The 119,685-nt window shown below is 45.3% G+C and overlaps 6 protein-coding genes and 1 long non-coding RNA gene across 8 annotated transcripts; 4 read left to right on the top strand and 3 right to left on the bottom strand.

The window, feature by feature from the left end:
* The first annotated feature begins 4,923 nt into the window (after positions 1-4,923).
* LOC105685705 lies at positions 4,924-9,244 on the top strand. Its single transcript, XM_012400059.2, has 4 exons — positions 4,924-6,109; positions 6,185-6,414; positions 6,570-7,717; positions 8,443-9,244. Exons 1-4 carry the CDS (start codon positions 5,449-5,451, stop codon positions 8,579-8,581), a joined length of 2,178 nt encoding a protein of 725 aa, XP_012255482.2. The 5' UTR covers positions 4,924-5,448; the 3' UTR covers positions 8,582-9,244.
* Positions 9,245-10,570: 1,326 nt separating this feature from the next.
* On the top strand, positions 10,571-11,677 carry LOC105685747. The gene is made up of 3 exons (XM_012400107.2): positions 10,571-10,731; positions 10,816-11,174; positions 11,239-11,677. The coding sequence occupies exons 1-3, from the start codon at positions 10,625-10,627 to the stop codon at positions 11,517-11,519; spliced, it is 747 nt and encodes a 248-aa protein (XP_012255530.2). The 5' UTR covers positions 10,571-10,624; the 3' UTR covers positions 11,520-11,677.
* A 1,662-nt stretch (positions 11,678-13,339) lies between these two features.
* LOC105685706 lies at positions 13,340-14,536 on the top strand. The gene is made up of 2 exons (XM_012400060.2): positions 13,340-13,702; positions 13,816-14,536. The coding sequence occupies exons 1-2, from the start codon at positions 13,355-13,357 to the stop codon at positions 14,365-14,367; spliced, it is 900 nt and encodes a 299-aa protein (XP_012255483.2). The 5' UTR covers positions 13,340-13,354; the 3' UTR covers positions 14,368-14,536.
* A 1,510-nt stretch (positions 14,537-16,046) lies between these two features.
* Positions 16,047-17,752, top strand: LOC105685748. The gene is made up of 2 exons (XM_012400108.2): positions 16,047-16,752; positions 16,826-17,752. The coding sequence occupies exons 1-2, from the start codon at positions 16,203-16,205 to the stop codon at positions 17,077-17,079; spliced, it is 804 nt and encodes a 267-aa protein (XP_012255531.2). The 5' UTR covers positions 16,047-16,202; the 3' UTR covers positions 17,080-17,752.
* A 21,169-nt stretch (positions 17,753-38,921) lies between these two features.
* On the bottom strand, positions 38,922-46,746 carry LOC125499790. The gene is made up of 2 exons (XR_007276776.1): positions 40,392-46,746; positions 38,922-40,327 (listed from the first exon to the last, which is right to left on the bottom strand). It is a non-coding gene; the product is annotated as an uncharacterized LOC125499790 (long non-coding RNA).
* A 21,544-nt stretch (positions 46,747-68,290) lies between these two features.
* LOC105685813 (putative aminopeptidase W07G4.4) lies at positions 68,291-88,796 on the bottom strand. Of its 2 annotated transcripts, none has more exons than XM_012400242.3 (8): positions 88,231-88,796; positions 79,826-80,107; positions 78,336-78,444; positions 75,064-75,211; positions 73,811-74,163; positions 69,263-69,541; positions 68,727-68,966; positions 68,291-68,621 (listed from the first exon to the last, which is right to left on the bottom strand). In XM_012400242.3, the coding sequence occupies exons 1-8, from the start codon at positions 88,245-88,247 to the stop codon at positions 68,439-68,441; spliced, it is 1,611 nt and encodes a 536-aa protein (XP_012255665.2). In that variant the 5' UTR covers positions 88,248-88,796; the 3' UTR covers positions 68,291-68,438. The 2 variants fall into 2 exon arrangements, with proteins under 2 accessions (XP_012255665.2, XP_048507118.1); XM_048651161.1 differs by lacking the exon at positions 88,231-88,796 and adding an exon at positions 85,399-85,553.
* A 3,004-nt stretch (positions 88,797-91,800) lies between these two features.
* On the bottom strand, positions 91,801-119,421 carry LOC105685822 (sodium-coupled monocarboxylate transporter 1). Its single transcript, XM_048651160.1, has 6 exons — positions 119,228-119,421; positions 97,578-97,952; positions 97,043-97,217; positions 95,214-95,368; positions 94,472-94,612; positions 91,801-94,357 (listed from the first exon to the last, which is right to left on the bottom strand). The coding sequence occupies exons 1-6, from the start codon at positions 119,257-119,259 to the stop codon at positions 93,235-93,237; spliced, it is 2,001 nt and encodes a 666-aa protein (XP_048507117.1). The 5' UTR covers positions 119,260-119,421; the 3' UTR covers positions 91,801-93,234.
* Between the last annotated feature and the right edge of the window lie 264 nt (positions 119,422-119,685).

Below are 119,685 nucleotides of genomic sequence, written 5' to 3'. Positions count from 1 at the left end.
CCAAGTTTTAGAGAATGGTTCGTTCGCTGCACTTAAGATGAGAAACAAATGACAATCGTGACGATGGTTTCTCGAAAAATCGGAATGATGCCCGAATGACATGAATTCCAAGTGGTATATAAACGGAGATGAGATATCACGGGATGGCTAGTGTCGCCGTGACTTTGAAACCGCCCGCGATCGACGAACAATAAGATAGCATGAAAATATTTCACCTCGCCACGTTGATTTTCTCAGCCGCGGTTGTGCTCGGAAAAAGGACCGGAAACGAGATCGATTCGTTGGATTACGAGCCGGACATCGAGCCCTACGAATCCCCTTCGTCGACCGATAAACCGATTTTCAAATACCGGAAAAATGGAATCAAGTTGGATCTGAAAATCGTACCGAATTCGCGGAACGACACGATTTCGGACGACGATGATTTCCCGAGTTTCCCCGCGAACGACATCGGTGTCTGTGTGCTCGACCTGTCGCTCACCTGCGTCCAGAGACGCGTTCACAATTTTTTGGACAAGATAAGAAATCTGAAAGAAATAACGTTGCTGGGCAACTGGATAAAATTGGTACGCACGAGGGAACCTGCTGAAATAATTACGGAAAGAAGATTTTCCGATTCTCAAGATGGCTTGACCGATCTGATCGGTCGAGACATCGACACCTTCTTCGATATTTTTGCGCTGCGCATCAATTTCCCGAGCGTGCAAGGGAGGAAGAAGAAAAATCAGATCGATATAATGTACGACGAGAACGGTCTGGTCGAAGGTGCGTAGCGATGATCATTCGATGATTCTTGCTATTTTTAAAATAAATTATCATATAAAGATAGTTCATTGTCTCTACATCCTTAGGTCGGGGCAAATCAGGCAAGGGAGGTAAAGGCGGAGGTGGAAAGTGCAAAAAAATGATGATGATGATGTTGATGATGGTCAAGATGAAGATGATGGGTACGATTTTTCTTCCCCCTCTTATTCCGGGTGAAACCGCGTTCGACGCAACGAATAATCGTTATTTTTCGCAGGAATGATGGGCATGACCGCGATGAAGAGCATGATGATGGCCGGAATGTCTCTGATGATCTCCAAATGGATGCTGATCCAAAAGTTGATGGATGCCAAGAAAGGGGGAGGCGGAGGTGGCGGAGGCGGAGGCGGAGGACCTTGGCAGGGAGGGGGTGGAGGCGGCGGAGGACCTTGGCAAGGAGGAGGAGGAGGAGGAGGTAGTATGACGACAAAAATGTTCACCTATCCATCCCGATTACTAACATCCAGTTAACCCGGTGACCTACCCTCCGCTGCGGTGTCATAATTATTCTAATTTTCTAATGCGACTAGCTAACCCTGACTTAACAAAATAATAATAATAATAATTCGTGCCAGCCGCTAACTCATCATCGAGGATCTCGTCGATCGAATGACCCTGAGCAATCGGTGGTAATTGTTGATTCTTTGTACCCAGGAGGTGCACCATTGAAGGAGATCGTTCTCTTGACGAAAGCTAGTGGTGGTGGGGGTGGCGGAGGAGGTGGATGCTGTGGTGGTGGAAGTGGTAGTGGAGGTCCATCGGACAGTTACGGTGCGCCACCTCCTTCTAGTAATTATGGAAGTCCCGCAGGAGGTGGTTACGACAGCGGCGGAGGAGGATGGGGTCGCAGTTTCGACGTTTACGAACCTCAATCGTTGAATTTCCTTCCGCAAATCGTGGACCCACCCTCTTCGAGATACGAGAGAACCGCCGCGATCGGCGAACTGCCGATCTACGAAAACGGGATCCCCGTTTACAAGCCCGACGACGAGAGGGACGTCGGCACCTCTTCGGACACCGCGGCCCCCCGCGACAATCAATCTTCGAAAAACGCCACTGACGATCGTGCGATCGACGCGGCGCCTTCGACACCCCGGAGTCAATTCGTCACCCTGCGCTCGGGTTACAAAATATTTCCCCTCAAGGACACGAGCGATCTACAAGCTCGAGGTGCCCTGGAGAGTCCTGTCTACGTCAACGACTGGAAGAACTTTGAACTCGCCAAGCAATGGACGACCGACCGGCAATCTTCGATTACTTCGGATCACGGAGCGGAACGTTCCGGCCAAGATTCGTTCGAAAAAAATGACGACCGCGATTATCTTCAGACCCACTATCCTTACAGAGGACTACAGGTCGTGGACAGAAACGATGTTCTTCAGGGTGTCTGAAAATTCGCTCCTTCCGACGAGTCGGTTATTTATTTATTTAGCTATTCGTATGAATATGTAGTTATTTATTTATTTATACACCTATTTATTTATTTGGTCGATGTGTTGTTGCTGTAGAATAAACTGACCTATGTGTGTTAATTTTTTTGGTACCGATCGTCATTTCGTCGATTTCCGATTCAAAATTCGTGGATTCACCAGTCGCTATCTTCAGGAAGACGAGCGAACTCGATGAAAGTAGAAGAGAGCGGACGATATCGTGATGCAGAGACTCCGGTGGCGAGCTTTTCAACTCGCGTTCGAAATCGGTAAGGATCGTTTCGATCGGTACAAAAATTAACTTCACCGATACTCGTTAGTCTGAATAAATTTATGATAATCACCCGGTAGATGAATCGATCTACATGAAAAGGTGGGCTAATTGTTGTACCGTAACGGTTTTTCGCTACACGTACGGAAATCAGCTTTCATAGCTAGATCGGTAATTGCACGAATAATAACTACGAATGTGTTTATGGTATCTTTCTGTATATATTACTAAAAAAAAATTGGGTACGGTTGTATCGGAGATAGAGAAAAAAAAAACCCGTAAAACGCCACTCGAAATCTAAGCGTACGTACGAAGTGACCGAGAGTCCGATTGCACCAGGTGCTCGAAATCCGCTGGAAAACCGGTTCAAAGGCAGGGTGAAAAAGGAAGAGATCAACGGCCGAGATGAACGCACAAAAATAACAGAAAAGGAACGGACCGTTGTTGAATCAAGGCTACAAAATATTTCCGAAATATGTCAGTGACCTCGTTTCGATGAACTTCGGCTCATCGATCGGGCGGATGAAGAACATCGATTAATTTGTTGCTGTGTGAAGAAAAAAAAAACAAAAAAAAAACAAATAAAAAATAAAAGGAATAAACGTAAATGCACGGTGCAGTCGTCCCGTACCCGGTACCAGTTTGTCGCTTCAAGAATTCTCGATGATTATGGTTTTTGCGCGAACGTCGCGCCGGTGACGTTCGAAGCTCACCGAACTGTCCACCGTTAGCTAACCCAGTGATCGCTATAGACGTACGGGGAGAACAACTCCTCGCTTTGGTTTCGCTCGTCGAAATGTAGCGGAGGCACCGCCGAGGTGGACTCGGAAGAAAACTGGAGAAAGTCAACCGCCGTCATTCCGTTGTTGTTGTTGTTGTTGTCGAATTGACGAAAAACGGCGTACGATATTTAGCTATTGGGTTGAGAACTGCGTTGGTCCAGAAACTAGCCTCTTTAACTGGATCACTTTCTTCGAGCCGGTCGAATATCCGCCGGTGTCCGGTTTCGAAAATATTACGGACGGCGACGCTCTAAACGCATAGGTCAGTCCGTTTCAAGGACTCGTTGAACTGGTCGAGCGGCGTACGCACGAGGAAAATTCTTACCACCAATTAACACCGTGCACCCGAGCGAACGAAGATGAGGAAAAAAAATCCGGCTTTCAAAAAGCCAGCAAGCGCAAGGTCCGAACTTCCGTACGCGCCGTTTCCGAGCTGATAATTAAACTTCTCGGGAGGAAATTTGAAATTTAAGTGAGATGATGTGCCGGAGACAAGGGTCATGGCATAAATTCTGGGTCAATGATATTCACCGCGGTTTCTAAGCGGCGTGTTATGTCGATCGGTATCGTCACCAAAAAAATCGAGGAACCGCGATACCCTTTTTTTTTTTCGGGCTCCTCTGAAGAAACAACGCGCTATGAAAAATTACCAACATCCAGACGCTGGTAGCGAAACGTCTCATTAGAATGTTAGGCTGCATAACTTTCCCGGGTTGACCGAGGATATACGCATCCAGTAAAAAGATACGTTAGAGTTACCGCATAAATAATTCAAGCGTCGTTAATAACGATTTTTTCTTTTCCTTTCTTTTTTTGCGGGAGATAAACAATATGCCAACGTTTTTATAGGAATACGAATGTACAATAGTAGCTGGCATGGGTACGTGACTGGTGTCCGTCGGGATCTATGCCAGACGTGGGACTGTGAGCTGTATACACGCACGCCGGTTAAACCGGTTCAAAATTTACATACGAAACGAAAATATTGGCCAGAATTTTCGGACGATCGCGGTCGCGCATGCTCCACGGTTCGAACACGATCGTTTTCGATCATCACCCGACGATCGGGTGTCGATCGATCGAATTTGAAAAAAAAATGGAACGACACTCTCGAGTTTGTCGCCTTGCATCGGTTTCTCGGAATAACGGATGCAAATGTCCCGCAGATCCGGTATACGTTCGAGGACTCATTCATGAGGAATGAATCACAGAAGTTGCGAATACGTTGCGCGCTTGCAAAGTCACGTGCGAAGATCGACCGGTCTTCCCTCCATTCGTCCATCCTGTGGAAATGAAATACGTAGGGATCGAACCGTAGGGATAATTTTTCGAGAGGATAATTCGGTAGATCGATGATAATCGGTGGGTTCGATGAGTTCGCGGTTCGCCTCTGTCCAGAAAAGTGGAGTAACTACAAAGTTGGAAAGCCCACACGATCGATGAATCCGCGATGGTCCGAAGGCTCTCTTACACTGTTAATGCCCGAAGTAAACACGAAATCCCGTCGATTCCCGGCACTGTAGCGGGCGTACGGAATGCCTTCGACTAAGATATAATGACCTTCCCCGGTGTCTGAAGGAGTAGGAGGGCCTTTGACACACTTGACGATGAGGTGAATTGTAACCACAGACGGGAGAAGTCCGAGCTTAGTTCGATACGAGAGATTGTTCGATGCGCATCTCTCCGCCGCTTGGAAACGCGAGGTGCAACCGATACGCCGATCACGGGGGCCACGTGTACCTCCCCAATTGAATCGGAAGCGTTGTTGATCTCCTTCTTCGGTTCTTGCTTTTGCTTTATTTTTTTTTTTTTCTGTTTTTGCTCCGGTTCTCGGTTCAAAATAATCGCGCGCGATCGGAGAGTGAACAAATTTCTTTTACGCGGGAAGTGCCGATCGGTGATAGGTGGTAAATATAATCACGGCCGTATATTCGCACTTGAAGTAGAATTTGTGATTCTAGACTCGCGGTAAACTAGGAGGCGTAAAATATATGCCGCCAGCGGAGCGTGAATTTAGCTGTTATGCCGCGGTAATTGAAATTACATCGTTGCATTCGGAAATTTAAAGATGTAAGAAACTTTCATCGGAAGAATAACATAAACTCGACGCACGACGAAAAAAAAAAACTAAAAAAAAACTAAAAAAAAAAAAAAAAAAAAAATGTACAGTTTAAAAATGTGCCAAAGGACGATAATCCTCTTGCTCCTCGTGTCATCGACGTACTCGCAGTTTTTCGATTTCTACAAAATCAAATCCTACGTAAAGTTCTTCGACATCAGAGATCTCTACACGAATGACACGGGCAATTCGCTTTGGCAAGGAATTTTGAAAGACTGCTCGAAGAAGACGTCGTTCTCCTGTATCCAGAAAAACGTCTACACTTACCTGGACGATACCTTCACCGACAGGGAAAACATCACGGTGTTCGATGGCTTCTATATGACGAAGAACGATTTGGATTACCACAAATATTCGGCGGAATACAACGAAAACGAAAGAGAGAACGACGTCGAGGAAGGTGGAGAATCGAAGAGCGACGAATCCGGAGACGGTACGAAAAGAACCGACGACGAGACTCCGGATATCGAGGACGAGTTTGAGGAACCATTATCGCCACTGGAAGAAGTAACGAATGCGATTCACGGCAAGGCTATAGAGTTCTTGGCTACCAGAAATTACGAAGTTCAGCTGCCCTCGTTCTTCTTTGAAGGAGCAACGATCAAAGTCAGTCCAAAAGAAGTTGACGAGGACGGGGCCCTGATAAGAGTTGATTTCAAACAAAGAGATCTCTCCACCCAGGGGAGATTCTTCAAGAAAATAAGTGAGCGTCAATTTTCGAACGGAAGATTATCATTCGCTCGGGTCCGTTTAACGTTGACTCTTTTTTACTTTACAGAGAAATTCATCCAGAGCAAATTGGTGACCAGTTTCCTCGCCCTCTTGTTGATCATAAAGTTGATAAAGATCAAATTCATGTTCGTCATTCCGTTCCTGTTCGGCGTCGGGACTGCGAAGAAATTATTCCTGAAGTTGCTTTTGTTCCTGATACCGGCGTTCGCCCACGTTTTCAAATTATGTTCCAGTTACTACAGTAGCGGGACTAAATATCACCATCATCATCATCAGGTAATGCGTGTATGCCTTATGGGCGTGCGAGCAAATAATATACCGGCACAGCGAAAGATTTCGCGGCCAATTAACCCCTTTTACATACACGTACTCATTCGGACGCGCTTCCAATTTGGTTAAGTTTTTTCTTTTTCTTTTCATCCTGTATTCAGATCGCTCACCATCACCACCACGTGCCAGTTCCGGTTCCGATTCCGGCGTACCACGACCATCATCATCCTCACCATCACGAATCGGAGGATAATTTCGAGGGCTACGACTACGCGCATCCTCACATCCAGTACAGAAAGGACGTCGAGGAATTGAAGGAATGGGGAATCGAGCCGTACGACGATCCGGGTGTAGTCGCATACGGTCCTTACGCCCAAGTCGTTGATCCGTCAGCCGGTCAATACGGGATGCCTCAATACGCGGCTAACGCCAGACCGGTCGGTCTTCCCAATCACTTGGGTCCGTTCGAGAAGTACGCGCCCCAGAACCAGATGAAATACGACAAGCCACCGGGGCCCCACGACAATCCGAATCCCAACATACGGCACACTTTGAACAACCTCGGTCCGACCCAGTTGAACAAAAATCGAATCGGAACGAAAGGTGGCGTCGCCAATCTGGGGCCGATCGGCAACCACGCGCAAAATTTGGCGTTCAACGGGTATCTCGACGACGTGAGACTCACGCGGGCCACGCCGCCCGTCACCGAGTCGAATCTGCAAAAGGGACACCATCAGCCGTTCAACCCCCAAACGAGGCCCGTCAACGGCTTTCAGAAGAGCGTCAGCTTCGCCACGAAATCCGACAACTCCAACACGGCCGACAATTGGTTCGGCGACAACGCTCTCCGGGGTCAACAGGCGATAAAGAGTCCCGTTTTCGTCCACGCGACTCCGACAGCGCAGACTTACGGTCAGTCGCTGAACGCCGCCACCCAGAACCTGATGAAACCGTTTCAGCATCCCTCGAACGCCTTGCCGAATTCTCAGCAGGCGTTTCAGCACCCGCTCGCCCTGAACCCGTCAGCGACGAGCGTCCAGAAGCCGGTTTACAACCACCAGCAGCAATCTCAGAAGCAAACCAACGGCGTCGAGACGCTGAAACAAGAATTACCGGACGTTGCGACCAACAATCAACCGAGGCGATACGACGACGATTATTACGGACCGATTCTCGGCCGCCTCGACGAAATATTCAAACAACTGAGATTCGCCGAGGAGGTGTGCAGGGAGCGTTTGATATGCAGCATGTACAAAAATCCGGCGAATTACACACCGCACAGCAATCTGGTGTCGAACGAACTGTCAAGGTGAGTGGGGTCGGAGCTGACGTTGAAGTCACCGTCTTGAGGCGTCGATACCTATGACGTTGTCTGTCGGTAGTCAGAGTCGTCGTCGTAACCGTCCAGATATAACGATTATTATTATCCCTACGGTGCAGTAAGCGTCATTCTAATATTACCAACGATTCCAAATAACTTCAAATCAATGAACTTCCGGAGAAAGGCGCTCGCGTAGTGACGACGATGATGATGAAACGAGTTAAATCAAGCCAATCGGGTCACTGTAAGTGTAGGTATACGCGTACGGACGATGTGGTTCTCCGTGTCCATCCGCGGTGCTTCCTTCTGACTTACATGGGTTACATTTTTTAAGGTTTTTGGGTCACGACCGTGAAATATTGACGCTACGAGTTGTATTAACTCCGTAACGCGCACCTTCGGCAAACACGGACTTTGGTACGTACGTACGTATCGGCGCCCGTCTCTGAGGATAAAAAAAAAAAAAATTATTCTTTTCCTTTCGCATTTTTTTATTCCAATGAATTCTTACGCGCGCGAACGAGGCGATTCTGCATATATATCCATCTAGGTCGTTGCACGCTGGAAACTGAGAAACTGGCGAACGAACGGGGGCCTACCGGTCGAATCACGGTCACGCCCACCGTTGCGACCGTGCGATACGGGAATATAAATTTACGCGGACTCCGTTAATACCGAGATAATCCAGGTTTAATCGACGCTCGTATTTTCAGAGAACCGGAAGAACTGAGACAGGGGAACAAAGAGAGCGTTTCGGGACGACGCTTCCAGCGATATCTGAACGCTGCGAGGACCGGACAAGATGGCGGTGATTGCCCGAGGCTTTACGCCTGTTACATAAGCAGCAAATAGCCAAATTCTAGCGCTCAAAGTTTAACGTGAACTCCAAATATAGACATTTAGCTGATACGAAGTTTTTTCACTAACGTGAATCGATCGCTTTGTTTTTCTTCTTGTTTTTTTTTTGTTTTTTTTCCAATTGTAATTTGAGCCGAATTTTGTGCGCCATAAATCGGCACCGTTTCGCTTCTTACGTTTCAATTTTCCTATTTATTCGTCGATCACGTTATGGCGCACAAATTTCCATGGCTCATTTTATCGAAAAACCGCATAACTCGCGACTCCGAATATTCGAGAGGTCTGAGTTTCTGGTTGTTCCTTAGGTTTGGATAAATTTTATACTCGTTTAACGATCATCGCGTCATTCTATTTATATTCTTACTAAACAAATGTCTCAGTATCATCTAATTAATATCTAATTTATATAAATAATTATATCATTCGCATATATATATTAAACAGGGTGCCATTGCCATCCGTTGGTAGATAAGATATTTGTATAACGTTAAACATTCGAAAATTATATCGACAATCATTTTACGGAATGTTTGTATTTATTTGTATAATTGTATCTGTTCTTGTTTGTTTTTTTTGTTTGTTTTTTTTCATCCTTTGTATCGTGTGTGCTCAATAGTTGTAACAATCTGTAAATTATGTACAATAAAGTGATTTCAAAGAAACGCCAATTTATTATTCCTCACATATAATTCACCGAATGCGAACTCCCGAGCTCGCGAACTATTCGTTGAATTTTTATGGCCATTAGTCGGAAAAAAATCGACGTTCAAAATCGCGATTACGTTTCCAAGCGGACGATTCGTATTCCGATATTAGATAATCGGAACAGCGTAAGGATTCTTCACTTTTCATAGAGCGTGGAGGAGGATTTAGAATCCATCGGCTTCGGAATCTGAAATTGTATCGCGTGCGTCATCGCATCGACGACTCACTCGTCACGCAATCTCCGTGAAAATCATAGAAATTAAACGTAGCGACGTCGCATTCGATCATTTTCTAATGCGCTAACACGTTACGATATTTATAACACTTTCCTCCGGTACGACACGGTCTATCGGTATGTACAACGTAACGTCATATAGTAGGTCGTGGAATGTACACGGTCGTCCGGTGTACGGGCATATTTTCGATATAACTCGTGACCCTCGTTTCAATCCGTTAAAGATCATATTCATCGGGATTAACGACGTGCGGTTACAGTACGATGCCTTTTAAAAAATTGTCAGCCTTAGGCGGCCGGATGTGTCCGGATGCTTATAAATAATTTCTTCGACTCGTCTTCAACCCGTAATTTCAAGATGGTCGACCGTCATCGCATCTCCACGCACCGCTATATCTCGTTAGTTCGATCATCGAAGTGGATGGCCGATGATGGAACGCGGAATGAAAATAAGTGGCGAACTCCGCATTTTCGTTCCACACAAATCAAGAGTATAACAAAGACGGGTTAGCATTTTTAGTACTTTCTACCGAGCTCATTTACTTCTAATGATTCGGAATAACTTATACGCTTGTAAACTTTGCGAGTATTGTTGAGGTACTACAACCACGTCGATGAAGAGGTATTTTGAGTATTCGATACTTTCTCTAATTGCGAAGAAAGAGCGCCGACGAATCGGATTATAAGGACATTGAAAATTGCTTATTCGCTTCAGGAGTTATCGATGCGATTTCAAATTCATTTTTTCTGTTTCCATCAAAGACCGGTCGAAATGATTACACGATGATTGGAATCCAGCGATATTCGAGAGTAAAATTTCGCGACTGATAATTATTATTCAATTTTTTTTTTTTTTTTTTGACCTACCGAATCGGTAGCCCGGATTTGAAACTGTATCGGCGATGCTTGTTCGAACCCGAATCGCGACACCCTGGTCAAGCGCGATGGCTTTCTTCTTGGAGTCGTGAGACAGCACGTCCCTAATAAAAATTCAGTGTTCGTCCTAAGCCGTCGATCGTATATAAAACCGGGGACATCGTAGTCGAGGAAGTCATTCGGTGTTGAGCTTTAGAAATCGATCGGTCTCCGAAACGGTCATGAAGGTTTTCGTTATAATTTCGTTGTCCCTTCTGGGCTCGCTTGCCGCTGCCCAGCCGCAGGACGCAACCACCACGACGGAGGTCTTCAAGAACATTTACTACAGGTGGGTCGAGTTCGATAAAGGATCGTTGAGGCGGCTGCTAATAGGCAAATTAAAATAAAATCCCACCCTCTTGTTTCGTTTCAGATGCATGGATAGCGAATCTATGCTGTCCTGTGTTAAGCCAAAGGTGTTGGCTTACGTGAGCGAGGCTGTTAAACAGGACAAGATTAAGATCACGGAAGACCTGGCCATAGTTAAGTCACGCGAGGTACCCGATGATAACGTCGAGGAGTATTACCACCAGTACGATACCGCCGATCCGACCAGAAGGGAACTCCTCCGCTCCCTCATGCTGGAAAAATTAGACTCCTACCTATCCAGTCATCAGCTCGAGGCTAAACTTCCAGAGGCGATCGCCGGATCCAACATCGTCCCTAGGGCGCTCGTCGAGTCCGTACCCTCGAGTCTCACGGTGCCCTTGGGCGACGTCCAGGTTGGGCAAGGTGAGCGCTTACCGAAATCGCGGTAAATATCACACGACTGATTTTCATTGAAATTTTCCGCCAGGTCGCAGCTTCGTGAAGAAGGTGATGATCCCGTTCCTCCTCGGTCTCAAGTTCAAGGCTACCGCTCTGGTGCCCCTGGCGCTGGCTCTGATCGCTCTGAAGACGTGGAAGGCCCTCACTCTGGGTCTCCTTTCTCTCGTTCTCAGCGGCGCCATGCTCATTTTCAAACTTACGAAGCCCAAGGTCGCCTACGAGGTTGTCCACTACGGACATCCCCCCGTGGAACACGCTCCTCATTGGGACACAGCGCCCCAAGGACCCTACCGCGGCTACAGAAAATAAAATCCACGAATATCGAACCTCGAAATCATCACGCCAAAAACCAACGACTAGGACTGTATTTAATATTTATTGGAACTGCCCGTCGACGGGCTGATTCATTTTCTGTCACATGTGTACTTCTATTTATGTATAATAAATCTATCTATTTTTAATATGAACCCGTTTGATTCTCGTCATTCTGTAAAATACACCTGCTCTCGTCAAAGAAATCACCGAACAACGAACGAAATTCAGTTTCATTTGAAATAAACGAAGTCGAGCTAACTTCGAGTGAAAAAGCTTTAACTTCTACCAGAGGACAGACTGGACCTGAAGTTAGCGAAAAACTTCATAAGAATCGAGTTGACGGGCTCGGCAAATTTTTCATATTCCGACGTAACGTGGAGTGACATTACGAGGGGTGTACCGGAAGTCAAAGTGGCAAAAGGAGCCACGCAAGACTTTGTGGATCTACGTGAATCGATGAAGCTTTTTTTACGGTATATGATTAGAAACGAAATAGGAGACGGAAATAATTAATAATGAGATCGATACTCGCGTTGATCATCGATCGCTCTAGATATTTATGAAAATTGTGACCCAGAATCCCAATTACTTGGCCCATTGTTTGAAAAAAAAAAAAAAAAAAAAAAATAGCCGAGCGCGCATAGCTCGCCGTAAGGTGTCACCGTGCATATTCTCACACGGCATAACACACGACTAGCGCATACTAAATAATACCGCGAGGAAACTGACTGGACGAAGTTCCGGCTATAACGTTTTGTCTCAAATGAAAATAGAGGACTATAAACTATAATACGTTAATCGTTACGGACCGACGGGGGACGAAGGTAGGGGGCAATCAACCCAGAAGAGGGACTCCTTGTAGGTCACGAACCACGTGCCATGTGACCCATGGAAAGTGTGATGAACGAGCGTGCCGCGAATCAAAAACGGGGTGTGCGATCGATTTTTTTATTTTTTTTTTGTTTTCTTTCGGACGCCCGAACCGTCTCTGTACGGCGGAACGTCGACCGATCGAATGAAATAGTTTTTGAAAAAGTTTTTACGGACTGAGATTTGCGAAATAAATCAGTGGCGTGGTCAGAAGTCGGAGATGGCAGGTATACGGCCGACTTCGGCGGGGTAAGAATCTGTTCCAACTGATCTGTTCGCCATCCTAATCTGAGGAATTCAATCCGTCGATCGAATGCTCGTGTTTCCAGCGTACGCCCGAAGGTATTGTGAAGCAGAACACGTTCACCCCGTAGTCTCGTACTCGGACGAAATCCTTTAGAAGAGTTGATAAAATCCACCTACACAGGTACAAGAACCGGTAACGTTCACACGTGATGAAATTGCACTGCACGTGCGATCGATGGAATGCGAATCCCGATTTTGTTAACAAATTTTATCAATGGGAACACCGGGAGTTCAGCCTCGATTTATTCGCCGGTAGCGCAATATCGATTCGCGAATGGCCGGAAAACGGAACGATCTCTTCTTGAGCAGAAAAAATGAGGGTAGGCTTTTCGAGTCTTCGGTTGACAATGAGATTCCGCAACGTCGGATATCGGCGAATTTCAACGTTTTACCGGGACATATTTCCGTGTCCAAATGTCCGACTTACCCTAGATAATACGGCGAGGGGAACTAGCATCTTCGTTAATTTAGCGGACGACCCAAGTTGGTCAGCGCGCGGCACAAGTCGAAGCTAGGATGTACGAACGTGGAACGAGGTTCATTAAACAGTCGCGTCGTGTCCGAGACCCCGATAATCGAAGACCATACTGAACGAAAAGAAAATTTAAACCAGTGGGGGGGGTCGGGGGTAGGTGGTTTTGTATAAAGAGGCGATGGCCCAGCCCAAAAGCATCAGTGATAGAATCGTCTTCGGTCAAGTTCGGCGGTCAGAGCGATTGATTAGAATCTTCGAAGTCGTTCTTCGTGTGGTTTCTTTCACGTCATACCCCTACGGCGTCTATTTTGCCAGCTTCGCAATGATGAAGTTATACGTTTTGTGCGCCCTCGTCGCTTTGGCAGCTGCCCAACCGGCCAAAACAGACTTCTGGAGAGGCACGAGCATGGACACAATGGTCGATCAAATGAAAACCGACTGCGCCCAGAAGAACGACGAGATATCTTGCATGAAGTTCAAGGTCCTCAATCTCCTCGATCAGATCTTCCGCAAAGACAGCTTCAAGGTGACGAAAATAAATAAATAAATAAATAAATAAATGAAACCGTATTACAATTTTTTTTATCAAAAGTTTCGCACGTTCCAAATAACGTAATCGACGAATCGTCGTTCCTCCAGGTATCAGAGACGGTCGAGGTGACTCGCAACTCGTACCCGGTCGAAGAAGTCTCCGCTCGCGGCGAAGGATCCTTTTTGGAAACGGTCCAGTCCTACCTGGCCTCCCACGACGTCACTTTCAAATTGCCCTTCGAATCCTCGGTGAAGGTCAGCCCGCGCAACATCGACGACGACGAGCTCACGTTCAACGTGAAATTCGGCGAAGGTCGCGCCGTCCAGGAAGCTCGTAAATCGAAATTGAAGAAAGTCATCATCCCGATCCTTGTTTTCGTTCTATTGAAGGCGATGACTTTAATTCCGTTGGCTATCGGCGTCCTTGGCCTGAAAGCCTGGAACGCTCTTCAGCTTTCTTTCTTCAGCTTTGTTGTTTCCGTCGGTCTGGCGATCTTCCAACTCTGCAAGAAAATCGCCGCCGACAGTCACGCCGCTCCCCTAGCAGCGCATGGCCCCTGGGAGTACCAAGCGGCGCAATACCGCGCTTTCGACCAGCCCGAAATTGTCCAACAGGAGTCCGCGCAGGATCTCGCCTACGCCGGATACAGTAAACAGTGATGAATCGAACTCGACGAATGTCATCGACGCAACGAACCATCGGTACAATTATAATTGTACCAAACGAACGCACTAGTACCCAAAGACGAAAAAAAAAACATTACTATACTTTTGTAAAATATTTTTCTACATACGATAATATCGCTATTTAATAAATTATTCTCGCAAATATCTTGTCTACAACGTGAAACACCTGTTTTACCTGTACTCCTACTCCCCAAATTCACTAATCCTGGATGCGTGATACGTGCATTGGAAAAAATTGATTTTATAGTAGGCTGCGTTTTTGAAGATGGTAAGGATCATTCTCGGCTATTTCAGAATCCTGTAATCGTCTGTTCGATGTGTCGAGATTTCGATCCGAAAGGAGACGACGAATCGTTGTCGTATTTCGTCGAAGAATCGTCCAACTCTCCAAGTTATGATTTGAACGAATGGGGAATTTTTTTGTACCACTATGTCCTAAATTTTCAGCACAAACCTACGGTGAAAACCAGGAAACAGCAATTAAATTCTGTTCGAATATTCTTCATATTCGTGGACTGAAATGGTTTCCTCTAAGTTGCGGCAAAAAACGTTATTTTTGGCGATGAAATGAGAGTCGAGAAATGAGGTTTTCCTTAATTTTGATGAGATGGAATCCGACGAACATCACTTTCTCACATATGAAAATGAAAAATGCTCATGCTTTCTTACAGGAATATAAGTCTTTCGAATTACGGTGAGTCGAATACGGTGGGATATTCTATTTGCCGGAACGTTCCAAATCGCAGAAGAATAAAAATCATGGAAGGAGATTGAAAGATTCGAAGCAACGAGAAAACTATCGCCATTAAAAGGCTGTCTGGAGTTAAGTTTTGGTTTTACAGAATTCAGAAATTCGGATTATCCGAACAAGTTGTGCGTAAGGTTCGCGCATTCCGCTACGGGATGCTTAATTGAATCGAAAGGGTTGCGAGGACGTGGCGAGCGATTAATAATTATTCACGGGAACCCACCTTCATCATGTTTTTATCGCGACACTTCGACAACACGTCGAGATAACGATGCGTCAAAGAACGTTTCAGAAACGGTTTCCCCGCGGAGCACAACGTAAATTGTAATTTCACCAGTCGTAGACCCTACTTACGGTATAATCGCCACTCGTGTGAAATTTCAATACATTCGATTGTCATTCGCTTCTCGTCATTAAAAAAACAGCGGGACATTTTCTCCTGCTCGGTGAGCCAAAGTCGCTCTGAAAATATTCAATTCCCACATGACACGATTTTCCTTTTCGACCGGGGACGAGAAAATTCGCGGAATCCTGTTCGGATCCGTCGGATCTGCGTCGAGATGGAAAACGGACGACAAGCGTTACCTGGCTGCAGGTAAAAATGCGGCGGCGCAGGGGCGAGACCGGAGGATCTCGGTACGGCCAGGAGTCGAGGAGACTCGGAACCTGCAGCACGTGCTTCACGATACGAGAAACGCGACGTAGAAATAAAATACCGACATGGAGCGAGGTTCCGCTTCCCGTGGTGCCATGGTGGTGCATGCCATGAGGTAGCTACTACGCGATTCTATGCGAGCGAAATTTGAATAATTTTCATTCGATAATCGCTATTCGAAACATGCGCGACCGAATAACATAGATTTGTGGGAGCTAATGAAATAAAAGGGGCGGGCCACTCCTCCGTCAGTCGCAGTTCAATCGTCGATTGTGTTCAACGGGCGTCGATCGATCGATCATTATTTAAACAAAGTCCGTCGGTACCGGTAATTGCCAGCCAGTGTAAAGTTCGACAATCGAGAGACACGGATTACCGCCGATCAATTTACTCGCAATATCCACGATGAAAATGCGTTCGCTCATCTTGATAGCCGTAGTGGCGAGTGCGTCGGCGTCTCAAGACTTTCTATCGACGTCTCTGAACCGCTGCATCGACGCCGATTCGTGGAGTTCCTGTTTGAAAAGCGAAGTACTCGGATACCTGGACGGAAAATTGGGAACCACCACCGAGGCGAGGTCCCTGGACACCGTCGACGAAGCCATAGTATCGAGAACGTTCAAGTACCTCAAAAGTTTCGACTACGGAATCGACATCCCGTTCGTTGACGCGAGTCTCAAGTATCGACCGAGCAGGAGCCTCGCTGACCTTGACGTGGTATTCAAGGACAACGAAGTGGCGACCAGCCAGGCTCGCGGTCTTCTCAAGAAGAAACTACTCCTGCCCTTCCTCCTTCTTCTGAAATTAAAATTGAAGGCTCTGATGCCGATCTTCGTCGCCATCATCGGGCTCAAGGCGCTCAAAGCTTTGGTTCTGTCGAAATTGGCGATCTTGTTGGTCGTCGGATTTATCGCGGTGCAATTCTTCAAGAAGGGAGGCATGGGAGCGCCGATGGGTGAGTGACGATCGAACGAAACAAAAATCGATCGTTTTCATTTGAATCTCATTTGGAATCCGCTATTTTTCAGGCATGTCGATGGACGCGGCCTCGTCCATTTACGGAGCGCCTCCCACCCCGTCGTCGACGTCGAGTTACGACCCCGCCAACACGTGGGACGGCAACGGGCCCTATTCCCGGGTTTGGACCCCGACCAACGGCGTGGAAGCCCAAAATTTGGCTTACAATTATTACTCGGGTAGTAGCTCGCCCAGCGCTTCGTCTTCGTACGGATCACCGTCGAGTTCCTCGGGGTCTTCGTCCTCCACCTCCACCAATTATTAGGATCTACGAAAGTAAAAGAATCGGCGAATTAGTTTATCAACCAACGATCGGTGCGTTGCAAAATCACCAATCGATTATCAACGAACGATCATCAGGGTCGCAAAAACGATTGCTCAATTGAATGAAAAAACTTGGCAAAATCGATTTCCCGATTTTTCGCAAACGTACTTTTTTTTTTCTCAAAGACCGAGATAAGCCGAATCTGAAAATTGTAGAACCGCATTCTTACCCGTCGTCGTGATTATCGGGCGCCTACTCGCTCCGCGCGAGGATCGACGTCAGTCCCGAAAAAACGGGGCCTGACGCCGGTTGCTTTTCCCCGAAGATTTCTACCGTCGCACTCGCTGTTTCATCGACCGCTGTCGGGACTGACCGTGAACGGGAAACGCGTCTACGGTAGTACGGAGCGTTGGGACCGATCTTACCGATACCTCAACGATCTATTGGGCCCGATCGATCTACCAAACTAATCTAAACCGGTTCGAAACAAAGAATCGCTACGAAAAACCGAAACGAAAAAAAACAAAAAAAAAAAAACATTGTACATATCGGACGATTTATTGCTCTCTCTCTCTCTCTCTCTCTCTTCATTTCAATTATCTATATTGTCTACCTGTATTTATTCTCATCGGAAGAAGAAAAAAAAAAAAAATATATCCATGTATTTATTAAACGATTGTTCGCTAATTGATTGTTAATAAAAAAAAAAAAAAAAAACGAAGAAAAAGAAAAAATATAGAAAACGAAAGGAGCGAAGGAGCGAAGGAGAAATGAAAAATGGATAGCGAATAGATGGGAGGACTTCGGGAGGAATGAATTTTTCGGTACATGCTCCACAGTCGTGGAGGATCTCCTTCGCCTCCCAGGTGGGCATGTGCTCGGGGTATACGGGTAATAGCTGTGTGATCCTTAATTACATATATCCACCTTACGGACTGTTAAGCAAACAAAAGTTATCCAAGTTACTCGTATACCGGAGGGTAACGACCCGCGCGTTTAAAAAAAGGGACCAATCAGAGCTCGGCTGGGTTCCAGGAGAGTCTTATTCCATTTTTATACTTCACTATGAAATTCCTAGGCTAACCACTCTCGGCTTAGTATAGGGCGTTCGGGACGCTCTTCAATCGAAAAGAATAAGTGTAAAGGTGCTGTTAACGCAATTATTATTATTACTCACCTACCATACCCGGTGGTACCCACTTTGGAGCAACGTCACCGCGGTGCTCCGTGACGTCGATGTTTCAAACGTCCGGTACACGAGCCATTTCTTTTCGGGCGATGCTCGAGGAATTCAACTCGATGGGAATTATTTTGTCGAACTGGAAGCGAGTCAGCTCGACCAACGAGGGGACTCTCCTCCGAGTCGCAGGAGGAGATAAGCCGCGTGGTAATAAAAAGAAACCGAACGATTCGGATAACGTTCCTCAATTATGTAGAACTTTTTCCATCGCTGCGTCGTATTACTTAAAAAACATTATTGTGACCCTTGAGATCGTAAGAGGAATAAGCGCACGAGGAACACGCGTTTTGCCTCGCGATTTCTGTTTACGTTTTAAAGATGAGCAAAGTTTGTGGTATTTTTGCGAAAAAAAAAAACCAGCGTATCTGAAAAGAAGGCCTTGGCCAAGTGCAAGTCCGTTTTTTGGTCAATGAACCATTTTTCGTGAAGTATTTTCTGTTTTGGAAGGTAACGCCGTTCTCGAAACTTTTTACAATAAGTTTCCGACCGGGCCAACGCGGGGCTAGAGAAAATATTATATGGTTTCCGAGCCGATCCTCCCATCGGTACAGAAAAACCTCAACCCTTTTCCCTTCTCGTTATACGACGTAGAATTTCACCTTTCTTCCTTTGCGGAATAATGCGAGGGTGGAAAAAAAACCGCAGCGCAGAAAGGCAACCGGTAAAACTTTTACGATCGAACACCACAACAAAAAATTACCCGAACAATAACTTTACACTATTCGGGGTGGTGTATAAAAGTTGGCCAGTGAGTGAGCAAGGGTTGAGAAACTACTTCTGGTCAACGCCACGCAAATCCCCCGTAGACCTGACGTAAGCCGCTTATAAGATAAAAAAGGACCCTTCCCGTGGACACAATAAAAGTATATTCCTGATATAAAAGGTGCGCACTTTGAAAATTCGCGGTTTCGCTCCGAAACAAAAGTGCGTACATTCGAGTCTTGCTCTTTTTTGACCGTGTAATGTTTGGTCAAAATATTATGAGAAGATATACCCGTAAGACGCGCGTACGTATAATTTTATCTCCTCTCGTTCACAAGGATCGAGCCTCTCTGTCTCTCTGTCTCTCCGTCTCTCGAGGAAAAGAAAGAAAAAAGTCAAGGTCACGGCAATGCTGCAGAAATGTCATGCGTTTACGAATTTCAACAGTCTCTGCAAACACGGCCGTACATTCGAGCGAGTCGTAATAGAATTTCGACGATCCTTCGCCGTAGATTTCTAAGGGATGCTCACGAAGTTGAGATAAGAAAATTCCGGGCGTCGAAGAACTGGCGAACCTCGACGTGTACGATTCCCTCGCATTACACTCCCGTAGACCAGTCTGTCTAGCTCGCGCTGCGCGGAGGAAGCGAAAAAGGGACGTGACGTCGGGACCAGTTCGTGCGAGGGAAGACCCGAGCCAAGGTATTGCTTAATATCTCGTTTGGATCTTCTCTAACTACGTTACCTGAGATTCTCCGTGGCTGGTTCCGAATATATTCCGCAACCCTTCCCATCGGAACAGGTCCCGTCATCGCCTCACCGGCGGCGGCAGCATCCCTCGGGAACCGCTCGCACAGTTCTGATCCTCGGCGTCCGCCGGGTCTCCCCTATGCCATATTCTTACATAATCACCGCTTTCTCACGGCGTTCTATTATACGGCACACGGAGAGGCCTCTTCCCGAGAGAGTCCTAGCTCCGGACGCGGCGGTGCGATCGTATACGTGAAAAATCCGGCACAAAAAATCGGCTTATTATATCACCCCCGGACTCGTTTGGGCGAAAGACGAAGAACAGATCAGTCGTAGCTGATGCCAAGGCCACGAGTGTAACCGTCCCGTCCCCCCCAGAAGATGGAAAACTGGGATGGGAGAACTTTCATCCCCGTGGAGTCGACGTTCTCGCCCAGGGGGAAAATCGGGAGATAAAGAGATCGGATCAAAATTATCCTGGGGAGAAAAAATTTACCGGTTATAAGTTCGCGTGCGGAATCGTAAATGCCTTTGACATTCTGCGTGACACGGCGAAGTGTATACACGTAGTATATATACACAATACGTACGAACGCATACCGCTCCCCGTCGCAATTGACCTTCGTCGTCTATTTATATTGCACAAAAACAATCCTTATATTTGTTCAACCACAAGCTGTGGCGGAGATTCGATTCTCTCTTTTTTATTTTACCTTTTCCTTCGGGAAATGTGTGTGTATTTCTTTTTTTTTTTTTTCTTACTCTTCTGCCCGCGCTTTTATATCCCCCGACCGCAGAGCTATTAAAAGCAGAAGGAGCGACGTTGGCAGCCGCGCGTTTTACGGAAAAGCGAAAAATCCCGTTAACATATTATATAAATGGGTGGCCTAAGGAGGAGCAAAAGCGGGGGCCAGGAACAAGGGGAATAAAAAAAGAGGAAAAATGATTTATAAAGGTTCGTGCGTGGTGTATACCGTGGAGCAAAAAAAGTAATACAATATATAGCGCACGCGGAAGCCCGTCACATGTCCGGAAGTGAACACACTACACTACGCGGCAACGTGCACGTGTAGGACACATATCCTCTTATTTTCCCTTTTTCCCTTTTTCCGATATTTCTCCCTCGTCGAAAACTGCAATGCGCTTTCATTTTCGATATCAAAGAACCAACTTATACCCATACACCCACCTACCGACGGGGTATCCTATTTCTAATACATATTTATCGTGTTTTTTGGCTTATGAGTTTTTTATAACCGTACAAAAGAAGGGGGAAGGGTGGGGGGAGCGAAGGGGGGGGGGAAAGAAAGAGAAATAAAAAACATTGTCGGCGAGATATCTGCAGCGTGGTATTGGGGTGAAACGCCCTCGACGGTCCGCAGGGTGGTGGTTGCCTGCGAGCATCCCGACTAAAAAATTCCCTCTGGCTCATTCGATCCAACAGAAGCATATATATATACACGCAGTGATCTTTTCATCCCTTCCGTGTGCAGATCTCGTAACGAAAGAATGAAAATAATAATAAAAAAAAATGAAGAAAAAAAAAAAAACGAGGGATAATAATACCAGGAAGAAAAAAAACGCTAGGAGGATTAGAAAAAAAAATTCCTGCATAGTGGGATCATTTTTTTAAAAGGGGAATCTCTCTCCCCGCCCCCCCCTCCGTTCACCGGCACACGTACGATTCCCGTTTGCGTGTATGTACGTACGTAATATTATACGTGCGAACGCGCCCTGCACCGGCTACTTCTCTCTGTCCGTCTGTCATTTTCGAAATGGTATTGAAAGCGGGCTGGAAGTGCCGTTTCTCGGTTCTGAACACCGGCGGAGAGTCACCCCGTTACGTAAGATAAATGAAAGGAATCTAATTTGCTCCCGGAGGAATTGTGCTCGTGAAAAATTTCGATATTTCGACGGACGATCTTCTTCGAAATTTGGGTCTGGTCCCGTTACGCGTGATGTTCTAACCACGTCTCGTAATATTTTCGGTAGCGACGGAACGTGAAACGGTGAGCGGATACCTCGGGGGATAAAAATTTTCGGACTACAGGGCGAGTATCCTTGGCAATGGGTCGTGCGGATGGGACTAAAGTAAATATTTTCTCAGTTCATATAATACCGATAGACGTACGTACGGTTTTCCATCTCTCGATTTTCGATACCTGCTGAAACGCGATTTAATTCCAACGTGTGTGCGATCGAGTTCGTAGCTCGAAAAAAGAGATATTTATAACGATTACGAGCGACGAGTGAAAGGAGAATAAGAAAATAAATGTAGAGTAAGAAAAGAAGGGAAGAAAAGAGGAAAAATTTTCTATGGGAAGAAATGGTAAAAAATAAGGAGAGAGGTAAAAAAAAGAAAAAAAAAGAAAGCAAGCAGACGGAGAAAACCAGGAAGAATATCGTGGTCCGCGCCGCACATTGTCTCGATCTTTTATAATCGCGCTGTCCCGGTGAAAAGAAAGCTTGCTGCACAGGTAGGTAACGTACACCACACGTATATAAGAAATTTTATTTTATTTTATTTTATTTTATTTTTTTTTTTTTCTCTTCAGCCGAAGCAAAAATTCACCCCCGCATAGGTGGAGAAAATAGGGAAGGGGACAAGAAAACGGATAGAAAGAAAAGCATGGAAAACACACGGATATGGTCAACCGTGAAGATGTAAATGAATTATTTTCTCCGATCGTATAGAGCGCCGGTGAAAAACAGCCCCGAAAGAACGAACGAACAAAAAGAGGAGAGAAAATTTCTCTGAAAGGCTCCTCGTAAAGTACAATTTTCGCGTTCCAAATTTTTGGCCGCCTCGCAGGCAATAAACTAGAACGAGCCAAAGGTATATTATATATTGAGTCGTCGCGCTGCACCGTGTCCCGCGTGAAAGAAAAAAGAAAGAAAGAAGGAATAAGGAAAAAGAAAAAAAAAAAAAGAAATGAAACGAAAGAAGAAAGATAAAGAAATAACCCAAGGGTGTATAATAAGAGAAATGGACACCATTTCTCTGAATGTTATCACATCGTGTATCTTGGGCATCTCCCATGGAATTTGTTGTACCATTTAACAAGTAGCTTATTGTTCTCGGACCGCTTCGACCTTTCTCCCCCGATTGTCATCGCCGACTGTGCCGCGCACCGTTTGAGCCTGGAATGGCTTTTCGGATGCTTCGGAAAATCGGAAATATTGAGGGAAAAAAAATCGAAATATCCATAGAATCGCTCTCACCTTATAATCGGGTGTTTCTCTCGCCCGGTTTTTTCGACGGATGGGAACCAAAGAGTCTGACGTGGTTAGAACAATCGGAGAGTTTGCGTGAATTTCGAACAGAGGCGTTAGAAATTCTCGAAATTATACGAACGTCCAGAATCCTCCGGGGATAGAAAAAGGAGAGAAAGAACCAGAGAAAAAACATTCGAGAAACCGGTTTTTTTTCCAATTTGCATGTTATTCACTAAAAATCTACTATTTCAAGTATATTTAATATAATGTTGAAATTCATTTCGTAATTTTGTTAGATCCAAGAATTCTCTGAATCTAATCGTTTATTCAGGAAATAGACGTGCGCGTCGTCGTGCCATAGCCGGATCACGCCACGAAAACCGGGCAACAAGGAACTCACTGTGATCTCGTGTTTTTCTTCATTTTTCTACAGCAGACTCTGATGCCGCGCGGATCGATATAGTTGCATAGGATATTCAGCGAAACGCATCTTGTTCTGAGGAGAAAAAAAAAAAAAATTATCCTCGCGCATTCTTAATGAAAAGACGGTGTACAAATCCAGGGTCGATTATTTCCTACTGTCCGCGCTCGGTGTACATCCTTTTGATAAAATCGACTCGGCGATGAACGAATTCATTAACGTTGAGCAAAAGTTGTACGGATTTATAAAACGTGGCAAGTACACCGAAGTCTAGACTAAAGAAATACGCGAGCGATTAGTCGTTGCAACGGCGGCGGTATAATGTTAATTAATGGGTTGCATATTAGTGAAATGAAGCTCTTAGACCACCAATAGCGCAGGGGTATCCGCCGATCGGTCATGACGTGTTAGCACTGACCGTGATGGCGCTTCGAATACTTTCAACGACGACTTTGATTGATGGATTTGAAAAACACTTTGCCTCGCAAGGTTTCTCCCGAAGCAGGTTTATTTCATATACCTCGACGGCCGCATATTCTTCTTCTTCTCCTCCTTTCTTCATTTTTTCCTTCCTTCTTCTTCTTCTGCTTTTTTTTTTGTTTTTTTTCGTTTTTTTTTGCTCTCCCGTAACTTTTATCTCATTCCTTTGCCAAGGGTCCTGAAAAATGCGTCACGTGTATCCTTATCGCGTCATTCCTGCTGATCGAAATTTCTTCTAAAATCCAAAAAAAAAAAACGGTGTGATCGATCTGCGAGGACGGTTTTCTTCGCCCCCTCCTTCCTTTCCTCAAATTCCAAAAGCGTTTGGAGTCGTACGTCATACTTCGACGGTGTCATACTTATACCCGTGAAAATCGTAGCCGGTCTGTTACGAGGTTGAAACCGGTGTGACGGTCGTTCGCCATCACGGTTTTGCGATAAGTGGCATCGGCGGTAGTCTCCTTATCTCCCCTTTGTGTGGGCATTTTTTAAATTCTTTTTTCAACCAACCGCGTGCAGGTGTAAAACACCGCGCCGGTATAACGTATCGTCGGAGTGTGACGTGGTAGAGAAGAGAAGAAGAGAAAAGTGATGGGTAAAAAATAAAAATAATATGAGAAGAAGGAGTAGGATCACGGGTGGTTCACATGGGAGACAACAGGAAGCGAGGAGCGTTCGGGTTATGGGAAGGCGAATTTTGATTTTCGGTCTCCTGGGAAAGTCTTTTGGGAACGATGCTCGAGGTCCAAAACGCGATAGGTGCGCATAGGTATATATAGGCTCCTCTAGCGGGAGTGGCAACAGACGGTTTGAATTAGAGGTAGCCTTTCTCCAAATGGCCATTCCCTGGCATGCGGAAGGGTTGAGGGTATATTCTCAATTTTTTTTCCTTCACTCTCCTCTTTCTTTCCTCATTTCGTTGCGTTCTTTTTTTTTCTCCCTCTCCCTTTCTTCATCCCATTTTTTATCCCCCGCTGATGCCACAGGGGTGGGTTATGTAGTGGTGGTCCCGAGGTCCCGTTAGGCAAGGCCCTCCTAGCTGCTGGCATCGGCAAGCTGCTTTCCTTTTGTCTTCTTTTTTTCTACACGCATTTTCACATACCTCTTTCTAACTGTGGCCTGAGCCAACAACTTCCGCGTTACAAGATCAACCCCGATCATCCGCTGCACCGGCTAACTCAATTTTTATTTTCATTAGACCGTCGCTCGTATTCGATGCACGGTTACCTCGAAAGGGGGAAAACCCATTAGCGGTGGATTTTCGGTCCGCGACTCTCTTCGAATGTTTCGTAAGGTTCGCATGCCGCTCTGAGTTATCCTTTCCTGGATGACCGCGTGAGACGCGCGAGATGAGTCAGGAAGAGGAAGAGAGGAGAAATATATATCCAGCAGGTAGCGGTGAGAAACAGTTACCGGCTTGATTGATCGCCGATCGCCGATCGATTATTTTAAATCCATCCAAAACGATCATCTCTATAATTTCGAAATCGGCCGCATTGTAATAGGAGCGGAAGTAGAAGCGAAATTTCGGGTTTCTCAGAAGAGGGAGCATTAGGTTGTCCGAAAACCGGAGAATGCTGAAAAAATAAAAAAGGAATTCGTAAATAAAATCAACATCGTAAACCCAAATTTCGGTTTATTGAGGTCGTGCGCCTCGATTGTCTCTACGACCGTGTACCGGCCGGTGCGTTAAAAACGAACGTCAGCAAATCGAATTTGCTTCCATATTCGTTCTTCTTTTCTTTCTTTTTTTTACCTTTTGCGACAATTGAGGGCCCATTTTGCGACAATTAACGAAAGTTTTTGGCGCAAGGTGAGACGGTGAGTACCCGGTATAGAGTCGACCTCCCGCGGGGTGGACATTCCTGTCGTAAAGTAATTATGTTCCAGACATTTTAGTCCATTGTCAACTTTACGGCCCGTAGGTACGAGGCGTTCGTCCCGATCGTCGAAGGAAAATTTTTTATTTTCATGTATTCCATCCTTGCTCAATACCACCTGCGTGAAAACGAACCAAATTCGAGCACATATTCCGCGCTTACTCGATCGTTTTGAAAAATCCGAACGTGCGGGCGAAGAAAAAAGAAGAACAGAAACTCCCCGGGAGTTTTCCAAAATGTAGAGAAATATCTCACCTATTTTATTCCGAGCACTTGTCCATGCGCGGGACAGTTTTGAGGTCCAAAAAACAAAATCGTTCGCCAAGGTCGCTTACCGTAATAACTGCACAGTTTCGCAAATTTTCAAAGCGAAAAGTTTTTTTTCTTCTTTTTTGGCGAAGCATATTTATGACTTTATAGAGGCCCTTTTTCTTTCTGACTCGCATTCGCCGGTATCCCGGACCATTTTTCGAGGTCGTTCAACGATTGTTACGAATCCGCCGGCTAACGGTATCAGGGTGGATCGCGTACACTTGTGTATTCTTCAAACTGATTCCACCTACCTGCAGCGCGTAGGGTTTCGAAAAGAAGACGACGATCGCTTCTCGCGTCCGCGATACGCTGCACTCGTCGGTGCACAAGTAGGAGGAGGTATGCAACGGGCACGAGAATATAAGCCTCGAAACGGAAGCAATTTGCATACTCGCATTTCAACCAACTGTTTTCTTTTCATTCGGTTTCTTTTCGTTTTAATTTATTTTTCATCGCTTTTAATTCGAATACCTTCCGAGACGCTTATGCAACGTTTCGTTGCGCTTGTGTGTCGTTCGCACACCGATTCGTACCGCGGCTATTAGGTGGGAAATACGGGTCATCCGAAACGATGTGAAGATTTACGATTTCTCACCTCTCGGTCGTTCAATAGAACGACCTATGGCGTAATGGGTATACACACATTATATACGATACAACATTTTTCGCAAGGTTATTTTGAAAAACCGACAAAATTAATTATAACGTGAACAGGTGTATGGACGATGCGCGCGTTCAAGGATTTCAAGAATGTAATCGTCCGTGCGAGATAGAGAATTCATTCCCCACGTATAATATTGAAGGATGTTAACCGATCCGACAATTTATTCATTCATTCATGAATTTTTCTTCCTTTCTTCAACGACCTGTTCCACGTCCCGTGCGAATCGCGGATACCCAACGTTTGACTTTTCATTTTTTTCCAGTGCCTGAATTTTTTCGCCTTACACGACCGATAATAGCCGAAAATGGTACCGATCCGCCGACCGTCTCAGAATGCAATATTGACGTTTCACGGTTGCATGCGCAATAGGCGATCGCAGCTTCGTGCGACGGTAAGAGAATGTCTCTCGTGCGCGAAGTGCATCATCATCATCATCATCATCGTCGTCGTCGTCACCTCGAGTGCGGAATGACGTTGAAAAAATAACGAAAAGAAATAATGGAATAACGAACGGAGGATGACTCGGGGCACATCGACCGTCGTAAATCTGAATCGCTCGCAGCAGTTCTTCTCTCAGCGTTCGATTCGCGAGATTTGATAGTTTGTTTGTTTGTTTTTTTTTTCTCTGTTTGTTTCATTTTTGGTTCGTTTATCCGGTAATTATTTTCGCCGTCACGTTAGATCGTCGTTGTAACTAATACAATAATCGACCGCTGGAACGACGCGTTCGAACGCGCGCGTCAAACGGAATTCGTCTGAAACTTTCGCATCGCGCCGGCCAAGCTTTCACTTGCTACCTAGATTGCTGAAATTATAATAATCGGTCTATCGAGTACAGGTGTAGTTATACAAACGAACGTACGCCGCGATAACCGATTCGCGAGAATTAATATCACCTGCAGCCTCTATACGCGATCAGCGGTTATTGCGCCACACGGTAAATCGTTGATTGCGCGTACGTACGCACGTTGGACGTTAAAATACCCGCGTGACAAAATCTCCGACGAAACGTCGCGTATTTATTTCTGCACGCCGTACGTTTCGGGACGCGGAAACGACCCGGGCGGATATGAGAGGTAAAGCTCATCGGACCGCCCGCGCCGCTGCGGAAGATTCGCGGTACGATCGATCCTCGATAACGATCAGGAAATGCGAGAGCTCGAGAGGCCGCGTACACGCGGGCGCAGCCGTCCGTCGGTCCTTTCACATCCTTCGGCGGTGCACGGCGGAACGAAAAAAAGAGCAGCGGAAAAGAACGGGCGAAAAATAGACGAAAACGCGACGATACGAAGTGACCCGAAGGACGAAACCGCGCGTCGTAAGATCCTGAGTAATCGGTGAGACGATGTACCTACGTTGCGAAACACCCTCGAGCGCGATCGCTGACCCTTCTAATCTGAGAAGGTCGAAGAACCCGCGAGGGTCCTTCCACAGACGAATACCTACGCGAGAAGAAGAAGAGGGAAAAAAAAATTGTAGATGGCCGATCGGAGTACGCGAACACGAGCCCACCTATGGTGTGTACAGGTATAGGTATATACGAGTACGTACGGCGAGTGTCGACCGCAGGTTGCCCACGAAGGGTGTTGGTGGGGAGAGAGTCTCGGATAGGGATGAGAGTAAAAGGGTGGGAGTAAGAGGGACCCAGTAACCCAGTGCCGAGACGGTCGGCTCTGCAAAAACAAAAGAGTCGCACGTGCCCCACGTGTACGGAGTGCAACGGAGACCGACGCCGGTCGATTGTTCTTGCTTATTACTTGATTCTAATTCTGATCGATGCAATTTTCGATTTTCCCTTCGCCTCGTTTGTATGCGTGAAACGGTGACGAAGGATGTTGGAATTTCAACGCTTGCGACGACGACCTGAAATTTCGAAACGTTCGAAAAACCAAAAGAATGACGAATCATCACAGGGTTGTTGGGGTGGGAAAAAATAATTATCGACGGTTTTTTACGATTTAACTTATATATAATTGGTTATACATTATGTAGACAGGATAAATACGTTCCGACAAATAATTTAATCAGGTGATCAGATATTAGAAAATGGAAAATGATGAATGGAGAAAATAATAAGAACACGTAGCATACAGTACATAGGTATATGTATAGTAGTAATGAGAATTGAAATTGACGATATGCAACGGGAAATTCCATTCGTTTTTCTTAGTCTCGGAATGACGTTACTCAGACTTTTACGTTATACTTTCGATTGATTAATTATTTATTATTATTATTACTATTATCTTTTTTTTTTCTTTTTTCATACATCCGAATCATTCAAAATTTAATTATTACACTATTATAAATTATTCGAAATTTTTCATTTCACAGAACAAATCAACGGTCAATTTATTTTGTTCTTGCAAAAAACGAGAGTAATAAAAGAGAAAAGAAAAAAAGTTTAATAAAATAAATTACATAAAAAATATTCTGTCAGCCCTGATAATACAACTAAAATTTTCTGCACACTACAGGCTATTATACTCGAATATTATACAACTATTACAAAATTCGCGCTTTCAATTTGACAAGTACAAAAATATATAGGTGTACACATATACACATACTATGTATATATATCTCACTTTTTTCTTATTTTTCAATATCCTACGTCGCGTCATCGTGTGGATCGTGAAATTCCATAAAAATGTAAAATCTATGCGTAACGGTAAAACTACGTAGGATTAGAAGGGAAAAAAATATTCATATTCATTATCAATAACCGTATCTTTCTATAAAAAGTCAAAGACAAGAAAGAAAAATAATAAATAAATAAAAGAATATCCTGTTAATTGTATATATGCGTATTATGAGGAAAAAGAAGAGGAGTATTTGTGTAACATATTCAACGTTGGTAACTCATCTATATACCCAAAATTACTATGCATAAGATCGATAAATTATGATAAATGTACATACACGGAACAATCACGGAAACTGTGCAGAAACAAAGAGGAGGGATCACTATCACCTGTATATGCGCTAGCGAATGAATCCCAAACCATACGAATCGCCCTCAAAACTGCCGACGAATACTCGTGATCCCGGGTAACAATTTTCAAATACGAAAAACAATTATTTTCAGGTAAACGGAAGAATCAACGAATTGTTAAATATATCTATATGGTATATCCTAAAAACTACACGTTACTGAATAACCGTAACAATAATAATAATAATAATAATAATGATCGTAGCAATAATATTATAGAGATAATATCAGAATAGCCGAATGGTAGACAATCTACTCTACATAATAAAAATAATAACAACAATAGTAGTAGTAGTAGTGTGGTAGCAACAGCGAAGTGATAATTTCGAAACAAAATGGTAGTCGTGTAAGTTGAATAAAAAATAAAATAATAATAATAATAATAATAATAATAATAATATCAATAATAATTATAATTAATTAATAGTAACATTTTGGCGTCCGAAATGGAGCCGATCAGAATTTCACGTTATATAGAACCCAAATCGGTGGCAGTAATAGGTTAATATTATATATATGTATATGTATGTATGGTAGGTATGTATAATCGTTTCATCAGTTCTGGGATGATAAATGTTTTGCAAATTGATACAATAAATGATAAGAATTGAATCGTACGAGCGAAATTGGTGAAATTATTTATCGGCAGTGTGTGTAATTGTTTTTTTTTCTTTCTTGTTTTTTTAATTCATTCTCTAGTTTGAAAAATCGATATCATTATCACGAATGCCTTCGGTATGATAAATATTTCTATCGATTTGTCACGATACGTGGCTCGTTCCGGCTTCCGGTTTCGTTGCATACGGACGAATAATAGGTGTTTCGATCGGGTTCTGTAATCAGAAAATGAAGAAAAAAAAATTCTTTCATTAATCGATGATAATTTTCATTGAACGTACGAACTTGTCGTTCGTCGATCGAAAAATGTTTAGATGCAAAATTCATTACATACATACGTACATGAAATATAAAATAATCTTTATGTATATCTGTGAAGGTCAACGGGGTGCATTCTAGGCATACATTTCGTATCACGTTCATATATTATACAGCTTGAGCCGTGCAAAAAGTTCACTAGGAAACCACGCCTTAGTGCCTCTTGGCAACCGTACGGCAATAGTGCATTTATATAGGTACGGGTATACAAATGCATGGAAGTACATAGAGATATCTCAGGGACGTAACCTCGCCACTCTTCGAAGCAACAAATCTAGCCAATAAATAGATCACATCGTATATCTCCGAGACTACCTTGCAGCGGTTATTAAGTGCGCCGCCTATTTCCTTCGATTGATATTTAAACCTCGAGATCGATAAATCTCCCGTTGATTCCGATTACCGATTTCTTCGCTATCCTCCGTGTCGCGCGCGTTGACGGACCTCGGAAATCGAGCGGTCCTTGGCGGGATATTTAATAAAAAAAAAGAAAAAAAAAGAAAAAAAAGAAAAAGCAAAAAAACTCTCGAACTCGGTGAATTTCACGTACGCGACACGAGTTGGGAGGGTATCGAGAGAGCCGGTGTCGAGCGTAATGCAACGATATCAAGGCTGCACTTGTACTTTCTTTCGACGTCGGTATTTCCTCGGTTGTTTCTGGGCCAAGTTCAACCGAAATGGTTGCGGCGAGAACTTTCTTCCGGTCGAAAGCAGCGGCGCGTAGTCGAGCGGTCCGAGCCCAAGCCGCGCGCCTAGGCCAAGACGACGACGACGACGATGCGGAGCGACGATCGGCCACGGTAAATCCGTGCGCCGGTGTTCGTACCGTCTCCAACGTGTGTACGATATCGAAACGTCCGTGTACGCACGGTCCGGACGTTCGGATCCGTACGGGCGTGCGTAAGCCGAGAGTTCGTGTTCCAAAGCGGGCGAGCAGCACGTGTCGGTGTACGAGGGCATGCGAGATGTAAGTAAGTAAGGCGGAGGAGGAGACGGGGATAAGAGCGTGGCGCGGAGGGCCCTAACGTCCGCGGTGGAATAAAAATAGACGAGTCCGAGACCGTTAGGCCGGTCGTGCCCCTGAACTTGAAGTCTTGACTATCCTTAGAGTCTTCTCTCCGTGTGCCCCGTTGCCGTTGACCTACTTGGGGACCGGGGCGTCCTCCTCCGAGGAGAACCGCGCCTCGGAGACGGACCTTTCGACGCGGAGGTGATTTCCAGGAGATCCCTTCGATTTCGTTGATTCGAACGCGCGTCCGGCGGAGAACGAGCGCGTTCGATCGATCGCGACGCGTGCATCTGTACGGGACGAGGCGAGCGAAATGCGACGAGAGCGGAGAAGAGGAAAAAAAAAAAAGGAAAAAAAAAAAAAAACAAACGTATCGTAACGACGGAGGTTTATATAACGAGTCATTTCCCGCGACCACGTGATTCCGCGAGCCAAGGCGAGCCGCTCACCGTTCGTCCGCAATGTGGAGGAACGTTCTTTTCCCGACGCAGCGCGATGCAGCGGTGTAAAAGACCCGCGGCGCGGTCGCGAGTCGAGACCCCCTCGGGGTCCCTTTGTCTACTCGGAACTATTATTTATTCATCATTCGAGCCTACGATAAAACACGTTCGATTAAACTTTCGAAGCGACTGATCGTCGGCGGCGTAATTTCGCGGTGAATTTCATGAAAAACCGATCGGCGTACGCCGCGGCGTCTCTTACGAGTATGAAATATCCGATAGCGTATAGGTATACGGAACGTGACGCCGAGCTAATTTTCAATAGATCAACGCCGGTAAAAGCATAAACGGCTCGTACCCGCTGCAAATGCCACTTGTTGGCATTAAACTGAGACCTCGAGACCTTCGATGCACGCGGGTGCATCTTATACCCGATAGCGTCGAGCGCCCGCGAGCCGACGCATACAATCCAACGCGAATCCTGTCGCCGCGCGATCGTTACGTTCGATTATTATATTCTCTCTCTCTCTCTCTCTCTCTCTCTCTCTCTCTCTCTCTCTCTCTCTCTCTCTCTCTCTCTCTCCTACTCGCGTACAATCTCCGCAACCGAACGTCCGCGTCCACGACGACTGACAACGATAAAAATTAGCTGCGAAAATAAAACTAAGGAGGCGCAACAACGCCGCGAACGCTCGGGGGATTTCGACGGTCGAAACTGCAAGACGAGTAGTCAACCTTTTCTCTTTCTACGTACGTGTATTATACGTTTTCCTCGTTTCGTTAACCGGCTGACCGAGAGCAGGCGAGATGTAACGAAACCGGAGGTGACGTAATCGATGGAAAAAACTACGTGGATTTTTTTTTTTTTCGATAAGACCATGTATATAAATAGCACGGAGGATGCTGCGAGTGGCGGACGAGTACCATAGGCGTCGTAATAGCTGCTCACGGACGAGTAGTTCGATCTTTGGTACGAGCTCTGCGTATGTAACACGCGTGTCCACCTACGAGGAATACTTATTGACGTGTTATATACGCGAGATATGCCGAATGATCGAGGGAATAAATTATGTAGACGAGCCTCGTTCCGAGGTGGGCGAGATGAAAGAAGGGTTTCGGTTACACCTGCGATGAAATAATAATTTTTCGGCAGCTCGACGATCGCGGTGTTGCAGGTACGCCGGCGATGAGAAGACGGGTGGGAAAAAAAAAAAAAACAAAAAAAAAAAAAACAGAGGAACGAGACGCCGAAAAAAAGGAACGATAATGTTTTTCGGTGGGACTCCTTTTACGATTTACAGACTGGACGTTGGGAGGAGGAGAAAAAAACAAAAAAAAAAAAACAACACACACAGAAAATCGTTGTTACTTTCAACCTTACGTCACGTATGAAGCACGGGGTCCTCGACTTTTAATTGGCATTGTAATAGCGATTATGTAATATGAAATACCGGAGTTTTGAGTGCGCTCCGTGGAGTTTTGTACAAAGGAGAAAGATGATGAAAAATTTAAGGAATGTCAAACCGAATTCTGGTCCGTCCGGCCGGTGTGGTCCACCTCGGTCCAGTACGTAATTCCAGCCACCCCGCGCCAGGATAGGAGGAATGGGATAGGATAGGATGGCACCTCTCCCGATCCTAGGACCCGGGCTAGACTCGGCGAGGTTAACGAACCCCGAAGCAAACCGCCTCCCAGTCAAGGAGAAAAAGGAAGACAACCGCCGAAAAAAGAGGACGTATATAAATGCCCGTAGAGCGAAGTCTGAAGAAGAGCGGAGGCGGAGGAGGCGAGGACGACCGAGACGGAACATCGGAGGAGTTCCGAGTCGGAGGAAGAAGCGAATAAAAGGTACAGCGGCGACGGACGCGATGAGGAGGAAGAAGAAAACAAGAACAAGTAGAAGTAGAAGTAGAAGAAGAAGTAGAAGAAGAAGAAGAAGAAGAAGGAGATCCTCCAGACGCTCGATTGTTTAGAACAACGTCACCGCGAGCCCACACCGATTTCTCGTCGAAAACCCGACGAACTTTCAATCACGAATTCGCCCGCGCGCCCCCCAGCGACACGCATATTCTAACATTCTAACAACGAATCCCGTCAAAGATCGGAAAAAAGGAGGACGATCCTTCATCCCCGCAAGCGCTGAGCTCTACCCGTAATTTAAAATCGACCGCCAATTTCGGATGTCAAAAAATCAGTAACACACGGCTGCGTATCCGAGGTTCGGCGGAGTCGCCCGGCGTACCGCGTGCACGCGCGATTATACGGTCGAAAGTTTTCGACGTCCGGATCGGGACACGGCTTATGGTTTCTGACCGCGCCAAATAAAGTCCGACTTAGTTTTTCGTGCCTCCTTCTTCGTCCCTCCTTCTTCGTCTTTGTGTACGCGCGATTAAAAAAAAAAAAAAAAAAAAGAAGGAAGAATCGCCCCGCGCCTTGCATCCCGGTGAAATAATATATAATGTAAGCGCGCTGTTACGCGCGACGTTCCGGTACATGTGTAGCGATAGCGTCGGCGTCGAATCACGTACGAATTCAAATATCTGATCGAAGATCTGTATTGGTATGCGACGTGGACGTCCGCGCGCGAGCGACGGAAACGAAAGACTCCGCCAAAAAATCGACGATACCCCGCGCGATGTGCGACGTTCAAACGGCCGAAACGACCGTCCGAATATCTCAGATTCGAAATAAGCCCGCGCGCGCCTTCGCAGCAGATCGCGTACACTTTATATTATACATGAATGGCATGCGCGGGTCGCATGCATATATTTACGTATAACTCGGTGATATATGCGCGTATAGCTATACACGTCGTAATTACGTTATGACTAGGCGCGTAGATCGGTATGCGACTAGCGTGTGTTATATACAGCTCTCGGTTGTCCTAGGTCACGCGTGTGTCTTTATCTCTGCATCGTCGCGGACGTCGTTGATCTCCCCCTTCTCTTTTCCGCTCTACCTCCCCCCCCTCCATCCCTCCCTCTCCGCCACCTCTCGTTCCCCGTTCTCGTTCTCCTCCCCGCGAACGAACGAACTCTTCCTCCCCCCTCCCCCCCCCTCACCCCCCACCAAGTACCGAGCTCGCCCTACCTTTTAAACTTTTAACTCGCGACCTCTTTTCCTCCTCTGCTCTCGCGAGATTGTGAGCGATGCAGATCCTCTGGTACCGTCTTCCGCCACCCCGACGTTCCACGTTGCGAGACCGCGACGTCGATCGTCAAAACTTTCGGAATACCGATAGATTTCATCGGAGTTTGATAAAAAGAACAACGATCGAACGAACTTCGGGTAAAGAACGTTGACGAGAAAAAATAAAAATAGAGAGAGATCTATACGATCTCCTACGATTTTTTTTCGACTCTCGCCAACCGATTAGAGAAATCCTAACGTTTCTATTGCCGATCGCTTCGTTATCGACCGCGTATCGCGGAAAAATCATCCGAGCCAATCCGCGCTCCCCAGCATCTCGCGGGTATCACATATATTTCCGCCAGTTGTGAGATTCGATGAAGATTCGAGAAGACTGCGACGCGACGATCTCAGAGGAGGACAAACTCTAGTCGACCGATATGAGACGATTTTCTTTCTTTCTAATTTTTCTGTATCTTTTTTTTTTCCACCGTTTGTTTTTTTTTTCGTTTTTTTTTCCACTCATTTTTTTTTTTTTTTTTCTCTTCTCTCGTTTTACAAGAGTCTTTAAGAAGATCTTCCGTAACGCCGAGGAGAGAAAGAGAGAGAGAGAGAGAGAGAGAGAGAGAGAGAGAGAGAGAGAGAGAGAGAGAGAGAGAGAGAGATGGAAGAGTGCCGAGCACACCGATGTTTGGGCGCCCGCTCCCGCCGAACGATGAAACGCGAAGGTGGGGTGTATGGGCGGTCGTGGGAGTGGGAAAAGGAAGGATAAACCCGTGCCAACTGAAAGGGGAGCGAGAGGGACGCCGCGAGTGCCCAAAACTCAGGTAGTGTCAATGAACTCGGTCATGTGAGTTGGAGCTTGCCGCGGCACTATCGGGGTCTTGTCTTTCCCATGAAACCGAGACCAATTTTCTTCCTTTACGACCGGGATGAAGAAGAAATTAAAAAGAAAAATTGTTTGAAAAAAAAAAAAAAAAAAAAAAAAACAAGAAAAAAAAAACAACGAATCAAAGACAAAACGATAAATCACAAAAAAAAGAAAAAAAAAATCCAAAATTATCGATCAATCGATGCTCGCGGTCGCGCAACCGTCCACCTTCCCCCCCGCGACGCGGACATTTTCAACCCTTTCCTTCAACGGGAAAATCGGTAAGGGAACATTCATTTTTTCGGATAACGGGCGTGCACCGATCGAATAGGGAAGACCCTAGCGCGAAAGTCCTGAGGGGGGAAGATGCGAGGTGAACGCGGAAGCACGTGGCGTTGGAGAGAGACCGCGATGCGGTAAAAAGAAATGGTAAAAATAAACACGAAGTAGGGAGTGGAAGCAGAAGAAGAAGAAGAAGAAGAAGAAGAAGAAGAAGAAGAGGACGACGAGGAAGAAGAGGCATCGGCGGCGGAGAACGAGGAGAAGGAGGAGTGAAAACAAAACGTAACCTGTGCACCGTGATATGACGTAATACATTTGAGAAATCGGATTCCCTTTTCAAATTACTCGGGCGGCGCGACCAGCTAGACGACGACGACGACGACGACGTATCGTGGCGCACGGTGCTCCCGTGACCTACGGGGTCCCCCCCGGAGGAAAAAAAGGATCGCCGATAATTATACGCAGTCGAATCTAACGCGCCGATTAAAAGCGTACGCGAACTCGGTGAGAATGGAAGAAAACGACGAGATGGGAGAAAAAACGAGAAAAATAAAAATAAAACGAAAAAAAAAAAGAAGAAGAAAGAAAAAAGGAAAAGAAGCGAATCAAGTCGTTATAGAACGTTGACGGAAGTGCAAGCTAACCGGTAGCGCAACAAGGCCCCGGTGAGACGCGGAAGTTCAGAGTCACTCCGGTACCAACATCGTACCGGTGTGCACAGGTATGCGTTACACACACACACACACCACGTTGAGAAGGCAGAAGCAGAAGTAACAGCAGCAGCAGCAGCACCTGTGAAGTCCGCGGAGCTACATGTGCGAGTACCCGTTGAAAAATAGAAGGAAAGTTTTTCCGCGTTCGAAGTTCTGCGCGGGATTCGCTGGTGTACGGGGAAAAGTACGAAGAGAGGGGGCGGTGAAAAAAAATAAAAAAGAAAAGGGGGTAGAAAAAAAAAGAAAAATTGATTAAAACGAAAGAAAAAAATGGAAAAACGAAAGAAAGTCAGCGTCGAAGCGGTGGCGAGTCGTTGGCGAGATACGTTATTATACGGCCTGCGGTGCGTGTCATGGTCGCGGAACACGGCGAAAGCCATGACCGACGAGGAGCGCGAGGGAAAGTGATTCGATATGATCGTCAATGAACTTTACGTTGCCCCGTCCCACTCGTCTTTTTCGTCTTTCTATTTTTTTTCTTCCCCTCCATCTCTCTCGCCGCTTTGTTTTCTTTGATTTTATTTTATTTTTTTTTTCTTTTCTCTCTCTTTCGAGATTTTCCCGACGCCGATCGGAGTTATAATTTACGTCAAGTTGTAACAACCGGCAACTATACGGAACCGACGCGGTCGTCTCTTCGTTAGCGCGTAATTATATCGGTATATATATATACACACCTGTGTTACGACGACTACCGACGTGCAAATTAGCGCCCTCACGAATATCGTGTATACGATATTCGTCGCGTTATCTCGCTTAAATTTTCTCAACGTTCGTAAACTCCACCCGACCCGTACGTCGAGCACTTCGAACCCTGCGTGGATTCTCGGTGGTTTTTTTTTTTTTTTTTTTCATATTCGCTCGAAAAGCGATTTGAAACGATCGTCGATAAACGGGGCACACTTACCTATCTTAATTATTGGCAGTGCAGCGAGTCGACGACACGACTCGTCAGTGACCAGAAGCAGTCTCCGGATGTCTTCCCTTGCGTATGTTGATGCTCCATCCCCATCTTCTGAGATTCGACGACGACGTCTCTTCTCTACCGCGAACGTTCGTCATCCTGGTGCACGTCTGCGAATCATTCTCCTCGTCACCTTCGACTCGCCGATCGAACGTCATAATTTCGGTTTCTTCGACGACGCGGCGCGCCTCTCCCCCTCAACGCCACTTTTTCAGTATTGTCCGGTTGGATCCAGTCCGGCCATGGCTAGTTGTTTTTTTTTTTTTTTTCTCTCTTGTTCTTCCGTCAAGCGATGGGGTGGAAAAATATTTTTTCACAGCCCTGCGACCACCTTCTATCGGGTTGGTTATCTGGTTTCCTCGCCTCCTCCTCTCCACCGCCCGATCTAATACTGTCCGGTAGGATCTAGTCCAGCCATTTTAACGATTTTTATTTCTCAGTTCAACGAGTCGGGGAATATCTTTCTCCTTCTTCTTCGTCTTCTTCTTCGTTGTTTTTTCTTCACCTCTTAAACTTTTTTTTTTTTTTTTTTTACTGCACTCTAGTACAAGCCGGTAGGGTCGAGTCCCAGAGCCATTTTTGTATATATCTTATTACGTCGGGACGATGAAATTTTTCAAATAATTAGAATATCCAGAGATTCGCACTACTCTGTCGTAGAATGTTATAAAATAATGAACGATGAACCGACGCGATGACAATCGATACCGTTGGTATATATATATAACACTGTGCGGTGTGTGTGACGATTGAATCAGTAAAGGCCAGTCGGGTCCAATTGTCGAGCCATTTCAAGCAGTCTTAACGAGTTACAGTCTTTTTCTTCTTCCTCTTATTCTTTATTTTGCTTTTGTTTTTTTTTTTTGTAAAAATTTGCAAAAATTTATCGGTAAAATTTCTATAAATTCATCAAGCCTCGGTCGCACACGTTTAATGAACGGAACAAGAAAATATACATACAACATACATATGTACGATCGTGTAAGTGTACGTACGATTTTTTTTTTTTATTACCGTTTACGTGCAACGAAAATTTTGCAAAAATCTTATTCGCATTTAATGTACGGCGATGTAACAAACTTGGTTTTTTTTTTTTGCTTTCTATCAACGAAATTACTTTAAACGAGTATAATTCGATCGAGCGAATTCGTGAAGCCGGCTACTATATGAAAAGATATATATATATATATATAGTCGCTACCGGAAACTAGCTGCTGTGTGTGACCGTGCCCCACAGAGCTCTGACAGCTCCTGGCGAGAGGCAGCGCTTTAAGTGTTGCTCCCCCTCCCCTCTACCTGGACAGCGGAGCCCATCCATTGGCGCTACTCGAGCCACAACGGAATTGGCAGGGGAGGATTTTCAGAGGTTTTAAACCGCTGCCGAAACCCCAAGGGAGGGTTTTACGGAAACGTTCGACTTTGCGTTCCTCGCCTCTTCGTCCTCCCCGGAACGGAGAGAGAAAAACAAAAAATTAAAAAAAAAAAAAAAACAACGAAACATTAACGAAAAAATCCACGCGATCGCACGTCCGACCAGCTTCCGAACTCGACCGACAATTTCTCTCACCTTTTTTTTCTTTTATTTGTCATCGTTTCATTTGCATTTATAATTTGCGAGTCGAGCGAAATAGGAGCGACTTTTCGGCATACGCCGCAGCGCCGCGCAGCTGTTTGAGCTTTTGTCTAGATGAAAAAAATGCCCGACTTTTGGGACAATGCGGTCCTGGTTTTACGACGATTATCGTTGTATTGTCGAAACGTACGCACGGTCTTCGATCTCATTTTTTCTTTTTTTTTTTTTTTTTCTTCATTTTCTCACGAAAAACCGATCGTAAATGATTTTATTGGCTCACGGGGACCAATTGAACCCAATAAAATAATTTTTACCATTTATTTCGCTAAGCGAGTTTTACAAAACTTCCGACGAAACTTTCACCTTAATTTTATTGCATCGCGGTATAGGTTCTCTGTACGTGTTTTCACGTGTGCGCAAGAAATTTCTCGAACCTTTTTCTAGTACGGATCGACGTTGTCATCTAGAATTTGTCCGGATCGGTGTGTCGGGTTCCGATCGATTACGCGGTGCGACGTTGGATAGGAAGAAAATCGGCCCTCCGGTTTCATCCAATTTTTTTAATACTTCGAATCTTCGTCGCGATATACTTACAGCTTGATTCCGGTGGTCTACATACAATACGGTTACACTCGTGACCGCTATAAGTAACCGTTTCGTAATTTTCACAGCTGTGAAAAAAAAAAATATAAAAGATCCGTACGAATGCGAATTTACACGCGTACACTCTCATACCTTACGGGATACGAGGTGGCCCAGATTTGCAGAACTGCTACCGAAGCCCTAAAACTTATCCCCTGCGAAAACCGCAAGCCGCCGCCGCGAGCGTGAGGTCGAAAATTTATGAAATTCGAAAAATAAAGTAGGGGCGGCGGAGGGGGAGGGGGAGGGGTGGGGACGTCGGAAATTAGTGCGTATACCACGAACGTATTCGCAAATCGATTAGTCATAAACTCCATTTGACCGAGGTAATCCAGATAATTTTTCTTCGATATTATCTGCTACGCGACGCTATTATTGAAGCCATTAGCGCACGGGCATCGTTTGTATCTCCTGGCGTCATCGTCAATTATGTAAGCCCTGAAAAATGCTTGGACAAACGAAATTGTTAGCAAAACTGGTGAATACCGACCGCGACCACCGTCTATGCACATTTCTCGAATTTCTCAATAGCGATAGACCGGGCCGTAACCTCCCGTCGTCCGACACGTGTACCTCGTGCGGTTTCCCCTCATTTGCGCGCGGTGAGCGTGTGCTATCCCTAGCGCAACAGCGTTGAGAAAAATTACGACGTTCGATTTGACGAATCGTCCGATTCGATGAAACAAATAATGATTGTCGGAATCGTGGCGATCGTCGTATTAGTGGTTGGGGGGGTACAATAAATCGACGAATTAGCGAATTGACGTTGCGCGGATCGGTGCGGTTATAACAAGTTTTCCCGATAATTTTCACGCTGGATTTATTGTAACAAGTTCCGTTCACCAGTCAGTTGAAAATTTACAAGGGTCAAGGGGTGGTTAAGCTTCTGTTCGGTGTAAATTCTTCTGTGAAATAGTCGAAAGGGTTTTCGCACCCCGTGCCAAAGGGATCGGCTCGAGTGGATTAGAAAGGGGTGTGGCCCGCGGCAGTTTAACTGCATTGCGGGACGGTGTACCGCACCACTTCGTAGACAATGCTCAAATTGTCACAATAGAAAGGACCGCCAATACCAAATCCTTCCAAATCCCGTCGCACTAGAAAAGTTATTGTACAATGTTTAGACACGCGGATTGACTGCGGATTTCAGCCTGATAATCCCGAGAGGATCGAAAATTTCGTCGGGGGCCGGGGGGTGTACAATATAAACCGTGTGCAAACGCTTCGGAGACGCGAGGATTAATTCCCCAGGTGTAAAATCCGTGGCGGCGGAAAAACTTTTCCGCACCTGACCGGGGAGACCGCCGACGCGAACGTATCGTCGCTCCGTTCGACCCGACGCGAGGAATTCCGAGAATCCCTCCGGATGACTCGAGTTGACTCGCTGATGTTTCGCAACGTTTCGCCATATTTCGCGATCGGTTTTCCGGAAGTTTGGGGGGGCGATTTTATCGCGAATCGAACGTCGCGGGAGAGACGCGCGGTAGCGGAGAACCCCTGCGCTTATCAGGACCCCGGTGTAGTACGGGGGCCCGGAGCGACTGCGTCGGTGACTCGATTGGACGACGGCGAGAAGTGGAGGGAGGCGAGAAAACGTACTTCAAGTACGGATAAGGAAGCTTCTTCGAGTTCTCGCGGGCATGTAGTCGACGACCGCGATGTTAACGTGGTAGTGGTGAACGCGGTATTACTGGGATAAAAGGTGAACGGCTTTATATACCCGGGGGGGTGGGGGGGGGGGGGGGGTTTGTCGCGATCCTGAGCTTTCGGCGACCGAACGATCAACGGTACTTCTTCTTATTATTATCGTTCGATGGTCTCCCCATAGACGCGAGATCTCGCCGATCCGGACCGGAGGCGACATCGGAGATCCCTCGGTTGTGTCAATCGCTCTACCGAAAACCAGAAAAAAAAAAAAAAATAAATAAAACAAATAAAGGACAACGAACAAACAAAGGTGAAAGAATAAAAATCGCGGTACGACGTGTCGCGGGCGTGTGTCCTTATCCCGCAGACGTCCGAATAACTCGAATCGCGCGTGATCGATCGCGTAGAGTCCAATTAATCTTTACCGATGCATACGTACGTAATATTCGAACGCGCGATTCCCCCGCACGATTTACAAAAAAATACATTCCACGAATTCTCTTCCTCCCGATTCGACTCGAGGGCCCTTCTTTTCGGCACCGCGAGGAACTCGACGTCCGATACGCGTCGGGACGCTCGTGTTCATCGTGTGCAGCGGCGGCTACGAAAGTAGACTCGGGAAGCTACCGAGAATACGATATTGGGCAAGCAAAGCTCAAAGTCCCACGTGCGCGGAAGGCTGCACATCGTACGATACGTCCAACCTTAGCTCGTAACGGTGGCGTACATGAGATACGAACTTGGTTCGTTACGAACAAACGGTTGCAACATATCTCAACGCTTTACAATCGTGAACCGAAACGCGCGGAGATCGAACACCTCGTTCCGATATCCTCGACGATATCGGACGAGTCGCGATCGATTCGTGCGCGGTGAATGAAAAAAACAAAAAAAAAAAAACAGAAAAGAAAAGAAAAAAGTCTCCGACGATTTCGCCAACTGTCGTCGTCGTCGTCTTTTCTCAGGTGGGGCGAGGGGGGCGAGGGGGGCGCGATGTCACGTCGGAGAACAATCGAAGATCACGGCGTCGCGGGTCTCCATCTCGTACCCCGAGGCGCCGTGTGCCACCGTGGCAATGTTCTTCCTCGATCTTTCCCTGACCTGACCACACCGCGGCGAACGCGGGGCCGGGCCTCTAGGTCGGGCATTCACCCTTCCCGAACCAGCTCCTACCGATGAACGTGCCCGAACTCGATCGAATTTCGATTTATCCCACCCGCCTTCCGATCCTATTGTAAACCTACGGATACGTCTCTCTCTCTTTCTACTTCTGCAGCATTCAGTCGGGCGACAAGAATCCCACGGGATACGATCGAAATACTCGGAGAACATTGTCGAATTTTGCGTGGATTTTTACAAGCCTCTCGCGATTCGAATGGCGTCTTTTTTTTTTTGAATTTTTAGATTTCAGTTTCGTAACTGTATATACGTACACACGTACTCTCTCGTTCACCGTAATAGAAAGCGTTGATTCAGCTGAAACGGTCCAAGGGAAAGTGGGGTAGGTTATACGCATCAGAGGCATTCCCGGAGAACGGATGACTCGTCTTTCGACGATGACGTCATTATGTGGCGACGGCCAAAAGGCGTCCCGATTCACTCCTGACGCTCCTGAAACATTTTCGGCGTTCGGCGGACGTTGATACCGCTCCTGCGTTTCATCGGCGTGATTCTCACCGATCGCTGATCACACGTGCGACAATCGTCGAACTTGCGCAATTAATGAAATGACGCGATACCTTCGGTTACTTCGTAACGATCGTCGATCGGATCCCTTCCTCCCCCCCCCTCCTCTGCCGCCCATAAAATTTCGGAGTCTCGTTTTAATACCCCTGGTACATAATCCGATAGCGCAGAGTTAGGATCTATCGAGGTGCCTCGCGATTCCAGGCTGCCTCCGGGCATAAAACGATCGCCGAGTATACGTGTATCTATATATCTATACGTATATCGAGTATGTTCGCTTTTATATTGTAGGTGTAAGAGAATAGTATAGGAGCAGCGTCAAAAGTCGGCATCTGGTGTGGCGGGTCGGTATATCTCCGGGGAGTGAAAGAGGTCCATTATAATTCGCGGGCGGACGAAGAAGAAATACGGACGGACGGACGGACGGACGGACGGACGGATGGACGGAGGACTGGTTAGGTCTTCGGATGACTGTAAACGCGGAGGAAAAGAGCGAAGCGGCGGCGGCGGTGGTGGTGGTGATGGTGGCGGTGGTGGTGGTGATGGGCCCGGGCCCCCTCTGATTTCGGCGGAGCTCCACAAACTGTCGAGAGTCGTTCCGGCCGGCTATGCGAAGTGTCTATAGGATAGGCGAGTCAGCCGGGTTAGGAGCGTTGACCGGAGGCCACCGTCGAGCAAAGGCAAACCTAACCCGCATCGTCCAAATCGGAGAGTAACCGGCCGGTTGTGTAGATACAGGGAGCGTGTTCCATCGGCGATACATCGACGTCGTATTATTACATCGACGTAGAGTCGGAAGGCGAGCGTTTCAGTACGAAGTTGAATCGACGTCGAGTATCGTCCAGAATAAGTGTCGTCGTATCGGTACGACGCAACGAAAATCGAACGAAATAATTTGATTAATGAGCGGAGTTCCTTTTCAGCCGATTATTGTTTTCTGGACCAGGAGGTGCGCGGCCAATTAAGGTGACGCGATACCGCGAAAGACGCAGAGAGAAGAGGGAGATAGAGGGGAGGGGGAGGGCGTCACGACGCGACGCGACGATGTCCTCGACGCCCAGATGATCGTCGTGGCATCCTTCCTTCGTTTTTTCTTCATTGTCTTATTTTCTCTCGTCTTATTTATTTCTTTATCATCGACGGCTTGTGAGCCGCACGCACGTACACTGTACCGTCTGTTCGGTAATCGAAGTGTGGATTATAGAAATTATACTGCATTTGTCGTTGCGTATTACGTTATTACAATACGACAGCCGTGACCTTAAGTCAAGGATCGGATGCTTTTTCGAATTCAACGCGTATTTCCATACAGTCGATAATTCGCGCCGCGCTGAAAGGGAAATGCGTCGCGTATACTCGATACGGTCGACTCGTTATTCGTCGGATCATTTTGTAACATTTGCAGTAGGAATATTTCAAACTCTCGGGTCACAGAAACTGGCAGCCGCTGGCCGAGCCTGGGAACGGCATTTCTAAGCGGTCCTAACCGAAATTGATAGCGCGAAGAAAAAAAAAAGTAAAAAAAGAAGAGAAAAAATCGAATGTATTCGAGATGCAAATTTTCGGACAGATTACATTATTTGGCGCCCGCGGGATCCAAACGCGCAACTATCGATAATTTCGTAATCCGTGTTATTCCGATTCATGGAGAGAAGAAGAAGAAAAAGAAAAAAAAAAAAAAGTAACGTACATACCTACGTATTCACGGCGTTTCTAGCGAAGAATTTCGGAAGCTGTTTCGAATACCCCCACCGTAAAAAATTGCTCCGCAATATCAATGACCGGGAATCAAAACACACGCGAGAATTTTCGAACGAAGTTCCGAATTGGCGGGGTGTGACGCATTTTATTTCGTTTTAAATATAAACGCGGGGACGAGTTCCGCTTCCTGGTGTCCGATCGCGTTCTACGTACGGTCACGTTCGATTACGGGGGGGAGGGGGAGGGGGAGGGGACCAGCGCTTCGACGAAAGAAAGTTTCGCCGCGATGGAAAAGCGAACGGCGCTAGAGAAAAAGCAAAAGCAAATAAAAAAAAAAAAAGTCGACGAACGACGACGGTAGGAAAAATGTGCGGACGAAAAAAAGGAGGAAAGCAAACGAAACGGGTAACGCGATGACCGAGCGAATGTGGCGCAGTGTCAAGGTGTCTTTGCGGGTTCGCACGGTTAAGAAAAAGAGGGAGAGAGAGAGAGAGAGAGATCGAGATCGAAATACGCACACCCTACGCGCGTGTTCGCGTGTATATGAACGAGGTTCGTAATATCGCGAGCTACTTTCACAAAACTTTCTTCTTTCGCACCGCCGCGCGGCGCTCTCACTTCTGATCGCTGTGGGGATGAGACCAAAGTCCGCGTCGGCCACGACCCACATCCGGGGTGAAAGGCGAAAAGGAATAGCGTGACTTTGATAGCGTTTCAAGATCCGCGATAAACCGCACATATGGGAGCTCGTACACCTCTGTACGTCCCTCCTTTTTTATTCTATCAATTTTAAATTACCATCTGTAAAATAAAGCTATCCACGTCTCGCAGTGTCTACAGAAGAAGACACACGCGAATAATATTCTCTCGAGAATTCACGTCTTCCGATTAGACGATACCATCAGCTCGCGCGGAACACCATACGCGTATTACCGTATGGTAGCCTACGGCCGTCATTACCACCGGTATAAATCGGCGGAAAGGTAGCTATACGTACACACACATATACACACATACACGTACACACATAAGCGGGAATATTTTCACATGTATATCGGTGTACGTATGTATATGGATAACTATGTGCATACGAGAAATAAACCCTATAGCGCGAGTTAATAGTTACCTAGATAATTAGTAACATAATTATCCCGGGAGCGAATGATTGGACGATTAAAAGATAGGTATGGATGTTGTGTAGGCAGCTAGCTGGGTACCCACGTGTCCGTATAATATACAACACCGCCCATAGACAGTTTGGCTTCTCGAATAATTTCGATCGCGTGAATCAACGCGGAAATATACCGTCCTCATCTAGCCCATATGCCATTTTGCTCCTCTCGTGTACGCCATTTTTTTTTATTCTCTCTGTGTTTTTTCTTTTTTTTTTTTTTCCTTTTGCTCACCTTCGTCCCAACGCCGCGTTTTTATTCCGCCGCGGTACCGCGACGATCGAAAATTTTCGTTCCGCGGAAAATGGACGATCGGATGGGTTTGAAATCGAAGGAGAAGAAATGAGAGAAAAAAAAAAAATCCAAAGGACTCGACATCCGCGAAACCAGCGGCCCGGTGTGCGTCCGTCCGACCTCTTCGGCGACGCGGTAATGAGCGGTAGATAATTGAGAGGTCTGGTCGAGAGAAGGAAGCGAGCCGCCGAGTCGAAAGGAGTATGAAAAACGGCGTCGTCCGCCTTCGGGGTATACCAGCTCGGAAATCTCTAACCCTCCCCCCCGTCCACGATACGCCGCGACGTCCGAAGGATTATCAGCGAGGATTAGGCGATCCGAGAGAATTTCCGCCGCTACGACAAACGTGCTTTCACCTCTTACGGGCGCTCTCAAATTACGTCCGATCGACGCGTCCTGCCCGAAATCGGTGTCTGACCTACCCGAGCGCCGATCGTCCGGCCGGTCATTTCGGTCGCGCGGACGCCCGATCGCGAGAACGATGTAGTTTTCAATGGGCGTGTTGCACGGCGTAACGCACGTCGACGAATGTTAAGTAACAGGGTGATCGCGTATACGTGCGACGCGAGTCGAGCGGTGGCATTCGGTTTAGCGTGGAAAGAGACTCTTGTAACCCGGTCTCGATCCGAAATGATATTCGGTCCGAGTGTGTGTTTCGACAGTCCCGGGTGTCGTTAACCTCGCGTTGTTCGCGGCCGATAATCTATTGTCCGTACGGGGGGGGGGGGGGCCCCCCGAGTCCCCCCTCGACTCGCTCCTAATTTCGTGGTGACTATTTCAAAACCCCCCGCGGCCCGGAGATGGAGAGAGAGAGAGAGAGAGGGAGAGAGAGGGAGAGAGAGAGAGAGAGGAGAGACACCTTTCTTCCAGTAGGTTGCGAATTGGGCGTTGGTCCCGCAGCGGTGCCCGCCGTGCACCGACGACGGCTATGGGTATCCTCTGTACGGGACACGTGGAACTCACTTGTTAGCCGCAACTTGGATCTATGCCACTCTTTCCGATTCCCCCCCCCCCCCCCCCCCTCCCCTTGGCCCTTCAAAACCTCCATACGGACGAAACTACGCACGCGGACTCGGGTCACCACTACTCCCGAAATTCAAAGACCACGTGGATGGCCCGGGACTCTTATACTATATATATTATAATATGGGCCCGCGTCTGGAGTGTTGCAATCTCAACGACGCAGTCAGCCCTTTTTTTTTCTTCCACCTCTCTCTCTCTCTCTCTCTCTCTCTCTCTCCCGCTCTCCTCGCGTAGCTCGTCGTTCGCCGCCTCCGTTTCTCACATTCGTTCGTCTCGTCATCGGTAAATCGGTATCGTCCGTACGCCCTTCCGTTCGCGATCTCGCTAGGATTTCCGATCCGTCCCCTGATTTCATCTGGGAAAAAAAAGGTCGCAATTATTTGCGATATAGTATCATACGATGACCTGGTGGTCGATCACCCGTTCGGCCGGTCGAACACTCGTCCGCGCGAACGGCAAACCCGATTTTCCGCCGCCGCTGCAGGTGCTCGTTTCGTTATACATACTGTTGTAATTCCATCTCTCGAGTCTCCCCCATCCCCCTCCCCCTCACTCGCTACTCCCCCTCTCTTCGGCCACCGTAGAGTTAAGTGAGCATGTAATCGCGTCTTTTAGTATCTCTACACATAACGTAATGTATTCCTGTGTAAGTATACCCGGAGAACCCGCATACAACAACGTAAGCTAACAAATATAAATATAGGTACGTCCTGCTTCCAAAGGATGCGGATATAGGAAAGTACCCCGATGATCGCCGCTTACTTTGCCCGATGAAATTGTGAAAGGACGAAGTCTTTTGTTTACGAAAAAAAAAACAAAAGGCGCGAATAAACGAAATGAGGAGATGAAAAAGAATTTGGATCCAACGTCTCCGTCGTACTTCGGAGTTACACAGCTGTTGTTGTGTATGTATATACGTATATGCAGCGTGTGTAACTAGTAACTATGCAATGTCAGTGACTCCGAGCTACGACTACGCGATCTGGACTCCACCCACGTTGTCTTTCAGACTGGCTTATGTACACGACCCAGACTCGATTTGCATTTTTATTACGGGCGTTTTGTTATTTTTCAACTGGTTCCTATAAGCGTACACATAGGACACGATACGTGTATGCACGTTGCAGACGCGTCCGCGTATACATATATATGTATATATATAGATCCGTTTTTATTTGTTATTTATTTTTTCGTCGTCTCCACTACGCGGACTCTCAAAGTTTGCACCCCGACCCGGTTTCGCGCCGTGGCTATTTTCTATACTTGGAAAGGATCCGCGTCCGGATCCCCCTTCGACGGCAAAAAACGATCGGAGCCCCTCGACGGAGTCATCCGACTCAACGGAGACTTCCTCGAAGACGGTGATGCGAATCGAGCCCAAGGAATATCACAAGTCTGGAATTTCGGGAGCGCGGAGGCCCCCCGGATGCCGTCCGTGCCCGGTTTCGTTTCGGCGGTTCGTCGTCGTCGTCTCGACGGTGTCGGCGTGTAGTGAATTCCGACGATTTTAACAGACTGCATCGCGTACCCGCCGCCGTCCGTTGCAGAAAAAAATATTACCCCGCTTAAGCGTATATACGAACGGGAGGACGATGGGCACGAGAGTATATGTATACATAAAGTAGGTATACATATGTACGAGCTCGTCTGACTTTCCGAGCTCGCTGATTGGTGATATGTTTTTTTTTTTTGTTTTTTTCTTATTCGAGGTACAGGAGGAAGCCTAACTGTATTTTGACTTTGTGGCCTGAATTGCCGTAACACAGTAACTGGCTGTGTGACACCCCGAGTAACGGGGCCCTCCGGTACGAAGGCCGGTGCTATGAGGCACTCCGACGGGTTGTACTGTTACCCACCGGAGTCGATTCTAGGTCGGGCGACTCTCCTCCCCGCGGTGCCAATACGAATGCCTCGACGCGCCGCCTCCTTTCGTCAGGGCCGACGAGCGAAACGACCAAGGGGAACAAACGCTATCGCGGGTATACGTGTACGCGCGCGCCCGTATATCCCCCATCTCCCCTAACCCTCCGGGCGACTCGCACCCCGAGGATCTTCCTCCTCGCTCTCGCGAGCCTCCTTCACTTTTTCACTACTCCTTTACTTTTTCACTCGTTCACCTAGTCGACGTTTTTACGATGTCCTGACCAGGGTCACGGTCAGCGACAGGATAATCGGCGTTCTCCCTCTCGCGTACTCACGCGATTCCCCCGAGTGTACCTTCGACTGTGTGTCGTACGAGAACGCCGGATTTGATTATCCTTCGCGGGATGCATACGCGATCGCGATCCGCAGCAGCAGCGGCGGCAGCGGCAGAGCGGCAGCAGCCGGTCAAGAATCCGGTCTTATCCTCCGTCCTCGGGTCACGAGAATAATTCCAGGGTCTCGCCGACTATCTGTCATACCGCGTACGCCGCGTGACTTATGCCCATCTGGTTTGTGTACGTACCTCGTACCGCGAAGCCAACGCCAATAAAATGAAGATCAAAGCGGTTCGGATGCCTCACCGCTTTCCGTCCTTCTCCGTTGCTAACTCCGGAGCAAACTTGCAGTATATATGCGCACGACGATCCATCGATGCAACGATCTGAAATCGTTGATAGAAATTGAACGAAAATATTGCTCGATCTTCCGTGACGCTCGGAATCTTCGAATATCGTTCGTACCCTACGCGGCACGCGACGATGTTACATTTGACGATTGTTCGGCACGAGCCGATCGCTCGCTCGCTCGCTCGCACCGCGCGGTGATGGAGCGAAATAAAAAAAGAAAAAAAGTAGGGAAACAAAAAAAAGGATAAGGCGAGCCGCGAAGAGGAGGAGATCGGAGGAGCGGAGGCGAATGAATTGAATCGGATCGTTGACGGGTGTATTAGGAACAGGGGTACCTCCGCAGCGGTTTCGAGACCGCCCCGCCCGACGTGCGTCTCCTTCACCCCTTTCGCTTCTATTTTCGAGAGGATATCGGCGCAGCTGAAGAAGTAGTTTTCCTTCCGTCGACCCCCCCCCCCCCCCCCCACCTGCCACTCTCACGCGTATTATTCCCCGACGTAATAGAAGGGAAAGGTTTTCCGCGTTTTCGTCATTCCGCCGCACAAGGGACATTCGCTCCTATTTTCCCTGAGATCTTTTCTTCCTTCCTGGATGCCGTAACTCGGATTGCATCATCGTCAATGGTTTGCCTGAAAAGCGAGTGGATGGGTAGGATAAGAAAAAAGACTTTGTTGTGTAAAAAAGTAAAGAAATTAAAGCGGGGTGGGGGGGGGGGCAAAATCGAAGATCTATGGGCCCATATGGCGCGGTACTCCGACGTACCCGCAGATTGTTCGAGATCGGGGGGGACCGAGGCATCCGATCCCCCGATCCGGTCCCGCCTCGATAAATCGGCGCACGTCTCGCTATACACGGAGACGTCCGTTCCGTCGAAATTTCGAACGGCGCGAGGAGTTTTTTTTTTGTCTCCTTTCAATTTTTCTTACCTCCGTTCACCCCGGAGACGATCTAATTTGCGGAAAACGGAAAATCGTTACGATTTATCGGAGTCCACCCCCGATGAGAGAAGACGGTAAAATTTACCTGCGGGGTGAAATACGCGCGGAGGTATATAACGTAAAACGCCCGCAGTTCGAAGAGGAGATCGTTATCCGGATACCTCGACCCACTGACCGGATATACGCACTGCGGTATTCACAATATCATTTGGACACACGTACGCGCCGCCGTTTCAACGATATAACATAAGCTTCGGGATGAATTCATAAAGACCTCAGAGCATAAAAGATTCGTTGACTGGCCGGGGGAAGTGCTTCGAGCGCTTTTCGAGGAGTGAGCGATCGCGAGGGAGTTCGACAAAAAAAGACGTCAAGGTTTCGGCCCTTGTGGCACACTGTGTCCGTCCCAAGTACGTACAGATGTCGTCCGGACGATGGTGTACAGGTATAACGCGTGTATAGGTGAGTTCTGACCACGGGCCAGCGGTCCCTAGAGCGATGAAAAATGCTCTTTCAATTTTGAATATTGAAAGTGGGCGTCGTAGCTCGGAGCCGTTCGACCGTTCGTCTGGTTTGCGGTACCGATCACCTAGAGAAAAATGTCTTTTTAATTGGCAATTAGATGGGCCGTATGTATCAGCTGGCCTTTTTCCACGCTCCGCTCGATTGACCGTACCCATAATACCGACGCCGCGTGTGTCCGAAAAGGAGTCGCTAAAAATGCCCCCCCCTTATTCTCAATGCCGCCGGAGTTTATTCTTCGCGTTAATCCTTCGGGGCCGCGTGTGTCGCACTCCACGGATCGCTCGTGGATGTCCGAACCCTTTGAAAAAAAAAAAGAAAAAAGAAAAAAGAGAAAAAAATAATTCCTCTTGTTACAGTCTTGTAAAACGAAATGCTTCGGAGAAAGCCCCGTGCACCGGTCAATGGTATAATGCCAAACCCCCATTGAAACGTACTGTGCGCGACGGGACGCTGGTCGGCGTCGGTAGCCAAAGTTTTGCGCTTAATTTGACGCGCGGCGAACGAATTTCAAATATCGTATTCTGACCGTCCACCGAGGAAATAATCGGTGAGAGGAGCGAACGATTCGCACGCTCCCGGTACTCGTTTGTGGAATACTTCGCGGACAGATTTTCGCGTTGCAAAAGACTGGGGGGAGGGGGAAAAAAAAGTAAAAGAAGAAAAATCGGCAGCAGCTGACCGTTCGCGTCTCTGCTACTGGGTCAGGCGTCGCGACGTCGATGAGATGTTGAGGAAAACCGCGACTAGAGAGACCCGGAAAAGGGAACGCTTGATTTTTCGCTTCGCTGTAATATAAATACGTTATTACCCCGTACGACGACTAGCTGCCACTTTGTCGGTTCATTCATTCGAGTTGCATCGGAGTTCTAGTCTGGTGTAAGTTGTATACGTTTGGATAACAGTTATACATATCAGAGTCTGGGTCACGAGGCGGAGCTTCCAAGGGATGGAGAGAACGAAGGAAGGGGGAAAGGAAGACAATCGAGAAGTCATTAAGGAACCAGCTGGCGAACCGCGTATACCCGTGGATCCGAGATCTCATTGGCTGACGACCAACTGCAACGTACGAATACTCCCGTCCGATCCGATGCTCGGAGTCGCATTTTTTTTCTCACATTTTTTTCCTCGCTCCTTCGGCTAAAAAATACCCGAATCTCCGTTTCCGACTGACCCAATTGGCTCGGTAATGAATCATTGGCGAATAATTTTACGTCGCCGCGATCTTCGAATCGACGTTATTCTCTTTCCCGCGAAACGTCGAGCCTCGAGGCGACCAGAGATGAAATGATATTTTCTCCCATTTATTTATTCATTCATTTATTTTGTTTCTTTCAACGCACTCCGGAAGATTCCGCGCGTATGCGTTATACGTCTTTTAGATTATCATTTGTGTCATGTACGCGAACGTATCGTTCGAGCACCTGTCCTACATCGAAAAAAAAAAAAACAAAAAAAAAATGGACTGAGCTATCGAAATAAGATTCCGCATGTAAAAATTCTTTTATGACCATTCAAGATTACGTGACAGAGCTGAGGAGAGAGGTGGAGAGAGAGAGAGGGAGAGCGGAAGAGAAAGATGGTGTACATTGGGTCATTTGAATATATTAGAAGATGAGAAAAAAAAAAGAGAAAAAACGAGGAGATGAAAAATGATAATGATAATAATGGCGGAGCTCGAAGCCCGGAGCCTATTTCGTATTTTAATTAGAATCGGCGTAAGCCTATAAATAAATTGAATTATTTGGTGATTAAGTCGGTTGATAGGTTCCTTCAAAAGTCACGTGTAAATTTATCGGTGTGTATGGGTAAATAGCGCGTACGTGTGCGCGGTGTTATAGGATATCACAAACGACGGGTTTACGAGTTGGCTCTGGTGGCGGCTATGTGTGCAAAAAAAAATTCCGCGGAACCCCATTGCCCCAGTAACAGGCTGACACTTTTGTAGGAAAGCAAATTTAAAATTCAAATAATTACGTTTTTACACGCGAAAGGTGTCCGCGGCAAAGCGCACGGGCGATATCACGTATACACGGGTGATATGTATACGTATGTGTATGTATATACGCTAGGAAATGCTAAGGAGCTAAATCAGCTAATCACTTTATTGACCCGCAGTAACGGGGGGCGTATGTCCGAATTTTTAATGCCAAAATTGCGGTCTACATGATTCCGAACACGAATCCCACGTATATCCTCCTCGCGCGCGTGTGTATCACAGAGGAGATATATATATATACGATGTACGGTTATATACACAGCGGTGACTTTTTGGCCTAAATTTTGTAACGAGCCTACGTTCATTACGTCATCGTTTATAAGTCCTTGACCGTCGAGCGGTCTTAAATCATCCGGTACACGAGTGTGCATTAGATCTGTTACACGTGTGTGCGCGTGTACGTCTAACGAATTCGTATACATACATATGTATACGTATAAGACGTCGCGCACCACTTCCTAGCGCGGCGCAGCGTCCACCACCGCCGCGTCGAAGAGGTCGCAACTCGCGTACATAATTTTAACAACTTACGAAACGCCGTTTTTCACATACCAATCGAATATAATGGTTACGGTCGGTCTGTCACCGTGTTATATTTCTATTGAAAACCCAGCGATAGGTAGACCCGCGCTTCCTACAATAGCGAAGGATATCGTAGACCCAACCCGCCCACCGTATAATATCAACCCCGTTGCTAATTCCGGACACGCGCGCGCGTCACGTCATTCCGGGTATTTGCGGGCAGCCAGCGAGCGAGAGAAGGTGACGATGCGCTCGAAAACTAGGTTGTAACTTTCCTTTGCCGTTTCGGAATGATCGCAAGCGTGTTTTTTTTTTTTGTTTTTTTTGGCGGCTGTTAATTTTTTTCATATTTTTCCCCATCTGTTTTGCGGAATAGGGAAAAAAAAATTCATCCGATATACCTAATTTATGGCCGGTGTACAGGCAGTTTTTTCATTCACTTTGCGGTAGACGTGCAAAACAATTTTTTTTTTTTTTTCTTTAAACATGCTTATGCACGTCCCCGTTTCTAGAGTCTATATTACTGGATGTTTTTCATTCTCCTAAAAATTAACAGGGAATTCGCGTATGATTATTACCGAGATAGCGCGACGCAGTCGCATAAATTTTCTCGTCGGTGTACACCCATACGGCGATATCTCGATGCAAAATATGTCGAATTTTTTCATTTTTACTCTTTCGTGCTCGTAATTATTTATTTACTTACCTACTACTTTTTTCCGCAAACAGATGCGCCGAAATATTCGACCTCCGCTCCGAAAAAGACAGAATACGTATATATGTGATGTCTACTTAGCGAATACTTTTCCTCCACGCGATTTCAATTTCGAATGCAAATTCCGAGTAGGTGTATTGCGCGCGATGTGCGAAGAAAACCCGAAGAGTAGGTGAAAAAAATAGAAAAAATAAATAAATCAAATAAATAAAAAAATTGAAAAAACCGAAAATAGATAATCGAACGAGAGAGGAACATCGGCGATTCTTTATTCTCGCCACATTCTATCGACGTCATTTTGGATATAGCCTATTTACGCGACGTCCATTCCAACGTATAGGTGGGACTGTACGGCGTCGCAGTTCTACACGGCGTCGGTCAACCGATCGAATTTATTCTCGCATCGAATGTTCCCCGTGTTTTGTTCGAATAGTGGAGCGTGAATATACCTATACGCAGATACACGTAGGGGGAATTTACTACCGAAGTGGCGATAGCCAAACCCGAAGAGAGTCTGCTGCGGATAGACAGAAATAAAAGAGAAAAGATGGAGCGAGAGTGGTCGTGAAACGCGTAAACTGTTGCGCAAATAAAAATCAAGCTGCAGCTCGAAACTGTTCCGCAAAATACAAAAAAAAAAATAGACGGATGAATTAAAAAAATAAAAAATAGAAGGAAGAAGGAAAAAAATTAAGAACACCAGAAACCTGCACGCGTGTACGCGGACGCGAAAAACTAGGTATAGGAAGCGTGAGAGAACAAGAGAGAGAGAGAGAGAATTTCATCTCGCGTTAAAAGCGTGGGGAGAAAAAAAAAAGGAAGGAGGGAGGGAAATGAAGAAAAAAACAGCAGACGGACAAACCCGCGATGGACGGATGCGTGGAGACGAGGGTCCGGCAGGATGGGGCGGTTTTTTGCGGCGGGTTTTTTGAAAATAAATAACGGTATATTATAGTTCTGGAGCAGGAGGGTGCCTCCCCGGAGAGGGATACCCGAACGTGAACGGAATCCGGAATATGGTTTGACGCGCTTTAAATATATGTATCGGTATTTTCCGACGACTTCCACGAAAAGTGTACATATATAAAGTGAGATGTATGTGATTTTCTCCTCCTCGTCGTCTCTTTCGCTTCGATATTTTCTCTCTTTTTCTCATTTTCCACTTCCATTTGTCTTTCTCTCCTCCGTTACTTCTAAGATCTCCTCTCATCTTTTGGTCAGATATGACCGTAACGTTCCTTTCGCGCTATACGCTGGTTATATCTCGCCTGCGGGTAAAGCGAACGTGAGAGGCACACCTAAATATATTTCTCTGCATTTTTAATGCGCCCCCTTCGACTCGTTCTCGTAACGTTGAACAATGAAATTCACGACGACGACGACGACGACGATCATCGCCTGGCTACGCAACCGCTTGTCCGAACGAAATTTAGAATTTCCGCTCTCGAACGTTTCCTTCGGAATCTACTTCCGTCTAACTTTGTCGCGCGTGGAAAAAGAGACGGAATCAAAAGACTGGAATTTCAAATCACACGCCACGTCGTGTATCTCCACTTCACCGCATTCATGTAATTCAAAATTTTTAAGGACTTCCTGTGCCGCTTTTTCACCTCTACTCTCCAACGTTTCTCGGAAGGTATTTCGGACGTGAATTTCTTTCGACGCGCGCGCCCGCGTCAAAAATTACCCCATTACGTCAGCGGAGATCGAAAGGGAATTCGAGGGTTGTTCCGAGAAAGATGCGACGAGACGTGGAATTCTCATTTTTTCAAATCGACGAGAACCCCGGCCGTTTCGGGAGGCCGCGTTACGATCGGGTGATAAAAAAAAAAACAAAAAAGAGAGAGGAATTTTTACGCACAAAGTCAGCAACGGCGTTATTGGCCGCGAAGATACTTAAAAAGCGGCACGAGTGTCCCTGGCCGTGACCGTAGTGTTGGTTCGCGTTACGCCGCCGCGTCGATATCCACCACGAAATCCCTTCCTAACGATACGTTTGCTTCCAATTCTTTCGTATCGCGTCGTCGGGGCAAAAGTTCTCCTCGTACCGTTCGTCGACTGTTGGTCAGCTGGGCCGGCCCGGCTAAGAGTCAGCTGACGTATCTCCTCGACAACACCTCCGGGAGTCGCGGCACCTCTCAACGGAGGTCAACCACGTGGCCCGCGCGCGTAACCAACACGCCACGATAATCGCGGTATACGCAGAGGCAACGCCGGGGTGGGGGTCCCATTTTTAATTTTAACTCACCTGCTTTTCCCGCTCGAGTCGTACTAACGATTACCGAGGATATAAATAACCGCGACGAACGCTGAAAATTTTCGTCGCGCGAATCCGTCGGGATTTTTCACGCTCCCGCGTCATTTTTCAGATCCTGGATTCGTCCTGTCGAGGTACAGCGCGCGCGTATCGTTCGTCTCGCGCACGCGATTCTAAAAATGACGAATCCTCGAAGACGACGACGTTTGGCTTCCCTCGGGAAGTTCGAGTGTATGTCGTGTTGTGTCTACCTGCGGTGTGCGTCTACCTGTACGTTACGTCGACGATGAAGTTCGTGCGAAGGATCACGTAATCCCCCCGCCGATTATACCCGCCGTACAATCGGAAGGGTTTATTATCGCGTAAGGAGACATATAATTCGCGCAACGGAAGCGTGAAGGGAAGATAAAAAGCGAGGAATAAAGAAAAGGTGAAGAAGAACCAGAAAAAAAAAATAAAACGAGATAAAATAAAAAGCAAATAAATAGAAATGAAGAGGGGGCAACCGGCGGTTCGGTAGGACCAGCTGGTGCTTCGCATACTTTATCGTCGCGATATACGTACGTGGAGAGGTGGTTAGGTAGAGGTAGGTAGGTAGGTAGGTAGGTAGGTACGCAACGTACGTACGTACGTAGGTACACGCGTATTATGTAGTGCCATCAGCACCGCATCGCATCGCACCGCATCGCATCGCATCGCATCGCATCGCGCCAATGTTGTATAAAGCAAAGTGAACGAAACGCAAAGTGGTATAAGTCGCGGGACTGTGTATGTGGCCGGTGGAGAGTCGCGAGGAACGACGGGATCGTGGCAAAGGGGTACGAGGGAGGGAAAGAAGAGGGACGAGGAGGACGCGGGGGCCGGGGAGGTCGCGGGGAGGGGGGGGGGGGGGCCTGACGGTGCCTGCAGAGCGGCGGCATAGGGATACCAACGGGGTGGTGGAGGAGGGAGGGAGGGGGCAGTTGGTATCGCGGATGGCGATGGCAGAGTCAATGTCCTGCTGCTCGCACTGGGTCACGGCAAGCTCCGGCCATCGACCCAACAACTCCTCTTTACTTCGCGCGGAACAACTCGCGTTCTATCTATATACATACTTACGTATATACATATATATATATTTATATGTATACATGTATATGTATATATATACTACATTTGTACATGTACGTTTACGCGGTTGCGACGTGCGTCGGTGTGTGTGTGTGCGTACGTTACGTACGTGTACGTACCCCTGTCCCTTCCTCCCCCACCCGCGGGAATTTGAAACCCCTTCCACCCCCTTTTTTTCAACTCGTCATTTGCACCGTACAAACGTACGTACGTGATATATATATACACATGAGCGTAGGGGTATAGGTACCTACGTGTGTTCGCGCGGATCCGTAAGACCCAAAGATGCGTCGGGGAACGATGACGTGTACGAAAGGATTTTAGTTTCGTTTAATATTCGTTCGTTTCATCTGGTTTCGCGTCGGTATTTGTTCGATTTCTTCTTCTTCGTTTTTATTTTTTTTTGTTTTTGCTTTACTCTCACGTCGTTCGAACCCCGTGTGTCAAAATATGGTCGGCGGTGCAACGGAATCGCCACCCCCGAACTATGAAAAATCGAACTTGTTTTTTCATTCGAATCGTCAAGAAGACGTTTAGGGGCTGTCGACGCTTTGAAATCGTTTCATGCCGAATCGGAGGAGGATCAGAGGGGCAAGAGGAAGAAGTGAAGAAAAAAAGAAAGAAACGGAGGATAATTATGCGAAAAAGGAGAGGTGAACACACGTCGACGAGGCGAATTTCCTCTCCTCTCCTTTTCTGAATACATATATTATTTGAGGAGTTCTGGTGGCGTTGTGCAACGCGTTATCGGGCGCTTACGGTGCAAGGGCTACGAACGGGATGAGAGGAGATCGGGTACTGCTGATATTCGTTCGACGGTTCCTGACGCGGAAGGCATCGGTCGCGTCATATGGAGATCGCCGCTGCCGCTGCCGCTGACTGAATCTGATCACAGCTGTTGCCACCGCCGCGGATGCTGAGCGGTAACGTCCGCGATAGAATGGGTGGTAGAAAGACACCGGCACCGCGTATCGCCTGTCACACCGGCGCACTTGGTGCCCATTTTTTTCTTTTTTTCTTTCTATTCCGCTTAGCTAATCTCGTATACGCTTACGGGTGAACTTTCGCACTTAATAATAAAGCGCCATACTATATCTGCGTAGGTGCGTTTGTGCTGAAATAGGATTAGTAAAACGACGCGTTCACCGCCCCCTCGCACGGCGAACTAACGAGCGGTAGGATTACATCGCGTAATTAATACATCTCCCGCGGATGTCATTCCGAACAGATTTCGGTTTACCGGTGCCCGATATCATCCTGCGAAAGAGGCGAACGAAAATCGAAGACCCTCGACGATAGTCATTTTCTCATTTTCGGATTATCGTTCCATTCCCGTTGCGCGGTTTCGAATCAATCCGGAAGATATGACGATATTACGGTGGGCGAGATCTAACGGAGCTCGTACGATCCTTCCGTCGAAAGTATTTGGGCCAAAAAATAAAACGGTACGGGTTCGCTAGAACAAAGAACAAAAAATAAAAAAAAGAAATGGACATCTTCCCCGACACGGAAAAAGAGAGAAGAGAAGAACAAATAAAAAAAGTCGTCGACGAAGAGGTCGCGAGGGGGGACGGAGGATCGTTTTGCGGAGCTGAATTTCACTCGAACGTGTGCGTTCTCTGTGGCGGAGGAATAAAATACTTGTATACATATACCAGGCACGGTATCAGCCAGGAAGACGTTTGGGCTCCAAAATTACACAGTGAGGTTGTGGAACCGTTACATCCTTTACCTTCTCGCGAAGAGGCAGGCAACGGCCCATTTTTTTTTTGTATTCCAATTTTTTTTTTTTTTTTCATTTGCTGTTTTTTATTTCTTTTATTTCTTTTTTTTTTGTCTTACGTTAAGGCCCCATGCCTCCATTTCTCTTTCTCACCTTTGCCACGTACCTTTTATACTCAGCGATCGGGCCCATTACCGCATCTTTTCCATTGCCGAATATAACGGGGCCCTCGACATCTCGGTGTGCAGAGACCCACTCGCGATAGTTCATCTTTTTTTGCTCGCTTCCTTCGTTTTTTTTTTTTTTTTTGTTTCTCTCCTCGACTTTACGCCAAGTCGTCTATTAGGAGTACGTTACCTTCTCTATCGCGAGAGATATTTCGCCCAATGTACGTGGCGAGAAGATTCGTCGAGAGGGCGAGAGACACGATTTTCCACGAAAGTTTCGACGACCGACTACAGCCGACGAATTGCATTTCGCCGATTCGTGTCGCTCCGACGGTGTCTTCGGCTTTCCTTTTTCGCTCGATTCTCTCTTTTGGACAAGTTTTTTATCGGCCGGCTCGATATGCAACCGTACGGTAGGTGGTTCAATTATATTAGGACTCCGGCGTCTCATCTTCGGACGTTCGCGAGAGAAACTCCGTTAATGCAAAAATGACGAGCGCTACTCCTTTCTTACGTCTTCTTGTTCTAAAAATGAATTCAACGGCGGGTCTGATGAACCACTACGTGACTGAATTCAGTCTAGTCTTGTCCAAAATCGATTTAATAAAAAAAAAAAAACAAAAACCCGTCCAGGTGTTCGCTCGCTTTTTACTCGCTCCTCCCTCCGTGCAACGTGTCCGAACCAACAACTCCGATACACACGGAGAGATTTTTACACGAACTCCGCGTCCGCCTCGTCTATCTCGACGAAATTTTTCATATACCCCATTGATTCCGCGAACGCCTGAACACGGCCGGGATCGAAGGCACACACGCCTTGTCGTCGTCTCAGGGTAAATTTTTTAACGTCCTACACAGAAGGACGGACACGCCGCTTTTACACCTATACAGGCGTCAATGTCCCGTCGAATATCGTATTACGTTTACGAGTCTCGCGTAACTGTAAATTGGCGAAAGAGTTATAAGGTTACGAGATACTGCGCGGAGTGCATTCGGCGATATAATAGAGGAAACGCGAATGCAGTGTACGGCTTCTGGTTTTATCAAATTACAACGATTTACCTGGACGACGTCGTGGCTTTTGGCGAAATGCCGCGACACTCGGTGTAACGCTCCTCGATGTCGATCGGACTCGGACGAAAATTAGGGGGAAAAGGTAAGCGAGATGAGAATCGATAAGGAGTCGGCGCTGGATAATCCTAATAAGCATAGTTTTTCACGGTTAACGCACCTGCGCTATTTTTCATTGCGCGTGATTTCCGCAACGAAGATCAAGGCATGTCTCGGTTGACCTTAGAGCGCACCGCGGTAGGCGAAGGAAAGCCTCAGCTTCCTGGACCGCCTACTCTGGCGCGGTGCAGCCGGGACAGACGCGCGAAGCTCTTCGCCGCTCCTTTCCGTAGTGCAGCGGCGGCGGCGGCGGCGGCCTGGAGTAGCGGCAGCCGCACGGATTGATTCCAGGCCAAGAGCAGCCGGTTTCGCCTATAACCAAGATAGGCGAGCGATATACGTACGTACGTACGGGCGGACGGCGGTGCGCGGCCAAACCCTGCACTCACGGGTATAGAAGCCGAGCCCGAGAGTGTGGGAAAGAGGAATGAATGAAGTCGAAGAAACGTAAAAAGTCACCGACCTCTTTTTCGTCGGGATCGTATCACACGGTGTAACGGGGCCGACGCTTGAACTTTGCGGATCGTCTTCCTCCCCCACCTACTTCGTATTCTCGTTCCTATTATCTTCTTTTTATTAGACCTCCCCCCCCCGCGTCGAGGGACACCGCGCCGTCTGAGTGTAATCCTCGCACCGTCTCATATATATGTATGCAATACCTTCGCCCGTACACACCTATACGCTCGGCTCGATCTCATCTCCTTCCTTTTTCTTTCTCCTTTCCGATTCTTATTCTTATTCTTGGTCTCATCATCTCGCATAATCGTCGAACGACCGTCGTGTCAGGCCACCGTGAGTCCCAGCGGTACGGCATCGTCGTCGTCGTCGTCGTCGTCGTCGTCGTCGTCGTCGTAACACCGGCACCGCGGCAGAGGCAGAGGCAGAGAGGCAACGAGGCAACGGCAGCTAGGGAATGGAGAACGAGGGGTGTATACCGCTTCGGGGTGACCTCTCCGCAAAGAAGGAGAAGAAGAAGAAGAAGAAGAAGAGGAGGACGAAGACGAAGAAGAGGGAGCGCGAGGGTCCCCGCGGGAGCACCGGGGAGCCCCGGGGAGGGGATCCGAGGCGAAAGGGGGAGGGGGAACGACGGGGTCTGAGGACAGCGGCGAAGCTGAGCGTTTGCAAAGAAGGCGGAAGACGGAACCGGTCCTGGTCACTGGGCCACCCGCCGGACATCGAACTCTCCACCCCGTCCGCGGACTCCCCCTCCCCCTCCCCGCACCGCTCCTAGTGTACCGTCCTCGTCCTCCTCCTCCTTCTCATCCTCCTCATCCTCCTCCTCCTCCTCCTCCACCTCGACGTCCTCTTCGCCCTCCCGGTCCCTACTTAGTTTCCTCTCGTCGGTACTATCCCACTAGATTTTCTGCGAGCGACGCGTTCAACACTCGACCGAGCGTACTCTGCGCCGTCGATATTCCGCAGGGATCCACGAGGCTATTCGACGCGATGACGACGACGATCGACAAAAACCGTATAACGTATATATACATGTATTGTCCTTAGGAATGACCTTATCCAGATACGGGGGGGGAGGGGGATTCGTCGTCGGGCGTTCGATGGGGAGATTTAAGGATTCGAGGATCCCGACGAATGATTTACGAGGCGAGTCGACCAACGCCGTCGCATACAACAACATAGGCGAAAATGTATTTGAAAATTGAGAGGTGCGACCGTCGGCTATATGTATAGCTGGCGGTTCGTGCTACGGTGATGCAACCAGCAGCCACCCACTCGCGAAATTCCTTTGTTGCAGACCTCGGCAAGGTCCGGATAGCCATGGGATAGAGAAGTTGTCAGAGTTCTTAGTTACAGCTGCCCTGAACGCACACCGATAGATATATAAATATATATACGTACACGCCGTCCACGTAACTTATTGTTAGATTCGCGCCAAGAGAGAGAGAGAGAGAGAGAGACTTTACTCACTTATACCATACGTCGAAAGAGATTTACAACGCTAATACTTTCGCGCGTATGCAATCCTTTGAACGGAGTACTGAAAACGTACAAAGTCAGCGGCAAAAAAAAGTCTGCCGCAGTCCTTTTCAAAACGAACGCGTGAGATATGATTACACCTGGAGACACTGCACGTATATAAAAGTTTATACCTATTCACGCGTGCGTTCCACTCGTGGTTCGGTTTCGGAACAGAACTCTCCGAGTACCTACATATTGTGTGCAAACCGTCGTTATACCGTCGTTTCGTCGAGTTTAACGTTGAAACTAATGAGAACCTGTCTCGCTCGGTAATTCTCAGACTTCACAGTAGCTGTTGGCAGATTTCCGCTTCATCGCGTCATAGTCGTGCCAATCGGTGAGTCCGCCGATGCAACGCGCCGCACAACGATAGCTACCCCCTTTTTATTGACTATTACTCGAGACGGAGAAGAGCGCGTCGAATCGGCGAGGAGCTTTTTTTCAAACTTCGCCTTGTACCGAAAATTATTTTCCAAAACGGATAGATCGACCCCCCCCCTCCCCCCCCGATATCGCTGTCATGTTCCTCTCTTTTCGTCTAATGAGAATATTCGGTGTTATAACGTATTGAGAAATATCTCGATCGGCCAATAGCCGCGACGCGATAACGACCGCTATTACGCGACATGTCCCCAGCTTTTCTCCTCTCCTCCTCCTCCTCCTTCCTCCGGTTTCCCGCAGACCGAATCCCCCTTCTCGGTTTCCCTCCCCCCCTTCCCCCCCGACACCGCTCTCTTTTATCCCGAGGCGATCGCTACTTTTATGCCCAATTTTGGTGCTCGTGTGGGACATGGGAGGAACACCGTCCACATACAAAATGTAACGCGTACGACGCGTACGCGCGCCCGGAGGAATATATCTTCTCCCGACTCCCGACTCCTGTTTGTATAACTCCTCGATGTAACGACGCAACGGCCAAGAATCGGCCGACTCAACGGCCGCTACACGCTGTTACAACGAAGCGCGCGCGTAGAGTCAAGGTTATAGTAAAAAGCGGTGACAGAGGATTCACTTCACTTTCAGCCAGGCGAAGGTCTATCGTATACCCAGCCTTCCTTCCGTCCGTCCGTCCGTCCGTCCGTCCGTTCGTTCGTCCGTTCGTCCGCCTCTCTTCTCTTCTCTATCTCGCCCGTACCCCCTGTACACACACCTTCGACTAGCCGCGTACGTCCATCTTCTTCTCGACGTCCCACGGCGCTAGGGGCAGACCTTGTTCCCGGTTTGCACCGGTCGCCGAGTGTCTCCCGTTTCGTCCGTATACGTATACATAAGCGTACGGGTTGCGTTGTACGTGCACACGACCACCGCGCGCGGGGACATCGACGTTCATCCCTGTCGTGTTGTTGGCGAATCGGACGTTGTGTCCGAAGAGGAGATCGGTAGACGCCTAGTAGGTGTAGAGAAATATGCGTAAGGATATCGCGGATGAGTTCCAGGACGAGCCTCACCCCCCTCCCGGGCTCGATGTTAAGGACATCCACCTCCGGCGGATCTTCAGATGGTTTTCCAGGACATTCCTTGACATTTCTGAATCGGATAAGAGAAGACGCGTCTCTACACGGAGCCTGCCTACTTTCTTTCTTCTTTCTTTTCACTTTCGTATATACCACTCGACTTCGCGTCCCGCAACAACCCGCACCCCCTCCATTGATCGCTCTATCCCTCAAACTTCCATTCAAGGAAAGGTAAATCATTTGCAGCGGGTAGTGTAAATAAACGACATACCTCGTCGGAAGTGTGCGCGTCAGGTGTATGTAAAGTTATAAATGTGTGTATACATATATATATATGTATACACGCGTACACCTCTATGTAGAACGCGTGGAGTATATATGCAATGTTGGGGGTATACGTACGTACGTACGTACGTACATGTGGACGAGTACCTCGCCAACAACATACCCGGAAGGCCAGACATGTAAGAGTATAATATAGTACATGCTGTGTAATTCTCTTGTAATGGGCTTTTGAAAATATATATACAGATGTGTGTGGAATGTGCTTCATAGAGAGTTGAAAAGCAGGCTCCTCTCTCGTGCAGCTTTGATGCAATCGGTTTACTGCCTGCAATGTATGTATATATATACATATACATATCTATATACGAATACGTGTACGTACGTGTAGATGAAGGTGTATATCGCTGAACCTTTGCCATAATTAATGTTGTATTCATCCGCAAACGGCTATTCAATCGATTGATTATTATGATGATAATTGTTATCATTATTTTGAAATAAAGAGTTTTCACGACTAATTACCATAAAAACTCATCGGGACGAATTCCAGGTTCGGTGTTGCAATAATAATTATCATAATAGCAACAACGAGGAGATACGATCGATGATTTTATTCGGAGATCGAGTTCATTGCTCAGATGATCATATAGCAGGTGGGTGACTCTGAAAATTGATTATTAAATACCACCTGCTTCTTGCGTACAAATGAATTACATGATTTATTGCGTGACATCATACGATCTTACGTCATCTCGTGAAAAATCATTTTTGTTCTTCTATTTTTTTTTTCTTCTTATTTTTTTTTTTCTTCTTATTTTTATTCGTATCAACTCGATTGTCCGCGCCGATGCGCCTTGTGTTTAAAAAAAAAATTTATCTATAAATAAATGATTTTTTCGATCGTGAAATTCTGCACGTTCGAAATTCATCGTAATAAATATTTCTCTTCCTTTCTTTTTTTTCTTCCTTCCTCTTTCAACCGAGCAGACGATCTTGACACTGACCTTCATTTTTGCCCGTTTAATTTATGCCCGTATATACAAGAACTCTGATTCACTGCTAGTGTATACACTGTGTATAATGAATGCAAAATTTTGAACTTAATTTAAACGAACGTTGAAAAGAGAATACGGCAACTTGGAGCGCTGCGAACATCTACCTTTCGAATATTTTCTCTGTAGAAAAATGAAACTGTGAGATCACTATTTAGACATGCTTCAGTAAGGCAGTTGCTACCTGGAGCGTTGACTGATGATTTGGATTTCGATCTTATTCGACTTCAACTTCCGTTGGTAAGCTCGGTTTTCCAATTATTATCGATCACTGGTAAAAACTCCGATGAAAATAGCAGCTGCCGATCGGTACGACAGCTGCAACTAATTTCTGGATGAAAATTAAATCAACTTTACCGTCTGTCAATAACTGACCACGGCTGTGTCGTCTCATTTCGAAACTCCGTTGAAAACGTAGGAAACTACTACTCTGAATTATCAACAATTTCGTACTTTATTAATGTTTTATGTAAAATTGTACAATACCCCTGAAACTTCCTTACCGACGATCTTCCGTGAAACTCTGGGGGTGGACATCAATGTTCCAAGACGAGACATCGAAGATTCGCACGATCGATTTCGCGATACCCAAAGTTTCAACCCCTAACTATAACCGACCGTCTAAGCGCAATTGTTCAATCCATTTCTTCTCACATTAGGCCTACAAATGGGTTCCATGACGCACACCGGTTCGCCGTTCTGACATTGATCCCGACAAGGTTCCGAAGGCGGCGGGGGCGGAGGTGGTTGACAACAAGGATCAGGAGCGAGTTGACGAGTCATCGCAGGACACCCTTGATCAATGGATTCCGTAAGTTGGGGACCGCGTTGAGGGCATATCGTACAGCAGGGGTCGCATGTCACCGCGCAGGGTTGACAGGGTGGAATGCAAATCGGTTTGCAATCCGCTTCGCAGACGTATTGCATTTCGAACGGAAGGTCGTTTCTAATTGTGAGACATTTTCCTTGGATTAGGTAGCAGTAGGATAACGCCAGTACGGGATTCCCGCTGTAGGGAAGGTGATGGGGTTTCGGAAGGTGGGGGGCCAGGTCGATATGCGTGTACTTCAAGGGATAACAGCTGCACGCCCCGTGCTGTGAACATTAATTTGATCGTTCAAGGATTAGCCGATTTATGCGAGAGAACGAGTCGAACGTCCTCCGCTGCCCCGAGTCTATAATTTGAGAGAGAGAGAGAAGAAAAAGCCGAGGAGATTCTCCAAGGTACGACGACCTAATCAACGGAAGTCCGACCTCTCTAATCGAATTTAAAATTCCGTTGGTCACCCTGGCCGAAAAAAGGAGAGACAAAATAAAAAACCGCATTGCAGACATCGGTGGTGCCCACAAGCTTTTCCGGGGATTTAATTTCATCAAACACTCGAAAGTTTTTTTCACTCGTCCTTTTTTTTTTTTTCTAGAACCCCTTCCGAATCCAGACTGGAATTATGCGCCACGTGTAGCGGGTAAAGGACATTAATTGGAAAAAAAAAAAAAAAAAACGTTGACAGTCGCTAGGAGTACCGGCGTTTATGAAAATTTGATTGCAATATCAATCGTACGAGGATATGAATTAACGAAAAAAAGGAGTATAACAAGGAGTACCGGATAGCAGAGCTTCGATAAATCTTCGTCGTATAGAAATAGGAGGAAAGGTCACAAGGGTGGTCGACGGATTGGAAATCTGGTAATTGGGATTGCCATGAAATAAACATTTTCCGAGAGTGTGGCCAGCTATAAGAAATCTGTAAAATGCATGAGCGGCTGCTGGCCACCGTTTGATTTTCTCACGTGCCGCTGTATGGGAAGAGAGAAGCATTAATAGGGTAGGTGCGTAAGGTCTTAGGGCGGCGAGTCGGAGGCCTACGGGCTTCGCTCATTACGTACGAAACCTTTTTTGAGAATGGGTAAGACGCGAAGTAAGGGGACGTATACGTATAACGTGAGATGCCGCTCTATGAGTAATGTGTATAAAATGGATGAGGTGAATAAAATGAATATAATAAAATAACGGAAAGCGAGAGAAGGAATATAAGGTTATCTTCTGGACTCCTTGTTTTTTCATCGTCTCTTACAAAATTGGGAAAAGCTCGACATCCACGAACTTTTCTGAAATAAAACCAAACGCGAGAAGTCACATTGAAAATAATTCGAATACGATTCGCTCCCCGTACGAAGGATCATTTCTCCGGACTCTTGGGCAACGTGCAGGCGTCGCGCAATTCCTCCTCTAGGAAATTGAATAGAAATTTTTTAGCCAACGCTACGATCGGCGCGCCGGTTGGTTGGCGGGGTAGATCGCCCGCGCTCGCCGCCACGTCCAGATGGGTGAACTTCAGCGGTTTTTCGGAGGCGATACCGTGCTAAAATTCGACGAAGAGTTGAAAGAAAAAAAAAATACAAAAAGAAATACAAAAAAAACACAATCGATCGACTTCGACTTCGACGAACAAACGCCGAGAGATTACCTTGTCCAATCCAGAGGTCATGATGAGGAAGGCGCCCGGGCTTTGATGGCCTCTTTCCAGTTTCGAACTCGGTCGATTCGCGGCTTGAAGAACGTCGTCGCCCTCGGCTCGCCCTTCGTGTGCCTGAAAGTCCTCCCTTCGTAGCCTTGAAATTTCGAAGGGGTCGCCCATCGTTTCGCCGGAAGCTTGGAGCTTTTCCGCATTGCTGACCAGCCTGGCTACCGCGTTGTCCATGGCGATCTGAAGGTTTTTTTTTTCGAAACCAGATGGAAAAAAAAATAAATAAAATCAGACCGATTCCCTCGAAATTTTTTTCTCATCTCCTCTGTTTTCGTCGTCGTCACTTAGGAAGCGAACAGTCTGGCAAAAGTCAACGGTCATTCATCTCCACCACTCGGGACGGGCGAAACTTATGCTTTTGTTTCTACATATTATCCCGCGTTACTTTGGTCGGAAGCGGCGAAAGTTTTTTTTTTTGTTTTTATGGACGACAACGAAACAAAGGATGAAATAATAAGGGGAATCGTGTTCGGTACCGAGTATCCTTTTCCGGCGGCCAGAACCGCGTGTCCCGTTAGGGTGGCGACGGTGAAAATATGTGGGTTTACGGAACAGAGTGCCATTTCCTTGATGTGGCAGAGCGCGTCGGCCATGGCGAAACGACCCTCGGCGTCGGTATTCCCGACGCGAACTCTCACCCCCGATTTGGCGGTGACGATCTCGTCGGCAACGTAAGAATTTTCACCGATACTGTTTCTCACCACGCACAGAGCGGCCACGACCTTAACGGTAGGCGGTTGGAGCAGATTAACGACCTGCAATGAATGAAAATCGAATACATGTATACAAACGAACGTGTACACAGTAGACTGATTATTTACAGGATCGGACAATTTCGATGATTGTCGATATATAATTGCTACGTAATATCGACGAGATCCCGAAGCCTGATTAAAGTGTACCTAAGCTCGAGATGCCGCTATAAAGGACGGTCTGCGAGTATATTTCTCGTTGAGTAAATTGGAAAATTTGCATAAGGAATTGCTTCCGTCGATTGAATCTCGTCCGAGTTTAACAAATGCGCTGGAAGAGAGCTCTCCGAACGTAGTTGCTAGTAGGTAATTATTCGATGCGAGCTCCAAAGCCATATTATTACTACTACGATTCTCGACAGACTAATGCATTTTTCTCTAACATTCTCCATCTACCCTCATTTTTTTTCTTTTTTTTTTTTTTTATTTTCTCTCTTCCCCCTTCATCGCTTTGAATTCTACGGGGTGAAATGAAATTTATCCCGCGTAGTTTCTCCCCCCCCCTCCCTCCCCCCCTCCGACAGATTGAAAATTTGGAGAAAAGTTTAAACCGAGCGATCTCTTTTGTTTGCTCACTTTTTCTGTGTACTTTTTTTTGTTTTTCACACCACCGAAAACATCGCTGCAATTCGATCGATTCGACGAGAGGCGCAGGTGCGTTACTGTTTGAATTATATTAGCATAAGAATACATCGAATGACGTGAAGCTTTGCATACGAAATGATGCAGCAATTGCATCAGCTGTATATTTAGAAGTTAAATAGATCGTACAGTCGAGTTCGGAGTTATGTATCGTATACGATCGTAAAAGTCATCGTTCCACTGTTTCGACTGATATCGGAGTGCGGGTGCAGGGTTCTGTACAAGAAGAGCGGCGGTCGTAAAAAAGTAAATTTGATCGATCAAAGGGGCATTTTATTTAGTATATGGTTGGATTCAGCTCGTTTACCGCTGTAGTGAATATATACTGCACACGGAAAGAGAGAGAACTAGAACTTTTTTGTTCGGATAATAAAAATCAGGTTCCATCCCTCCGCGTATCTATCTGTTCATATAATATCGATTTCTGTTCCTCAACTTCAGCCAAAGCTGTATCGGTATAGACGGTTCGTTAAAACGCCACATGCCTCTTTTATGCGCTCTACTCTAAAAAACTTCTGTTCCGTTCGTATAATAAATTTTATTAGTGAATCGCCATTCAGAAAAGCGTCTCATCAAACATTTCGAAAAGCACGCTTTGCACGCGCCGCACAAAAGTGGCAAAAAGAAGCTAAGGCAGGTAAGAGAAAAGGAGAAAAAGTTGACAAAAAAAAAAGGAACGAACACGTACCGTCGCAACTGTGTAGAGAGAAAAGGCGAGAAAAAAAAAAAAAAAAAAAAAAACAAGAAAGAAGAAGAAGAGAGGGTCGCAGAAGTGTGCACTCGAGGAAACGAGTGGGTAACGATAATACCGCGCCGAAAATTCATCCTATCGTGATTTATGAACCGAAAGTAAGTCAATCAATTACTTCGGGTTCCTATATGTGTGGGCCTGTAATGCGTACGATGTAAATTAATCCCTCTGTATGAATAAAAAAATCTTTTACCAAAAACCACGGGCGCGGGGGTTTGTCGTGGGGCGTCACCTCTGCTCAGCCCCGAAGGTTACGTCTCACAACAAAGCGCTACGTTGCTGGCTACCTGACTTCAGCAAAGCTCGGACCCCCTCGTAAACCGAGAAATTCGAATATTTCGACCCATGCGACGAATCAAAGTGGGTCTTCGACTAAAACCAATCGATATGGCTTGTAATTTTCCTGCTCCCAAAAGCGAATAATTGACGATTACTCGATCGATTGCATGAGTAGATGATTTTGGCTCCCAGATTTGGATTCCTGAGCTGATTATACGTGAGATCACCCTTGAAAAACCAAAAAAAAATCGATTTTTGGGCCGAAACTAAAGTAGTTCAAAAATTGATTGTATTAGACTTTTCTTAGGTATTTGGACCTCAGGAACACGAATCCGTAGATCAAATTTAGCTACGAACCTGATCTATGAATGGAATCCATGGCCACGAAATCACGTATTCAAAATTTCAATGCATCATCAAATTCCGATCATTCGTTCTCGAGATACGACGGGAAACGTGATGGCGGGTTACGTAGCTCGAGATTTCATATTTTAGCGGGCTGGAGCCGAGCGCTCTCTATCTCGTTCGTCTTTCTACCGCTTTGCGGCGTATCGCCTCGCGTCCTACGCTCCCACCACCCTGAGCTTTCTCGCACCAAAATCCATATGTAAAAATCATTGGGCAAATGCAGTCCGCGCGGAGTTCGGTGCCAAGCTCCGTCTCACCCAATCAAACAGAAGTTCGCATCAGCCAATGGGACTTCCTATTTTGACACGTGCTTCGGGCATCTTGACCGATGGCACGTGCCGGAATTTAAACACAATTTATGGCTTTTTAATAGATGATGAGGTGTGAAATCACAGTCCTTGTTTTTTTTCTTGCTGCTATTGTTAGCAGGTGCCAGACGAGCTGTCAACACCTGATTAAGATCTTGTTCACACCTCATAAATCACCCCTTTGATCCACCTGATCGGCGGCATCCCTTTGCGGCATTTCTGCGAATTCTATGCAACCGCAAACCATTTAAAAAAGTAAATATGTAAAAATTCAGTATTTAAATGGTTCAGGGTATACCCAGCGAGTTCATTTCTGTCCATGAAGCTATACTAAAGCTTCAGACCTTTGGTACAGAAACAGAGGCACCGAGTGTACATCAAAAAAAAAAATTCCAAATAAATTTTTCTTCCTTTGCATCGCGTTGTAATGCATTATATAAGGTAGATTGATATCTTTGTAATAAAACGGTCGGTCTTTATGATTTCACACGCATAATCAGAGTTTTTTTTTGTCAATTTACCAATTTTTCCCATCGAGATATCTCAATTTTTCTACTCCGTAAAGCTAAAAATTGGCGATAACTCGATTAATTTTATAGATGGATTCTCCCGATCAAAATACATGAAATTAACATATAAACCCTATTGAAAAAAATGTTGATTTCTGGGCCAAAACTGGAGTATTTTTAAAATCGATCGAAAGACACTTTTCTTACGTATTTTGACCTCAGGAATCCGAATCTGAGAGAAAAATTGATCCATCTCTAAAATTGATCGAGTTATCACCAATTTTCAGCTTTTTGGGGTCAAAAATAAAAAATTGATTTTTTAGTCTACCTTGATGTAATTTGAGCTCAGGAATTCGAATCCGAGAGAAAAATTGATCTATCTTCAAAAATGACCGAGTTATGCCAATTTTTTCGCATTTTTTGGCATAAATTCGAGGATATCTCGAAGGGAAAAATTCGTAGCTCAATTTGGCCAACGGATTCGTGTTCCTGGGGTCAAAATACGTTAGAAAAGTGTCATACGATCGATTTTAAAAAATAAAAATTTTTGGCCAAAATTTGAGATTTTTCCAAGGGGTACCCCTTACGATTTTTTCAAATTTTGACCAAAAATTTTTATTTTTAAAAATTGATCGTGTGGCACTTTTCTTATGTATTTTGACCTCAGGAACACGAATCCGTCGTCCAAATTGAGCTACGATTTTTCCCCTTCGAGATATCCTCAAATTTATGCCAAAAAATGCGAAAAAATGGGGATAACGCGGTCATTTTTGCAGATGGATCAATTTTTCTTTCGGATTCGGATTCCTAAGCTCAAATTACATAAAGATAGACTAAAAAATCAATTTTTTATTTTTGGCCCCAAAAAGATGAAAATTGGCGATAATTCGGTCAATTTTATAGATAGATCAATTTTTCTTTCAGATTCGGATTCCTGAGGTCAAAATACGTAAGAAAAGCATTAAACCCAATAAAAAAAATGATTTATTTTTCAGTTCATAAAATTGAACTTTGACGTCGTCTAGGCGACGTGTGGATTTACAGGTATCAAAATATTCCATCGTCGGTTGGTTCGCAGCGATTCGTATTCCCAAGGAACGAAATCGACGTTAAAAAGAGAAGACTGGCCGGTTATTACTAACTAATAAAAAAATCATGAACTATACAGCGATTGATTGTGAGGGGTGTTCCCCCCCGGCGCGAAGATAGAACTATTTTTGTTTCCTTAATTTAATTCTAATAGACAACTTTTTCGTTCACCGGAAACTGGCTAACGAGATCGATAATAACTCGGGAACAATTGGATCATTTCGTATCGACGTACGCTTAACGAGCTAGTAAATGAAAAAATAAAAACGACGACATTCATAGCTACCTGCATAAATCCAGCGCAGGCGGCCGCCCCACATTTGTCTCTGGACATGCCGGCCATACAACCGTCGAATTTGACGTCAGCACCGCCGGTGTCGTACGTCACACCTTTTCCAACGAGCATAACCGTCTCGAGTACGCAGGCGGGATTCGACGGTTCGTAAGTGAGGAATATTATCCTTCCGGCGTGTCTCGGTATAACGGAGGCCGCTCGGTTGACACATGCGAACAGCGGATATTCCCTCAGCAGAGTATCCTGATCGGAAATCACTTGGACCGATACGTTAGATCCGCAAAACAATTCGGCGATGTACTCCTCGACTCTGGGGGGTGCCATTCTTTCCGGATCGGCTCCACCTGCGGGATGCGAATTACCCTCGTATCAAGTCGAACGAATGGATTACCGAATTTCCTCAATTTCCTTCGGCTAACTATAGTTCCGCGCGAGGAGTGCTCTTCGTTCCGCCCTCCCCGGGACTTATTGTTAGTTAGTTAGTTTTGGTCAGTTTTTCGGTACATCCGGTCGTTGTACGGTATAGACGATCAAGTAGATCGCAGGGGGGATCGAATAGGAAGAAATTTAGCAACGCCAACGATAAAATAAACAACGTTCGGGTCCCTACTCCGCGCGAAACTCGCGCGAACGAAGAAACAATTATGTTTCGGGAGTAGATTGATGACCGAGTTCGGTGTTCCGGGAGAGCGAACCTCGGGGTCGAAAACGTGGACGGCGCTACCCTGGGTATAGTGTCAAGAAGTAGTGGTGTAAGGTAGCGGGATGAAAAGAAAAGTAGAAAAAAAAGAAAACAAAAAAAAAAAAAAAAAACAGGAAGAACGGAGAAGAAACCGGAGAGGAGGTGGAAGAGAAAGAAGAGTCGATCGCGAAAAGTGTAAGGCGTATACGTGTAGAATAAAGAGCAAAAAAAAAAAAAAAAAAAAAAAAAAAAAAAAGCAGCGGCATCAAGGAAGGAAGCAAGGGGGTGAAGAGGACAGAGATAACGCCCCCTTTTGTGGCGAGGATCCTTCGAGTGGCGAAAGAGCTCCGTCGTACGGAGGTAGGTATACGTATAGTTCCTTACATGAGGGTGATCGTTAGCCGGAACAAAAGGAAGAAATTTATAGATATATACATTTAATGGTAAAATCAACCCCTCGAGTCACGTACCCTTCCGGAATGCGATGTATCGAAGGGGGGGTGGTAATTTCCTAATATGGCGAAATTTGAATTTTCTCTCGAATAAAAAGTCGAAAACTTACCGATATCTCTGGCGACGTATCTACCGCTCTCCAGTGCGGACGCCAACTTGACAATACCTTGTAATTTTTTACTGCATATCGGACTCCATACAGCCAACTGACAAGCCTTGTAACACCTGTCAGGGCAGATTTCTCTCACTTCCAGTGGCTGAATAGGGAAGTAAAAAGACATGAAAGAAAATGCAGGGGGGGGGGGGAGAAACAAAAAAAAAAAAAAAGTTAAAACGAAAGGAAAAATTGGAAAACTCGATACATATAGAAAATAAAAAATAAGGTATATACACTGCTTAAAACACGTCAGAGGAAACAATGTGTAACGACGTGGCGTGCGTTCGTTCGCCGACGGCGTATACGTATACAGGGGTTTCAAAAATATCGACAGCTTACACGATACGCAAGAGCTATGGACTTTTTCGTTGTATATACGCGCGTACGTGTGATGTATAGTTCCTATTAACGTGTACGGTATCGCGTGTTCGACGTACGTATACAGCGGGGCAACGTCGACGTTTCGAATAATCGTTATAAACTCGAACGTCGCGGTATAATAGCGGTATGACGAAAGAGAGCGTGCGAAGTTTCGGTCGTTCGGTATGAAAATAAAAAATTTCACGCGTACGTTATATACGCGCGTGGGACGCGTGCGGGTATCCTATACGAGATACGAAAAATTGTCAGAGTCCCGCCGTCGGCGGATAAGGTTTGCGCGCATAAATCGTCGAAAAGGTGGGCCGTGCACACGCCGTGTATACACAGTAGACGGTGCAGGAAGGGGTCGGAGAAGAAACAAATCGGGTTTAGCCCCGGGCTAAATTAGTATAATTATTTTCACGCGTACCGCTGGAGGTTGGCGTGTATAGGGGGGGAGGGGGAGGGAGGGAGGGCTCGCCTCCCCCGCGTTAAATGAAAAATTGCACCCGTCACCCGGGACGAATTCCGTCGGTAGAGATAAGGAAATTGTTCAAAACGTTTCCGCACCACCCACCCGACGTCGCACCCCCCGCGAACCCTTATTCCCTTCTATCGCTCCCTTTCTGCTAAGCTCCACAGCTGGAAGCCACTTTCGGCGAGGTGGAGGACAAATTTAGCCTCGGTATTAATATATTCGGCAGCAGTAGTGGCGGAGGTTTGGAAGCTCGGCATGGCTGGCTGGCTGGCTGGCTGGGCTGGGCTGGGCTGGTGTACGACGACTCGAAATCCCTGGTGTCTGGATTAGGATATTTGCCAACTAATTTCAGGCACAGTCAAATCTATTTCACTCCGTCTCGCTCCTCTCCGTCGTTATCTTGACGGTTTCTTGCTACCCTAACTCCCTCCTTCTGTATGTTAACAGCTAGCTTATAACAAAACTCTCTCGGTTATATTGGACCGCGCGCGACAGAAGCTTCTTCTAACGAAGGAAGATGCGCGCGGTGTTGGTGCGCCAACACCGAAAACCCGGCGAGTCGAATTGCCGTGAGAAAATATTTGAGGAAATCTATCGCCCTCGACGAAATCAAATTACGGGGCGCAACTGTGCGATGCAACAAACTCGGGCTCCCGCGTCGCCCGGTGTATCGCTACGGGGGGAGGGGGGGGCGGGGGGGCGGGTTACATTCGTCTATAGAAAACACGCCTTAACGTCGTTTTCCATTTCCCAAGATACGAGTAAATATCGCGGACTCAAAGCGAATAGCTTCTATTATATCGTGGAAAATCGATAGGGAAACCGCGCCGCGGCGTATCGTCGGATATCATCCTTTTCCGCGTTACAACGCGAGCGAGGCGCGAAGCACCGCGGGAACGAACGTCGTCCGCGAGGCGCGGCAGGGTAACGGAAACCGCCGCGGCCGATCGTCGAATCGGTTCCAACGATATACTATAGCATCCGATCGCCGCCTGTATAATTTCCCCTTCGATAATTACAACTGTTTTAACCGCGATTCAAATATTTACTCCGACGTAAAATAAAACCGAGTCGAAGGCGTCCCGAACGGACTCGTTACACGTTACGCGATAAGTTCCGACATTTTCTAGAGCAGACGACTCCGAACTCCGAGCAAATATGTATTTTGATTAATGACGTTTCGTGGGACGTACAAGTCGGTTTATTATTTAGGAAAAACTCGGGATGGGAAGTGGTTGAGAAAGGGAAAAGTTTCTCATTCGAGATCGACGAAATGAACGGCAATTTTCCTTACGAAATCATCGCGACTGAATCGGTATTGGCGGGAGGTGAAAAATTTTCATCGGAACAACGGTGAATCCGGCGCGTTTTAAAACGTGTACGCGAGTTTCGAGTCGTTTTCGATGAAATGCGGGTGCGCGCGACACGGGTTAACCGATATTATTTATCATCCGCGCTTCATAATGCGAAATGCGCGATCCCCGTTAGGAATAATTTAGTCGGCGATAACGATTCGTCCGCAATAACGAACCTGTTCGTAAACTCGGTGTTTCGAGAAGGCGACGATGATAATCGGAGTGTGAATTATCTAATAATATAATCAACATCGCAACAGCCCCGATACGTCGTGTGTCATCACTCCGAACGTATTCGGGGCGGCGGCGGTCGGATCAATCGTCTCGGACACGGGTTCGCAAGGTTTCCTCGCCCTTACGGTTCAACTAACTTTCTCGAGCTCCGGTTTCAAAGGTATTTCGGTTTACCTCCGGCCTCGGAATTCGATTATTTCCACTTTGCTTACCGATGAAAATTCAACGGTTTTCTCTAACTTTTCATCCTAGATATACAACGATTACGGAAATCCCGGAGAATACCGCCCCAAATATGGTACAATTTTCACCACTCCCTCTCCTCCCGAGTTTTTCGAATTTACTTCAATAGCCGGCGTCAACCGGTCCCTGTAATAGCGATTTATCGCGCGAATGTGAGCTTGAAAAATCGCCACGCCGTTTCGTACGATATACCTAACCTACCTACCTGCAGGGCACAGTTCCGAAGGTACTACGTATAATACGGTACAGCTATACCGCCAGAAATTGCCGCAAGTTTATTTTCATTTCGCCACTTTACCCGCGTACACTTACACGTATACGTACGTACGTAGGATTTCGATACCCATCCTACCTTACGGTAGGACGAAAAGTAAGTGCGATTTTCTGTACCTCGTATATATCTAGCTATACGCGACCCCCCCCCCCCCTCCCTCTTATTTTCCAGACACTCGAATTAAAGTTGATTAGAAAAAATCGTTAAATATACGGAGAGCGAGCGAACGCGTACGAGGGTTGAGTAATAAAGGAAAAAATTTGCCACTTTCGCAACTCACCACGTAGAGTCCTTCGAGGGCACCGAGCAGCGTGACCAGTTCCACGTTCTCGAAACGTACGTCCGGAAGTAAAACCAGAAGCGGACATCGTACGCCGGCCTTCAAAGCTCTGGGAAAAAATAAATACGAGAAACGATGGAGAGAGAAAAAAAAAAAAAAAACAGATTTCGATACGAAAAGATCAAAGATTACGTATAAAAGGTGAATATAATCAAAAGAATCCGAATATTCTAGGGGTAATGGATCGAGGAACGGGTGTCTCAAGCTGCCGCCGTTCCCCCCGTTATATCTGTCGAGGTATATAAGGTATAGGAGTGAGTAGTGTATGTATATAGATGTGTATATACACGCGCATACTTCAGGGTTACGGGATGGTTGGCAATTCATGAAACAAGGGAGAGGATCTGGAAGTTGAAAGCCGAGCGGATATCCTTTTGTCGCACATTCCACCGGGTTGGTACCCCCGAGGAATAAGGCGTGTACGGCTATACGTATAAGACGTATAATAAAATTCAGAGATACGAGATTTCTTTCTTACGACGTGCACACCGAGAACCAGAAACTCCGTGTGTATATATATATACGTATACCTACCTTCGAAAGATTCAGGTTTGATAATTCATGGAAACCGGAGAGAACACTCGACTCTCAACTTCAAAGTTTCCCTCAGCTTTACACTCGCGCTACATAGGTACATCTTTCAAAAATAACACCTCGCGCCTCGTAACATTCACGGCGAAAATCGCGATGCCGATAAAATTGATCCAAAATCTCTGGATAGCGGAAACTGACAAAAACATTGACTGAAGCGAAATGAAGAAGAAAAAGAAAAAAAAAACAAGCGTAAGAAACGACGCGGTGGCGGGAGTCCTGAAGGGAGTTTTGCGTTACCCTAGTGATTTGCCGTGGGATCATAACTCGCCAGGAGGTCAATAAAACCGTGTGTCGTACGCGATTGTTTTGGATTTCTTCGGATACAACCGAAAACTTTCCGCCTCCCGTTTAACGAAAGAGTCTAAAAAAAAGAATCACTTCCCTCCGCTTCCGGTGTAGCTACAAGTAAACTCACTTCGCGATTCTTTTGACTTCAAAGTTGCCGATAACTCTCACCGATATAACAGTGGATCTATACGTATGTATGTATATGTATAATACAACGTACGCGGTGGACGCATGTACGAAAGTTCTCCGTCGAGCGGTAAGATGATTCACTCATCAATCACGTTCGTACAAACTACAAGGGAAGGATGTCGGAAACTATTTCGAGTGACGTTGAAGAGTCGGCCGTGGATATACATATAGACGCGCGGTTGTAACGTTTCCTAATTATATTAGTTCCGCATATTAATAATTAGATACGAGAGAGGTAAAGGTGTATAGCTGAGACGTCGAACTTTCGGCGGTGCAGCATCCGGGGCGTGGGGGGGTGAGAACGTCAGCGTTACGTACGTAAGTAATACCTAGGTGGAATCGTCGTCGTCGTCGCTCACCTTTTCACTCCTCGGGTCGCAGCTTCTGAAAAACTTCTTACGTCGTGGTAATCCATGTTGAGGGGACCGGTCGGACTGTAGATAAGCCGTTTGGCGGGCAAATTGATTGGCAGTACCGCACCAATAACACCTAGTGCGGAATCGATCTGCGATGCACAGTAAAGGACCGTCTTGAACGGCTCGGGTTCATCGAATCCTGGAGCGCTTCCTGACACCAGTATTATACCGTCGTAGTCGCAGCTGCAGATATTCTGCTCGATTTTCAACTGACAGGGCATCCATCTGGGAACAGTTTTATAAAATGTGAACGGAAATTATCAGAAGTTTTTCATTAAATACGTTGTCCCCCCCCCCCACCCCGTAAGAAACTTTTCATAACCAAGGGATTTCAGTCGCCCGAAGACTCTCCGCCGTACGGGAGAACGATTCGAAGGAATACTTTTTTTCTACTTAAAATCATAAAATAACTTTGAAAACAGATCCGAAGCTATTATGGATTTTTTATCTCTGTATTCCGTAATCTGGACAGTTTAACGGGAAATCGGAGAACGGTTTTTTCTCCCGTTCTTCAGTCTCCTAGAACGCAACGCGATCTTTTTTCCTTCTCCTCCGTCTCGTAGGAAGGATATTACGCAGGACCGCCCGCACATCGCGATGAAATGCACAGCGGGATTATTATCGAGCAATTTTTCTTTCTATTATACGTATACCTATGTGTAAACCCGCATTGTATCTTCGTACGTACGGTATAGTCGTACAGTAGTGTCGTGTATCGTCGCAAAGACTCGCGGGTCATTAATCATAATGACAAACGAGGAGAAGCCCATTTAATGTATAATTTCTATCATCCTGCGGGAGAATACGATCGGCCGTTTTCAACTTCGTAAAATATTATCAAACATATTGTATTTAATCATCCACTCGGAATGGTCGTCGGTGGGGAAAATTTTCCAGAAAATCTCATCAATTTGTTCGACAATATCTCTAGGCGAGGAGGAGGGGTGGGGAGGGGAGGGGGGTGGGGAGGGATTTCGGGGGTTGTCAAAGGGGGGTAGTAGAATAAGGGAGAACGGGTCGGATCAGCGCGTAGGGCCGAGAAGCAATCAGAAAGTTTTCCGTGTGACGGGGTGACGGGTATACGGCGGAGCGCGGGGATATCTCGGGGAAAAGGGGAAAAGAAGGGAACGGGGGAGGAGCGCGCGTGGACGGCGAAATTCGTGAGGCCAGGACGAGGCGAAACTTATGGGAGGATCCCGCGGACCGAGTCTACTCTACTCCTCAGTTCCGACAGCCGCGAACAGCCCGGGGTTAAGAAGGGATCAATTATGCGCGAGTCAAAGAATATCCCCCAGATCCGACGGGATGCCTGCCCGTAATATTTCTTCCTCGACCCTCCCGCGCCCCCCGTTTCACCTCGCAATTATTGTTGCAATTTTTATTATTTCTCTCTTTCCCTAAACTTCGATACCGCTACGAATTTGGAATACTTTGAATCAAAGTGAAATAGTTCGGAAATGTTGAAGTCTGATTTTTTTCCTTCTTCGAGTCATCAATGACCGGAAAATACACCCCCCTACGGAGTGACTCGATGCATGTGGTATCTTCCAGAGAATTGAACGGCCGAGTTGACGAGGGTCAAGATAACTTGGCGCTTCTTGAACAACGATGTTATCTTTTAATCTCCAGCTTTGCGCGATGTAACACCAGCGCTCAGAGGACCCTTAACCAACGATGATTAACCTGCATCTGTATTAGGTTTACGCGATATAACCTGAACAGGTTGAACAGTAGAATTATGAGGGAAACTTCGAGGCGGAGAATTCGTTAAACACGGAGGCGGCGTACGTTTCGGGTGAACATCAACATAGATTTAAACCCTTATGGTAATTTTACCGTGGCCCTCACCTTTCCTCCTCCCTCTCCTCCTCCCACCCCCGTCGCGCTCCCCCCCGTTCTCCTCTTTTCCTCTCTTCTCGCGTCGGGAGCTGCCATTTCTCTCTCCGATTACCTTAATGGCTCCCCACGGACAGTTGTGGAACTGACGAATGGCCGGCTAGCTGAACAGTTTGCCTTTGAGTTTAGCCCCAATAAAATTCAACCTACAACCATCCGCGTTTTCGGCGGAACGTACGCCTCGTCATTGCTCACTACCTTGTACAATACCGTGCGCTCTTCCGAGGCCCTCCTTCTCTCCTCCCGTTCGCCCATGTTTCGCTTATATTCTTTACCGCGTTCCGTTCAACCCCCCTGGCCAAATTGCGCCCCTTTTTCTTGCCGCCGTTCGTCCGTCCCCGGCCTCGGTTCCCTTCGAGATCGACTCGACGTTCCGTCACTCGTCTCGCCCCCTCCCCCCCGCGAACTCCGCGAAATTCTAACGGATGTAGGAAAACGGAGCGCCCGATATCGATTCACCGGAATGCCGTCAATTTCTCATCGGCAAAGATCTAGCGATTTTAACGACCGGATAAATTCATACTCGGGTCTCGGAGAAAGCGCGTTCAAGTTGATCGGGTTGAATCGTTCGGCGCAATTTTCGTCCTATAAATTTCTGCCAAAGGTCGTTCGTTACAATTATGAATATGTATATATATATATATATACGGCCGCGAGCCGTGTAATATCGCCCATAAATTAACGGCAAATAATTGTAATAGCAGTTACTGTGCGTGTATACGAATTGATTCTGAATTCTGAAGTATAGCAGGCGCAACCTACAATCGTAGGTATACGCCGAATGCGCGCTACATGTATGTACGACACAGCAAGCCAGTTATTATATGTATACAAACACGTGCGTAAATCGGGATTCTATGAAACGGGATTAATATGGGTATGCATTGATCAGATCAACGGTAATAATACCCTATACCATCGGCTTTGTCCTCCAAATAATATGATGTAATTATTGCGCAGCTCTGCGCAGCTCTGCTATTTATTTGCTTCGTAGAATCTGTATGTATATCGCACGAGGCCTCGGTTATTTGATAAACAATTTTCAAACAACGTTCGATATTTCAAACGTTTTTTATCTATCCGTCAAATTCTATTTATTACATACGTGTGCTGGGTGTACGCTAAAAAAAAGCATAGAAAAAATAAATAAAATCCACCCCGAAATATCCAGGAGCGGGACGGAGAGAAAAGAGAAATTGAGAGAGAGAGAGAGGAGAATCGGGGGAAAGAGCGAAACGATTGCTGGGTGATAAGCAGATGAAAAAATGTTGGGAAGAGAGATGGAAAATAGAGAAAAAAAAAAAAACAACTTTTACAAGGTATATCTGTCGTGACGTTCCGCAAACAGAAAAACCGAGATAGAGGATATCGAGGATCTCCGAGAGCGATCGCTGTACATTGGCTAGAAAATTTCTTGCGTCCGTGTACACAATAGACTCTAAAAAGTATTAGATCGTTTAGAAATTAAATACAAAGCGTCCGTTTCATAATCGAAAGTAGGTATATCGCTATGGAAATTCCATCGTTGCGTATAGGTCGGGGGTTGAAAGAAGTAATCAATTATTCGAGCACGGGGTTGCATCGATAAATCATCATTTTCGACCCGGGGAGAAAGAGGAGTCGCATTTTGTTTTTTTGTCGCGAACGAGCAATTTCTTGCGCGAGGCTTTCTTTTGTACGATCCGTGCGCCGTGGAACAGAGCGACGCCCGGAATTAACGATCGATTGTTCTTTAATTATATCAACAAGAAATCGAACCTTTTGTTTTTCCGACACATTGTAAAAGCGTCGATAAAACCGTTGCCGCGACACGACCGAGACCTAAGCTTTTCATCGTACAAATATAATCCGCGTTAACTCGCACTCGATTTCTTCTGCATTCTTCGAAAACACACGTTGCACGCGGCGAACGCTCGCCACGTAATACACGAACGGTCGAAAATTTACCCAGCTCGTTTTTTTTTTACCAATATTTATTCATCCGATTTTTTTTCCAAACTTTTCATACGTTTGTTATCAATCAACGCGCGTGTCTCACGTACCTATATTGTACAGCGCACGTATACCGAAGTCCGAAAAAAAAAAAAATGGAAATAAATTGAAATTTTTGCCACGAGAATTTTGATGGAAATATAAACGAACTGTATGGAATATCCGTCAATCCGTCAATGCGTAATCGATAAAAAATAATACAGTCCACTTGTCCGCGGTACAACGATTCGAACGTCTATAGCGCACTTGCCGCATCGGAATCGGAATCGGCGCGCTTAACGGTCGATAATGATAAATGAAAATTGATCAGCCGAGTATTCGGAGAATCGAATTATTCCGATCATTTGCTCGTTATAAATATTTACAGCTTCTCGTGCCGGTCGGTGTGTACCGAGTGTGCGCAATTACGTACGTCATCACGCGGATAGGATGAAATAAAAAGCAGCAACGGTCGCCTCCAGTTCGGGACAATACGCAGCCCGGTGTTTCGTTGTAATTATCGTGCGATGACGGCATAAAAACGGTAATAATGTTCAATGAACCCTGCGGAGTCGGTATATACCTACTTACATGGAACATCATGCGATATAAAAACAGATATAATCGTAGGACGAATATAAAGTGTGTAGCGACCGTGATAAGAGACGCCAATCGAAAAAATTCCCCCCTCATATCAAATCATCGGCGATACATAATGATATATATTAGAGAAATTCCGTCCGCCCGTCGTTCGGAATGAAGCGAAACAAAAAAAAAAAAAAACATGGAGAGAGAAAAAAAAACCGACGGAAGATGGAAAAAGAAGATTGAGATTTCCGCGGAACACTGGAATCGACAGACGGACAGTTATAGCGAGTCGGTCTGCATACGGGAACTCGAACCGATCGTCGTCGTTGAAAGACAACGAGTTGCACGCACAACGAAAATTTACGCACGAACGCGTACACCCCTCCGGTATAATATGGAGTATTATCGACAACGACAGTTCCGCACGTCCCACCGCCGCCCACTTGTGTGCGGATAGAAAAAAGAGGAATAGAAAGAAAAAGAAAAAAAAGCGCGGATCGAAATTCGGCTCCTCTCAGCCTTCGCGGATCGCTACAGGTCCGTTCAAAAGTCGATGGGTGTACGAGGTGATATTTTTATCCTCACTCGTTACCCCCAAATATTATTCATAAATCTATCGCGGTTGCGTTTTCGTACACCCACGCTCGACGTGTACCGGAGTCAACGACGCGATTCGCCTTGAAAAGTTCCCGCGAGAATCTTGAGCGGAAAGAAAAGCTCTCCGCTCTATAATAAATGTTGAGCTGGTAATGAACCGTCCTATCAGTTAACGACCTTATTGATTTTAAAATGACGTTGGAGCGTGCGGTACGAGTTTACAATGAGATACCGCCGAGCGCCGGGTGCCGCGCAGCGTTGCAGCTGGATGCTCCGTTAGATAACGAAAGAATTTTTTCCTCCCTTTTTTCCCCGTATTTCTTTCCGTCTCTTTTCTATTCCGCAGTATTGAATCAGGCACAACGGGAAAAACTCAGACTTTGAGCGGCGTGCGATGAATATGCAAATTATTCCCTATGTACACCTCTACCAATTACGATACACAAAACATGTACATAATATACCTGAGGTCGAGTTTATTCGCCTCATCTTCGACCGGTAAGGAAAACCGAATCGGACTCCTCCCGCTCGGTCGGTCTGAGGTGACCTGCCCTGTAGAATTTTTCTTCCTTTTCTTTCGCTCGTCGTTCGACGAGTAGGAGAAAATGTGTATTTCCTGCGTTCGTATAAATTACACTTATAATACGTGGAGATATATATAACGTAATATGATAATGCCGCTTCTGCTAAAATCCACAGACACATCGGTGTACTGGTGTACGTGTGCAACATCGTACGTAAAAATGACGAGAGAAATAAGCGGCAGAAAGAGTCTGTTAAAAATTGTCGGTATAATCCCGACATTTTTTTTGTCGTACTTTTTCCTTATTTTTCTCTGATGATCCTCATTCTTGTATGGGTATACAGCTATACACATACGTTACGTACGAAGGAAGAAGCTCCCTTCCGCAAAAAGCTCCTTATAAAAGATCTGGTCTTACATGTATATGCATAGACGGGACGAGGGGGGGAAAAAAATTATACAACGCGCGAGTAGTAGCGAAAAACGTCTGCTGAATTTCTACATCGTTGCTAGCGGCTCCCGGTATCTTTTATTCCCCTCCTCCCCCCACCCACCCCCTGCCTCGATCGCCGATGCATCACGGGAACCAACCAGTTTGTACTCCTTCTTACGGATGCCACCCTAAATTCTATAACAGATTCTCCAAATTTTTCAGAAAAATTTATTCAGATTCCTCGCTATTGAAAATCCGATAAAATCGTGTAAGGATATCATCGATGTGTATGAATTTTTGATAATTCAAAGTCAGGATAAATTTTCTAGCTCAGATCGATTTCAGTTTCGTCAATTCGAATCGGTTATCTCGGAGTGGGTGATATATTGGCTCTGACATCAAGATATTTGCGACCTTGGCAAAAATATTGCCGATGAATCGAAACATTTTTTTTCTCTTTTGATCTCGCGGTTACGCAATCACGCGGATAACCGATGCGGAATTTCGGGTCACACGGTCTGCTATATTTGTGCGATAATTACTGCACGATCCGCTCGTGCGATTTTACCGGTATTATATGGGCTATAGTCTCACCACAATTCGGTGGTGGTACCACCTAATTATATACACCCCATCACTCGCCCGGCTGTTAAACTCGATGTATATTATGCCACGTAACATGTAGACGTACATGAAACGTTGTGACACACGACGAACGTTTTTCCACCCTTCATTTTGTCGCCTTTTCAATCGACCACGAATAATCACGTCAATTTTAACGAACGTTTCTCAATTTTCTTCAGCAATTTTCCTTCCCAGAAAAAATAAGTAGTTACCCATGTAACGATATGTAGATCGTTAAGTTTTCCAACAGCTCATACAGGTGATCGATCATTTCATCTAGTGCTGGAGCAATTAGCGCTAGTTTAGCGAAGAAATGCGGAACTAGTTTAAAACAATTTCGTTACTTTCCTACCCCCGTTGCGAACGACACGTTAAACGAGGCAGCGCGCGGGGAGTTAATACGCGGCGTTCTTCGGAAGTTGGCATTTTATTTATTTTCTTCTTCTATTTTTTTTTCTTTTCCTTTTTTTTTTTTCTTTTCTCTATTTCGACGCAAGTTGCGGAATACATGGGAGACCAATTTCATTTTGAAGATTGTGAGATATTTTTCATCCCTCCATTTATTATCTTGAATACATTTTCGCGTTTTACTTTTTTCTCCTCCCTTCTGGTTAAAAACGGAGTTTTCGAGAGCGTGGAATGTATGCATATTTTCCGCGAAACGAGAGCACCTCTTTATACAAAGACAAAATAAAAAGCTCGCTACTTCTACTAGGCATATACCAGTAGGTGTATATGTATAACCGAAGCTGCAACACTTTAGTTTTCACATGGAAGTCTAGGAGTTTCGAGCGCGGTGCCGCATGCTGCTGCAGCTTACGGCTCCGGACGCATTCCACATTCTACCTCATTATTTATATAACTATATACCAACGCACACGTGTGTATGCCTAGAAGAGAGACACACGTATGTCCCTACACCTATTCGCGCGTACCGAGACCCAACGGTTTTTCATACACGTTACAGGTAGGTAGTCACTGCGACTAAATCTCTCATGTCCTCCACCTATTCCATTTTCTATTCTTTTTCAAGAATACGTAAAAACCGAAGTTTTCTACCAGGGAAATGGTGTATTATTATTTATATAAACGACGGGACACCTCTTTCGACGCCTTTAAATCTTTTTTTTTTTTTTTTTGTTTGTTTTCCACCTCAATCCCCGGGTCTCGCTATTATGTTTTTTTTTTCGTTTAATCTCATCCTCTTCTCGTCTCGTCGTCGTAGGTCTTCAATGGGATTCTTTCCACGCGAATCGACGAATGCCACGAATTAGGTATGAACCATACGACGGAATAATTTACCGAGTGATCAAATTTGCGCGATCGTTTCGGTACAACGCACAGGTATGTAACGCGCGTACGTTAGCCGTCGAATATTTTCGTGGGCCTTGAACGAGGTCTGAATATCGAACGACGACGTTTCCTCGTCTCGAGCGCGCGGTATGTCCAGTCGGAGAATATCGCGGCACAAAAACGAAACTGGGTTTCGACGTTCCAACGATTGGATAGAGCCGGTGGTAGCGTTGCCTTCATTTTGTTTTCTCCGGAGTCAGGAAAGGGCGAGGATTCCTCGCGAATTTTTACCACGAAAAATTGGTCTAGTATACGAATCGCGAATGACAGTCGCACGGTGCAAGGTGAACTCTGGGAGTAATTTTGTCAATTTACACTGTTCGTGAAGAAATTAGGGATAAATTCAGCAGAAAGACGACTCACCTCGATTCGACTGCCATGATGACGACGACGAAATAGAGTTACGATATCTCACGAGCTCACAATCGCGGTGCGAATCGTTGACAGGTGATAAGACGATAACGAGAGACGTGTGACGAGACGAAAAAAAAAAAACGTTGCAGATAAAAAACGTAGAAAAAAATCAAAAATTACAAAAAAAAAAAATTACAAAATTTTCAATCACGCACGCGGCCGCACCATAATCCCCGGATGACGGGTATTTGAAACGATGATGGCAACCGAATTTGGGTGGAAAAATTGCGGTGTTTGGTTCAAAATCAGCTGGTGTTATAAAAACAATGATTTTGTTAGTTTCTTGGCACCTTGGTTACCAACGAAACGGTATGGAAACAGGAACGTAGCGGATGGGTGACCGTGTTCGAGGCACAGGCACTGCGCAGTTTCAGGCTGACGCGTCGCGACGCCGGCGTCGTGGTCCAGCGCGCAAACTCAGCATCAAAGACCCGATTTCCTGGTTTTCAACTAACAATAAACCAGAATCAGGTATAACGGGCAGGTATGCTGTTGAGTCCGAGGACTGCAGGTAACGCGAGGAAGGTTCGTTCCAGAATGCGAACGTTCGCTTTACACGGACGTACATGCGTTAACCACATGCCATTTAGTCTTCACGCGTGTACTACCTACTTTCTGGACTCGCGTTTTTATTTTCAAATACAAATAAGAAATGCGCTTACGTCGAACGTTGGCAACACTGCGACCAACGGTGTCAGCGACTACGAGAGATAACGCGAGTTAACCGTCAACCACTGATAACGCAGCGAAACGCTTTTCAAAGTTTCGAACTCAACTTCAACAAACGAGTTTTTCGAATCGAGGCGTTCGGATCGTTCGAATTTTCAAATCGATTCTTTCTCATGTTAGTTTATCCATAAAAATGTTTTTTACACTTTACAGGTGCAGCTTTCCACGAGATATAAATTTTGGAAAGGATAAAAACGTATGAATAATTATGTAAGAATGTTATTTTGGTTTGAAAATGGGAGATCGATAAAAAAAAATAATAAAATTCGCCTCAATTTTCTGCACGTTTTATACTGACCTACCTGTACTACCGCCGTACAACGCGTATTGTTATCGTTACGACGAAGCGTTTTATATCCCGCAAGCGTAAATGGGAAAAAATATGCCGGGCGAACCTTTTTTTTTTTTTTTTTTTCCACCCCCTCCGCTTAGGCCGCAGGTTTTGTATATCGCCGAAAAGTTTTTTCTTACGTTTTTACCCCCGACGTAACCGCCCCTATCCCATTTACACCCTTTCTGGCTTTCACGGAGCTTCCTTATACTCGCTCCCCGGATCTTTTTCGCCTAACTGAAAATTATTTTCATCCACAGCCCTATTCGCTACAAGCTTTCCTAGATCCCGTAACATTTCCCAAAAGGTTGCAGAGAGAGAGTGAAATGATAATAAAAAAAAAGAAAAAAAAAAAGATAACAAAAAAGATAAAACTGTGGGGGAGAAGAGGGATGAAAAAAAATTTTCAACTCTCACGCATTCGCCGCAGACGCTCGCTCCTGCGGAAATCATGATCTAATAAGGAGTTCCGTTCGTCGTGCTGGTTATTTATTTTTTTTTTTTCATCCCCTACACGCGTGTATCACTTTCTTTTGTTTTTTCCGAAAGCCTCCTTCTCACCTTAATAACCCTTCCACGAAGCTTTCAGACGTCGTCGTACCGCAAATTTTGAGACTACGTTAAATCAAGTTATACCGAAATAACCATTTTTACTCGATACGGAAAATTTACTATACCGCTGAAAAAAAAAAAAAAAATTTTCTTTGAAGAATCGATTGGGATCGGAAAAAAGAATCTGGCGTACATAACTTCCTGTACGGAACGAATTATCGTTTTCGCACTTTTGAATTACGTACATCGCGAGTTTAAATATTAAAATATTTTCACGCACACCTTACACATCGTGATATTGTAACTCATAAATACGAGTTAAAAGTTTTTTGTATTCCGATCCGTTTTCGTTTTTCTGTTCGTTTACTCGCCGGATCAGTTGAAAAAAAACATCGTTTGGCAAAAAAGTAATACGAATTATAATAAAATAATGAAGCAAATAAAATGGAAAAAATATTTCAACCGTTGAGATGTATGTCCGAGATTTTTGGTCCGAACGATTCGTCATGGGTATTAAGATAATGCACGGTTGAAAGCGGAGTGATGAATGCAATAAAAAAAAGAGAAGAAAAAAAAAAAAAAAAAAAGAAGGAATGAATTCGGGTCACCCACGCGAGATGGGGAAAGATGTGTGAAAAAAAGAGAAAAGGTTTCATCGTACAGTATACGTAAAGTATAATATTCTGCGTAAAAATATCACGTCAACGGAGAAAGACAGATTGTAAGGCAAACATCGGTTTGAAAAATATATTTCTGTATAAATTATAATCTCTGCAGGTCCTACGGGGGTTTACGTTATACACCACATAACGTTGTGTACGTTAACTAAGCCAAATAATGCGGTGCCCTTATCCAAAGGTGGTAAAAAAAGAAAAAGCGAGCGAGAAAGAGAAAAAGGACGAAAACGAGACAAAAGGTGGAAAAAATAATAAAAAAAAAAAAAAAAAAAGGCATGTGAAAACCGTCTTTATAGTGAGCGACGTCAAAAGACCCCGCGATGGCAGAGGTTGAGGTGACAATGAATTACTGCTGTCACGGCGCCGCGGTGGCCGCTTCCGTAAAGTGCTCCGAGGAGAACACTACCCCTTGACGTCGACGTACGTGTATATATATGTATGTATATATATGTATATATATATGTAGTACAAGTACAATGCGATGCAGTGCACATGGATGATGATATGATGTAGGTTGGACTCCGAGAAAAAAAGGGGAACCCCGCAGGATCATTAGCGGGCGAAAAAGGTGAAAATATGTCCCGCGCAAAACGAGCTTTCACCCCCCCCTATCCGTACAACGTGTACGGATTCCCGCGTACACCCGGGGGCTCGAAAGGACACCCGAAAAAATGAACATCCGGAGGATTCGCGGAAGATTTGAGAAAACAAAATAAAAGAATTCTCCTCAACGACAAATTATCATCGGGGTGCGACGTCGACGACCCTTCCGTTTCGAGAAATCTAACGAATTTCGAACGTGCGACGCGGACCAGCTGCACGTGCACGTAATTGCCGTACAACGCCACGTGGTCATCGGGTGAAAGACACGGGATGATGATACGGGCGGAGGTCGTGAACGAGCAAACAAGATTCGCGTGACTATAGAAGAGTCCCGTGGCTCTTCGACGTCGACGCGTCGCACGTACACGACCACGCGCCTCTGATTTTCTGTTGCACATTTTGCGGATAATACGAAGAGTGAATTATACGCGATACGCGGTACGGTGTAGATGCATTTTTATACGCTACGACGCGATTCGGGTGGTCAATTAGATTAGAAGCAACGCCCCCTGAACGATAGCGAATAAAATGGCACGATGTACGTTACATTCTCCGCACTATATTAGCAACGTGCTCGTTATGAAATATCTAAACTGATGATGGGCATTTATTCAAAACGGTATACTGTTTCAGTTTTATCAGAATTATTATTTTATATTTGAGAAAGAAATTAATCAATATTGTTTTTTTTTTGTATTTTGTACGAGCGTCTCATTAATTGACGCGTTAATTGTTATTTCTTAGGATAAAAAACTACTGGTTCGTAAGATTAATATTCTAGTCGATAAAAAAAGAAAGAAAAAAAAAAAAACAAAACAAACTACTATGATATTTTACAATACGTGATATTTTAATATTAATCGTAACGGTAACAGTATTCAACAATCGTTATTGCTGTCTTCATAATCATGATCGGATGAAACTATTTCGTCTGCGGGGATCTCGACGCGTGTGCATCGTAGATCCCGAGATCGATATCCGTTCGCATCCCAATTGCAGCAAGGTTTCGAGTATAAAAGATAGACATACTAAAAAAGAGACGATAGAAACTAACAAGACAGAAATTAAAAATAAATCTATACAAATAATTCACCAATCTCACAATAATACTCTCGCACATTTAAATTATATAATTATTCATACGTCGTAGTGATGATTCATCGTGGTAGTCTAACGTTAAAAATTATGTACAAATGTTCCCGCGGATGGATCGATACCGGTTGTCAGTTCATTTCTTTTTTTGTCGTTCGATCGATCAATCACGCTGTCGGAAAGCGACTATACGATAACAAATTGAAATAATTGAAATATATCGTCCACGATCGCGATTAAAATATTAACACAGCACCTTCGCAAGAGTTGTCGGGTATGTTTCTTTCCTCTTCTTCTTCTCCTTCTTCTATTTTATTTTGTTTTTTGTTTTCTGTTTATTTTTTTTGTTTTTGCGGAATTGATTTATCTCCATTCGACGCAACTTAACGTGTGGTGTAATACGTTTGCCTCACTAATTAATGATGCACTATACGCACCGGTGACTAGCGATTACTTAAGCCGCTGTCGTAAACGCGAACTAAACGAAGACCGACAGCTGCTTGTGTCAGTTTTATGCTTCGGCTAATCCCGTTTCTTTTTATTCCCCTCTCCTCGTAGTCAATAAGTTTCTCTTAAAATAAACACCTGAAATAAGTTTTAATCGCGCACCTCGATCCACCCCCCCCCCCCCCAAAGGACGCGACTATCAGCACCCACCATCTTCTCAGGGCTTTTGAGTATTCGGTATAATTGCCACTTTGTTTTGTTTCAATTTGTCATTTCATTTCTTCTTTTTTTTTTTCTTCTTTTGCTCTACTACTTCTTCTCCGCTCCAATCCTTTTCACGTCGCAGCACAAAGGGACCCGACCCGCGAAATGTTAAGTGCCCGCACTCTCAAACCACCAACATTCCGCGATCATCAACGGGACTCTGCTCTTCGAAAGAGGGGGGGGGATGTGGAGAAAGAGAAAAAACAAAAAAAAACAAAAAAAAACAACAACAACAAACGAGGAATGAAGAAAAACCCCTTAGAGTTTCGTGCTTTTTGATACTTCGTTTGTCACGTCCAGAGATAATCCCTTGAGAGCGTTCAATTTCTTTACATAAGCCGAGTCCAGTTCGGTCTTTCCATTTATATCCGATAATGGATTCGGTCCAATTTTGCCGCATCGATCTATAGAGTTGCTCGAAATTTCTTCGCTACTACCGAGTCTCGTGGTACTCGCGTATATCCTCTCTCTTCCGGGGAAAAGTCTGGCGAACTTAACGGCCAGCGGATGGAGAAGGTGTTCCTCGTACATGTCACTTTTCTCGTCGGCCGTCAAAAGACTGACAATTATGCCGACCACCACTGTTATCAGACTACCCAGGAAGGCGTAGTACATGTACGTTATGCTGTAGAGGTAGGTGAGGGCGTCCAGGGGTCCCGAGGGAGCGTCCAAAATGGTGGACTGCGTCGTCGTTGCGGGGGTGGTGGTTATTTCGTCGGGTAGCAGGTTGAGTATGGCGCCGGGTCTCATGATGTGATCGGAGAAGCTGTTGTTGTGACAGCCTTCCTCGGAGAGCGGCAACGTTAGGATCGGTTTGTGAATCGTGAGGCTTCCGAAGGTTATCCAGAGCACGATCACGTGGCTGCATATCATCCCGGCGGAAGCGCCCTTCCAGTTGGCGCACGGGACCAGAAGCGCGAGGAGAAAAACACCGAGCAGCGGTCCGGACGTGGCGGAGGTCATCAGCATCGAGGACTCGATGACGCCGGACAACATACCGACGAGGAAACTCACGCCCATTATTATGAATCCGTAAAGTATACCGATGAACTTTATTATGTTTAATTGTTGGGTGTCCTTGAGGTTGTTGAGGGCCGGCAATTGACTGAAGAAGTCCTCCCAGGTGACGGTCGCCAGGGAGTTCAAGTTTGAAACTGCAAGGCTCAGAGCGCTGTTGAACAACGTGGCCATCACGAGACCCAGGAGACCCGGTAGATAGACGAACTTATCTTCGACGTAGAACGGCACGATTTCGTCAAACTTCGAAATGTAACCACGTGTCAGGGGGTCGCAGTCCGCATAAACTGCGAATATCACCATTCCGACTACCCACGATAATGAGAATAGCACCGTGATAACTGGAACGTTCGCCATCAGAGTTCTGGAAGGCGATAAAATTCGACGATTAGAAAACGTTGCCCACGGACGACGACTACTCGGGTGCGCCGGGGGGTGGTACGGAACGGTGGTAAGAAAACGGAGCTGACGCGCTTACCTTGTGACCTTTTTTTGACTGCTCATGCTGCAGTATCTCTGCACGAAGTTTTGCTGGCATCCGAATATCGATAGACTCATGAAAAGTTGTCCAACGATCGCGGATATCGTAGTCACACGGATCGTCGGGTCTGTGTTGAAGCTGCGAAGTTGAAACAAAAACAAAAGAAAAAGATTATCGCCACGTCGAGAATCGTTCGGAGGTCGACCTTGACCTACGACCCGACGCCACTACTCTCCACCGACCGTTTCACCGGTGAATTTTACACCGAGCTTTGAAAACGAGCGGAGATCCGGTATCTCCCGCGGCCAGTGCAGGCAATAAAATTCAACCGACCGCTAATATTTCGGTACCATAATTTATCGGCGGTAAAGCACGGGTACGGACACCGGATCCGAAAGGCGTTCGTAAAATCGAAGCCGAATCTGGTATCCCGTTCGTTCGCTGTCGGTGTATTGTCCGGAGCTTTTCAATTTACGATTAGCTGAACGGAACGTACCACCTTGCGGTTTGACACAGACGCTCGTCTACCGGTAAATTTATAATAGCTTCGCTTCGCGTTCCGGCCGTAATCCAGCTTTCGGTTTATGATATCGGTGGAGACCGATGCCGCCAATTTCCGGGTAACCGATTACCCCACGCGAAATAATCAAAGTCTCGATATTTGTTCTCCCGTTTGGCGTGAACGCGGCGAACTTCTTTTTTACCGAATTTCTTTTCGGGGCTGGGAAAATATACTTACTCGAGAAAATCGAGACGTCCTCTCTCGACGGTTACGTTCAAAACCGCCCCGAATCCACCGACTTGGAACACACCTTGCAATATCATCGCCACCGACACTCCGATCATCGTAAGTCCTTGGATAACGTCCGCCAAAATCGCTGCCTTCAGTCCACCCTGAAACATCGCATAAAATTGCCCCGTTAACGTTCATTCGGAATTCAAAGTACGGCTGCTTCGGATGTCGGAAATATAGACGGTTCAGTAATAGCATGAGACGGTATTTTGCGTTTTGTTTTGTCCCACCGGTGCCTCGAAATACGGTTTCTCATTACGATCGAGTGTATGCACGGGGCGAGTGCAATATTTCCAACGAAACGATGTTTTCCATACAACTGTTTGTACCACAGGCGACCGATGTTCGCCGGTGAAAAATTATAGTCCGATATAAACGAACGGCGGGTTCAGGGGGGGGGGTAGAAAATTTACCCAGTCGAATCTGTACGTTCGGCGAACCATTGCGCGAACAATAAACGTTGTAAATGTACGCGGAGAAAGGTATAAAAAGTTTTTACACGCGAATAGCGATTCAGAAGTTTGCATCACTTTGTTTTATATACGCGTATGTAGGTAATACGTATATCCGCGTACATACCGATCCCCCGGTGAAATGAAATCTCGCGAACTGCACATAGTTTCTGGTATTCCCGAAGCTTAATTCGTTCGACGCGAACGCTGAAAACGTCCTCCCTTCCGTACGATTTTCAGTATTTCAGTTTTATATGGATAACAATAATCTCGGTTCGATTTTCAAATTATAGAATCTTTACGTCGTCTCGTGTATAACGCAATATCCATGCACGTATTCCTCTGTATACTCTCGAACTGGAACTCGAATACCCAAGACCGTACCAAGTTTAATGATCAAGACCAACGTGTGCTACGTGACTTCATAATATGTATATTTCTTCAAACGAACGACCAGAAGAAACGAGAAGACACGAGAGTGGATGGTCCGAAATAATGTAACGTCGATAAAAAGATCATCTCATCTTATTCGTCGGTTTTTCCACGCATCGAATGTAAAACAGTTTTCGCGAGATTCGCCGACGAGTGCAGCGGTGCAGCGGTTGCGTGTGTCATCGTAAATCGTAACGAGAGAATAAAGAAGAGAAGAAGAGACGTACGTTAGCGACACGTAGTACATCAGACTACCAAGTGGATCGTACACGTTAATGTAAACATTTCCCTTAATCATATCGCAAATAATTATATACTTGTTAAGCTTGTTAAAACGTCATGGGTTGTGCAGATGATTCAACAAGAAATGTTTCCACATGAATGAAATTTGATAAGCAATGTTTGTTTTATACTCGAGAGAATGATCGCTCTGTGTACACGTTGTACATACCTATATACCTATACCTATACTATACAGAGACACGCGCGCGCTCATGGATATATACGCGGAGTTTACGCGTATCGGCTACGTACGCGAGTACATTACACGCAAATTGACGGAATATGTGCAGGTGCTCTCCATACGGTTGCACGTCATGAATTATTACTCGCGTTATGAATATCAATTTCTATGAAATTTCGTAAGATAATTACCGAGTGTATCTCTATATCTGCGCAGATGAGATGTATATTTTACGCACAACGTCGCTTCGCGATAACGTGCCGATGAACATCGAAACTTGTAATTAGTGGCCGCGTGGTGCCACCGGCATAATAAGCCTGAATTTCCTACCGCTCGGGAAAACCGTCGTCACCGTCGTCGTCGTCGTCGTCGTCGTCGTCCTCTTTTCCGAACGGGTTATGAAAATCGTTTGTTTTTCGAATTCTTACCATCACGGTGAAGACCACGGCGATCGATGTTATGGCGATTATGCTTGCCCAGTAGGGAAGCCCGATGACGGTCTTCAAGGCTACGCAGGGTGTGAACACGGTTACCGCCAAGTTCAGAAGACTTCGTATGACGTATGAAAAACTCGCTATGCATCTCACCGACTTGGATTTGAATCTGAAAAAACGATAATTGACGTAACGAAAAGAAAAGAATAATGATAAAGAAAAGAAAAGAAAAGAAAAAAGAAGAAGGGAGATCAGAGAGACCGAAGAATGAATCACATGTGTCGTCGGTTTAATTGGGGAGATGGTAAAAAGCGGAGAATCACGCTAGTCAGCTGACCGAAATGTGATTAACGAGGGCGTTTCGAAGTATGTATCAAGCGGCCGTAGTTCGTATCCAGCTGCGTTCGACGACGCAGTCGGTTTTCGTTACACTCCGAGGAGTAAGGTGGTAACTTTCCAGAGAGACAATTTTCTTTTTTTTTCTTTCTTTCTTTCTTTCTATTTTATTTTCTCCCAGTTGGAGACTCACCTCATATCCAAATACTGGTAGACCGACGTTATCCCGAGATTGTAGTATACGGGTACGAAGACGAAGCAGACTATGGGATAGGCGAGTAACATCCCGTATAAAGTTTCCCACATCGCGCTACCTCTGTAGTACAATTCCGATGGATATCCGAGGAACGATCGTACCCCGAGGGTGCCTCTGGCGATCGAAAGCATCATCGCTGCCATGGACACGCTACCGGTCGCGAAGACGTAATCGGCCTTAGTTTCCTTCTTCTTAGCCCTGAATTTACCCCACAGAGGTATGAGGAATGACGCTATGATGCACACGGCGAACACCAGGTAGTCGACCACCATGGATGAAGCTTCCATCGCCATTTTGTCGTCGTTCGGTTTTCTGGAAAACAGAAGCAGAGAAAATCGAACGTCATTTTTCCGTTATTACGGGACAGTGATTTTTTTTTTTTTTTTTCTGTCTTTTTCATCCTAGCGTCGTAGCGTGAGCCAATTCCGATTGCATATCATGATCGCCGGTGCGGTAAATTAGGTCGTTGGTGAGCGGTGCAGAAATACACTGCACACGGTGCATTTCACGGTATATATAACGACACCGCACTCGCTATAACGAACAATAGCCCGACGATCGATATCTGGAGTTCGAAACAGTTGTATTCCGTTAATGTAATGGAGCGACGAATACCGATATTGTTTCGCCCGTCGCGAATTGCGTATCGTTTCGCGTTATTGCGAATCGCGTTTACACGCTTAAATAAAGTCCATGTATCTGCTTAAGACGCCCCGTGTCGATATCGCCGATCGATCGATCGCCGCGATAGAAAATTCTTTTTATTTTCATCTCCAAAATTTTTGGCAACATTTCAGAACGAAATCGAAAATTCTCGAACCGAATCCTTCGACTCCAGAAAATTCTAAGTGCTCGATAATATTTTTCCGCTCATCACTTACGCCGACAACTGATTGGAAAAAAATGAACAACCCCCTTTTCAAAGATCTAAAAAACTGATTAAAAAAATTTGTGTCATTCGACAAAAAAATCTGCATCGTTTTGAAAAAATTGGAAACAAAGTGAAGCAATTACGTATTTTGAAATTTTTGAAAAAAATAAACAATCGACTAACCTTTTTCGTGAGTGACAATGAAAAGTAATCGAAAATTTATCTGTCTCGAAACTTTCGAGTTCCTACGAGCGCCAGGAATAATACGTTACGGATACGCGGCGCGATAGCGAAAGAAATTATGTAAAGAGCCTCGACTCGATCGAAGAGCTGTCACTAACTGGCCCCACACGTTTGTGGGCTCTCCTTTATACTGTTACGGTATACCGAACGAGGTTGAACAGCTCTCTTAGGTTCCTTATCTTAGTTATAATGTTTGTCATCTCGACTCCCCGAGTGATCCCGCATAATCCCCCAACCCTTTTCGTGGGTTTAGATTCGACGTTGGCGGGGAGGGATGGGGGGGGGGGGGGCGGAAGGGAGGAGGAGGAGGAGGAGGAGGACGCGACGTCTGCGTACGGCAGAACCTTTTGGGTCAAAAGATAATGTTGCTCGTATACGTTTGTACGTAATTTATTCGTTTTTTTTTTTTTTTTTCCATTTTTTCCCCGATCCTCCCGCCGGTGTAACTTATTCTAAAAATCTCAAAACTCCGCCAAGTTTTCACGAGTTTACATTTATGTACTCCTCATTTATATAGGTAGTCACCCGCACGTATATATATATATATATAGATATTCTCTGTTTGTTAAAGGCTACCGGGAAATCAAGTTAGTCGAACTTTCCGTGACAATCTGCACTTTCGAAAGCTATAGTTGGGTTATTCTTTTAAAATCAGAACCTTCGGGGTGAAAATGTTTTACTCCATTTTTGAGACACTTTCAACCGTTCCCGTGGAAAGTTTACGCTATAGTAAGAGTATATTTATACGTGTAACGAAACGCAAATATATTACGCAGGTCACGTGAAAGAGCCACGACCTCTGCAGTTGGCGTCGCTGTGTCTGCTCCGTGTAATACGTACGTAGTACATTATATCCGATGAGTTCGCACGACGCGTAAATATTTTTCTAGTTTTAACAAATTAGTTTGTCGGAATATACAGTGATACCTACGCAAGTTAATAATACATCTGGGTATAGGTATACCTATACGCGCGATGCACACGTGGAGCGAATTTTTCACCCCCGTTCTTAAATTTGCGTATCTCGGAAGAGTTTGAATTAATCACTTAATCCGCTAACGCGGGCGGGCGGGCGGGCGGACGTCTTGTGTAATGTAATTTAAATCTTTCGCCCTTTATTTTTTTCTCCATTCATTTTTCTCTCTGCTCCGGTTCCGCGATTATTTATTCTCCAACACTGAGATTAACTGCGGAAAAACAAATAACGATTGAAATCGGAATGAGAAAAAGAACAATTAAAAGGAGAAATGATCATTCCAACGTCGACGTCGACGTCGACCTCGTCGTCCTTTTATCTCCGTATCGATCGCCGATTGCTTCCGGCAGCTCATTAGCCCTGTTATCATGCAATTAACGGGTAGTCGTAATTTCGTGCGCACGGATATTCGACGATCCTTATTTTTCCAAATTATACCATTTCGACCGGATCCGGGTTTCCGAAAAATTATATCCCTCGGATTTTCGCCTCCTCGACGAGCCGGATAACTGAAAAATTTATTTCTACGACAAGAAAAAAAATAAATAAAAAACAAAGGTAAAATAAATCGAAACGAAGGGAAGAGACAAAAAACCGCCGATTTTCCAAGTCACGTGCCCCCGCAAAGCTCGAACTTCTCGCGGTATCGCGGACTTGTCTCCCTCTAACACCGGGAGGCACTCCGGCGTAAGTATCTTTTGAGTAGATTTCCACGCACGCTGCATACGAATTTCTGATATGCTGCGGGTTGCTGGAACTCTCTCTATACATTACATCACACGGTATATCATGGCTGTTGAGGGCCGGATTTAAGACGACGAAGCAACGCACAGCTGCTCTACACACACACGCGCGCACACGAGCGCGCGCCCACCACACACGTACATGTCTTTAAACGTTGTCATTCTCCGATATTTCTCTTCTTCTTCGCCGCCGCACCGCGGAATATATGCTCCAACTTCCCTCGGGGCATCGCAACCTCATCCTTCGGGAGCTACTACGCTTGGCTAAGTTAGCCCGCTACTTAGCGAACGTAAATCCCTTCGATATATATCCCCCCCTCCGCGCAGTGCACACCGGGTGACTGATTTTCGAGCTTCGAACGACGCCAGCCATCCCCTTCGCACTCGGCGGAAACGAAGACTTGGAAACCCGGAAAAAAGTCACCCGAAATTCGGACCTCAGCCTCGCACGACGACGTCGATTCCCGAGGGTTTGTCAAACGCGCGGCGTAACGCTTACGCTTACTCTTCGGTCACCCCGTAGATGTAGATTCGTTCGAGTTTCTGCCAGAGTCAGAAATCTTAATCGTTGGGCTGTCAGTTGTTCGTTGAATTTAACAGATTTTAGGATGTGTACGTTAGCTGGCGTCTACCACGCGCGCGTGCACGGTGAATGCGAACAGACGACGGATGATTGGGGGTTGTGCGGGTGACAGACTACGGAGCGTAGAACGATGTGTACAGCCCTTAGGGTTGACCGGTGGCAAACCGAAATAATCAACGTCGCTTACGCCGCGTCGAACTGTTCGGTTACGTTGTACGTGTACAAGTTGATGATGATGATAATCAACGCTTATGGATGCCGATGTGCACAGCCTCCGGGCGTCGAAACGTACAACGTACTTCTTCCGACGACGAGATCGCCGAATTTCGAACAAGCGTCGAAACAATCGTAGAAAAGAAAGAGGGACGTTGAGGAGCAAACGGTGAAAATAGATTACAGAGAGCGTCCGATATGCATAATCTGAATGCGAAGATCTGCGTTGCAAATATCTATATACGTAAGTTCGGGTATCGCGAAAGTTATTTCTCTCGCCAATAGAGATGGGGGTAATTTTATTATCGTGTATCAACATTTTTCATCTGTCCACATTACGCATTCATACGTAATATCGAAGCTCATAACCGCAGATTATTGAAGATTATTATCGCGAGCATCGCCTTCGAAATAAGAAATGGCAAAGTAATCGCGATCGCTATTCGTCGGTACAGAAGTATAAATCAGACACTTGGCATCGGTTCAAAAAATGTTCGCTTCGTTTTTTTTGCCCCGTCTTCCTTTTTCGTCATTTTGTCAAATTTGCGCACGGAGAGCTCGACTGCCGTATACAATCCAACATTCTCTCCGCATCGGAAAAACCAATCGAAAGGAATAATTGAATACAATTTCAGAATTTGATTTGATAAACGAATTTTTGCAACTTCCGTTTTTTCGGTTTTTTTTTTGTCATCAATTTTCCGTTCGTTACTCTTATTTTTTGAAATCTCGTTTCCCGGCGATTTTTTTTTTTTTTTTTTACGCTTCTCTCAAAGTGCGTTATAACGCACAAAACGGGATAATTGCGGTTCGGAAATTTCGATGAAAAATGAAAAATGATAAAAGAAAATCGTGGATCGGCCCGCGCGAAAAATGCATCGGCGATGGATCGGCGGACATTAATTGTTGGGTCAAGTGTGAGGTAAAAATATTATCAGTGATAATATTTTATCATAACGAAGCGCCGGGGCAGCGGCGGCATATCATAGAGGAACGTACACGGTGGTGGAGCGTGTTACGTCTCCGTGTTGGTGTACTCGGTGCACTGCCACCCTTTTGAAATTAACGCGTATATTATAACCGTATTCCACATTACATGTAATTTATATTATACACACGTCGTCTCTTCATAACTGCGGCATATATTCCGCGTTGATATTAAAATGCAATTTTTAACCTTCGGCCGTTGCAGAGGCTACGGTAATTACGCTTTACAGATGTACCTACGTTATTACACGTATTATATGTATATATGTACGTATACCACACCATATGCACGGTTGTAAGATTGCAGTGTGTATAGCTGCACAATTTGCATAAACAAACACTTGTCATCGTCGTTTATCTCTATCGAAACCATCGGCGTGTGACTATTTAATTTTATTCGCGCTGCCGCGACGTGTGCTCGTTTTTTTTTTTTTTTTTTTTTTTTTTTTTTTTTTTTTTTTTTTTTTTTTTTTTACACAGCCGAGTAATACAGGAAATTTGAAAGCCGCAGATCGAACGATTTTATCTAATTGTACGATCCTTAAAATTGCCAACGAACGTTCGTTCGAAAATGGTGTACGTGCGGTTCGACACTCGAGACCCACACAGCGACAGCGATGACTCTTTACCGTTCGAATTCCGAACTGAATTTTCTCAGTTCTTCATCTCGCGAATTCCGCGTACGTGACCGACGCCGCGAATTTCGGATCGCGCCGAGGACCTTGACGGGTTCGACGAGGGTATTATAATTTAAACATGAAACTGCAGCAGCGAGCGACCGACGCGATGGGATTTCTTTCCTTTCGGATTCCGCTTCCGGATCGGCGTCTGTGTGCGCGGAACGCGCACACTCGGCGCTTTTGAGTATTTCGTGTATCGTCGCGCAACGGCGATGCAATCGGATTCTTTACTCATTCTCGTAGAAACATGATCGTAAAAATTCTTCAACGCCGTAAATTTTTTGGCGCCGACCACGCGCTACGCGCGGTATATAAATTGTGTCCTTAAAACAGCGGCGGGGGGGGTGGGGCGTATCGTCGTCGAAACTTTCGCGATAAATTCGCTAAATTATTTAGAGAAGATATAAAAGTGCGCGTGTTTTGATCCGTGGGTAAAAAATGAATAAAATCGAAAATTAGGGCGACGGAATTACGAGCGCTCTTCGAGCGGCGCGTCATTCATTTCCTTCGATGTCCACTCCGGGCGAAATCGTCTCTGCTCGTTTTTGGGGTTGAAAAAATTTGGCCTTCGCGCTACCGGAGATAAAAAATTCAAAGACGCTGATAGGGATGGCCCGATTCGGACGGCCTTGCGAAAAATTTGTGTCAAACCTTTGGGGCGACGCCGCGCGAGGAATTATACTACTTGTCGCGTAAATTATGTGGTTAGGAATTACATAGGTACTTTTTTTGATTAATTACTCAGACTTTGAATTTAATAGTTAATCATTTGTTTGCATTGATATTAAATTCCTGAAGCCGTTTAATACATTGTTTGTACGTAATTTATCGGCAGATTTTCCTATTTGTACAAATGACAAATTATTTGCGCAAATACCGTACTGTGTTATTTACTTATGTGTGTTATCGGCCCGGGACTCGCGAGCACGTGCACCGGTTTCTCTGAAATAAAAGAAATGTAAAAAAAAAAAGGAAAAAACGAACGAAGTAGAATAAAACGAAGACGACTGATTACGAGCACGTGGTCGCTGTGCCGCTGAGATAAGACAGCCGAGCGTCTCTATACAGCTGTGAAAATCTGGAATATCTTCGATTTTGGCTTCGCAAGAATTCGGTTATACTTCCGAAAAATTTCAGTCGAATAAAGTATATCGCAACTTAGATCAAGAGCGAAGCGAGAGCGTCGAGTCGCTTCGGCGTCGAATTCAATAATTTGGAATAGGGGTATACCGTGGCACGAGCATGGGAAGAGTTCGGCGCGGCAAGGTAAAATAAGGGGCTAAAGATGGTTCGAAATTGAGAAGGGAAAATCCGTATACGCGTAGGGGGTGAACCGAGAGAAAATTTAGAGGGGGAAAAACGGCCAATTTTAAAACAAATGCAGAAACCTATGCCGCTGCGCGAATTTTTAGAAAATTCTAAGGCTAGGTTTGGCCTTTTTTTTTCTCTTGGGCGATATGTTAGGTTTCTGCAAAATTGATTTGAGGATGCGTAAGGAAGACGAATACGTCGAATCAAACAAGATAGGAATAGATCCTAACAAGATATCCGTGATTTTTCACATTTCGGAGCGATAAATTGGCGATAACTCGATCAATTTTATAGATAGATCAATTTGCCTTTTAGATTTGGATTCCTGAGATCAAAATACTTGGAAATACCAAAGAAATACCATTTAAAAAAAATGTTGATTTTCGGCCTCAAAATCGAAAAAACTCCAAGGGGTACCCCTTGGAAAATTTCCGATTTTGGTAAAAAAAAAATATTTCATTTTATATGCTATTCTTATGTATTTTGATCTCCGGAATCCGCATCTGAAAGCCAAATTGCTCCATCTATCAAATTGACCAAGTTATTCCCATTTTTTCGCATTTTCTGGTACAAATTTGAGGATATCTCGGAGGGAAAAAATCGTAGCTCAATTTGGACAACGGATTCGTGTTCCTGAGGTCAAAATACGTAAGAAAAGTGCCATACGATCAATTTTAAAAAATAAAAAATTTTGGCCAAAATTTGAGATTTTTCCAAGGGTTACCCCTTACGATTTTTTCAAATTTTGGTCAAAAATTTTTATTTTTCCAAATTGATCGTATGGCACTTTTCTTATGTATTTTGACCCCAGGAACACGAATCCGTCGAGCAAATCGAGCTACGATTTTTTGCTATCGAGTTATCTCAATTTTTCTGCTCCAAAAGGTGAAAAATTAGCGATAGATCAGTCGAGCTTGCGAATTCACCGATCTCTGAGATTAAAATACATAAGCATACCTCAGAAAACCGAAAAGAAAAAAAAAGTATTTCCGAAAGAGTGACCCGTTTGACATAGAATACCCCGTACAGTATATCACGACGAAGAATCATGAGGAGAGTCGAAATCAAAGATTCGCTCAACTTTCAAACGGCAAACGAGAGCTCGATTATTTCACCTGTTGTATCCAAAGGGAAATAAACTTTCGCCGAACTTTCGAGAGCGATAGAATTTATTTGTTAATTTATTTATCTGCACGTTCGCTTTGTACCCCAACCCCGCGTACGCGAATTTAGGGATTCGGAATCGTCGGGGGGTGAGTTTGAGGGGAGTTGGAAATCCTGGAGGTATAACGTAGGACCGATAGATAAGGAAACTGAGATCGGTTTGTCCGTGAACTCAGTGGAGATACCGGTAATTGATATATGTACCGTGAACCCGGCGTTCGCTGTATCGCCGCGGCAACGTCATTAGATACACGGTATACATGTGATACCGATATAATACACGTAACTATAGGATGTAACCAGGGTGTCAGGTACACGTGTATAATCATGTACAAATAGTGTAGTTAGGTTAGTTTCAGGATCTCGAGCGCACGGAAATTAAATGCGGGGGATTCCAACCGGCAAATATAATTATGTAAGTGTTAATTGATCCGACGCCGGTCGAGCGTTTGATTCATTTCTGCATCACGACAATCATTTATTTAATTTTTCCTGTTTTTTTCACATCCATCCATCCGTCCATTTTCTTCTTTTTTTTTTCTTCTTCCCTTCTCTCTCAATCGTTTTTTGTTTCTTTGTTATTCACACGTCAGTATATATCAATCACCGACGTGGATAAAAAAATTCCCACCTCATCCTCGGTAATTTATCCAATTTGGAGAAAAAAATTGTTGTTTCCTCGCGCATACGGTATTCTTGAATGATAAAATGATGATCGATCGTCAAACGCGATAAGCTCATACACGAGTGTTACATCCAATCGTATTTTGACCTCACCGATGATTCGAAGCGATTCGAACATTTGATAATTTCCAATCGAAATATCATTACGCGTTTGGCATTCAAACGCGAATATTTAATTGACCTTTCTTCACTATGTCACTGACCTCCACCCGGTGTTTGCGGACGGAGCGTACGGATGAACTTTGCCTTGAATTAGAGTCACGAGTTTTCAGGATAGAGATAACGACCGATAAATAATTGCTTCTGTTTTTGTTTTTTTTTTTTTTTCTTCTCTTTTCGGCATTGTTTGTCTCGGACGCGGAGCTTTTACGCGCTCAGCTTTCAGCCGAGTCGGAATTTTTTTCGTATTTTTTTCGTATTTCTTTCTTTTTTTTTTTTTGAACAACAGTCCGCGGTTCGTTGAAAGCGCAAGATGACCTCTACAGCTGTTATCTGTTGTTGCACGACTTGTTGCGAAACGAGATATCGATAATCATCGATTTAATTGCCAAAAAATAACACACAACAATTGATATCGTGACACATATCGTCGTCTACACGCGTTTCGACAAAACAGGGTACTCGGTATCATTCCGCGGCGCTTCACTTACGCACGCATATGGAGCTTAGAATTTATCGTTCGCTTTGACGATGGTGGAAAAAAGAAAAAAGAAAAAAAAAAAAAAGGAACAAAAAAAACCGAAAGAAGAAAATCAAATCGGCCAGCGTAATGACGAAAACAAGGCTTATCTCCCGCCGTTAGGGGTATCGTCGGCCCTCCGCCTTTCTAAACAATTTTTAATACGAGTTACTTCCATTTGTTCCGCAGCGCGGACGGTGATCGACGAAACGAGGTCACGAAACCTCGATCAAATTTCGTATACATCGGGAAACCAGTCGATTCGTTCTACTGTTCGGATTTTGCAAAATCTCGCAAAATCCTTTTCGAAAATTTATTTCATTTTCGTTTCCGCATCCTTTGACTGTGTAAATAAGGCAAAAGGAACGAGTGATAAGCCGAAAAAAAAAAGAAAGAAAAAAAAACGGAAGGACAAAATGTTGCTGCTCTTTAATTCGAACTTGCCACTCTCCGATATCAAATTTGCATCTGTTCAAAAGTTTAACAGCGGCACGCGGCTACATGCGTCCTTTAAAAGTCGGCTATCAGCTTGCCACGATGTCTGCCGCACATTATCATCGTGTCATGTGACAAAACTGCTCGAATTCGAATGTGTACAACGTTATCAGTTCACACGTATAACACTAACCATCCGGATTACGTTATATATCGACATGCTAATATATGTACATACACACGTACGTATATTATTTGTCGATTCCGCGTCCTACCGCACGCCGATATGTAGAGCCCGCACATGTTTCAATCGAACCGTGCATACGTGTGTAAATATAATAATTTATACAAAAAAAAAAAAAAAAAAAAAAATCAACGTAAGAGAGAAGAGTAGACCAAGTACGAGCGATTATTTCGTAATGAAATTTGAAATCCAGCGTCACAATTGGTCGTGGAACGAATTTCAGGTGCCAAATGTTTGATCGTGACGCGATTACCGTGATATTCGCGACTTCTTTTTTCGGGGCTAAATACACAAGAGTGTCTGTTTTTCGGCGATTAGTAAGAAAAAAAGAGAAAAAAAAAAAAGGAAAGAGAGTCTGCAGCTAATGTGTATTCTAATGGCGGGAGCGTAGATTTTATTTTTCATCTTTAGTTGGTTTTTTTTTTTTTCGCTCTTTTCTTGTTTTAATCGGCGCGTGATCCATCGCTGACTAATCGGGATGAATGTATAGACGTATAACTAACTGACGCAAGTAAACGATTTGTGCTTCGGTAAAAACAAATTGTACAGCTGCCAATTGAAAAATAAGAAACGGGTTTATTTGAGCCTGACATATACACGCGGCTCTTTTAATTCGACGATTTTTTCTAGAATCGACTGGAGCTCGGTTCGCGGTAAATAAAAATTATAGCCACGATTAATAGTGTGAATCTTCGATAGTTGATTTCGAAGAAAAGGGAATAACGATACAACGGGAAAATCATCATTTACATTCAGATGTTTGTCGTTAAAAAATTTATTCCAGGGAATTTCCGCTTTATAATGAGATAATGCACGATCGAACGAAAAGATAATATTTCCGAGAGTTTAATCCTCGCCAAAGAAACAAAAAAAAAAAAAAAATTCATCTCAACGCTGTACGTCGTGTTTCAATTTCGAAAAATTTCTGCCGCCCAGAAAAATTTACACGCGTTCGAACAGAGGATATGGCAGGTAGCGAAATGCATTTTTATACCATAGCGTATAAATTTATACCCAGGCGAAGATTTTCAGCTCGGATGATGTCGAACTGCATAAATTCTACTAAAAGAGCTGAATCGTCGCGATTTCTTTCGGTATACTACGTACATAGCTACGTACCTAACGGATGTTAAACTTACCCTGTGTAAAACTGAGAATTTTTATCTCGACGAATACGAGGAAAGGTACGGTTAGGTACGTACCGACTACCGTACCGAAAATGTGTAAAGATTTGATCGGGGGATCGTGAAATCGGAAGGGGAGGGAGAGACGAAAATCACCACGCGATCGTAGACAATGATGTGGGCATAAATTTTATCTAAATTTTTTCAACCGCAGACGCGGATGCTCGTCACCCTTATTAACAGCTAAAATTTAATAATCTTCCGGGCAATTTTCGAGCTACCACACGTTATCCTACCTACCTACCTACCTACCTAAACCTACTTTACCGCGTATATCCGAACCATCACATTTTATCGAACTCTCCGCAGCGGCAGACGGTATATCTATGACCTTGGCACTTTCAAATTTTTATTACTTACATCGCGCGAAACCCGCAAGATTTATCGCGATCTCGGTTATGTGGTTGTACTATAGAATCTATGCGTATATGAGTTAAAAAAAAAAAGAAAAAAAAGAAAAAAGGAAAAAAGAAAGGAATAAAAAATTCTCCTACGAAGACATAAATTCTGTTTTATTCTTTATTTATTTTTCGAAACTTGGTTCTTTTCGTTTTTTTTTTTTTTTTCTTTCAGTATTCCCCCTGTCTTCTCACATCCTGAACAATTTTAATAGTCAATTACGATTTATCGACGGTGGTGACGTTATCCTTCTTCCGTTTCGCCGATGACGCGGCGACGTGATAATAATTATCGTTGAAAAATAATATACCATACACGAGAGTCGGATTAAATACCGCTAAAGATTTTTTAGCTCGCGCCACGGTCTTCGCGATAATTATACCGACGAATACTCAAGTGTGGGATAAAATTTTTGACAGCTGTCTCGCGATAGAGTTGAATTATATTTTAGAAAGTGTTGATTGGCGGAGGGGCGATGAAAAAAAATAAAAATAAAAATCTGTATTTTCTCATCGATTATTTCCAACCGACGCGCAAAACACGCCGCGTATACGATTCACGGGTCGATTTTTTCAACGAAGAATCGAAGAGGAGGACGTCACGTGGTCGTACCGCGGTGCCCTCGCGACGTATACCTAACTCGTCGGTAGGATCTCGCCCAAGGCTTTCGGCTGCACGCAACCGGTGGTCCTCGATTGAAACGTGCGATTTATTGCCAGGAGATAGTGATTAATTCGGGCGTAGGTTCGGGTGTAGCGATGCCAATTATCTTCCTGATCTGCTGCACGTGCGTGAAATGAATTCTATTCTCTCTCCACGGAACATAGGTAATACATATGTACCTACGTACCTACGTATTCGATCGCGATGGCGTAACACGTCGAAGACGATTTCACCTACACCTATACGTCCGGACGCCCGAGGTGTGTGCGTAGCCTAATTCGAAAATCATTCTCCGAAAAATGTCCGCGATCATTTCGAAAACGATATATTCCCTCCGAGCTAATTAAATTCTGACGAGAATCGGATGTGTAATGATTCCCTGGTGCCTTGATCGCGGTTTGATACCTTCATTTAATCTTGCGAGGAAATTTTCAATTTTTTCCGCTAATTTCAATTCTGATCAAAATCTTCCCTGTGATTGAAAAAAAAGAAGAAGAATTTTCGGTATCACGGGTTATGTAATTATTTTCTCATAGATCGGTCTAGACCTAGAGCAAACATGCGAATGATATAAGACCAATTCCATCTACGTCAGCAAATGATAAAATTGCACACATAGTTATTTCAATTGAAAAAACATAATTACAGCCGCATGTGCAGCATATGCCTAGCATATCCAGCGAATATGAATGTAATTTCGTACGATCTCCTCCCAACAGTTTCTCATTTGAAAAATGTCTAAAAATTCTGACGACAAAAAATTAGCGAACAAGAACGAAAAAAATCGTTTTTTCGTCAACTACGAGTCACACTTGACGCAACAGACGGTACGTAAAATGTATTGGAAAATGAAGAAGAATATAATTACGCACACCGAAAACGCGAAAGAGAAAAAGTAACGACGATACGTATCTTCGTCGGTCGATTGTTATTCCTCAATGTTAATTGACAGGTGTGTTTTGCCGTGCGATATTCGTACACAGCTGTAATGCACATGATACATGTAACAATAATAATAACAATAACAATAATAACAACAACAATCGCGCAAATAATTCAATATTCTCGAATCGTTGTTTACCGCAGTGTGTACAGAAACGAGACCACCACTCGATACGATTCTTCTGGTCCAATGGCTGTTTTTTACCTTTTTGTTTTTTTTTTTTTCATTTTATTTTATCTCCTCTTCATCTCTTATTCGATTATTTTCAAACAGATTTATTTACTTGACGTTTCAGCGGCGCTGTATATATAGATATACCTATATACTTTGTACAATTTGCCGCACTCCGTGTGCACCTAGATTCGACACGTACGAGTAACGTCGAAACCGTCGTCCTCGTCCTCCTCGTCGTCGTCGTCGTCGTCGTCGTCGTCGTCGTATAAAATCGAAAAGAAGCTGAGTGAAAAGCGCCACTGCACCGCCGCGTTGCAGATAAAAATAAAATAGTAAAATAAAACACGTGTGCGCCGTGGTATGTGGGTGTGTTCGTGTGTATGCTGAAAAGAAGAAAAGGATTCAATTGGATCCGGGGAAACGACGGACGTGTATTTACAGCTCGAGCTTGAAATCCGACGATGGATCGTTCGATTTAATAAAAATAATAAAAATAATAACGACAACGCAACAATCGACTTTCTGTATCGGTTGGGAACAGGCGCACGCTTCTCTACTTTGAAACCCCCCGTTTTTTTTGTTCCTATTTTTTTTTTTCTTTCTCATCTATTTTTCCTTCTCCACTCCCTTTTCTTCGACTGCGCCGCATTCTACGGCTCCGACCGAACGTTATATACGACACGCGTATAATCGCGGACGTACGCGCGATAGCCGAGTGGTTCGAACAATTATTTTACAAGTTTTATATGCGACGGAGTAAAGTGAATCCCGGACACTTGGACGTATTACACGTGTACGTACATTACCGTCTCGCGATGTCTTTTAAAGCTCGTTAAACGCTACGGACGCTTTTCAAGCTCCGTCGGCCCGAGCTTTCGAAAAATTACACGACAATAGCCATAATGCGTTAGGTACAGCTTTATTTTCCACCACCGTTTCGTCAGTAGCGTCGGATATCCCGATAAATCAATTTTCCAAAAATTTAAGATAAATTTTTCTTCTCCCCCCAGATCGAAGAAGAGATCGTCCGCGCGTACGGTAAACTGGGGGAAAAAAAAGAGCGCGAGAGAAAACGGAAAAGAAACAATCGCGTCTGCGGGACGACGACGGAACATTTTCCGACTCGTCGCGCGACCGTCTACGTGTATTTAACGCGTCGTCTTTGACGATGATTTGGAAAATTTCCACATACACCGAGCTGACGATGTACAAATAATATCATTTCGCGAGGCGTGTGTGAACAGCGTTCACCGTACGTGCAGATGTGCCAGAAAACCCGTTGTACAAAGTATACAGCGAACGTAGGTGGGCGTAATTAAACGATTAAACGGTCGTACACATGCACATTTGACTCGTCCTCTGTAGCGTATAGTTGTTTGATTTCAAAGACATTAAGTTGGAGCAAATATGATAATACCTAGACGGTAGTTTGTCGACAAATAATTGTTCGCGGCTCGCGCAGCGACGGTACGCGAAACTTAATCGCCGATCAATTATTGTCTCGCGCATCGAGACGCTCTTGCAGCCCGCAAGTGCATCGAAAACCACGCGCTCCGTTCATCGTATCGCGGAGATCGACGCCGGTCCGAATCGCATTCCTTGCGGGCGCAACAGACGGCCGCTCTCCGAGCAGCTGCGACGTTAATTCGTTGCAATTACGTAGGAAACATTGGAAAAATGAACGTAGAAACAGACGACGACGCGAGTATAACTTATCTACCGCAATTTTGTTTGCTCGAGGATATCCGAGCTCCGGACAAACTTAAGTTAGGTCGTGTCGTGCGGCGGGATAAGAGAACGAAGATGTGCACATATTTGCGATCGCTGTACGTGAGTCGGCGGTGCGTCGTTGAAAACACAACGTTTCTTTCTTTCTTTCCTTCTTTCTTTCTTCGTTTCTTCGTTTCTTCGTTCGTTCGCTGCAATTTCGCCCCGCTCGCTCTCTCGTTGTGTGTATATTACCGGAGTCGGGTCGTCGACCGACGCGATATACCGCGCGCGACTTCTTCCGCGGCAAGAAAAGCTCAAACTCGATTGAATTTCGAGGCTCGCAATTATACGCCGCATCGATCCCGCGAAAAATGATCCGCGATATAAATTTTACGTCCCTCGCCACGTCGCGGGGACGATCGATCACACCCACCGCGAATTTTTATGGACCGAAACATCCCCCCGTACGTTGCATCGCGATTTCGATCGCGACGCGCGCGATAACGACGTACGGTCAGAATTTCGAGAAAAAAAAAAAATTCTCGTCGAAATTGTAATCGCGAAGAGTGTAGACTCTTCGTCGTTTCGCGAATCTCTTCCGGAAGAGCGGAGAGGAAGTAAGAAAAAAAGATAAAATCTTCGGAAGATGAATCGGGATATCGAAAAATTGACGAATTCGTGTTATTGCAAGATCCGTCTATAAATATCCACTTTTATTCGAAGTGTATACGTATAATGAATCGGCCCGCGCGCGTAGGCGTAGTAGAGATGCAAGAGAATAAGCGAGAAGGCGAGTGAGATTGAAATTCACGTGACTCGTTGGAAACGTATGTATATACATGTGTATAACGTAAGTACGTCGAAGGCGCGTCGCGTCGCCCAGCTGTTGGGGGGGAAAAGAAATGTCAATCGAGCAACGCGGCGCCTAGAGCACGTGGCGATCACATGACGAGTACACTCGTGCGATCTCCAGTCTAATATACATATATATACATATATACGAGTACCGCGAGTCAAATCGAAGGCGAGAGCCTCGTGTTTATTAAACGTCCTACGCTACACTCCGAGCTCGTCAAATTTCACGTCTTACAATAACGCTGTATAGGGAATTGCGCCAGCCCGGCGTACGTATACGTGTAACGATATGTGTGTAAATATGTGTATATATACACAGGCGACTCGTTACACACGTGCGCGCACGAATAATTGTACACATAGCGTATAATTAACGGCGTGTGAAAATGCAGGAGACGTGGCGAGCTTGCAGTCGGGACGGCGCAAACGTCAATGATAAATAAATCAATTCCCTCGGCACTGCGAGGGTACGAGACGGTCGCTGCTGCCGGTATACGTATACGTATATAGTAGCGTACGTATACGTCGCACGCGGTGTACCCAAGGAGCGATGTTGTGCGCTCGATTTCATTTAGACCAATTAAAATCTCGCAGCTGAAATTAGAGGACGAGGGATCGATCGGGGAGCGAGGGGGGAGCGAGGGGGGAGCGAGGGGGGGGGGGGGGTGGCACAAGTCAGAAGCGGAATACTTTGGAGATAAACAAATTTACTTTTTTTCCTTTCAAGAATAATTCATCCTACTACTCCGTTCATTTAATTTTCTAACGCTGAGAATCGCGTGCTTCTCCTATCTACGTGTAATACATAATAACGCCATTCTCGAATATTCATTCATCACGATTCTAATTAACTTGCAATTGATACTGTATTTCGTACGCGTATAGACTATACGTGTGTATCACACGTGCGAGATAATCGAGCACTCCGCGACGCGTGAGACGAGGGAATAACACAGCCGAACGAACGACTGATTTCCATTTTATTCGTACATCGAATCAATCAAACGGAGGTACCGGACTACGCGTAATTATGACGCCTGTTCTTTTTTTCTTCATTTTTTTTTTTACCGCCGATTAGCCAGAGCAATACCTGTGTGAAATTCTTACGAAATTAACGCACATCATCCGCACAGAGTTACGAAAATATATTCCGTCCGGTGTGTGGTTGACTGTTGCGGCGTGACTCTAGGTACACGATGCGTAACGAGAGAGGAATTTAAAAAAACTAAATAAATTGCATGCAATCTAGTTGGTTGTTATCATAGATGGCAAACGTGTCGATCGTCGATAAGGACAGTTTATACAAAAGTTGACTATTATCAGATATCGTATCGCATTCACAGCTGCGTTTATCTTGTAAAACACTCTACGTAATCGTTAATCACTTTCACCTTCGTCATCGACGTTGGCCTTGTGGAAAAATATAGAAATTTTTTGTTTTCATCATACGAATTAGTTGCGTCCGTCCGGATTTAACGTTATAATAATTCGTTTCAGGCGTACAAAAAAATGGCGCACGTACATCAGAGCCCAGAACTCGAAAGATTTCGACTCGGTGGGGTTTAACCGAATTTACGGAGACTTCGAAGACTTCGACAGATTTTGAAGATACTTCAAAGGACTCCACGGCACCCCGTGCGGCACTCGCGCGCTAAATTTCGCATGACTTCGTGGGATTTTTCGTGGCTTCGCGAGGCGGAGACTCGAAAATTTTTCAAATTCGAGGGGCTTCGGGAAATTCGTGAGTTTCGAATTTTTGGAATTCGCGGGAGTTCGGGATGAATTTAGGGGGCGACTCGTTAAATTTCGTCTTTTTAAAGAGTGTACAACCCACGGTGTTTCCCAATATTTGATAATAAAACTCGAGTAAATTTCGCCCATTAGGGGTGAGTATGCCGAGTCTGCGGTAACGGTCCTGCAGCACTCCGCCTCGGTAAAAATTATGACAGTCCATAAAACGGCGGAAGTTGAGCTACGGAATAGCCCATGTATACGTATACATAATGTACAGTATTTTCTGGAAGATGCATTCGTATCCACTTGATGTTTTATATACTTCCACATGTTTTATGTCTACCACTTACAACACGACAAAAAACATGAAAGAAAGACCACCTGTTTCAGTTTTATACCCGATACGTGTGTATCGCATAATAATCATTGATAGACTACCGAGTCTACGCCGCGGTGCTACGTAAATTTCTTATTTTATTCATTTTTTTTTTTTTTTCGCATATCCAGCAAACTTCTAAAAGAAAGCAACCCCCGTCTCGGCTTCGCCCGCGCGGAGAACTCGCGATGCGGAGCGGCTCGCCACCTGGGGACTTGAACGAAAAGTGCGTGACAGGAACCGAACGTCGTCTACATTATTCTAAGATTTCAATGAATTTTAAAGAATAATTTATTATTTCAATATAGCTTATAACATTCCAGGGAACGTGACGAAGCCAGTGTCCAAATTTTGGAACGAGCGGTTGGGCAATTTTTCAGATTTTTGCGAACATGCGATCCTGAGTTATCCCGGTAGTGAGATGAGATGAAATGGATACCGATCTACATCCGAGAGTAAAAATCTGCGCTTCTCGAATACTTGGAAGAAAGAATTGAAAATTCGTGGCCCCGAAAATGCAGTCCGTATCGAAGTTAGTTTCTTTGCGGAGTAAAAGGACATCGCACTCTTCCATCGCTACGTCCGTTGCGCACATTTCCGGATATATTCTTCTGTTCGTTTTCAAAATTTCTTTCTCTTTTTCTCAGTCGCTCCGTAACTTTTGATAGTCCGCGATAGTCCGACCCGCGAACCCGTGCTCCGTACTAGTCCCTTCTCCCTTTAATTTCCGCTTTGAATTACAAGACGAAAGTTTTCGTTCAAAGACCAAAGAGTTGGGTGGATGTATACGCCTAGGATGTGCAGCGCATAAAAGGAAAAAAGATAGAGATAAAAAGAGCTGGAAACAAAAACCAAAAAAAAAAAACCACAAAGAGATGTGAAGATATTATACACAAAGAAAAACAATAAGTGGACAGTCTCTGCATTTTGGAACATCAATATAAGCTTCCTCCTTGATACCTTCCGGTTTAATCAAAAAAAAATGTCGTCGCAAGCCCACGCGAAACGTGAATTGCCACGAGAACATTGCGAATGTTTTTTTCTTCGCGACAACCGCGATATTATAATTTTACTCAAAAATGAGACAAAATTCAAAAAGTTCGAATTTAAAACTTTGGAAATAATCGCTACCGACGTGGCCCCGTACAAATGAAAAAAAAACCAGGAAAAAAACGCAGAAAAAAAAAGGTCAAACGAATCCAAATTTGAATACGCCAATTTTTTCGAGTCTTTTTTTCTGATTAGATTTCGCATATCCTCAAGGTGAAGTGGCACATCGATTCCGCACAGTCTCATGTATTATATACACCGACTTCGGTGTGGACGGAAAAATGTATGCAGAACGCAAAAAAATAAAATAAATCGAAATAAGATGGAGAAAACAAAAAAAAAAAAAGAAAAAGAACGGAATGTATAAAAAATAAAAATTCACCATCTGTCGTCGCTTTTTGACGACTATGGAAATCGGAAAGATCTTGTCGCGTATGGTAGGTACATAGAGTTATATGTATACCACGTTATACCGCAGAGGTGTGTGCGAGAGAAGTTTGAACGATCGAGGAACAGAAGAGATGAGCCTCCGGGCTGACAAAATCACGAGGCGTGAGAGTACATGGGATGTGTATCGTCGGAACCAAGCACAACAAGGTATTACGGAGTTGTAAAAATGACGTAACTACCGTAAGGAACATAATACATATATATCGGCGAGAGGAAAAAACAGGTATAGAATGTATAAAATAATAAAAATAAGAGTCAAATCGTGTCTGCGGATGGCGCAGGGTGAAAAAAAAATAAAATAACGAAGATGGAAAACCGCAAACACATATTTGAAAAAAAAAAATAAAAAAAAATAAAAAAACTAAGGAACGACAAAAAAAAATTTCCTCCTGCCCCGTGCCGTGTGGATACGTTGCGTTTACGATCGATCGATCGATCGATCGAACCTACGTGAGAAATACCCCGCAGGCAGTATCGCGCGAATATCCATACACGCACGCGAAAGACCCTGGTGGTTTTCAAATGCGTGTATTCTACGACTTTGTTATTTATAAATGTTTTTTTTCGTTAATTTATTCTCCTTCCTCTTGTCTCGTCGATCTCAAAACTCGATACCTCATTGTGTATGATCAGATCGCGCCTATAACGAGAGAAACGAACTCCGATTCGTTTCGTCGTCGATCGGGATCGACGACGAAGTTTCGGCGGTGCGGCGAAAAAAAATTTGCGAGAAAAAGAAACAAAACTATTCAAAAAGAAAAATCGTGCAGGTGTCTCAGTATACGCGCATAACTAGTCACCTGATCGAACGACGGAGCGAAATTTTTTATTACACACCATTTCGAACACGCTAATTCGCATCGACGGGATACGGACGCCTATAGTCGATAAGATTGACATATTTTTTTTTTTCCAACTTTTAAATTATTAAAAATTATTATCTTATAACCGGGTGTACGAATGTCTGCGTGGTTTGTCCGTGTATATTATTCGCGTATCTTCGTGGATCTCCATATATTTGAATATAGCACTAAAAATTTCTCCTACCATATCGTGTAGAAATAAAACGGACGGGAACGAAGAAGTCGAGGTGATAAAAAGAAGTGAGATGGAAAAAAAAATATTGATAATGAGAATAAAAATTCTGCTTAAATAACTAACGTATTTCATTAATATTCGCATATTAAAATACACGTACGGGTATCATAAATATATAATAAACTGCTGAGAGCAAAATCTGGGAACCCCGTGTTTCACGTTTTGAATAATTTTATCTTTTATTATACATCGCGACCACGCCGTATCGTACGTACGATACACATATGAGTATATAGGTAGACCGTGTCTACGATGTTTAGTACCGGCAATAAATGAAGAAAATTATTTTTAAAAACAATTTACGCTACAACTAGAGCGAAAGAATTTTTTCGACGCATACTCGTTCCATTTTTTTTTTTATTTTATTTTTTTTTCAAATTCGCGATAGTTGCGTAGGGTATTTATGAATAGTCTGAAAAAATTGAGATACGAGATGTCTTTTTGAGTCGTAAAATTTAACCTTTTATTCCTATTCCGAAATGGTTTGTTTTTTTTTCTCTTTTTTTTTAGATAATTTAAGGTTTGTAACACGTCTTACATCGCTCGTTCTTGACCCGAATGCATTTACTTAAATTCATTTTTATGTACTTCGGGCCTTCAGGGCTTTGAAAACATCGATGATTTTCACACGGAATAATCGACATGTGTTCACATCGCTTCAGTTAATCACTACACAGTGCGTGAAGCGTCGATCTTACATTCCGTCATTTTCTCTGTCAGATAAAAATCTAATTCCACGCACGATCAAAGGAATATGAAATGCGACGGTCGCCGGACATCCTCGTCGAGCATTTTCGATATTTCGCGTCGCCTTTCCGTTCTCTCCTACACCTCGAAAATAACATCGTCCAAATTAATTGCCTGTCCGCAGACACGCGCGCGCGGTAAAGGGGCGGAATTCTTTTCGTTTCTTCCGCGGGCGGTACGCGAGTCAGAAATAAAAGGGGTAGGTAGGTTGATGCAGGCGGTCTTGTGACTGGCGGCTGTCAAACGTCTGAGAACGAACGTTCGACGTACGTACGATCGCACCGGGGTATATTATAAAGTGCGCACGTGGTGATAATACGCTCAGCGGAGATTCAATATATCCCGATACACGTCCGTATGGATTCCCGTATACGTACGTACGTATACTCACCGTTGCAATAACACCGTAGACGGCGGCAGCATCGTTGATATTGCAAAGGCGGTTCGCGTAAACTGTAAGAGACGTTTTGATAGACAATCGGAATGTGGTTATATTATAAACGACGTCGACGTCGACGTCGCGACGCCGATCGTTCGACGATCGCAAATATATGTTCGCGAGACTGTCGCGCGGATTAATCCGCGTGAACTCGACCGGCCCGGATGATCGTCCGATCGAAACTATTCGTTGCAAAAATTACAGAGGTGTATTACGCGTATGAAAACTCGTGACATTCGGAGCAATCTACGATAGCCGATGGTATCGCGATGGCCGGATTGCGGAGTGCGGAGTTCCGCGCGTAATCGCGGCGTGTACGTGTATGACTAATCCGACGATCTCGCCGGTGCATCGCGATTAAGAACTACGAGTGACCGGGATTATCGTTGTCGCGACGTCGTTGCGAACAC

The sequence above is a fragment of the Athalia rosae genome, chromosome 2 (genome assembly GCF_917208135.1).
Source record: "Athalia rosae chromosome 2, iyAthRosa1.1, whole genome shotgun sequence".
In the NCBI taxonomy this organism is placed as follows: Eukaryota; Metazoa; Arthropoda; class Insecta; order Hymenoptera; family Athaliidae; genus Athalia; species Athalia rosae.
Note: the sequence above shows the minus strand (reverse complement) of the source record. Positions and strands in the feature narration are given on the sequence as shown.

Coding starts and splice junctions, on each gene's coding strand:
- LOC105685705 (XM_012400059.2), top strand. CDS start 5,449: ATGTACAGTTTAAAAATGTGCCAAAGGACGATAATCCTCTTGCTCCTC. Junction 6,110..6,184: donor GAGATTCTTCAAGAAAATAA/GTGAGCGTCAAT, acceptor TTTACTTTACAG/AGAAATTCATCCAGAGCAAA. Junction 6,415..6,569: donor ATCACCATCATCATCATCAG/GTAATGCGTGTA, acceptor TCCTGTATTCAG/ATCGCTCACCATCACCACCA.
- LOC105685747 (XM_012400107.2), top strand. CDS start 10,625: ATGAAGGTTTTCGTTATAATTTCGTTGTCCCTTCTGGGCTCGCTTGCC. Junction 10,732..10,815: donor TTCAAGAACATTTACTACAG/GTGGGTCGAGTT, acceptor GTTTCGTTTCAG/ATGCATGGATAGCGAATCTA. Junction 11,175..11,238: donor CGACGTCCAGGTTGGGCAAG/GTGAGCGCTTAC, acceptor ATTTTCCGCCAG/GTCGCAGCTTCGTGAAGAAG.
- LOC105685706 (XM_012400060.2), top strand. CDS start 13,355: ATGGCCCAGCCCAAAAGCATCAGTGATAGAATCGTCTTCGGTCAAGTT. Junction 13,703..13,815: donor TCCGCAAAGACAGCTTCAAG/GTGACGAAAATA, acceptor TCGTTCCTCCAG/GTATCAGAGACGGTCGAGGT.
- LOC105685748 (XM_012400108.2), top strand. CDS start 16,203: ATGAAAATGCGTTCGCTCATCTTGATAGCCGTAGTGGCGAGTGCGTCG. Junction 16,753..16,825: donor AGGCATGGGAGCGCCGATGG/GTGAGTGACGAT, acceptor GCTATTTTTCAG/GCATGTCGATGGACGCGGCC.
- LOC105685813 (XM_012400242.3), bottom strand. Junction 78,445..79,825: donor GCGACCCGAGGAGTGAAAAG/GTGAGCGACGAC, acceptor ATTTTTTCCCAG/AGCTTTGAAGGCCGGCGTAC. Junction 69,542..73,810: donor CCTGCGCTGGATTTATGCAG/GTAGCTATGAAT, acceptor CATTCATTGCAG/GTCGTTAATCTGCTCCAACC.
- LOC105685822 (XM_048651160.1), bottom strand. CDS start 119,259: ATGCTGCCGCCGTCTACGGTGTTATTGCAACG. Junction 97,218..97,577: donor TACCAGTATTTGGATATGAG/GTGAGTCTCCAA, acceptor TCGTTTTTTCAG/ATTCAAATCCAAGTCGGTGA. Junction 94,613..95,213: donor GGACGTCTCGATTTTCTCGA/GTAAGTATATTT, acceptor TCAACTTCGCAG/CTTCAACACAGACCCGACGA.